This window comes from Chionomys nivalis, chromosome 21 (assembly GCF_950005125.1).
Source record: "Chionomys nivalis chromosome 21, mChiNiv1.1, whole genome shotgun sequence".
Classification (NCBI taxonomy): domain Eukaryota; kingdom Metazoa; phylum Chordata; class Mammalia; order Rodentia; family Cricetidae; genus Chionomys; species Chionomys nivalis.
The window spans coordinates 33,201,464-33,345,642 of NC_080106.1; the positions used below are offsets into that span (position 1 = coordinate 33,201,464).

General features: G+C 44.8%; 3 protein-coding genes across 6 annotated transcripts; all 3 read right to left on the reverse strand.

Moving 5' to 3' along the window:
- Positions 1–5,435: 5,435 nt before the first annotated feature.
- Positions 5,436–66,971, reverse strand: Lpcat2 (lysophosphatidylcholine acyltransferase 2). Of its 4 annotated transcripts, XM_057754328.1 has the most exons (16): positions 66,712–66,971; positions 58,117–58,256; positions 53,307–53,524; positions 51,914–52,026; positions 50,059–50,119; positions 49,060–49,118; positions 47,700–47,734; positions 43,849–43,903; positions 38,184–38,267; positions 37,068–37,150; positions 35,944–36,069; positions 34,672–34,825; positions 16,740–16,838; positions 12,948–13,083; positions 5,562–5,582; positions 5,436–5,467 (listed from the first exon to the last, which is right to left on the reverse strand). In XM_057754328.1, the coding sequence occupies exons 1-15, from the start codon at positions 66,880–66,882 to the stop codon at positions 5,563–5,565; spliced, it is 1,554 nt and encodes a 517-aa protein (XP_057610311.1). In that variant the 5' UTR covers positions 66,883–66,971; the 3' UTR covers positions 5,436–5,467; position 5,562. The 4 variants fall into 4 exon arrangements, with proteins under 4 accessions (XP_057610311.1, XP_057610308.1, XP_057610310.1 ...); XM_057754325.1 differs by lacking the exons at positions 5,436–5,467; positions 5,562–5,582 and adding an exon at positions 8,426–10,380; XM_057754327.1 differs by lacking the exons at positions 5,436–5,467; positions 5,562–5,582; positions 38,184–38,267 and adding an exon at positions 8,426–10,380.
- Positions 23,657–24,409, reverse strand: Capns2 (calpain small subunit 2). The gene has a single exon (XM_057754330.1). It carries the CDS (start codon positions 24,407–24,409, stop codon positions 23,657–23,659), a length of 753 nt encoding a protein of 250 aa, XP_057610313.1.
- Positions 66,972–68,548: 1,577 nt separating the features above from the next.
- Mmp2 (matrix metallopeptidase 2) lies at positions 68,549–92,555 on the reverse strand. The gene is made up of 13 exons (XM_057753563.1): positions 92,092–92,555; positions 89,241–89,467; positions 88,165–88,313; positions 87,145–87,273; positions 86,782–86,955; positions 83,913–84,086; positions 82,806–82,979; positions 80,151–80,306; positions 79,076–79,217; positions 77,001–77,137; positions 75,356–75,515; positions 71,275–71,384; positions 68,549–69,391 (listed from the first exon to the last, which is right to left on the reverse strand). The coding sequence occupies exons 1-13, from the start codon at positions 92,242–92,244 to the stop codon at positions 69,288–69,290; spliced, it is 1,989 nt and encodes a 662-aa protein (XP_057609546.1). The 5' UTR covers positions 92,245–92,555; the 3' UTR covers positions 68,549–69,287.
- Between the last annotated feature and the right edge of the window lie 51,624 nt (positions 92,556–144,179).

Sequence of the window (144,179 nt, forward strand, 5' to 3'; positions counted from 1 at the left end):
CAAAAAAGCAAGAAAAATTTCTATAGGCCTCAGAAGCTATTTGACAGCATCTTTAGCTCATTGGTTGGCTGGAAATCAGGGGTCTGTCCTTACATTCGCCAGATTTACCTAATACTCTCAGGGATGTCAAGTTACATATGGAAGAGGGCAATAAACGGCTGTTAAGAAGGAAAAGATGTCCCAGTGTCATTTGGCTCTGGCCTTATCCACATCACTGAAGTTCTAATCAGTCAGATTACAGAAGGTTCAGGGAAGGTGCCACTCTTCTGAGAAACTTTCATTCGCAAACCTGTCACGTACCACCTTCCTTCCGTCTCAGGGAAGTTTTAACCCTCAAGTTTGGGCACGGTAAGTCATGCTAGAGAAAGAGGATTGACGGATGGGCTTTCTGGAATTTGCTCTGGGTTTCTGGGATGGTTTGTCCGGTGTGATCATATGTAAGGACATCGGGGACTCAGTTTCTAGTAATAAAGAGCATGGTGAGGTCATGGCTTGATGCAGCCACGAAGGTGTGGAAAACATCAGCACTGGACTCTCCCAGTCAACCGTTTATGAAGCAAGCAGTTGGCTGCCTGTACATTCTGCAGAGCACAGTCCTCAATGCAGAATGATATTGGTTCTTTACTTCTAATGTCAAGGGACAGAAAAAGGAAAGAAAATGATGATCTCAGGGGTTTGAAATTCCAGCTCAAATACCATATAAATAACCTGAAAACCTTATATGCCCTGAAGGAGGCTCATCTCGTAGGACAGGGACTGCTAATCAGATGCTCAGCCCATAGCTAGCTGAACAAAACACAAGGTGAGCTCTCGCCCTTATAGAGAATCTACTGTTAAAGTCAAGACACTGGTTAAGAAGGAATGAGTCTTAAAAGATTTAGTAAGGACAGGAAGGAGAAATAGCTCAATGATTAAGAGCACTTCCTGCTCTTGTAGAAAACACAGGTTTGATTCCCAGCCCCCACATGGTAACTAGTGACGACATATATATAGTTCTAGGGGACCACAACAGTCTTCTGGCTTCTGAAGACTCCTGCATGCATGCGGCGCACATAAATGCATACAGACACATGTACATAAATATAGAAACAAAAAAAATCACACAGGACATGCAGGTAGAATCTAGTGGGATGGAGACATTTGGCCTCTGAACTTTGACACATTGCTGAGTTGTAAAACAAAAAAATTCCCCAACCTTCCTCATAAGGAATGGTAAGATAATTGAGTTGTAGAACAGAAAGTAGCAGGCCTTTTGAGAATTATTGGACATTGGCTCTGAACTAACACTAATTCTAGGAGACTCAGAACATCATGGTGGTCTAGCAGTCAGGCTTCTGGAGGTGAGTTGATCAATGCTATTTTAATCCAGTTCCATCTCAGTGGTCCCAGTGGGTCTCAGAAGGGTCTTTCACCCAGTTCTATTTTATTTATTGTACACATGAGAGAAGGAGAGAAAGGGAGGGAGGGAGGGAGGAAGAGAGGAAGAAACAGGAAGGTGGGATGGAGGGAGAATACGCAAGCAGGTGCACATGTAGTTGCCTTTACTTGTGGCGTCATCTTGCCGGCTCTTGTTTCCCCAATTTTTGAATAAATGAGAGGTTCATACTCAGCACTTAGTTAAGGAAAAACAAGTTGGGGTAACCTTGGGAAAAGGAATTTCTGTCTTCAAACTGTACCAGAGTTTATGCTGTAACATCAAGCCTTCCTTAGGTCTCCAGTCTACAAGAGACTTTGAAGATTTTGGATCTTCCAGCCTCTATAGTTGTGTAACAAGTGTTTAAATCCTTTCTCTTTCCCTGTAGACATACATATACACATATTTGTATGTATCTGTATACGTACACATGTACACACACATCTTTTGGGCTTGGTCTGTTTCTTTGGAGAGCTCAAACACGATACCTAACATGGTTATGCTTGAAGTGAGTTTCTTACAGACAGTATACAGTTGTGTATTTCTTTTTTAATTCAACAGACCAGTTTCTGCCTTTTAAATACTCCATTTAAAGTATTCATAATCCATTCAGTTGTTAAGATGTTAAGGCTTTTATCTGTCTTTTGTTTTGGTTTGGTTATTTGCTACTTTTGGTTTTTCTCTTCCCTGACATTCTGAACATTTTTCTAATTCCATCTCAATTTACTAGTAGTGTTTTTAGAGTATATCTTTTACAGGTTTTTGAGTGGTTGCTTTGGGTAGGTACAATCACTTCGTGTCTGGGTGTCACCTACCAGTTTAGGTACACAGGTGTTACTTTGGGGTCCCTTTACCCTCACACATTTATAATATGACCATCTTCAATACTGCTCCTAGATACATTTAGAGCTAATCATACAGGGTCATTTCCGATTTAGTTATCAAACATAATTTAGAAAACTCAAGGGTACTGAAACCACTCTCTTCGTTGACCATATCCTTCCCTTTCCCACAATGTCTCATGATTTCTTTTATCAATTCCCAAATTTCTGGAGAACTTTCTGCAGCCATTCATTTTACAAACATGATGGGAATAGCAAGCTTAAACATTGGAAAAGGTTCAACAAAAGAAATACCACCACCACCACCATGACTGCTTAAACATGAGCCAAACAGGAACAACAACAGCCATGCTGGAATGGACAGGGAGAGCCCAGGAGGCTTCAGTCCTACACAAAGAACCACAGGAGACTAAGGAAGGCTGAGAGTGGGAGAAGCAGTCTTCCTAGGGAAGAGTACACTGCTCTGCCATCCAATACCACGTGGTCAGCCGCAAAAACAAAACTATAGTCATGCCTTTAGGAACACACACACACACATATATGCACACACGTGTACAATGACAATTAATGAAAAAGAATAAGGAAAAAAAGGGTATGAATTTGAAAGACAAGGAGAAATGTCTGGGAGAGTTTGGAGGGAAGAAAGGGAAGAGAGAAACTATAATTATATCATAATCTCAAAAATAAAAGAAGTAATAAAAAACAGACTCCCTAGACACATACAAAAAGAAAGAAGATCACATCTAGGTAAGCCATACTAAAATTCTCTAAAACCAGAAATAAGAGAAAAATATTGCAAGTAGCCTGATGATAAGAATACAGTATAGAGATGCCTCTATAATGGGTATATAATGGTTAAGAGCCCTGGTCACATTTCCTGAGGGTCCAGGTTCAATTCCCAGCATTCACAGGACAACTCACAACCATCTGTAACTCCAGATCCAGGGGACCCACGGCCCCTTCTGGCCTCCACAGGCACTACACATACACGGTATATAGACATATATGCAGGCAAAATACCCACACACAAATAATATGAATAAAATGAAAACAAGAGAATTCATTACATAGGATAAAACTATGAAGAAAATTTCTGTTAATTGTTCATCAGAAACAGGAGGAAGGGTAACAGTGGGATCTCTAAATTCTGAAAGCGCACACGCTCATGAGTGTGGAGGGGGGCAGGTATAACCTAGGATTATTTATCCAGGGAAAAAATATTCTTCAAAAATGAAGACAGAAGCCTAATCAAAACAAAGGAAGTTGTAAGAATCATTTTCATAGAGCTGTGATGTTCAATAACATTCTGAAGTAATGAAAAGGTAGAGCGGGGGAAGAAGGAAACAAGCCAGAAATAGGAACTTGATATGGAAATAAATATAAAAGAGCTTTCCTTCCCCTCTCAGATTCTCTCTCTTACATACAATTTACTGTTTAGAATAAAAATGGTAAACCTGCTACTTGAGGGATTTAAGACACACACACACACACACACACACACACAAGATACTTGACGTCAGCACCCATCATGGGGTGGAGTAAGTCAAAGAATATCGTGAGCGTCCCGTGTTAAAGGCCTATTACTGTTTGAAATCAAGCTGCATCAAGTCCATTATACATAAACATACATACACACATACAGGATAAGGGGAGAAAAAAAACTGTAAGGCAGGATACATAACCCAAGGCCCATATGGACTATGAAAGACTCATTTCAGATGTATATTATCTTCATAAGTGCACATGGGACATGTACCAGGACATATATCAGACTAAGAAGTGAGTCCCCATACAGTTAAAAGAATTGAAATGGAAAATAAAAATATCAGCGGTCACCCTACATTCTAGTACCCAGGATGAGAAAAACTGTCCTCATTGTATTCCTTAGGCAGAAGATGAACTTTCTTTTTCAATTCCCTCTTATACCGAGAATTTAGCAAACACATTCTTCTCTGCTGAGATGCCTGTTCTGATTCCCCACCACCGTAAACCAAAGCCTTACCTTTTGCTTCCAGACCCTCTTCCTTAGCAAGCCTGGCACGTGTCCACAGGACAGCTGCAGCCTTCATCCCCTCCAATGGCCTGAGTGGTGGCTCTTTTCTGTTTTAGCACTGAGGACCGCCCTTCGAACACTGTAGCCTCATCTGTATGTCTGCATTCGTGCTTGTGATGGTTAGCATTCTAGAGGTTTTGTGGCTGAATGGTTCTCAGATTATTTAGTTTCCATGTTTCTGGAAGCCTCGGCCTGACCCGTAGTTCCTTGGTTATTTTATAGGTCCAGATTACATTAGCTAAATCAGAAGTCCTCTCATGGTGAGCCAGGCAGCCTTGGGTTTGAATTCCTACCCAGTGCTCACAGTTACGTAACTCTCAACAAGAAGTCAAACTTCTCTGGCCTTGACTTTTATGTGAGCTTTAGAGACAATAAGTCTAGATTTTCAAGTTTGCTGTAAAGATTTTCTCTTATACCATGTAAGGAACAATAAGCGAAAGATAATGTTACCATTATGTCTTCAGCAAACATCATGTGTCAGGGAAACCGGCAAGGATGCGCACGAATAACTCACTTCCGGTAGGTGTAACAAGAACAGTAGTGGGATTGAGAGTGTCCATAGCTTTGCCTAACTGACGATGGGCAATTCCCAAAGATGATATGACATTTGATTTAAAATCTGAACGCATATGACAGTGTGATAACATTACATCATGGTGATGGTTACTCAACCCCGTGAATAAAGTAAAACAAGCGTTGTATGAAATGTGAGCTGCACTGGGTGGAGCTGTTTTTAAAACCCGAAAAACAGAAAGTCATGGAAGATAGATCAGGGGAATAGTCTATCCAAGAAGGCAGCAGAGCCACTCCGAGACTGGAAGTGGCTTTAGCCAACTTGCAGGAAGGCAAGAAATTGGGTCGGGGATTTGGTGAGAAAGGAGACTGAGGACAACTGAGATCTAGTATGCGGTGAGGAGTCAGGCCGTGAGGATGCTGTGCACCAGGCTGAATGTTTTCATTTCCCCGTACTGGAACTGTGGCCTTTGCTAAGCATTAACTGGAGAAGTGATATCTAGCTCATGCTATGAAATGATTGCCATGCTTCCTACACGGCAGGCACATTCACAGGATGGGAAACTCACCAGCAGGGCAAATAATATCCCCAACAGCTGGAATGGATGCCTTGACCCTCAGCTCCACCTCCGGGCTCTTCTGTGACTGCAATGGCACCATGGCAGAGGGTGAGAAGTGGAGACCCCCAGGCTCCAGCACTAACCCCAGGGGCATGCTTCTGTAGCATCCTGAAGCTCACCTCACCTCTCGTTTACAGAACCTGGAGAATTCACACAGGAAGGTAGGACCATAAGGAAGGACATGTTCAAAGGACAGGTGTTACCCTCCCTAGCCTGCAGTTCCTCTGCCTTATCCCATCTCAATCATGGCTCGCTGTTCAGACCATTCTTTCTCTCTCTCTCTCTCTCTCTCTCTCTCTCTCTCTCTCTCTCTCTCTCTCTCTCTCTCTCTTCGTTTTAAATTTATTTTTCTTTTGTGTCTATGAGGGTTTGTCTGAATGTATATTGCTGGTGCTCAAAGAGGCCAGAAGAGGGCATCAGATCCCTCAAACTGGAGTTACAGGTATTTAGAACCTCCATGTCAGAGCCAGGAACCCCCAAAATGCTCAGTCCTATCTCCAATTTGGGTCCCACAACCATTCTTAATCACATCTATCTCTTTTCCATTTAAGAATGAAGTCACAATATGATATCTGGAACCTACAAGTGAGAAAACACAGGACAAATCTGTAAATTCTGTATAGCAGGCAGTATGGAGCTGTACCTTGCGGGTAAAAGCATGGCTGTTGGAATCGGGTAAATTCTGACTTAATTGTACATGTAACAACTTACTGACTGAGTTCTAGGGTTTGCTCACTGGCACTAGTGACAGAATACCCATGCTCCACTGAGTGTTCAAATGAGCTGCTTAGGATTAAGAAGCAGAGAGGACAAGAAGCTGGATCCGGCTCTAAACTTCAAGGTCTCTCTCTGGAGATCTATCTCCTCATCAAGGTTCCACCTCCTGAAATTTGCATCACCACTCCAATGGTGGCCAAATGTTCAAATACAGAAACCTACGGAAGGCATTTGACTTCTAAGACAAAACAACGATTTAACCAACAAAACCAAAAAAGCCCAGGAAGTTTATCCAAGTACAGGGAGGGGAGATGAACACATCATAAATATGTTTGCTTTCCTAGACAACGGCTTTCTATAAGTATCTTATCTTCTTTGATAATTGCCATATAAAGACAAAACATCCAAAGGCTTTCATAGCAAAAAGTCTGTCTATTCCATACAGGTCATGTCCCTGTTTGAGAAAAACACATTGCCTCCAATTAAACATCCTGTGTTTGGGATGATATGATGGGGAGAGCTTCCGAGCCTCTGAATCAGGCAGCTTTGCCGCTGTACCTCATGCAGAGTGCAGAACCCATGCCTTCCGAAGGGAGTCAGTCACTCTGCACTAAACACTGGTGGCAGAGGTGGGCGGGTGAGATGGTTCACTGAAGAAAGGCACTTGTTGCCAAGTCCAATGACCAGGGTTCGCTTCCCAGAACTCACATGGTGAAAATAGAGAACCGAGTACAGTAAGTTATCCTCCGGCCTCCACACAGGATGGTCACAGCATGCCTATGCCCCCACCCCCAAATAAACTAATATGGGGTTCTCTGTTTGCTTGTTTGTTTGTTTGAGACAAGGTTTCTCTGTGTAGCCCTGGCTCTCCTGAAACTCACTTTATAGACCAGACTGGTCTTGAACTCAGAGCTCCACCTGCCTTTGCCTCCCAAGTGCTGGAATGAAAGGTGTGCTGTTGTAGCATATTATTTTAAGCTGTGTTACATTTGTTTATGCTCTGGACCATTTGTTTAACCATGTAAAGATGTGCTGCTTTTGTTTCTGCTGCATTTGTTTGACTCTGTGAAGCTGTGATTCTTTGCCTGTCTAAAACACCTGATGGTCTAATAAAGAGCTGGACGGCGGGAGAAAGGATAGGTGGGGCTGGCAGACAGAGAGAATAAATAGAATAAGTAAATAAATAAAATGTAGAGGAAATAAATAGAATAAATAATTAGAAAAAGAAATCTGGGAGGAGGAGCACAAGAACAAGGAGAACTAGGAGAGAGGAAGATGCTAGGGCCTAGCTACTCAGCCAGAGTAAGAGGGTCAGTAAGATTACAGAAGCAAGAAAAGGAAAAAGCCCAGAGGCAAAAGGTAGTCAGGATAATTGTTAAGAAAGCTATTAAGAAACAAGCCAAGTTAAGGCTGGACATTTATATGAAAGAATAAGAATCTGTGTGTGATTTATCTGGGAGCTGGGTGGTGGGTTCCCAAAAGGGACAACAGAGCAGAGAGTAAAACAGTGTGTGCCCACATCCAGCCGCAAATGTAAGTTAAATATATATCCACATAGAGCTATCACCACTGATCATCCTACCCAGAAGAGGAAAGCTAACCACACGTGATGCAAACAACCGCAGTCTCTAAGCAACTTGGTACATCAAAATCTCCCAGTAGAACTATTTTGATTGAAATGTGCTTTGCTTACTAAATGTTTTAAGAAATAACATTTATCATTTTCCCTCTACAAATTAGTATATATGACCATAGTGGATTACTAGATTAATTTCTAATCTTCAGTCTTAAGGGGAGAAAAGCCCCTCTAGAAGAAACTGGCAGGGCAGGAAGGTCCAGGGCTGCTCAGTAAGAAATGACGGAGCATTCAGCCAGTCAGGTCAAGCTCCTTAGGAATAACCACATGGCGCTAGAGAGATGGCTCAGTGGATGAGAGCACTGGCTGCTCTTCTAGAAGACCCAGGTTTGGTTCCAGCACCTACATGGTGATTAACCACCATCCATAACTCCAGGCCCACAGGATCCTCTTTGGTCTCCGTGGGCACTGCACACACATGATGCCCATACACGCATGCAGGCAAAACCACCCACATAACATAAAATAAAAATAAATGCATCTAAAAACCAACACTACTACAATTTTGTGTAAAGTCTGAGTTTTTTGCAGTAGAGCATAAATGAAAGAAAACGATGAACTACATCCATAATTATGTAAACTCACACTCAAACTGTGGTATTTTTGAGTAAAAAAAGTATATTTGAGATAAACATCATAAAACCAGAACTTTGTAGTTGCCAAGTTTTACATTGCAAATTTGTTTGTTCATTGATGAAACCGTAAAATAGAAACACCATACTGACAGAAGTCGACGTATAAACACAAGGAAATAATGGGTTCATTTCTGAGAGCCTCATAGAAAGCCTCTAATTCCGAATGTTACTCTCCCGTGATTAGTGGATTAACATATGGGCTTCCTGGGCTTACCTGAGTATGTACATCTACTGTGTCTGACAGACATCAGCGTAAACATTACTTAGCATAATTAATTACTTAAGCAATTGCTTCAGCTCATCTAACGCCTCTTAAAAGTGCTTTAATACACATGAAAAGTAAATAATTACATATACTTAAGGATAAAACTTTGCTGCTCAAATATCCAAATATGTATTTAGTCATTAACTTAGAAAACACCTGCCTCGTGTGTGAAAGTAGTTCAGAATCACGGCCCTTGAGTAAATATAGTCTCCAACGCGTCCCGGAAACTTCGGAGCCTCAAAACGGACTTGAAAACTCTAACTTACGGCAGACTGGCTAGTAAATTCTGAAACCTAGTCAGAACAAAGCATTTGGTATCAAAGACTAAATGCAGAACAGTAACCAATTATTTCTGTACATTCTTTTAACAAACTGGTCCTTTATTCGAAAGTGCAAATGTAAGTGATATTAAGAGCATGCACACACGGGTCCCCATAAAAATGGAATTTGGAGAAATTTTCACCTAACATAGAGGGGCTACGTTGCTGTTGGATTTCTGCCTGGGTGTAGACTGTGGCCACGCATTGACAAACCAAGCTTTTGGATTCCTTAGCTGTTGGTGATACATTGGAAGCATCTGTTTTCCATGTGGATAGTTCTGACAAACTCTAAAGTTTGAGAGGAAAATTAAACACAATAAAACTCTCTCTTGAATTGGATGGTAAAATATACTAATTTGACCATTATATAAATAGAACAAATCTGATTTATCTGTTGGGAAAGTGCTACCTTCAGAACCAGCCAACTCAAATTCAATTCAACTCTGTAGCAAACAATTCATTTTCCCATTAGGCAATCACTGTTCCCTTCAATAAGGCAATTCCCACTCAGCTGTGGTCACTGCGGTCATTTTGAAACACACTATGGATAGCAGAAAAGGACCTGCTGACCTTAGGAGGCATTTGAAAAAAAAAAAAAACTTGCAATAGAGATGCATCTCAAGGGGAATGTGCGCTCTTAGAAGGCAACATCTAGCTAAGGGTGCACTTCCCGCTCCTGGCCAGCTCCTGGCCAGTGACCAAGGAAACTGAAATCTAAATGGGAAAATAAACCTGCAAAGATAAAAATACAAAATTCTGCCATGCTTTTCAGATTCCTTATCCTTACTTCTAGAAAGGGAAGCAATTAGAGAAAACAGAGTATTATTATATGTGGAAGAACTGAAAATCATTTGTACTTGCTAAACTCACAGTGTTGACCAATGTTGGCCAATACAGAGGAAGACCAGTGAGTTTATTATGAAAACTGAACTGAAAAATTCACAAAAATATACAGTATTTATTGCCAGTTAAAGCAACCAGTAAGAGCACAATGTAAGACAAAAGGAACTTACTTGATATATGCAAGTTAATAAAAGCATTTTAGGAAGAAAATATGTCATTTTAGTAAAAAAGCTTTCTGTTTTGAACTTCATTAGTTGCTAAGCACACGTCCAATGCTGTCAACAAACACCTTCCCAATGACAGGCAGGAGCAGAGCTTTCCTCACGGGGACACCGACTCAATCAACCTTTTTGTCTGAGGCGCCCTCCTCATGCTTCTCAGGGCTGACTTTATTACTAGCCCCGGAGTGAGCTGTCTGGACTTCATCTGGCAACGAAAACACATGGCATGTCTGGAGGTCTAAGTACGTTGTAAAGATCTTGGCGTATTCTGGGTGCTTTAGGGCAAAACTTTTGAATTCCTCTAGAAGAAAGAAAAAAAATCAATAAATTAGGGTGTTTCTTCTTTTGGCATGATGAAACTTAACTAAAGATCTTAACTATACAATGACTGGAGAATACTGTTACTCGACTCAAAAAACTTCTGATGACATCATAAACTGTACAACCACTCTGCAATAGTCAAGTTACAGACACACATTTTTAGCGACTCACTAATTCTGTTCTGAGGTACACAACCTACGGAAACCGAATTACACCTGGAGACAGGTATGAGAATATTCCTGCCAACATCATTCATAACAGGGAAGGAAGAAAAGAGCTCAGATGTCTATCAACAGCAACGAATGAAATTGTAGCACAGTCATGGAGCACAATGACTGCAATGCAAGCGAGTGGCCAATGATGGTGAATTAGGACTACATGCGCTGAGTGAAAAATGCCAGATACAAAGGAACACAGTTTATAAGGGCTCATTTATAGGATGCCCAAAAACGTAGGCCAAAGTAAAAAATGTCAACGCTTAGTTTAAAAACTACTTAAATTCCTCAAATATTCTGTAAACTTTGGACGAACATAGTATTAGGGGAAGAGAGAGACTGTATGTATTCTGAAAAGAGAAAGGTTGAACTGAAAAACAAAAGTAAACTCTGGCCACTGGTAGATCACCAAACGGCCCACAGCCCAGTGGATGGTCCCACACCCATGTGCATTTGTGCAGTGCTAATCGGGCTCAGTGGTTAGCCGCAAAAAAAGGAAGCAATGTTGGAAGGGAGATGCACTGAGAGGGCCTGGAAGGAGTTAAAGAAAGAGACCATGAGAGATGAATATGCTAAAAATTATCTCTATCTACATATATATGTGTATATATAAAACTTTTTCAAATAATTATATTATTTATGATCAAAATATATTATATTAAAAATTAAATTAAAAAAAGAAAAATTCTCCTGGGACTGGTGACACGTCTCATCAGTCAAGAGCACTTGTTCTTGCAGAGGGCCTAGATTTGACTCCTGGCATCCACATGGCAGTTCACAATCATCCATAACTCTAGGACCAGGATATCCATTGCCCTGTTCCTACTTCTGTGAGCACCAGATATGCATATGGTCCACAAACATCCATAAGCAGCTACAACTCCTACACATAAAATAAATAAATCTTTAAAAAAATTACCAACAATTTAGCATAATTCTCTAACAGATTATTAAACTAACCAAAATATGGCCATCACAAATAATTTTAATATAGTTAAAAATTATTATCTTCCAATGAAACACTTTGTCAAAATTTGGTAGTTCTGGGGGTGGAGAAAAAACTCAGTGGTTCCCAACCCCCACATGTTAGCTCACAATTGGCTACAACTCCAGTTCCAGGGGATCCAATGCCCTCTTCTGGCCTAAGTGGGCACTGCATGCACATGGTGCACACAAACTCACGGAGGCATAGAAATAAACATATACATAGAAAAATAAGCTTTAAAAACTGGTATTTAGAATAATAGAGAGTATCAGGGAAGCAAATGTCCAAAGAAAATTTAGTTTACTTGAGTTTTTGAAGGTTTTTTTTTTAAATGACCTCAACAGATTCATAGCCCTCTGTATGTAATTATCTCAAAGAGAATATGGGGCACACAAAAGGCCAGTAACTAAACACAGAGTAAGAGAAGTATCTGACCTGATTTCCCCATCCCGTAAGCAAGAATAAGCTGAACCTCTGGGAACACCATCAGGGCAATATAATTAGGCAGTTAGTGTCCCTCCAGCCGGAGGCGAAAGCTTGCGGAAGATAAGCTGGCCTGGCATCCAGGACCACATCAAAGCTAAGCAGGAAACAATCACCTAGGCCTCCACGTTTCTGAAAGACTACACTGGGGAATAGAGGGAAGGGGTCCACCACCATTGTTTTGATGTACGGCTCTGAGCCATCAGGATGAAGGGGAAGCCAGCGCACGGGTCCGTATCTACACCACAGTACCATAGACCTTCTTCTGTCATGGCCACTCCCTCATGGGCGTTGCTCTAAGATGACAAAGACAAAGGCTGCCCATATAAACTACTGCATGGACCTTCATAAGTCATTTAGCTACTACTGTCGTGGTGCCTTGGGCCATACCCCTCCGCTGCAGTGACAGCCTAGCTTGACTAGCTCACTCGGGGCAGCCACACTCAGAGCAGATAGGAAAGGCACTGAGGTGTCATCAATGGTACAGGCTATCTAACGCCAGACTCTTAATTTTTGAACCCTGGCTCTGACAATCTTCAGGTGGACAGTCTTCAGAAAGCTACTTAAATCTTTTGTTCTTCGCCAAACACAGATGTGGAAAAAACAAAACAAAACAAAAAAAACCAACCAAACAAAAAAAAAACCAGGACACCGATTAAACAAGTTTATAAACACAAAATATAAAAGAGAACCTGGTGCGCAAGTCTTCAATAATTAGCTGTTACTATCACCACCGTAACAATGCTGTAGCCACCATCGGCATTACTATTACCAATAGTCAGCCAAGGGAACCCACTCACCTGACTCTCAATTCAAGGCCCAGATGCTCTCATAAAGGAGCAGGGAGTGGGATTGCCTACTCACCATAGGAAACAGAGTCCCCGTGGGCAATTTCCCTGAAGAGACCGGAAACATCAAGGTCAGGCACTCCAAGAGAAGCCTGCAGAATGGTGCAGAACTCCTGCTCTGTTATGTAGCCATCCTCATCAACGTCGAATAGCTGCAAGGGAAAGAGCACACAGAGGTGGCAAAGTAAAGATTTTAATAATGGAAATAGTTACTGTACAAGATATATATGCATGTATGTATATGCATATATTAATGTATATACATGCAAGAGGGAACAGGGAGAGAATGGTCTCTGCTCCTCTTATAAGACTTAAATGCCTACAGTAGTTTGGTAGTGGAAAGAGACAGAACCAGAATTGGGGCCATGCCAATAGTACGTACTAAAAGACATTGGAGCCCTGGAGGGACCTGATGACTCTTACCCAGGGAGGTCCACAAAGGCTGTCATTACAGTTGGTTCTCATAATGTAAAGAGAAGTTCCCAGATGATAAAAGGAATGGCAGGTGAGTCCCTGGGACTTAAGTCCAGAGACTGATGGAGGAGCTAGATCCAGATCATGGTGGCTCCACCTAATACTTGCAAAGGGAAGAGGTTAATCACATGCCTTCTGAAGGAGGCCTCTGAAGCAGACATAGTGTGCAGGACAGTATTGGGGCAGGAGCCTTTCCCAAGCAAGAAGACCAAGTGAGGCTAGGGTGGACAAGCAGGACAGGAAGGACCGATTGTACACACAGCACAGATACAGGCTGCAGAAAAGGTCTGTAGCGATAAGAAGGAGCCAAAGAGCCAGAGTTTTCTAGTTGGGTAACTGAGGAAAACAGGTGTAACTACTGCCAAATGAGATAAGAGTTGTGCCTAGAAAAGTTAAATCTGAGTTAGAGGTGCCAGGAGTCAGTGAAAAAGGGGGGCGGGGGGAGAATCAGCTATGAGCTCAAGAGATTATAGGGTTCCAGGTAGAAATTCGGGTAAGAACTGAACCAGGGGTGTGTGCAGCTCGTCTGCAGAGAGGGTATGGAGTGAAGAACCAGCCCTGGGCCAGCCACCATTGAGAGGTGGACAGAAGAGGAACTGAGGCTTGAAAGGATTAGACAGGTGTGTGCCAACTGAAGCTAACAGAGGGTTTATTAGAACAGGACTTGACAGTGGAAACAGGCACCAGACTACAATGCCATAGGATGACCAAGGAGAGCAAACTATTTGCTAGATTTGGTAAGTCGGAGATGAGAAGCTTCCAGATTCAGAGAACCAAAGGGCAAGTGGTAATGAGAGTCAAGGGACAAACAAGAGATTGGCGACGACAGCTGGCATGGGCATTTCTAAGAAGTCACAGAAGAGAGGGCAGCAGAAATGAGATAACACCAGGCACGAGAGGCGATTACATTTATAGGTGGAAAGCAAAGCAGTGGGCTGGGAAGGCCAACAGCCAAGCAGTGGAAGAGGAGAAAATGCTAGATAACCAATAATCAAAATAAGAATATTTAATTAGAACCTATTCTTTACAGGCACTGGTCAGAGGTATCCAGTTCCCTTTACATGTATGAATTCTTAATGCTCCCAATACACTATGGCAACAGGTGCCAATGTTAGCCCTCTTAGACATGTGGCAGCTGAGGCCCAATGAAGGTAGCAGGTTCTGTCCCAGGGCATGCAACCTGTAGATGACAGAGCTAGCAAATGCTGTCATCAGTACTGAAAGGCCCCAGTGCTTGGCATCTATATTCCAGACCAAACGTTAGATCAAAGACATGGAACAATTGCCATTAGTAAGGTCTGATAATCATGGAAAGAACCATAAGTGAATACTTAACAGTGGGGGAGAGAAAAAAGCCATAGCTCGAAGAAAAGCCATAGCTCCAATTTGGGATTTGTTACCCCAAAAAGGGGAATAGGCTTCTGGCCCATTTCCTGCTGTTGAGTTTTTTTGTTTAACTGGGGGTGAAGGTGGCTGGAAAGAGATGGGAACTGACAGGTTTTCATAAGCTGTAGACCACAGGTTCCTAATGCATTCTAGACTTCGAACAGTAACTGCCAGACTCAGTGGCACCTCTACTATTCTACCTGTAGAGCTCAGTGTAAAGAGGAAAGAAAAGATGGGAAGTGAGCTATAATGTGCTTACCACAGAAAAGATGCTATGGCATTCTATACACTATAACTAACTAAAGCATATAACTAAATGAAAACAAAAAAAATACATAAAATATTCTCAAAACAAAACATACCAAAAATCAGCTTCAGATAACCAGTGTGAGCTAGGTGTGGTGGAACCTGTACTCCTAGCACTCAAGGGGCTGAGGTAGAAGTACTTCAAGTTTGAGCCAGCCTGGGCTACAGAGTGAGGCCTTGTCTCAAAATAAAAAAAAAAAGTAGATAAATAAATACATAAAGAGAGGTAAATTAAAACCAATGTAAAGCATGACCCTTGCCATAGGGAAAAAATGAGCTAATTATAGATGTTAAGTCTTCCTTTCTTCCCTCTTCCATCATCAAACCAAGGTCTAGGCTGGTCAAGGTTTTCATGGTTTCTTTAAAAACAGTCATTACTGTGATGAAGGGCCAGCTTTTCTATTGGGTCTTTCATTGGCAAACCAAGAGTGACCATTTGCTCAGCTAAACGTGTAATTACACAGACAACCCCAAAACAGAAACAGAGATGTCTGGATTGGAATAAGTTAGCTCTATGTGTCATTTCAGATTTTTGATGAGTAAGTCTAAAAGCTGAAGGTTTGACATTTTGGGAAAGTATCTGGCCCCTGCATCATGCTCATCACCAGTCACCTGGGGTTCTTTACACCCAGTTCAGTTTAAAGCAATCTGCAATGGAAAGTGTCCTCAGGGGTACATCCAATAACAAGAGAACACCACCCTGATGGCCTCCAAAACACCCCCCCCACACACACACATGGAGTCTTGGCCAAATAGAGAAGGGGAAAGGCTTGTTGGAGCCACAATGGAATCTGTTTCAGAGAAAGCCAGGGAGAGAGGAAGAAGAGGAGATAGGAGAGAAGTCACTGGCTTTCATGTTACATGGAAGCTGAGACTGTCACTGAACAAGACAACGAACTCAGCTTCGCGAGGTCAGTGGGGAGATGACGGCAGTTGAGCAATGCCCCACGAGCTTAGAACTCAAAGGAAAAGACCATGATGAGACGCTAACAGATGATGGGTCTCCACTCTTGGGACATGCACTTTGGCGTATAGCGTGTGTGAGTGGCAAGTGCAGTCTGGATCTTTCCTCAAGCTTTGCTGGGGATAAGAAAGATTTTTTTTTCCTCTCTCCTAATTTAGATCCCCGCACTACACTGGAAATATGTCGGATATCACAGTAAGATCAGCAGGGTAGACTGGGACATTTATGGTGATGGTCTGACATTACCACACAAAATGAACTCTAACACTTGAATAAACTCCAGCCAATGGAATGATCTAGCAGATGCAAATAAGGACAGATCAGAACTTTCTAGATGAATTAGGATGTGGGGCAAGGAGTGGTATTTATCTATATCTATATATCTATATCTTACTTCAGAACTTCAAAAGAGGCCTGAAAAGAAACAACTTTAATTAGCTAAAGCACCCACTCTTCCATCTTGATGCTCACACCTAGGCTGCTTCACGGCTGTTTAAATGGATGCCTGTGTTTTCTTTAGTCTCAGTAGCAATTGACTTAATCACATTACCCTCCCGAACATGTCACAGCAAATCTATAAACTCGGGAAACAGATTCACCGATTTTTCCAATAATGGAGTTAGAGTCAACACATATTTCCAAGGCCAGCCGAGATGTGGTCAGTGGGGTTGGCAGTACCTTAAATGCCACCTGGATGATCTCTTCCGTGTTGGCAGGGTTGCACAAGACAGCCAGGCCGATCACATACTCTCGGAAGTCAATACTGCCGTCATTATTCTGTGAAGATAGCCATCAGTTAGGAAGGCGGTTATCAAATTAGCACTAATCACACAAGGCGAAGCACAAGCATGCTGTGTAGCACAGCAGCACCACGCACTGGGACACTGCCAAGAGAAGTTTTCCCAAGAAGGACGGCGAGGGAAGGACCACCCACTGCTAGTTCAGTAGGATTACAACCAATAATAACGACAAATACTAACCCCTAAGGCCATGTAAAGTGACACACTAACACTCACTGTGGTTCCTAAGTTCGGAACTGCATTGATGAGGACCCTTTGGGGGAAACAGGGACTAAGACTTTAATCCTTAGTGGAAATAAAGCTTTTGGTCTATGGTGAAAATGGTCCTGCCAAGATGGCCCGCACCAGAGGATTCTAAAAGGTCCTGGAAGGTTAATAAACAACCTTTCTGCATATCAACACAGAAAATGGAAGAGAAAGAAAAAAGGGACACTGAGGCATTAATTAAGATGCATTCTTTAGTTTTCTGGCTGACTTTGGAATAAACCAGGAGCTGATATGGCAAACCCAACAACCTCTTGAGGATTTTGAGGATTTGTGGTTCCAGAAGCAACCTGTACTGTGGGGTCAGTGAAAACTAAGCCTAACTAGCAGGATACAGACCAGGAAGGGTGTCATGACGACAACAGAAAGCAAACAATGGGGGCTCTAACCCAGGCTGGCACACACATCAACTATCAAGAGAATGAGAGCTTACAATAAAGGGAAAATAGAACGAGGCTTGTTGGTGCCTAGTACTCAGGAGGCAGAGGCAGGTGGATCTTTGAGTTCGAAGCCAGCATGTTCCACATAGTGAGTTCCAGGACAGCCAGGGCTACAAAGTGAAACCCTGTCTCAAATAGGGAAGAAAAAGGAGGAGAGGTAGGTTAGAACACAAGGGACAACTCAGGAGGAGAGAACAGACACCAGAGGAAACGAGGGAGAATGAGACGGAGATGAGCAGAAAGATGGAAGAGGGAGAGGCGAGCAGAATAAGGAGAAGAATCCTAGATATGAGAATCATTTTGGCAGCACAACTCCCAGGTGACGAATCTCCCGATAAACCCCGCACCAGGGACAACAAGGCCAGAGCAACATTCAATCTCACAGATTAACAAAAGGTGCTCGGCATCATCACGCATGGATCTTCATCTATACACAATCAGCAGGAACACTAGAGGGAAGGGGGGTCTGTAAGGCCCTGACGTGGTGGGAGGTTCTCTGAAAGCACATTTTCTAGGGAGGTTTTCCTCCGCCTCTCAATAGCCAAATCTCAAAAAGTCAAATCACTTTTTTCCTATTACTTTATCTTACTACAGGGCGGAAACTAAAAAGAATAATAATCTCATTTCATGTTCCCACCAGAAAAAGCAGAAAGAGAAATTTTAAGATTTCCCCCAAGTATTAGGGTTTATTTCTAAGACAAAGGCTGATGTCATTCATTTTTATGTGCCTAGAAACCACCTTGAGAATAACTATACTTAAAAACTGATGTTGCGCCGGGCGGTGGTGGCGCACGCCTTTAATCCCAGCACTTGGGAGGCAGAGGCAGGTGGATCTCTGTGAGTTCGAGACCAGCCTGGTCTACAAGAGCTAGTTCCAGGACAGGCTCCAAAACCACAGAGAAACCCTGTCTCGAAAAACTTAAAAAAAAAAAAAAAAAAAACTGATGTTGCTGCTGTGTAAGTTACATCCAGCTGGATGCACCTACATGAAGTGTCTAACCGATATCACATACATCAGGTAGTCACTGCCACAGCGAACATCTGGACGCCATCACCACGGAAGTGTCAAAGAAGACAGCGTATAAAGGAGCACAATATACTCCTTGTGCGATCACCACTCAATTCTCCATGCACTGTACACAATGTTTTTGGGGAGTCTTAGACACTGAGGAGCTCATCTGGACCACGGCAAAATTGCTCAACATAGCTAAGCTTCCTGCACAGTTGACTTTCCCTGAGCAAGAATGGCATCGTGAACGACCAGTCTTCACTACACCACTGGCCCTGTGAGGAACGCAGGTCAAGCACCACGGCTCTTCTTCAGAAACAAAAACATAACAGACCCTTCCTATGACCACTAGGAACAAGGCAGTGTGCTAGCGCCCAAATTTACACTCGCATATGGTGGCTCAGCAGTCTTCAGTAGACACATTTTTTGATTGATATGATCATAATATGGTAGACCCTTGACTCACATGAGAAAGAATATGGAGTTTTTCTTTCTAGTAATGTGAAGGAGGAAAAACCAGCATGGAAATTACTTGGAGTGATTATTTTATTGGATTAATAACATACTACTGAGGTTTTAAATCAGTATAATAAACTTCAGAACTGGAGGAAACTGTAGAAACCACCAATGAGCTGACACGCATTTCATTTCAAGCTAATAAAACTCACTATTTCTATAACTGCAATTAAATTTAAATTTAATTTGATCATCAACCATTTAAACTTGAGGGTTTGACAAAGTATATTTTTAAATGGACAAAACATTATATAACAACATGCATTCTTTTAATTTTCATATATTTGAATCGGTTTTGTGATTTTTTTAAAAAAAAATGTTCCATCAATCTATGGCAGTTTCCTTTAAACTTGCCCTGGAAGAATTATAAACTTAATAATAGCACCTGGTCTTAAAATATATTTCATAGCTACATGTAAATGAAGAAATAGACCTTTCCATGGAAGGTCCTAGTCATTTCTCTACATCCTTTGCCAAGGCAGAGCTGAGGAATAGCCAGAGTTGGCACCAAGGAACTACCCTGAATCACTGCAAAAAGAAGTGTGGCCAAGCTTCAGTGAGCCCTAGCTGTGGATTTTGTCCCTTTCCTGGAAGTCAGCAGCATTAGAAAAGAGTATGGGAGGAGTCACAGTGAGTCGAGTCACTCAGCACCTTTGACCTGCTGCCCTGGCTTCTAGGAGCAATGGGAAGTCCAAGTAATTCATCTTTATATTAACTGTTGAAATCTCAGGAGGAGGCCGAGGAAGACCACTGTGCAGTTAGTATGGAATATCCCTACTCACTGTGTGAATAAAGAAGCTGACTATTCAAGAGCTGAACAGAATAAGGTTAGACGGGAGAACCAAACTGAGAATGCTGGGAAGGAGAAGGAGGAGCCACAAGCACACGCAGAGAGAAGCAAGATGAAGATGCCGTACTGAGAAAAGGTACCTAGACATGTGGCAAAGTATAGATAAGAAATATGGATTAATTAACATGTAATAGTTAGCTAGTAACAAGCCTGAGTTATTGATAGAGCATTTGTAATTAAGTCTCCAAGTGAGAAAGAAACATCCACCAACATTTCAGAATACTAGCTGCTCTTCCAGAGAACCCAGGTTCAATTCCCAGCACCTATATGGCAGCTAACAACCATTTGTTAACTTCAGTCTATGGGGGGAATCTGATGCCTTCTTCTGGCTTCTTCAGGTACTGCACACACATGGTACACAGCAAAACATCCACACACATAAAAATAAATTTTAAAAAAATCTCAGGAGGAATAAATGGCCTGATTCTCAGGCATCAGTTTTTCGAGGCTGTTCTACAACTTAATGTATTTTGTTATTTCGAATCACAGATTTTTTTTTTTTAGGATATGATTTTGAATACATCTTACAAGGGGTTACATCCCAAGGACAGTTTTTCTTTTTCCCTTTGTTATGTTAGAATTAATAAAATCTTTGAAAATGAGAAATAACCAATGCTCTTAGAGTAACAGTCAAAACATCCCCATAAAATATAATCTACTGGTCTTCCTTAAGTCTCCACCCGTGATGACACGTTATCCCCTGAGGAACATGATCATTAGGACACTGTTTGTCTCACTTATCAAAACAGCCAAAAAAAGTTGTTCCAGTCACTTGGGTATTCCAACTGAGAGTATATTTCTACCACATATATAATAATGCAACCAATTTTACTGTACTTAAGCTACCTTAATATACTTAGCCTTATGTGAGCATTTTCAAACAGTAATTCTGCCATTCTTCAAGATCAATTCACATTCAGTACAGGGTCGTTATGGACATAAAGTTTTAAAACTAAAACATATTCCTAAAGTGACCTTCAAGATGACATACACATCATGAATGATTTTTGGGAATTTCTTGCTTTTGGATATACAGCACACATTTCCTTTCTATGCTTTTATGGGTTGTAGAATTTAGTGGATGCACATTTTCAAAGTTATATGCAGTTCTCGGACACGTAAATTTGCAGTACAATTTTATACATTCTTCTCACTATCATTCTCAGCTTACTGCTTTGATAGTATTCTTTAATCTTAGACACTTGCTGACAATGGAGCAGATGAATCAAAAGCCTTCGTCACAAGCCATAAGCAGTTTTCCATACAGAAATGAGTAATTTTTGCATGGGAGTTATAGGAGTTGAGACAGGGTCTCATGTAACCAAGGCTGGTCTCAAACTCACTAATTACATAGTCAAGGCTTGACTTGAACTCCTGACCCCAGCATTTGTCCCAAGCGTGAAGATCATAGACAGACATGTGACTCCATGACAGCAACACAGCACATTTTTTAAAGCTGCAAATTAATACTTTCTCTCACCTTGAAAGTGAAGTTGCAAACGTTAGCCTTTGAATGAAAAGTAAGAAACTCAGTCACTGTTCGAGCTCTTGGATCTATACAACAGCCAAAGATTTGCCTGCTTAGGACAATCTCGAGTTTGGACTGAATCTTCTAGTGTTCACAACAATGACTGGGATTATTTAGATAAATTTTATATGAATATAGAAGACAACAGAAGAGAAACTTAGGTGGCTTCTGGATGTTTTTCACGCACATTAGAGGAGAATTATGAAATAGGTATTCCCTTAGCTGGGGACAGAGGGAAATACTTAATGCCACTTCTATCATGCGATGACAGCCTTAACTTTTATAAGGCAGTTATGATGAAATCTGGAGCGAAAATACAAGTTCTACATTGTTCCTTCTACAACCACAGTGTGGAAATCAAATCAGAAACATATTCCAAGTCCTGATAAACATCTTGGCAGCTTTCTCCCTTTCCTGGCTACTCCCCTGCTCCCATGTCCGATGTATTAGTGGATTGATTCTACAACAGTGAGGTTGGTAGGAACGTGAGGTTGCTGGCAGCAGCAGTCTCATGCTTATACATCCAGAGCTGGTCTAAGCAGACTATCAGACCAAGCTAAATTACAAGTTCCTTCAAGAAAGCAGATGTGATCTCTGTGCTTGGCTCAGTTCAGAATTACGTGTGTGGTAGTTCATAAATACTATATGAAGGTGGTGATGGTTACACATGGTGGCCAAATGCCAACCTCTCCCAACATCACTGGGACTTTCTGACATGAGCTCCAGACCTCTTAAGAAGCCAGCTACATTGTTTCCATGAGTACAACTTTATTCTAAGCTAGTGTTTATCTCAGAAGGACTCTCCAAAGTGGTCCAGGATGGAAAGAATGCACTAAACATAGCAGAGAGTGAAAAATACTGAAGACTGGGGAATGGGTGGATAAAGACTTGCAACCCAGCCTCTTCTGGGTCCTTGGTTTTGCTTGAAGTTGTAACAAACAGCTTGCACCAAATAATAAAATCAGGCAAAGTGCTATATACCAGAAAAGACACGGTTTACTCAGCGGCAGGGTGGCAGGCTCTCACTATTCCTAGTTTCCCTTTCTTGAAGGGAGGTGGCACCGACTCACCTGCTTGAAAGTTCTGGCAGAGACAGATTTGAAAAGCACTGGGAAGTAAGGTATAATCTACAGCACTTAAGTCTGTCACCTCAGCATTGGCATGACCTGAAGAGCTTAAAGGGGGTTCTAAAGAAAATCACTTCATCTGGAGGAGGAGTCAGTCAGGCATTGCTAAAGGCCTCTCCCTGCAACGCTAATCTACAGCCAGGACCTCAAGCCACTGCGACCTTCGTTGTCTATGCCGCTTCATGTTCCACTTCACTGATGGTTAATTATGTGTTTTGCCTGGTCTTTTTTTTTTTCCTCCCTGCCTGTCATTTCCAAAGATAAGCAAAGGAATTTTCCTTGCTCTTAGGTTGGGCAAGATGGGACAAGAGCTGACTAACATCCCCTGGGTGCGCCTGGTTTTGTCTGAAGTAAACATAAGAGTGATCGTTTTGGCTCATTAAGATGGCTAAAGACATTCTGAACAATGGGAATACCTTTTCATTCCTCTGGTCCTTGACTCTTCACAAACACCCCAACGCAAAGCTGCTCTGTTTGTCTCACTAGGAAGCAGCCAAAGGATGCTAGACTTTTAGGTAGGTGCTCTCTATTTTTTTTATAAAATGATACCCCTTGATAAAACTGCCTAATCTCACATAATTGAACGTATTGCTATACAATATAGTAAGTTCTCTGGAAAGTAGACGTCTTCATAATATAAAGACCAGATGTGAAATTATGAGTAGAACAGACATTAACCTTTCTTTCTCGGCTTTCCAAGGCGAAAAACCTAGTCCCTGATGCTTTCCTGATTTATTCCAGGATGGTAAACAAAGCTAATCCATTCACCAATAAGCAACAACCTTTTAAAGTCAACTGGTACTTCCTCATCACGTACACGTCTCGTCTCTACAATTGCCTCTCAAAAGTTATTATATAAACTTGAAACACTTTTTGTCCAAAATTAGTTTTAATTAAGCAGTACAGTGTAGATGATCAAGAAGGAATATGTAGCATTATAAAAGAGCTCCCCCCCTCCCCAGGAAATGGTAGCTGTGGGTAGAATATGAGCCGTGGTGCACACAGCCAGGCTTTCTGCAGTCCTCTCTTCCATGGCGGGCCTCACCCTCTCTGCGCCCATTTCAGGAATACATGGTCAGCTGCAGCCACTCTCGGAGGGACACCTGAATCAGGCCATCGGCATCGCGGTCCAGAGACTTGAATGAGCGAAACATGGCGTCCAGCCGGACCAGGCAGCTGATGAAGTTGTTAAAATTCATGCTGCCGTCCTCGTCAGCATAGCGGCGGACAACCATGCGGTAGAGCTGCTCATTGAGCTGGAAGCCTGCAGCCTGCACAGCCCCGTGCAGCTGGGAGCTTCTGAGAACGCCGGAGTGGTCGCTGTCGTACTGCTTGAAGACACACTGCCATTTCTTGATGTTGTTCCACAGGTACTTAAACTCCTCAAAGCCCAGCTTCCCGGTCGTGTCGCTGTCCATGACAGCCACAATGCTCCTGCAAGTGTCAAGGCTGAAGCCATCGGTCTTCAGATCCTTGTGCTTCGCAAGGACTTTGTTGAGAATATTCTTCAGGTCACTGGCACCCACCTCCATGTCGGGTCCAGCCAGCTGTGCAAACTGTTGCCGAAACCGCCTGACCTCCTCACTCTCCGAGGCCTCCACAGCGGTAAAATGCCGCTGCTGCGGGGGAGGCGGCTCGGGGGTATATTGAGCTGCAGCAGCCTCGCTGATAAAATTGACAATCCCCCCAATAATCCCTCCGATGTTGCCTCCGGCTCCTCCTCCTCCTCCATGACCACCTCCTCCAAGAAGGCCTCCAAGAGCCCCCCCAAGACCCCGATCGGCCCCTTCGAGGATCGCCTTTGCCAGAAACATGCCTGCGGGTTAGTGAGCAGGTGTGAACGCTGCGAAAATCCTGGAGACGGCTTGGAGAGAGCTGCAATGGAGTCAGAGCAGTGCACATGTGGAAGAACTGGCTTTTCTGTACCTGCTTAAAACTGCACCACACCCCAGGAGACGGTTCATCTCCAACTGAAGTTGCTGAGTTCCGCTGGGTCCTAGCACCAGTCGAATTTTCATGGGCCTCAATGCAGTCCTTTTTCCGTGTCTTTAGATAGTCCATGTCAGAATACTATTTTAAATAGGAAATATAAAACTATAAGCCTGGCCTACAAGAGCTAGTTCCAGGACAGGCACCAAAGCTACAGAGAAACCCTGTCTCGAAAAACCAAAAAAAAAAAAAAAAAAAAAAAAACAAAACTATAAATTGCTATGTGTTCTGACTTTTGCTAGCATCCAAAGCAGGACATGAATTTTCTTCACAGGAGAAGGTAAATGATTCAAATCAACAACTTTTTAACCAAGGAATATTTACTGTAGGGATCGAACTGAAGAAAATTCTTGGGAATTTGATACGGATGCTGTCCTTCTTCTAATCCAGAATTCAATTCTTAAGGACAACTTGGTAGGGAGGTCTTCTTCAGTCAAAGTCTCCAGATCCTACCCTCAGAAATTAATTCCGTCTAGAGGTCGGCTATAGGACCCCTAATTACTATTTTTGGGACCTCTTGGAGGCTAACACTTATACAAGCTATGCTGTATATGTATATGCCTCTGTGGAACCTGTGGTGCTGGAGTCAGGCATCTGTGAGCTGCTGATTGCCTGTCAGATGTGAATTCATCCTATGCAAGAGCAGAATGTGCACATGTCCTAGCCCACACTGTAAATTCTTATCTAAATGTTTGAAGGAATTCGCCAATGAAGCCATATGCCCTGGGCCTTTCTTTGTAAAGAAGTTACTGACTTACTTGGGTCCAAACTTAACTCCTTTAGGGCTAGAGGGATGGCTCAGCAGTTGAGAGCAAGTACTGTACCTGCAGAGAACCAAGTTTGGTACCCATCACCCGTATCAGGCGACAATCTCCTTTAACTGCAGTTTCTGGGGATCTGATACCCCTTTCTGGCCTCAGTGGGCATTGTAGGCATATATACATAAACACACACACACACACAGAGTTACAGATCAAATAAAATCCTTTTTTTTAAAGGCTGCTTCATTGGGTCATTAATAGAAAAAGAATCTTAGGTCTTTAGAGATTTTTATGAGTCTGCAGACTCAGTCATGGCACGCTAAGTATTTCTAAGAATGACTCTACATTGTCTAAGTTATCCAGATGGGTGGTACACAGTTGCTCTTGCATTGATTGCTATTTCTGTAAAATTAGCACTTACGATTCTCCTCCCATTTCCACTAATTTGTCTGGCTTCCTTGTCTGTTTTCTTTCTCCAATATTATATTTGTGAGATTTAAGTATGTATTTCTAACAAGCATTTTCAGAAGTCAGTGTGTGGTAGGTGGGTCTCAGACAACACTCTGAGAAAGCCTACCTTCAATATGCTACATTTGAACTCACATCCTCCATAGCGCTTTGAGAGTTCCACTGGTGAATTCAGAGAAAGATGGCTAGGACTTAATGGTTAAACTATTGTATCGCTTAATGACTAAGGAAATAGTTCAGTCAGTAAAGTGTGGAGAACATGGGGACCTCAGTTTGGATCTCAAGAAGCCATGTAAAAACCCAGGTGCCACAGCACACACCTGCCATCCAGCTCTGGGGAGGGAGGTACTGACAGCAGGATTCCTGGGCTTGCTGGTCAACCAGTCTGGCTGAATCAGTAAGTTTCAGGTTCAGTGAGAGACATTGTCTCAAATGATAAAGTAGAGGGTAAACTGAGGAAGACACCAACATCAACCCTCTGGCCTCTACATGTACACACACTCACATAGTCATACAGTCACAGTTCTACACACACACACACACACACAGCATGATTATTTTATTACTTATTTCAAATCTGAAAAATGATAATAAGACTATCTCCCCTGCCTGCTTCACCATGGTTCAATCTAATTTTGTCTGTATTGGGACAAGGGCTAGGCAGTTAGGATGCAAAGGTAAATAAAATAGTACTGTCGTGCTCAAAGTCAAGAAGATCACAGGGCTGATCGTAAGTGTAATCTTGTGTCCATTTGCATATTTCTGTTACTAACACTAAACAATTAAGATTTCATAGATCGGGCTGGAGAGATGGCTCAGTGGTTAAGAGCATTGCCTGCTCTTCCAAAGGTCCTGAGTTCAATTCCCAGCAACCACACGGTGGCTCACAACCATCTGTAATGAGGTCTGGTGCCCTCTTCTGGCCTGCAGACATACACACAGACAGAATATTGTATACATAATAAATAAATAAATAAATAAATAAATAAATAAATAAATAAGATTTCATAGATCATAGTTTGGTGTTAAGATTTCATTAAATTCCCCTGGAAGATAAAAACATATTCTAAATAAAGGAAAACTTCACCACGTTCTGAAGATGATTCAGGTGATGGGCTTTATATTGCATTAGCAAACTAGCAAAGCTGCCCAAAGAAAGTCAAGGGTCCCGCTGAGACGAAGGAAAGGGGAGCATTTACTGCAGGAGAAAGAGCGCAGACGCCTGACTACGGGTAGAGTCACCTCCCCATGGACGATGATACAAAGGGACAGCATAGCAGACACACAGGGAAGCAGGGGATGCGGGGTATTCGGGAGGTAGTCAACAGCAGAGAGCGATGAGAGCCTGCTCTGACGCGTGGAAATGATGAGAGAGAGAGCAGCAAATCAGAACGGGACTGGAAAGGACTGGGGACTACCGCGTAAGAGGGTCCACCTCATAGGTTACTGCAGAACCACCACAGCTCAGAGTGGAGTCACAGTGAGAACAGATGTGAAACTACCGTGAAACTGCACAGTCCTCGAACAATGAGTGTGCGAGCCGCTCAGAGGAGAACGGTAGCTAGAGAATCGCAACTCTCCCTCCCTTCTGAGCCAGGAAGACCTTGCAGTTTCAATTCTCCTGCTTCAGCTCTGGAATGTTTGGATTATGAATCTACGCCACCACACCCAACTGACATTATTTTTTTTTCTGTTTTTTTAGGTCATGGAACAATGTCTTCAATATCCTATTTCAGCCATACCCAATAACTGGCCTTATTTCTTAGGGGCACAATGAAATTACTTGTGCGAACGCTAAAGAACAAATATCCTTAACTGTGTAGGAAATGGACACAGAAATGACTGCACAGGGCTCACTGTGCCTCACACAGATTTATACCTATTTATAAAGCTTCTTTAAGAGAGAAAATTTTTTATTTTTACATTTTTAATTTATGTGCTTTGGTGTTTTATCTGCATATCTTTGGACCATATGCATGCAGTGCCCATGGAGGCCAGAAGAGGGAGTCAGATCTCCTAATTGGAATTACAGTTGGGGGCCATCTGTGGGTGCTGGGATTCAACCCTGAGCCCCCAGAAGAGCAGCTAGAGCTCTTAACCACTGAGACATCTCTCTCGATTTTTTTTAGTGTTGCAAATTAACTCGATAGCAGCTAGTATCTTATACAATGTACCTCATCTTACATGTTGTTTTGTTATTTTGCTATATTTTAAATTCCAATCATTTATACTCTATGAAGAAGGAGGGTATTTGCCTAAGAGTTTGTCATAAATCATCACAGCATAACATGCTGCTGTTAGATGAAGAAGTCTTTTCTTCAATGCCCACTTAATCTTCTACAATTATTTATTAGAACATTTATAACAACCTGAGTTGCTATCTGGGAGGATAAACCATTTCTAAAATCTGAAAGAAAAGACAGACCAGGCTGTACCTAAAGAAAAATTATGCTCAACATGGGAGAAAGAGTTACTGAACTTAAGAGATAAACAATGATACATGAACACGAATATAATATCATTTCCATTAGCGCCAAGTGAAAACAACCTCAATATCTACCAACTGGTGAATGAATATTTGATACAAAGGAATACTAATCAAAACCAAAATGGAATTGACCACTGATGCATACTCCATGGACAAATCTCAAACCACGCTAACTAAGGAAGCCAGACACAAGGAACTACATGTTGCTACATTCCAGTTATGCAAAATGTCCAGAAAGTCCACATGTATGAAGCCAGGAGGCAGATTAGTAGCAGTCACGTAGGTTCGAGGAAGGAAGCATGTGACAAAAAAAAAATCATACAGTAAATGGAACAAGGCATCATCTGAGGGTGACATATATGTGCTAAAACTGATTGACAGTGAGGGTTGCAGAGTCTGGTGAATAAACCGAGGGGAAGACATGCATTCCCGAAGGAAGTGAATAACAGGATTTGGAAATCACACCTTAAGAAGGTAATTGTTTTTTAAATCCACAGTAACAGTTTAACAGCCAAAAGATCACAAAATGTTTAGTTTCCATGGTGCAATTAGCCAGCTCTGTGGCCACGAGGTGGAACTTCCTCCCCTGGCCTAGCTGCTTACCACAAAATGAAGAGAAAGGGTGGAACCTAAGGCCTCAAGTTCTACAGTTGTGTGTGTCTGGCCTTTTTCTTTGTTTTGGGTTTTGTTGTTGTTTGGGCATTTTCGTTTGTTTGTTTTTAGAGATAGGGTTTCTCTGTGTAGTTCTGGCTCTCCTGGAACTTGCTATGTAGACCATGCTGGCCTCTAACTCACAGAGATACACTGCCTCCGCCTTCTTAGTGTTAGGTTCAAAGGCATGCACCACCACCACCCAGCATGTTTCTGGATTTTCACGTCATGTAATAGTGACAAGAGCAACATTCTTCCATTTAGTTTCCTTCTGCTACCTACACCTCTTTCTGATACACACATTTGATCATCTGTACCTTGAGCCTGGTTCTATTAATGTGAAGGACATGTTATTTTACTCCTAACCCCATGTTTACACGGGGCCTCGTTTTCAAAAGGATGCTGAGTACATTACTCCTCTAAGGGGGACCTCCAGGTCACAGGAAGGGACTGAGTCTACATGGAGGACCCCCAGTTTCCATCTCAGCTAAAGTCTTTCTGTCAGGTGCCAAGTGGCCTTAGCTACCGCAAAAGTGATGTAGAGTAGACACTCTGAATCTGGCAATCATTTGTTGATGAAAATGTCACGCTGGATGAAATCAAAAGCTTTTCTAGAGTCTATGGGAGCAGGATTGATTTTTCCCTTATGCTGAACTCTCACTCTGTCCAGTATAAGGGATGAAACTGAACACAATCTTTTCCTTACAAAGCCGGCTTTTTACTTTCCTACACTCTTGGGGGAGGCCAGCAATTGTTCACTTGCTACAATGTGGGGGTTTGGACTGTTTCAGCCCTTTTTCTGTTTCTTCTCCTAACCTTCCAGGCATCTAGGCACTAAGAATGTAAAAAATATGATTCTTATATCTAGATACATATTTATAATATTATAACACTCAGAAAAACACTATGATAGTTGAGATGAGAGAGCCAAGTCAACCCAGGAATTGGGAAGAAATGCTCAGATGGAGGACTGCCAAACTTTCAAGACAACTGAGCAGAAAAGTTCACCTATTCCACCCAGAAGTTGTAGCCTTTTCCTTCGAATGATACCATGTAAATTACAAAGTGACTTTCATAGAACAAAGACTGCATAGCTGGGCTCTTGCCATATAAACTATGAAACACTACGTTACTTAATCAAAAGTGACACAGAAGTCAAAAAGATGGGAATCTTCTAGTCTCTCTACAAACATTGAGGGTACCCGAGTCTTGACTTTCACCAGGAGTAAATCCTTGGACCACAGCACCTTGCTTCTAAAAGCAAGGGCAAGCCAGGCTGTTTGTTATTATTGGCATTCAAGACTTGCACTTGGATTCACACCAAGAACAGGGCAGATGGGAAGAAGTTGGAATAAAGAAATACATTCATTCCACAGAATGAAACAGCAATAAAAAATCTGCAGATGTTTACAACAGCCAGAAAGGCTGGTTTGCCAGAGTGCTAAAGTATACATAAACCCTTCCTGAGTCATACTTAAACAAAAGACATTCTGCTGCCGGAAGAGCTCAGGGTTAAACAGCAGAAATGGAAACGTGATACTTGTCAATGTTTTCTAAAGAAGGGAAATAGTAACTATGTAGCCTTACTAGTCACCGGTCTGTGTACAGAATCATAGTGGGTTAGTAAGATACCGAGCTCATGTCGGACTAGACCCAAAGAAATAGAAATCAAGTTCTCTCATTCTTTTCCTTGTGTCTGCGAGGACTGTTGATATACTATTACTTCAAACCAGAGGAGGAGGGCTAGAGAGATGGCTCAGGATTAAGAGCACGGGCTGTTCTTCCAGAGGACCCTGTTTTAACTCTTAGCACTCACAGGGTGGCTCACAGCCATCTGTTAAGTCGAGCTGCAGAGGATCTGACGCCCTCTTCTGGCCTCTGTGTGCACCAGGCATACATGCGGGACAATGACATACACACAGGAAGAACACTCTTACACATATTTTTTTTTCTTTTTTAGTGTAGGAGGATATTAACAAGAGGCACTTTGCAGAGGATGAAACATCATTGCTGTTATGGTCCTGGCAAGACATAGTTATAGCTACAGAAATCACTGTCCCATAACTGTTCCTGATTTAGCCAGTATTATTGCTTGATCTCATTAAATGCTCTTAAGTTCCTTCACACGTGCTAGCAAATAATTTAGTACTTAATTTGAATTATTAGCAAAAAATATTGAGATGCCAATATTCTAAACCACTGTCTCAGACTTATCTGGACGTTTAATTAACTTTCCAATTAATCTTTGATATGAAGAATTCAGTAAATAACCGTGAGTATAAACAAGCTAAATTAAAGCCAAATACAAAAAGAGTCTTTTGCTTTTGTCTCTCAAAGAGACGGGACCTTGCCAAAGGTCTACAATCAAATATTTGAGAGTCTAAAGACTACTAATAGCATTTTTAGGACAGAGTGATAAAAATCATGGCACAGTTCTTGTAGATTAGCCAAGAAGAAGGAGTCTTAGGGAACCTGAGAAGGGAAGAGAAGGACAAAGGCACATGGACAGTGGTGGTGGGGTTTCCGTACAACAATGCACAGTTGCTAAGGGTCAACAGGAACACCCAGCCTTCATCAAGCATTACTACTTAGCTACTGAGGGAAACACTCTTGGAGTTGCTGGACCTCCTTGCTCTCCCATCAAATATTCTCCAGCTCAATCATTTCACTAGACTGAGGAAACAGGCCTGGCATGTGTGAGTGTGTACACAAGGTGTGGCAACCATTACACAACTCGGCTTTTCAAAACAAAGACACTTCACAGGCACCGACATGCGGCTGCATTAAACACACACACAGACAACACAGAGGCACACACACACACATTGAGCGAGCAAGAGACAGAGACAGAGAGATGGAGGGTAGGCAGATAGAGACTATCTAATACATTAGTCATTAATTCTCCAAACTATTTTCCCTTCTAATATGTGGCAGGCAAAAGATCTCTTGGGGTCTATACTGAAAGCCAAGTACAGAGAAGCACAGTGATGGCTGTAAGGGCAAGGGAAATCTGTCTGTGTTGCATGAATTCCTTCCCCAGCTTTGGCATCTCCACAGCTGAGCCTGCTTCTATTTCTGAGGACTTAGTCTTAAGTTCCCTGTATAGACCGTAACGCTCCAGATGAACCCTGGGCCAGCCTCCATTTCCTTGTCTCTTGTTTGAAGACACCTGCGCAGGGAAGTTTCTCCCCATATATTTTAGAGAAAACAAATGAGAAAGTCCTCATCTCATATCATGGCCTGGAGCCATGTTGCCCCATCACCACGTGGAGTTCCTTGTGTTCATTTTAGTCATGTATATGATTCATATTATGGGACCTGCCATATAGTCTTTTATTTTTAGCATAAAATTGAGCTCATGTGTCATAAACATTTTACTGTATTATACATAGATCTTCAAAATCTCCAATGTCCTAATGACTTTCAATGTCTCATTAACTTTACTGTACAAAAGTAAGTACTCAGGTAAACAAGAGGTCAGAAGTCAGTGCCTGCAGCACTAGGAAGACCACAAGAAAGAGGGTGGAGTCGCTCTACAATGCAGAGTCAGGAGAGCTAAGCAGAGACTATGGGGTTCCACTGCTCAGTGAGGGTAAACAGAATATAAGCGCATAGGAAGAACCCATGAGTCAGCCAGAGTCAAATCAAACAGACACTGCTTAAGGGGCCTAGGAGGAAGATTGCAAGTTTGCATTAGCGATATGGGGCTTTCCACCACAAAAGGAAATGAATGCCAGTTCTCCTAAGAAAGACAAATAATAAACAAGTAAAATAAACACGACACCTACTAAAATAGCCCACGAAGAAATGTGATTGGCAAAATAGGCAACGGTTCTCACCGGTGTTCTTATGCCCAGGACCGATTGTCTTCTCTCGGTCGGAGTGACTTGATCTGTCTGATGGGTGGTTATTCTAACCCCTGCCCCTTTCGCATTCCCAAATCTTCCCGTATTTAAACATGACATAGAAACAGCCGAGGTGTTAGCAGGTGTCACCAATCAGACCTGGAACAATCCTGCATCTGCCCATGGTGTGTCACCTGAAGTATAGGACAGCTTTTACAAATGTCACTCTAATGTTGATGAAAAGGTCCTGATGCTGTCTAAAGATGTGCTGTCATCGTCCCCTTCTGTCCCTGTATTTCCTCATCTCCTTCCCTTATTTGCATGGCTTTTGAGCCGCAGTGAATGCTGCGACGGAAATGTCACAGAAACAGTGGTTATAAAGTAAAAAGCAGCTTTGGTTTACCAACTTTCATAGTTAATGTCCAATAGTCTTTCTCTCTCACCATAAATCTCCATTGTGCTTTAAGCATATCACGACATTAATATGCTATTTCACATAGGCGTGCATGTAATTTGAATATTGTAGCAAGCCTAGAAGAGACACATAGGGATTTCATACAGCGAAAGGGTGGTGACCCATATCGTGTTATAGACTAGTTGATTCTACAAGAACACAAAACAAATCACAAGGAAGATGAGCATGCCGGGGGAGGAGAGACCCCAGGCATGGGGAAAGCTTGCTCTGTCTTCCATCAGGCATAATTTCTTTGAAAAACATCTGTTCTTGGTGGTGGTAGGTAACTGAGAATTCCAGTATTAAACAAGAGGAAGTCAGACCCCTTTGAGCTCTCTCCCAACTAAACTACGAACCATGGGCAAAACACAAAGCAACCAAACTGCCCCTGAACAAAATGCTAACGGACTGGTAAAGGTAGTCACAGCTCAGAGGACAACCAGGAAGGTTATGAAGCATGGAGGCCCGAAGGTAGGAGGATGTGTTTAAATCGCCCCTACTGGACACAGGGCAAATACTCCTCAGTTGAGGAACAGATAAAGGGAACACATTATTGCCATATTCAACCCAGCGGTTAACTAGTAAATACAATATTCTAGGCTAAAGAAACCATAATTGGGATGTTAGTTCTATATGGTTCCATTTAGATGGAGTCTTGAAAATACATACTGACCAGTATGGACAGCAGCATTTATTAACGATAAAAGGTGTTAAAGGTGGGGGGGGGCTTAACTAGAAATGGATAGCTATACAGGAATTATTATTTTAGTATATTTTTAGACTAGAAAATTTAAGACTATTTGTCTTAAATGTAATGGAAGCAACAAGTTTCTACGCATGTGCTAACTTGGAATTATAACTTAAAAAGTTCATTTTAACACTTCATATACTAAAATAACTTTTAAAAGAAAATCTGAAATCTTGATAAATTTTTCCTAAAAAAATTTTACTGAGAGGTCAGTTAACTAGCTGCACACAATTACATATTTACAGACATTGAAGAGTTTAGCTGAACTTTGTCAGGTAATTTCATTTAAAAATAAAACCCACTTGGCCTTCATCCATTTTGGAGACAGCCCAGAAATGTTCAGAATAGAACACTACCACCCATGTCACCAACGTATAAATTCTACACCCATTTAAAAATTCCTTTCAATGGCGTAAACATTTCCAATTCTACATCGCAGTTGTGACTATAGGCAGTTTTCACGTCTGAACTGATGCTTAAATTAATACACACTACTAATGCTGCACTATGTATGTTCCCAGCCCTACTTAGTAGTCACACTAAGGGGAAAGTCAGTTCATGACATCACACTACATTGGTTCTTCTCGCGCAGGTCTGAGAAGGTGGTCAGTGTCTGCCTTGAGGTCTGCAGGAAAAGGCCGAGGAAAATGTTAAAGATTAATTTGAACATACCCTGTCGAAGAGTGCAAAAAGTTGTCTCAGGACATCGGAAACAGGCAACTTTAAGTACTCTGCAAACTCTTCAATTCCAATTCTGCCTCCTTTGGAGGAACTGGCAATAGAGGCATATTCATCCAAGTGCTTGCGAATGCCATCCCAGTCCAACCTACACAGAGAGTTGTGAGGACATTGTTAGCTCTTTCTAAGTCACACGTACATCGTGTGACCGCTACTCTATCAACTTGTCTATGGGAAAATAGTCTATGTTAAATTTTAGAAGGCAGTGAAAATAAATATTTGAGAGAATATATCAAAGGTGTATGTGACTATCTAATTTTTAAAAGTGTATCAGTAAAGGTGACCAAAAAATTCCATAAAATATTGGAAGGAAAGTAAAGTAAATGCAAGCAGTGTGGCGAAACAGCAAGAGTCCCAAGAACCTGTACCTAATATTACCTGGAAAGTCAACTGCTGCTTCTTGAGTTGTTATGAAAGAAATAACAGCTTCTTTCAACAAGCTTTTGAGATGTTGCGTTGAGTGATTCACTAAACTATAGCCATCTCCTCTGGTATTAGTTTTTAAAAATCAGGATGACAAAATACTGGACAGTACACTATGCTTACATCACCTCTTTGCTTTGAGGAATTAAATATGTGATCGAATACATACTTCCACAAGCACTTTCAATGACTGTATCACTTTTCAAACCTGAGGAATATTGTGGACAAAGTGCTAGCACAAAAGCAAAATTTTATTGTCATCTAAAAGACAAAAATATTTTCTGTATAACTTATCAAAATCCATTTCCATAAGAAACTTTGAAAGGAGAACTAGTTTTACAGCGATTGCCTAGGGAGGGTGACAACATTTATTAAGTCAATAACTTCTGTAAATTCCTAGTAAGGATAAGAACAGAATTAACCATAATCAAAGAAAGATGTGAGAGTCACACCACATAGCCAAATTAGTAATACCAAATAGTTCAAACAAGATTACATATACATGGGGGCCGGTGGGGGGGGTCTGCCTTAGCAAAACCAAACAAAAATAAATAAATAAATAATAAAATAAACTATGGGAAGGCTGCTTACAAGATGACTCATTGGGTAAAGGGGTTTGTCATCCAGCCTGATGACCTGAATTCAATCTCTGGTCGATGGAAGTCATGGTGGAAAGAGGATTAACTGACTTCTGCAAGTTGTCTCCTGACCTCCACACACGCGTTCTGGCAAGAATGGGATGAATGTGTATGGGTGTGCGCATATATCTTGAAATATACTTACTTCAATTTCCGGCTAATCTTAGTGAATTCTACCAGCCCAGCTTCCATAGGCAACGTTAGCTGTCCTGCTGAGATCATCAGCCTGCAGTCTTCGTAGGTGTGATCTGTCACTGGTATCGCCAACGCTCTAAAAGCAGTAAGGAAGAAAAACACGGCATGAAACACTCCTGTTTCACCGGTCCTGTGCTGGTGAGCAGGCTGTGGTGACGAGAAAGGTATCTGTGGTTCCTCAGATGGTTGGTTCTCTTGCTTTGCTCTACTTCCTCGATCTACTCACTGGAATGCCTTCTATCTTTAGGTTTCTGCATAGCTGAAAATTCATAGTTTGTGTTCTCACTGGAAAAATACTTTATTAGTAGAAGTATTGCAAATTATGCAACATAATAATTAGTGTTGTGGGGTTTGGCAATCGGAAGTGCGGATTTGAGTCCTAGCCTGTCACCATCTCACAGGATCTGGGGGAAACTGCTTAGGAACCAGCCTACTGCTCTCCTTGCCGCAGTGTTGCTCTGAGCACATGGTGAGATTTCATGCATAAAGGGCCTTCACAGCACTTGCTTTGAGCCTTTCGTATCTTAATACAGGACTCAGTGTGCACGCCAGGCTGGCATGACGTCACCAGCCCCAGCCTCCTGAGAGCTGAGATGAGCAGGCACATTTAAGACTCAGGGTTTATTTTGCTTACACTTCCAGGTAGCAGTTCACCACTGAGGGAAGTCAGGGCAGGAACTCAAGCAGGACAGGAACCTGGAGGCAGAAGCTGATGTAGCACGGAGGGGGTGCTGCTTACTGCCTCGCTCCCGATGGCTTGCTCAGCCTGCTTTCTTATAGAACCCAGGACCACCAGCTCAGGGACTCCACCGATCACAGTGAGCTGGGCCCTCCCACATGAATCAGTAATTAAGAAAATTCACTATGGAAGACTCTAGCTGGCCTTTCGAACAGAGACACACCACGATAAGCTACTTCACTGACTGTGTATCTTAGCACACCACCATACCTACCACATGAGTTCACGAATGAGAACCGGGCGGGGGGGGGGGGGCGGGCTTTAAGCTATATTAAGTAACATTTACCAATAATTTTCAAATTATTTATCACTTAGAAGCTCCAAGATATACTTACTCTGCCATTAAATTCCGGACTCTACTGGCAAAAAGAACAGGATCATTCTTTTCCTCATCACTTGGTGCTTGGACAGGCAGGAACTGAAAGACAAACACACCTTTCCACAGCGGGCCTTAGGCCCAGGACATTAAACACTAAATGAATTCTGTTAAATGACCAATCAGCATATCTCAACCTTGGCCTTCCTAGAGCCCATGTTCCATGTCATGCGAGGGACTCTGGGCTCAGACTTGGGACATGGGAGCCTCCTGTGTTAACTTAGCTAAACTACCTTCCCAGTCGTAGAAAGATGGACATGGTCACTTACTAGCCTTACCCTGATTCTGAAGAAGACTGATGCCTGGAATTCTAGAATCTGCAATGTAGCAGTGCCTAATACTTCACCTGCAGAGCCGGAGTTTTTTCATTCCAATTTTAAGGGGAAAAAGGCCTTAAAAAATCTTTTATACTATCATATATTCCGTCCATTCCAAAATTAACAATACTTAAGTTATTTGATTGAAAACTATGTTTTTTTTTTTTCCTACTTTAAAAAATTAAACTTCAGAACTGGCTTTCTAGTCTTGTCTGTCACACTTTATTGTTGCTTTGTATTTTTGTTTGTTTTTCTCCTTCATCATTTTTAACTTTATTCTCCGCCTCACATTGATGCCTGACTTGTGCTGCCCTTGTTTATTTTTTTTTAACTTGCCTCTGTGTATGTGTGTGGGTGTATGTGCTCATATGTGCACATGTATGTGAAAGCCAGAGGTCAACTTCGAGGTGTGTCCTCTATTGCTTTCTACTTTACTTGCTTTTAGACAGTGTCTCACGGAACCCTGAGCTCGCTGGCTGGCTAGACTGACCTAGAGCTCCCCAGGCAACCCCAGCTATGTTTCCTCTCCCCAACACAAGGGCTATGAGATGCTCATGCCATGGAGTGGTCACTGCACCCTCCAGCCTCTAGCCTTTATATTTATGGTTTTCTAACACTGAGAAGGGTTTAATATTCCAGACAAGATTCTTAGGGTCCTTTTTCTAAGAAGTCCCACATCTTAGTAAGGCAGATGAACACATCATTGCCACCCCTCATGCTAGGTACAATTACATGCAGCGTTTTAACTCTTAGCTCACCTCCCCAGTGTTAGAGAATTCACATGGCCCAGGTTCGGTCCAAGACTTGTCAGACTTTATTTTCTCCCACAAAAACCATATCTCCTGGAGTGTGAGAGCAAGGAGCAGGAAACTATGAATTTTGAGTGAGGGTGGGAGGCAAAGAAATGTAGTCAATGCAGCAGATGTGGCTAGGGAGAAGGTTCCACCAAAGAGCTAATTCTGTTGAGAGTGTGCTATAGAAAACCCAACCCTTGATCTTGGCTTTCCAAGGGTATGTGCCATTTTGCCCATTTCATTAGTTTACTGAAATATACCTATGAACCTGGGACTATGCTATGTGTGTTTCATATGCATAATTTTATTAATTCTCATTTACATCATAAAGAATCGTGATTTATATAGGTTAAATGACTCAAGGTATCATGACTTGCATTCACTCAAAGATATTGGTTGAACGTAGACCTCTCATGGGCCGGTCAGTATGCCACGCCCTGGAGATTTGGCACTGAAGCCCTCTCCCTCAGGAAGTTCTCCATGAAGTATGGCAGATACTTACTATACAATGAGCTAAGTCAGTACTGAGTACTTTCAAAGAGGCTTTATAATTAGCCCTCTCAGCTCTGAGGCAAGCCCTACCATTTAATATGAAATGTTAGCTTTTTAACTTATGATGAAAATGCGATTTAAAGACTCAATAATATAGCACAATTATATATATATATATATATATATATATATATATATATATATATATATGGACATGGAAGCAACAGCACTTTGGAGAATGGCCCTGCTGTGCGATCCAGAGAAAGGCATATATATATATATATATATATATATATATATATATATATATACACACACACACACACACACACACACACACACATATGGCAGGCCTAGAACATAAAGGGGAAAAAAAGATTTGTATAAAGAAATAGCACTTTTCTTCAAATGGACCTATATTCAAATATTGCTAAACACACCATGAATCTTGGGACACTGGTGACTCAGATGAAGTTTGAGCAAAGCAGCGAGACAAGACAAAGCCTAGGGTTATTTTGTTGGCTTTATTTTGTGGGTTGGTGTTTTGCCTACATATATGGTTGTGCGCCACATGTAACCACACGTGCGCCAATGAAACCAGAAGAGGGCACTGGATTCTCTCAGACTGGAGTTTCCAGAGCATGTGAGCCACTATAGAGGACCTGGGAATTGAACCCAGGTCCTCTGGAAAAGCAGCCAGTGCCTTTAACAGCTGAGCCACCTCTCCAGCCTGGATGTCTGAGTTTTTGACTTGGGTGGTTAGGTACCAGAGACGAAAAAGGTGGGAGCAGAGAAAGAAGAGTCTGGAAAATGGTCCCAGGAGAGACGCTGGGATGTGGAAGAGGAGGAATGAAGATGCTGAGCAGGGCTGGGATGCAAGAGACCTTTCAAGGATAAACGCGAAGGATTTACAAAAGAAAGTGCTATGTGTCATTGTGCTTTTCATGTTTATTTTATTAACTGGACATGGAAGCAACAGCACTTTGGAGAATGGCCCTGTTGTGCGATCCAGAGAAAGGCCTTTGGCCTCTTTGGGGCTTTAAGTCCTTCTGTCAAATGAACAGCGTTGACTCCACAATCTCTAAGGACCTTTCTAATTAGAAGTCTCTGCTCAGCACCTAATTCTTCAAGGTGGAAAAACCAATTGAGCCACCAGAGGTCTCCACAACACTTAATATATCCAGAACAACAAATGGCAAACCCTCTGCCTTAACCTAGCAAAACAGACTACACTTACATAATATGAAATTCAAAGAAGAAAACGGGAGGTTAAAAATGTTCGTTAAATCTCTAACAAAACGATATAAGGAAATCAAGTTTTAAATTGCCAAACAATTCTTTAGTTTTTAAAAGTCAGCAGCAGCAGTTCACTCTGACCTCCAGAGGAAGGCAGCCCACGCCAGGCGAGACTGTACCTGCCCCCAGCCCTACAACTCCCCTTCCCTCCCTGTTTAAATAGTCTCCAGTTTTACACCATGCTTGACTTTGTCTCTGTTAGAAAGTTTTGCTGTCCCATTTCCCAGTTTCAGGCTTTGTTTTTTTATGGTGTCCCCCTCTTCTCAAGCTTTAACCTGCACACAAGAGTCAGGGAAAACACCTGGCTGTATTCGGTACATTTATCCCAAGGACCAGGCCTCCCATCAACACCGAACACCAGTAAAACTAGTTTGCTCATGATTTCGTAACCACACCAGGCACACGTCCTTCCCACTGACTAATGAGTAAGAAGGGAAGACTGCTAAATGATGACACTATGATCATCTTATTTTTCTTTTGTCCTAGAAAACGAAAGTATTGCTAAATCAACTAACAATGTGAGATTGTATGCTTATGACTCCTTTTCTAAATCTTCAGAGAGAAAATGCACAATGAAGGAAAGACTTTTACCAACACCACTTGGTGCTTCCTTCCCGATGGGAGAAAACTGCCAGGTGAGGTGGGAAGCGAAAGTTAATGCTTAATGAACGCTTACCATGTATGTAGCCTTATTAAATTTCACAACCCCATAAAAAGGTGTTACTATCCTCATTCACTGGTGAGAACATAGATTTAGAGAAGTTGAAGTACTTTTCACACATGTAGGCAAGCAGCAAAAACCTGGAACAATCTGATATTTTTTATAATACTCATGTCTACTAATACTTACAAACTGCAGAATTTTGTCAAGTTCCAGAACAAAATTGCTTTGTTAGAACACACATGTGGCTGGCGTGTGTTTATGTGAAGGTGTAAAATCTGGATTTTTTCTAAAAGGCCTGCTTTAGATTCAAAATTACAAATAATTTAAGGCATTTAGATATTTAAATAAATTACACAAACATACAGGCACAGGGAGTAAAACACGGTGTTCAGCAATGGACCTCGTATATAATAATTATCCTGTAGGGTTGCAATGGAGCTGTTGATACATGTTTTTAGATGTTCAAGTATCACTGTGACATAACTGCCTACAGCATTTAACACAGCAAATGCTAAACAGGTTTGCAGCTGAGAACCAACAGGCTCTACCATGCAGTCGAGAGAACCTATGTGTGAGAGCCTATTCCGTCTAGATTTGTACAAGAGTAGCCTATAATGTCTACATAAAATACATTTCTGTGAACACGCCTAGCTGTTATATTGACCTATTCAATCCTCCCTTAAGTAACTGGCTTTTTGAAGACTTTTTTTTAAAGCTCTATAATATGCAATAATCATTGTCATAATTTACCTAAACTTTACTTTTAAAAGTATAAAACTAATATCATATTCTAAGATAGCAAGTCTTAGATTAGGTTTACTCAGTGTTGAAGATGGTTTAGTAGCAATATTTACAAAAATAACAAAGATTTCCATTAAACAAACAAACAAATGAACAACACCCCCCCGCAAACCAGAGTTGCTTCTGAACTGCCCAGACACCTACAATCCCAGGGACAAATGACCGGAGCCCCCCCCCCCCCCCAACAGAGCTCCGTGCAGCTCGCTACAGACGTTCCAGTGGGAAAGGCTAAGCCTTGGAGACAAAGCCCGGATTATTAGTCTGTGCTAGGGTGTGGCCACGCTTAGCGCCTGTAAGGCGCGGGTATGCATATCTGAGTTAGAGTCAAAGAGTAGAGAACTAAAATATTCAAATGTTATTAAGCTATTAGACCCATACATGGTGGCATACATCTTAATCGTAGCTACTCAGACACTGAGGCAGGAGAATTCCAAGTCTGAGGCCAATCTTGGCAGCTTAGCAAGATTCTTTCTTAAACTGAATAAGAAATACTGGGGGAATATATGCAATTCCCTGGTAGAACCCCTGCCTAGCACGTGTGAAACCCTGGGTGAAATCCCAGTACCACAAAACACAAAATAAAGCAGTCAGGAGCTCCATGTGTGGAAGAATTATAAATCCAAAATAAATATAATAAAAAACAAGAATACTAAACTTCAAACTCCATAAATTCCAGTTCGGCACCACAATCCAAATACCTCAATTCAGTTCCCTTACTGATCCAGCTATTTCCAACAGGCTGAAAGCCAATTCGCTTGTGAAGTTATAGAACAAAGAATACGTTATTTCCTTTGCCAGATGGAGAATGCATTTTTTTTTTAAAGAAATAGTCATGACACAGAAAGGAAATGTGGTAATAGCAGTCAGAGGCCACGATGAGGAACTGACATACCCCGTTGAAATGCTGTTTCACCACGGACATGTATGCTAGACAGGAAAGTACACCTCTGGGTGTACTTCTGCATTTGGAGCTGGATCTTAGGTTAGTCTAGAGAAGGGTCAATTCAGAGGAGAGGATACTTATGGCATGTGGGATGTGTGAGTGTGTGTGTACGTGTGTGTGCATGTGTGTGTGATAGCTTCCAAATCTGCAGAGGCGACAACAAGGTTGTTTTAAGTACAGGCTTGTTGGTCTTTTGTAGGAAAAGAAAATAGAGCTGGACCACACAAACAGTTATTAAAGAAGGAAGAGCCGTGTTCAGGGAACTTAGGGACAACAGTGTGAGCCTGCCCATCCTCTGTGGAAGAGTTCTGTGGTCTAGCAGTTCAAAGGCTCCGAGAAAGATCCTAGTTCACTGTATTTGCCTGAGTGCTTCCTGAACTTTCTGGGACACAGATTAGACCCTGCCCTGCCCCGTCCCCCACTAGGATTAGCTCACCAGTAAGAGTCCTGCTACATTTTATGACAATGTTGATAGATGCCAAGCTGATTTTAAAAGTGGGTAGGTGTACATAAAGACTAATAAAAAGATATCTTTCAAGTAGGCAGAGAGCAAGCAAATCTCCAAAGAATTCATGAGAGTTTAAACGCATTTTAAAGTCTGGTTTACTCCTGTACATCACTTGATATTGCTAGTTACCTAGATGGTTAAACAATTAAGCTATCCAGCAAGTCAAAATCGTATTTTAAATGCCACATTCCTGCCCCTTAAGAGCACAAGCCTCCATTCAGAACTCCGCAGTACCCATAGAAGTTTAAGCTACTCACTGCCTAATCCACAGACGCAATGGGGACACCAGGCTAGAGCCTTAGGTTCCAAAACTTTAGCCTTCACCCTTCAGTCATGACTTAAGGGTTTCACTTGTTACCTGAAACCAATTCTTAGGGTCTCAGAATTTAGGTCCAAATTTTGGAAATGTTCTAATTATTTATTCACTTCCATTCTTCCCCTACAACTCAAAGACCATGGACTATGATGTGAACCACACAAGACTTCTTCAGCGTTCCCCAGTGCAAGCGCACACTGTCCCTGAAGGCATCTACAGCTGGTGTCCCCGTCACAGGCATTACCCCTCCGTTTTCATACTACTCTTCAAGGAAGCTGGCTCCACCAGCTACCGCCGCTCCTTTAGTCAGGTGTGCAGGTGTGGGACAGACAATGAGGCATGAGTCGGCATTAGAATATAGAGGGGCGAGAAGGGGGGAGGCAAATTTTACCTGCCAGAGTGATTAGCATGTTGCAGGTTCTCAGAAGCTACATGTATTTGCTGGCTTGATTCCAAGAGTTAAATCCAACAGCAGGGACTTAGAAAGGCAATCTAGAAGAGGGGGCCGGGGGGGAGGAGAGGCCGGGGGGGGGGGACTTTTAACGGTGTTGGGCTGCCACCCTTGAGAGAGGATTCAGTCAGGGGAGAGGCTGCATCTTAACGACTTACCTCAACTTCCACCTTTGTGAAGAGTTGACAGAAAGTAAGCACACACAACTGGATGCTGAAAAGAAGAAGAGAGAAGGTATTCTCAGACAGCCAGGCAGGCACCATCTGTGATTTACACCCTGGCATCCCCCACATCACACTGCATGCATAGCTTGCATTTAACTAGGCTGCACTCTAGCCACGACCCCTCTTTTTCTGGGTCAGACAACTAGTCTTGTTATTGGAAAAACTAAATCACCAAACACCATTACTGTGCCGGATTGGTGGAGTGCAAGGAATAGCTCAAATAGACCAAACCTCAGGTTTATAGTCTCCTTGACAGCACACGCTCACTGTAAGTCTCGAGAGAAAATACCCAGAGTCTACTTTAATATATGTAAATGTGGTTGGGAGACAGAGCTGGGAGACTGTCTGCTCTCCCAGAGAACCTAGCTTCAGCTCCCAGCATCCGGATGGCAGTGTGCACCTGTCTGCAATTCCAGTCCCAGGTGATCCGATGTCCTCTTCTGACCTCCCTGGGCAACAGACATGTGTGTGGTACACAGGGACACATGTGGGCAAAACACCATACATGTCAAGTCAAAATTAAAAAGTCTAAAATAAGCTATAAAGGCCCATAAGTGTGTTCACAGGAATGCGTCTTAGTACACTGGATTTCTAAATTCTTTGGGTAACAACTTTATAAATGTCAGCAAGATTTTTTCCTTATAATTACAAATTTTACCAAAGTTATCTCAGTAATAAGGTTTGAGCTATGGGGAAATGTCCTGAAAACTTGCAAATTTCATTGTAAATCTGTAAGTGGTTGACCAACCCATCAACAATAGTTTTTTTGAGACAAATGTCCTTCCTTACAGCTTTCTGAGATTTAGACACTGAGCCAGATGTCCGGAGGATTTTCAGGTTAGCCTCTTTAGACAGTTGACCCAGAAATCAGGCAGAGTGGATTAGACCATAGGTTTGAAAAAACAACCAATTTTTCTTTTTAGTTTTTATTTTTTTGCTATAAAAAAAATGAAAGAATAATTTAGCTGTAAAAAAATGATCTGAAGGGACTAACTGAAGTAAGTTAGGAATCCCACCAAGGAATACTGGCTACAGATGGATGCAGAGTGTTCAGTACCTTCAGCTGTGTACCCACTGGTCAGTCCACCAGGCTCCAGTGGATAGTTATAAACCCGAGGTCATACAGACAGCTCTGGTTAAACTCAGTGAGTCACAGAACAAGCAAAGGGACATGATCGTAGGAAAGGGGACTTGTACAGAGGAGGACAGGTTGATGGGGTGGGGGAGGAAGAGGGGGAGGAATGACATACTCAGATTCATCATGTATGAAATGGACAAAAAAAATTAATGAACTTCCTATTAAAAAAAAAAGAAGGGATTTGGGATTTCTATTTAGGAGCTATAGAGTTAATTATGATATGGAAATGTGACTGTTGCCATGCTTACCATCTGAAAGGGGGAAAAGGAAGACTTTTTACTACGCATAAGCTCCAAGTCACACCAACCTATCTTAACCATGATCAAACAGTCTTCTCTTAAATGTTTTCTATTATTATGTTGTATCTGAAAGTTTTGACTGCATGTATGTCTGTGCACCGTGTGTGTGTGTAGAATCCAAAGACACCAGGGAGGTCATTGAATGCCCCAGAATTGGAGGTGCAGACATTGCTTATGAGAGGCCATGTGGGTGATGGGAATTATACCTGGGTCCTCTGCAAGAGTAGCCAGTGCTCTTAACCACTGAGCCACCTCTCCTGCCCAAGAGAAGTATTTTCAATCATTTACATATGGCCTTGGAGTTAGTATTTGGACAGATACAAATTTTGTTCTTAAAAGTATGAAGGTTTAAATACTAAGTTTGCCTTGTTCACAGAACAGTGATCGGATTCTCCTTACAAAGCCGCCTTCCATAGCTCTGTCCCTTCTCTAAGCTTATTTTCCATGCCCCTTTTCCTTGGGGGTTCTGCTTCGGTGAAATTACACTGTTTTGGTCAACTAGCAACTGAGAATATAGATTTGAAAGCTGGAGACACAGTGCTACCAGCAGTATTCAATAGCTCAGAAGGCAGGGAGGATTAGGACTTGCTATAGGCAAGGGTCATGTGCATTTGCACATAACAAATTTGAGCTTTTAAAACATCTTATGCCTGTTTCTAAGTCACGAGGTATCTTTGACACTTAATATTTCTTCCTCTATTTCCTGAATTCACATTCCAATTTTTTTCTTTTCTTTAAACTTTTATTCTTCTCCTCTCTATTACATCCTGGCTGCCATTTCCCCTCCCTCCTCTCCTTTCAGTCCCACCCCCCTTCTCTCCCACAGATCAACTCCTCCTGTCTCCACCCTCTCCCCCCCCCCCCAAAAAAAGCAGGCTTCCCAGGGATATCCACGAAACACGGCCTAGCAAGATACAATAGGACTGGGCACAAACCCTCATTTCATGGCTAGACATACAACCCAGTAGGAAGAAAAGGGTCCCAAGAGCACCCAAGTTTATTTTTTCCTTCATTATACACTCCCCAGGCTAGAAAGCTGTATTCCTAAGCCACTCTGCGTTCTTCCCCTACCCACTTTCACAACCACCCAGACTGCTGCACGATGACAAAGCCACGCTCTCCACAGGGCACCCAGCCTAGAAGTGCCCAATGGACGGCATGCATTAGAAGATACACGTTGGTACCATCTGTGTATCTGAGATGATCGTGTACCACTTGTTTCTTTGAGGGCTTTTGTTGTACAAGAGTTAAAAACTAGCAATGCCAAGTTAGTAGTGGCATGGAACGTACATCTAGTCAGAGGAGTGAAACTGGCTCCTTGAGAAGTGGAAGATCACACATTACGTACATTATGTAACACATTTCCCTCCTCATGTCTTGTTTCTAGCACTACGTGCCAGAGTCAGTGAAGCTCAAAAGGAAAATATGTGTTCTATATGCAGTGATGTTTGTTCAACTGCCCTTACGTTATCTTTCTGATTTACATACTATTTCAGAGAAATGTCTGCACACACACAAAAGGAGAAATACACACACTCTCCCCCTCTCCGTTTTCCAAAGGTCAAGAGAGTGTACAAATGATGTGTAAGAAGCTAGAGCGTTCTAGAAAGCACTGCAGATTTCCTCTAATACTCCCAAATTGGCAATGTTATTTGAGCTCTGCTGCTAGCATTGTCAAAACTGGGTAAGGCCCCTGGGGAAATTTTTCAAACCCATATTTGCATGGCTCTCACTGAAATTTAAGTAGGCTCACACCTTTCTAGAGGGAGGTCCTGGAAGAAAGCTGGAGTAAACCTGTTTCATTGACTTCAGCCTGCTTAATGGTGAAAACACGCCTCACCTCTCTAAGAGCTCCAGAAACTGCCGATCCCTGCGCTTTCAGGATCTGGGAATGGAACAGAAGTCCTGGGGAGCCATTTCCTCAGCACACAGACGTGCACACCAGTGTCGGGTCCCAAACCTGATGTAATCTAAACTGCTTAAACTAACCTCATAAAATCCGAACAGAGGACGGGATGCTAAGTCTACAATGGGAATAGAGAGAAAGATTCAGTCTAAAGCATGATGCGAGCCAGGGCCCTGGAATGTTCCCTACAAATTGGTCAATAAAATCGTGAAGCCAACAGACGGCTAGTTTTCCTCAAATGGTATAATAGACATCAGTCTCACTGGGCAGTTAGGAGGCAAGAAAGTGATACTCTTCCTAGAGATATGGCTAAAAGATTAAAGATTGATTAGAAATGTTTACTTTTTACAAAAATAAGACTTTTTTTAAAAGAAGGAATAAATAATATTTCTTTTCTTCATTAAGATAGCTTGCATAAACTATTAAACTATATGGGACTTACAATGTATATCCTTGCCATGTCCAGGTCACAGTATCCTAAAACAACAGAATTCAAACAGTTAGTCTAGACTAGGACAGACACCTGCAATCTTAGCAGAGGAGAAATACGGGCAAGAAATCATTTTTTAGCTACACCATGAGTTCAAGACCAACAGGGGCTACCTAAGACCCTGTCTCAAAAATAAATAAAACAAAACAAACAAAAATTAAACAAAATAATAAGGTTTTGTGTAATATTAAGATTCATGTGTCTTAGAACAAAAGCAACGTATCAAAAATAATAAATTTGTAATTATTAAAGGATGTGAACTAATGTACAAATTCCTGAACTACACAGGTTATATAGCTACACAGAGATCATTTCCCAACTTTATATGCTTTCATGGAACAACTTGTTCTGAATTAAAAATAATTATTGTACTTGTTCAGTTATTTTTTCCCCAAATGAGCATATATGAAAAATTGATTTGTGTGCATATGTGTGTAATGTATATAATTTCTCAAGTATAAAAATGATTATTTAAAAGAAAACATCAAAGCAGCATATAGTAAAAGAATTTTACTATATAAAAATTCAAATGTATAGGCAGGACTTTAACCCCTTTTTTACTGGACATGCTCAAGTTGAGAAACCAGCCATTGAACAGAAAGCTGAACTGGCCAAGAACTTGTAATCTTAAATAGTATGCATTACAGTTACTTCTGCCTTTTTATAACCCTCTGGTAGGGTCCTTTCAGGATGAACCCAGTGTCAGGGGAAGGGCAGTGCGACTGATGTCCAGAGAATAACAGTGTGACCCCAGTGTCGACACTGGGGAAGGGCCGTACGAATGATGTCCAGAGAACAATGTGACCAGGTGATGCAGAAGACACTGTTTCCTGGAGCAGCCTTAAACTTTAGAGAAGAGAAGTTCTCTAGGACTTAATTAATCACGCTGCTGCTCCCCGAGGCTCTGGCCTGCACTTACTTCCTCCCCCCGTGAATCCTCTACTTCCAGCCTTCCTCCTACTAGTCACCTCTGTATCTGGAAAAGGTTCCTTGTAATCTCCACAAAAATCATAACTTCCTGCTGTCGGGTATAATCAGAGCCTACGTATGAGACATAATCTGTCCGTCCGTACCAGAGATGGCACAGCAAGACCAAGCAATGCCCTCCTGGAGCTAAGTTATACAGAATGACACTTAGTTCTGCTATCACCGCCGTTTATCTTGCAAAATTAAAAAAAAAAAAAAAAAAGCCAACCCAGCGGCAGGTGGCCTCAGTCTACCAAATTGCTTCTTTCATTTAGCCATGCATCAATCAGAAATTTAAGCAGGTCCCAGAGAATAAGCTATTTGGAGAGCAGAATTCTTCCCTTACCAGTTTGTTTGGGTATCTGAGGAGTATGGGCTGCACTGGAACTCCTGGAATGAAGGCTCCTAGAATCACATCGGGGTTGTTAGCATGGTTTGTACAGGAACAAGAAGTATATAATAGTAAAACTTGTATAAATACACTGATGGCTTAAGAGTAGACAAAACATGAACCATGCTGAAATATTTACCAAAATGAGTCATCACAAGTCAGACCTAAGGCAAACATTAAATGCTGTGCCTACAATGCTATGCTCAGCTGCGTAAGCATATATTTATTCACTGTTTCCTTCGATAAAAAAAAAAATTAAAGACATTTATTTCAAAACAATTCTTTAGGATACATATAATTTGTACCATTTTTCTTTTTTTTAGGGGTTGTTTTCATTTCCTAAGTGTATGCTACCCAACAACGTAAGAAAGTCATGGTAAAACCAAGGAGAGAATAAAATCAAAGAGAAAATAAGAACTAAAATGCCAGAAGCAAAGCCATTACGCTGGCTTGAAGCGAGGCACACCTTCGGTGCGGAGCACACCAGCAGCCAACATAAACAGCCTAGAGTGTTGCAAGTTAAAAGGCACATCCATGGCTGCCCTCTTAAGACTGAAAAAAAGAGAGTGAACTTTGGAAGGCATGTAAAAACTTGAATGATATTAAGGTAGGCTGCCCACTTTATGACAGAAGACCCCAGGTATCTATGAGGGTCCTTGGAGGAAAAAGAAAAACGTCAGTGCCTTTTGAGCATGCACGCACATATACACAAATAGACACACATACACAGAGAGACACACATAGACAAACTAACACACACAGACACACACTCACACACACCCCACTGAAAGGAAAAGCCTACGTCAAAAAGGAGAGTGTGGAATCATAGCATCAAAAAGGTTTTATAAGAAACGGAATGCCAGGAGCAAATGAGCTGTATTGTGTATCACAATCGAATCATTTGAGAAATCTCAAATACTATATTGTTACAATGCATAATTTAATTTATCTCACCTGGTTTAAAAGTAATCAAACAGGAGCGATTAGTACAAGTACCTTCTGGGAAAACAAGTATCTTGGGAGAAAAGGAATAAATTTAATATTTCAATCTAATTAATAGACTACCTCTTTATTCTCCTATGATGTCACCAACACCGCTAACGCTTCAAAAATTAAATAAAAAGATAACTCATGATTCTAACAAAAACTGGAATCAGATTGTTTCATCTTCTTCAAAAAGAGGTACGGTTTGACTAGTCTAATAATTAGAAATCGATTAAAGCTTTAAATAAATAATACTCTTAGTTTACAGAATATATGGTTTACTTCTGCTTCTTTGACATTTGTTTCTGAATGTGTTTATTGGTGATCTGAATAAATTTAAAAGAAGACATAAAACAAGGCTTTATCCTTAACCTAAAGAAATCTTTGAGTTATATCTTTCTCATTAAATTCTATGTACTCCCAGTCTATATTTCGAGGTGGCCTTGAGAACAAAGGAGGAAAAGCCTGTGACACGCCTTCTGCTCAGCTGCCTTGGCTATCTTGCAGGAAAGACTTCATAGCTTGCTCTGCCTGTCCTGAGGAGGCATTTTAGCTGTTAATGTGCTACTTGACGTTTTCTCTGTGAAAGACACACAAGCATTGTGAGCTTCTTCTCCATTAGTTAAGACACAAAATTGGTTTTCTGAAGCTTTTAAAATTTAGTCATGAGTTAGCTGCTAAGTATATAAAACCAAATCAAATCCCTGGACTCAAAGCAGTTAGTGATATATGATCTACAGTAATTAGAGAGAGAAAACATTGGCTCAAACTACAAACTAAAAATTAATGAGTGGGCAGAATTCCATCCCCTAATTTATAAAATGGGTTTCCTGTGACAAGCAGACACAATGGCCAACAGTTTTACTTGGCATAAATCCACAAATAGCTTACTAACAAGGAATGCTAACAAAGCGAGTCAGAAATCTCAGGGAAGACGGAACACTCAAAATAGCCTCGTGGTTCTATTGTTTAAATTATTTCCACCAGTCTCCTCCCCTCACCAAGTGGCTGTGACTCAGGACCTGAGAAGGATTGAAAATCAGGCCATTTTTATCCCCAGACAGGGAAAAACGTTCCGCAAAACGAGAAAAAAAATGAGCTGAAATCTATCTTCTTCTTATCTCTTGCTTACTAATCTTAGACTTAGTTCTTGGAGCCAAAGAGAAAGTCTAACTTTTCCAAGCGCCACCTCACTTGTTTTTAAGCTCTACCTCTGTTGCCTTGGTTTCTAGAGCTTCCGGGGTGGGTGCACTTGAATGTCTATGTGTTACCATGTGTGGGCCGACCACACAGCACACTGTCCACTAGAGATCACATGCTTAACATCTATGTGTTACCATAGGTGGGCTGACCGCTGTAGCACTGTCCACTAGAGACACACAGGTGTTTGTCACAATCGTCCCTGCTCTATGCAGTACTGACCCCCAAGGGCCTCCCAGGGAAGGGGTGGAGTTGGTGAAGTCTGATAGGTTTACAGGCTGTTTTCATGTGCCCTTGAATGGAAAGCGCTACTGAAACTAATTCAAAAAAGATTTGGCACACTTAGAATATTTTTTGTCAAGTGAATTAAATTATAGAAAATATTTATTTATTTAACAGGAATTAAATTCAGAGAATCATTTGTTATAACACAAAGAAAATATCTGGCGACTAAAAGGGAATGGTATGTGCTAGGGGTGGGGTCTTCACACTGACTAGTTTGTGTATTCTGCCTCTATTATGCTGTCGACACATGGCGTGACATCTCGCTCTCTGTGAACCCGAAGGAGTAAGTCTACAGACATACAAAAGCTCTCCATGTATATGAATGACTCCTGCATCTTACCTGGGGCCACTCCCCTCCGGATGTCGCCCGCTTTCTGATTTCATTTATTGTGTTTTTTCGGGAATCTGGGTCAACACGGGACACCAAAACTGGCTGCACAGCCCGTAACAGTCCTTGAAAACAAAGTCATAACCCAGTCATTTTGCTTAAGCCACCATGGCATTAACACCGGGTACGCTGAAAGAATCTGTTTACAGAAAATGAAAATGTTAGCAAATCTACTTTTCAAACCAAATTCGAAGTTGCCTAGTTAGATTCTAACCTCAAATGCAGAGATGGGTATTATTTCATTGATTTTACAGAAGTTAGCAGAAGGGATGGGGGCGTAGAAGGGGAGGAAAAACAATTTTTGTTTCCTAAGAGTCTTTTCTCTTAGTGGATGCTAAACTGTGGGACTAAGCTTCAAACGTTTGATTTTAGGAGGCCCTTAAACACTCGTAGTATGAATCGACAGTGTGCATGAGCAGAGGGCAATTACGACTGATTTTTACTCAAATCCTTCCGAAGAGATCGCTTCCTATCACATGCTAAATAAACGTGAAGTGCTCTGCAAGGGAAACGCTTAGGAAAAAGCCATAGCGCAGAAAGCACACTAGTTGCACGCTGAGGAAAAAGAAGTGTCCCCACTCAATGACAAAGCTACAAAGACTACTGTTCTTTCCAAGGAACACTAAGACAGCATCCGGCAGCTTTCACACCCACTCGCTCAGCACTCGGTGCTCGCGGTAACCTTGGGACAACCGGGAGCAGTTACTTGGAGACTGATTCCTCGGGGAGAGATAGTAGCATCTGGCAGGAAAAACATTTCACGCGCGTCATTTATTTTTTATGGCAGGAAGCGCTTATTGCTCCACATCATAATTTTCAAGGAGTTACACAAATGTCCCTCGGGGAGCTATAGGGGCACAATGATTTAGAAAACAGAGCTGGAAGAAAAGACGTAGCACATTCATCAGCCTAATGCCATGAAGAGAGGTTCGTGAAATAGCATGCGACCTGTATTTTTTCAGATGCTTTTAAAAAAATAAATAAGCATGTTAAGTGTCCGAAATCTGGTTTTCCTTATGACACGTAGGAACACAAAGATATGGCGGCATTGTGAAAGTACACGTTCCCTAAATATCTAAAGATTAGGGGACATGTCTAATTTTTTTCTTTACATAGAGTAGCTCATTTAAATAAAAGGGAATACATTTAAAATCTTTTAAAGTTTTATTTTCAACTGGCTGGGAATTTTGCTCGGTATTAGACCACTTGACTTGCATGTACAAGAGCAGGGGTTGACTACTCAGGAATGAAAGCAAATAAGTATACAGAAAATGATGATACCTGATTCTTTCTACTTAAACTGCGCACATGATAAGATCTAAGCTGTTACCCTACGGGTACTTACTGCCAACCAGAGGGGTCTGTGCATTCTCATTGCGTGACACCAGAGAAGGCAGCCCAGCTACAACGCAGGCAATTCCATCGAAGAATGTTGAGTGAGGGGCGACGACAAAAATGGGGGCTTCCGAGGGGCTCGCGATCTTCCCCTTCACGGTCACCATAAACCCCATCGAGAAGAACAAGGCACGGCCCAGAAACTTCAAAGCTGGATGAGCAATCTTCCTTTGAAAAAAGTGGTAGAGAAAACATATTTGGCTTTGCTTTACTCTAACTCCAGTTATCAGGCTTGGCAGCAAGCATCTTTACCTTCTGAGCCATCTTGCCAGCCCCATTAACCTCATTATTCAAATTTAATCTTATTTATATGTAGCTTTATCTGTGTATGTCACAGACATATGGACGCCCAGGGAAGCCAGGAGGGTATCGGATTCCCTGAAGCTGAGTTACAAAGGGGTGGTTTGTCCTCTGGAGGAACAGCCATGTCCTCATCTTGAGGCTAAGAGAACTGAGGCACAGAGAAGCAATTTATCTAAAGATGTATGGCTAATAAAGAACTCCATTATTCTCTAAGCCTGAAATGATCATAAAGAATCTTCAAACTACATCCCACACTGAGATCACCAACACCAGTACTGGCCGTAGGAAGCAGTCATCTTGGGAATGAATTTCTCCTACAAAATGAATGTGCTATTGTCTACCCAAACAAAAAGTCTCATGCTAAATTAATTTAGTAATAACTTTTAGAGATAAATCTCATAGTGTGATTGCCTTTAGGCATCAAGATATAAAAATAAATAAAATAATAAATAATAAATAAACTCACCGTTGCACTCCACTGAACTTAGATACACAAGAAAGTCCAGAAGCCTCCTTATTTACTTTTTAAAAACATTTTAAGATAGACTAAAATTAAAGATTAATTATATGAGCTGGCAAGATGGTTACCAGGTAAATTCATTTGCCACTAAGTATGATAACCTAAGTTCAATATATAGAACCCACAAAGTAGAAGGGAACCAACTATGACCTCTGCATGTGTGCAGTGGCATGTGTGCACATGCATACACACATATACACACAAAATAGTGTAAAAAAGATTATCACCACACTGTGCAAAGAGCTATGCTGGACATTTAAGACAAGTAAGGTCCAGTCTCTTAATTAATATGCTTAAATAAACAGGGAAGCTGAGTTCCAGAGGCTCCAAAGCGGCACAGAGAACCCCTATCTTGAAAATACAAAAGAATAAAATAAAATAAAAATAAAAATAAAAATAAGTAAATAAATAGAGAATAAAAAATATTCTCATATACATTTAGATTCCAAAGCACAGAATGACATCCGGATATGAGCAAACACATGTTATGGAGCATCCAGATATGGCATGGCTCTTACTGTCTTGAAACAAGAACAGCTGTAAGCTGAGTGGTGGTGTTCGCCTTTAATCTCAGCACTCGGGAGGCAGAGGCAGGTGAAACTCCTAAGTTCGAGGCCAGCCTGGTCTACAAACCTATAAACTGAGTTCCAGGACGGCTAGGGCTACACAGAGAAACCCTGTGTTGAAAGACTTAAAAAAAGAAAAGAAAAGACCAGTTGTAATGATCCCAACAAGCCCCTCACAGACTGGGCCCACTGTACTCCCTTATGGAGAGGCAAGAGTGCTCACAAGACACGTGGAAAGCGGCGCACAGAAGCTTCAGTCTCACTAACAGCTCACTTATGTATCCTTCCCTCCAGATACAGAAGCGAAAAGCAACTGCTGGGGTAGAAGTGGGGCTTGCACCTTTTCTATGGTGCCCTCGCCTCCCTTAACTGTACCTTCCATAGGCAACCTCTCCTCCATCCTCCAGTAAGCATCCCCCATTAAACTCACTGCTTCCCTAAGCTAGACTTGGGAGGAGAATCATCTCTTTGGTCTGTCATCAGTGTTCTATCTGAATGAATAGACCTTTGTTCACATCTCTACTTAACAAAACAATACGGCTTTTCATGGAACGTAAAATAAAATATGCACATCCTTTAGTAATTGTGGAGAACAGACTCCACAGCCTGGCGAAGAGCAACATCCACAAATGCACAAGCCTTACATATAATGCCATGATGCATATGCTATCCATACTGTCCTGCAGACTTTCAAACACCTTAGAGTGTTGATAATACCTAAGATAATATGAATGCTATGCAAATATGTCTGATAGTATATTGTTTAGGGACCATTAATAAGCAAACAGTATATAACTGTTCAGTAGAGATGTAATCGTTTTTCTGAGCTCTTTGATTCACAGGTTGAACTGCAGATGCAGAACACACTGCTATCTATATAGCACCTATTAGGTATTGGAAAGAACTTGAAACACTGAGTTTCTAATTTTCTTGGCCAGTGAAAGTCTTCTAGTAACTAGCCAGGGAGGAAGCGTCTGCGGTGCTGACCTCCCAAGAAGTGGGAGGCCCAGTAAAGCACAGTGCTTTCCGGAGGGCACGGGTAAGTGACAACCTCTACCTTTAGTCTAGAGGCAAGCACTCTTACTCATACAGAAAGAACTCTGCTGTGCTTGTCATGCTATTTAGCTATAGCGGTACAGCTTCTAAGAAGCATGTTTCAAGAAGTCAGACCCCTAATGACTCCTATTTACATGTATTTTAAAATGCACAGGGGGAAAGAGCCATGTAAACCTCATGATCTGAGTTGGAGCTCCAGAACCCACATAGAAGCCAGCTACAGCAGGGTGCATCTGCAATCAGAGCACATCTATGGGGGAACGGGAGGTGGAGACAGTGAGCTAGTGAGCATGGACTATGCTCTCATCACAGAGACATGACACAGTATACCTCAAGCAAGGGAAAGATGAGAATCAACTCCCAAATGTCCTCTGACACCCACATACGTGCTGTGGGACACATACAAACGCAAGTATGTGCACACACAATTAAGAAAAAATTTAATAGCTAAAAGTCTTGTGCCACATAATAACTTCAAAATTATTTGCATGAGAGGAAACAGAGATACTGATTTAACTGACAAAAGTACAAGTTTTCTAAAGCAAAACCAATAAAATATTGAAAAGAACACTTTTCTAAGTTTTTTCTAGATTCTTAAACTATTCCTCCCCTCGCCCTACATTTTTGTGAGCCAGCGACTCTAAAACCAAAGAAAGAATCTGAAAGCAGAGTGAATCACGGAAAGCAGCCCATGAAGCGTTGCTTTATACTGTGCATCCTCGAGCTAGAAAACAAAGAAAGACGATGTGCAGGGACTGAGTTTTCTCTGGGGTGTTACCGGCACTGCATTTATTTCCACTTCAAACCAGACTTGTTTTCCATATTCGCATTTGTTCCCTGGGACAAGAACCAAATAGCAAACCGCACATTTCTATTAAAAGCTGTAGAGCAGTAGTTCTCAATCATTTTGGAGGGCATAACCGCATTTGGATCTGCATAGAACGAACAACACATCCTTGCATCTGGAAAAAAGCAAGCGAGCAAACAAACACCATGCACAATTTCAGGAGTTCATTAGTGTCCTAAAATAAATGCATGGGTTTGCAACCTACTGGAATCCATGGCATGCACAGGAAACAGGTCCATGTGCAATATGTACAGATGGTGATAACCTGATCCTGCCAAACAGTAATGGCTTTCACCAGTATATTCTACTTATTCTTGCCCAGGCTGCTGTCTAGAACCATTCAAATTAGATAATTCTAGAAATTCTAGAAAAGCAGTTCCATTCGCCTTAGTGCTAACATTTGAAATATGTTAGGCTGAGTGGTAATTAAAGTTAATATTAACCACTAACATAATTAATAAAAAATATAATCAATCCACTTAACTGTATTATTGCAGAAGGCACACTGTTGTTACCTCGAAGGATAAGTAAATGTGAAAATTTGGAAAGACAAAAGAAAGCCAAGTATTTTATAGCTATAATGTTCCAAAGAATACAACTGACTGTATTAGTCAGACTGTATCGGTGTATCACAAGGCCCAAAACAAGCAGCTAGGAAGGAAGAAAGATTTATTTTTTAGCTCACAACTTTAGAGGTTTCGGTTTACAGTGACCAATTGTGTTCCAGGGACACGGTGAGAGGGAGCTTCACAGTGAGAGAATATGGCAGATGCTACTCACCTCACAGTAGACTGGAAACACAGAAAGCAAATATAGAAAGGGGCTAGCCTTTCCTTCCTCAGGACACACTCTTGGTAACCTAATTATTCCAACTAGGCTAGGCCCTTCCAGATTTTCACTTCCTAATCATGCCACCATATTTTGGATCTATCAAGAGATTAATCTTTTGATGAGGGCACAGCCCTCAGGATACAGTCATTTCCCATTGGCTGCCAACAAAGATGCTAGTACATGAAGCGACTGGAGACATTCATTCCATGTAAAAACACAACACAGGGACTCTTTCACAACCAAAGGTGCATATCCTTCACAATAATTCAGAAAACAAAATGTTTTAACATTAAGAAAGTATACTTCTGTGAGTTCAAGGCCAGCCTGGTCTACAAAAGTTAGTTCCAGGACAGGCTCCAAAGCTACAGAGAAACCATGTCTCAACCCCTCCCCCCCAAAAAAAGAAAGAAAGAAGAGAAAAGAAATTATACCTCAAACTGAATATTATCAAAATTTGCCTACGTGATAATTTCTGAAAAAAAATCAAGGCCATTTCCATGGAAGAAACAAATATAAACTATTAAAATTGAGAAGCAGCAAGCTACTGAAGAAAGAATAATCAAATAGTCACTGAAGAAACTAGAATCAAAACTTAAATTTTTGACTTGTGTAACATTTGGATAAAATTATCTCTTACCTCCTCCAACCACTGATCGGATGGGTCAACTTTTCAGGGCAGCATGCTGTTGCAATTGCAGCAAATGGCCATGCCAGGAACAAAATTAATGCAACCAATATTACACGGACCGGAAGCAGAATAATTCCAAGAAGAAAAATCTGCAAATCAAAGTTGACCAAAAAAAAAAGATACATGGACGTTATTTAAATATATCACTACCAAACACAAAAGCATAATAGGAAAGTTTTGGCTTCATGCATGTAGTCAGGAGGAATTAAATGCTGTCTTGTATCACACACACACACACACACACACACACACACACACACACACACACAACATGACATTTGATCTCAGTGGGCTACTACTTGCTGAGCATTGTAGTATGTTAATCCCAGCATTTTCCAGGTAGAGGCAGGCGGATTTCTATGGGATCTATATGAGTTGGAGGCCAGCCTGGTCTACATAGTGAATTCCAGGTCAGCAGGGCTACATTATGTGATTCCCATCTCAAAAAACAAAACAACAATAATACAAAGGGCAAAAGAAGCAGTGAGGAGAACCATGGGATTCTGATCTGGACATTCATGAGAGGAGATGAAGGATGCTGGTAGAACAAAAAAAAAGGTGGTGTGACTTAGGAGCCAGAACAAGCTTCCTGGGGGAGTGATATCCTGAAGAGTCCTGCAAAAGCAGAAGGTGCTGCCGAGCCTTTGGCTCTAGCTACTGGAGAGGCTAAGGCAGGACGAATGAGTTCAAGGCTGCCTAAGCTAGGAAGAGAAGGGAGCTGGAGCTCGATGACTCAGTGAGAAAGTGCTTGCCTAGCATGCATAGCTCCCGCAGTTGGTCCCAGAGTGCTTGCCTAGCATGCATAGCTCCCGCAGTTGGTCCCAACATAGCTAAAGACAAAGCACGAAGATGCTAGCAAGGCAAGACAGTTATACTGTTTCCCAAAAGCTACACAGGAAGAAGAGTGGGAATAAAAGCATTAGTGAAAGCCGGGCGGTGGTGGCGCATGCCTTTAATCCCAGCACTCGGGAGGCAGAGGCAGGCGGATCTCCGTGAGTTCGAGACCAGCCTGGTCTACAAGAGCTAGTTCCAGGACAGGCTCCAAAACCACAGAGAAACCCTGTCTCGAAAAACCAAAAAAAAAAAAAAAAAAGCATTAGTGAATGACGGATTGTTCTGCTTCCCATGCCTGCCAGTGCCATGTAACTAAGCAATAAGGAACTGGAGAATAAAATAAAAAGTAAATAAGAATCAAGAGTACATGAATAAGACCAGTAAATGATATGTAAGTGTATACTGTGTGTCAGGTATATGGCATAGTGATTCATTTAGTTCTTAAGATCTTAAATTGCTTTACATGAAAAGAATGCCATGGATAAATTAAATCACAATAAAATCATGTTAATATCAACAGAAGTGGGACCAAATTTATATCTGAAACCTTTGCTCCTAATCCTTACAACATCCTGCCTTTTAGGTGAACAGTCATTATGTATAATAACCCTTTTTTTTCTATAAATTAATTACATGATCCAAACAGTGCCATCTGTCTTCTGTCTGTATTGTCCTCAATGAGAACCTAAACATCATCAAATAACTTACAAAAATGCCTACACTATTCTAGATATCTTAGTTGCTGCAGTATTCAAGTAGGACTTCAGTTCAAGGGGTGGTGTGTGATCTCTATTTTTTTCTTCTTCACCTTATTTGAAGATATTTCTAGATTCTCAAATTTCCATAGAAGTTTAGAATTCCTCATTCTACATACATACATACACATTTTTATTGAAATTGCAATGAATTTGGAGATAATCTGGAAGGACTTGTCATACTGACAATACTGGGTTTTCCAATTTATAAATATGCTACGTTGACATGTCTCAATTTCTCAAAGCACTATTTTGTTGTTTCTAGTATAGCAACCAGACATGGTTTTAACTAAATATACTTCTAAATATTCTTCTTGCTGTTATTACAAATAGGATTATCTCATTTTATTTTGCAATTGTTTGATGTAAATACAAAATTGGTTTTTAAATGTAAGGGGATTTTTTTCAAACATATGGGTCATTCATTCATTCATCGAGACAGGATCTCCTAAGTAGCCTGGCAGCCTTTGAACTTGCTATGTAGACCAGCTAGCTTTGCGCTCACAGAGTTCTGCCTGCCTCTGCCTCCTGAATGCTGGCATTAAATATGTGCACTACCACACCCAGTTAGTTTTCCTCTCTAATACAGTTTGGTACAGTCAGGGAACATATTCTGTAATATGTCAATCCTTTGATATTTTCAAGACTTCTTTCCTGCCAACAGTTGGTCTGTTTTGGAAAGTTCTCAGTATCCTGCAGCTGCCGGAGACAGTGCCCTACAAATGTCCCTTTAGTAAAGGTGTTCACTATTGTTCTTCAGCTCTCGGACTTTAATAATCATCTCTGCTCTGTTTTTTCTATCAGTTACTAAGAAATGAGTGTTAGTATCCTCAAAGTGGATTTTTGTTTGTTTGTTTGTTTACTAGCCCAGTTCAGTGTGCCACCTAAAACGCTGGAATGACGACTTAGCTAAATTGTCTTGTAATTTTGGCCAGCAGTTGCTCTGAGGACGATAGCATTACATTGAATAAATGACAACTCAGAATTAAAACTATACCAGTTCACACACAGTGCAAGACAATCTAGAGCAATTCCATCCTTTCAGAATTTTTTACGATGTGTCATATCTACATATGTGTAAACTCGAGAAAATACCGACAGATATCTGCGTTAAATGTCATATTTTATAGTTCGTTGATTAAATTAAGATGAAGAAAATTAGTTTTATTTATTATTTTATTTATTTATATATTATTATATTCCCAAGTATTATTTCCAATAGTCTGATGGAGGTGGGTCTTGTATTTATCTGTTGCTTTCATTGGTTAATTAATAAAGAAAACTGCTTGGCCCTGATAGGACAGAGAATTAGATAGGCGGAGTAAACAAAACAAAATGATGGGAGAAAGAAGCCGAGTCAGGAGTCGCCATGATTCTCCCACTCCAGACAGACGCAGGTTAAGATCTGCCCTGGTAAGCCAGCTCATGGTGCTACACAAAATATTAAAAATGGGTTAGATCAATATATAAGAGCTAGCCAATAAGAGGCTAAAACTAATGGGCTAGACAATGTTCAAAAGAATACAGTTTCCGTGTAATTATTTCGGGGCATAAGCTAGCCATGCGGGCAGCTGGGTGCCGGGGACGCAGCCCCGCCGCTCCATACTTCAACAATAGTCTCCATCCTTTCCTGTGGATCTGTGCTTTGATCTGATATGATTTCGCGTGTTCCTACAACTGGAAAAACGTTCTTTATCTCTTTCTTTTACAAAATTCACACCTACTTATTTATTTGTGTGTGTGTGGTATACGGTGCACATGTGTGTGGTATGGTGTGTGTGGTATATGAACTATGTGTGTGTGTGGTATATGGTACACGTGTGTGTTTGTGTATGTCAAACGTGTGCTCGAATGTGTGTATGCAAACTACTGCACACGCGTGTAATTCAGAGTCAGTTTCTACTACCCAGGTTCTGATAAAACCAACTTACATAGTCAGACTTAGCAGCATGAGACTTTTGCTGAGCCATCTCCACAGCTTTTTTTGTAATGAATACTGAATTCAGGGCCACAAGCAGTTTGACAGTGTGGAACCAGTGAGCTACATATCTCCAATCCCCAAGCAGTTTTTCATTTTTTTTCTTTTGTTTTGCTTTTGAGGCAGGGTCTCCCTGCATAACTCTGTCTGTCTACACCTCATGAGATCTGTCTGCCTCTGCCTCCAGAGTACTAGGATTAAGGTGTGTACCACCATGCATGGCTCCATTCTCTCTCTCTCTCTCTCTCTCTCTCTCTCTCTCTCTCTCTCTGTTTTTGAGACAAGTTTTCTCTGTAGCTTTGGAGCCTGTCCTGGAACTGGCTCTATAGACCAGGCTGGCTTCAAACTCACAGAGATCCGCCTGCCTCTGCCTCCGGAGTGCTGGGATTAAAGGCGTGCGCCACCACCGCCTGGCAATTTACCATTTTTTATGTTCAGTCCTGTCAGGGGCTTCCACTTCTGTTCCCCATTTTCAGCCCACAAATTGAGGCAGCACACATTCCAGAGGGGAGCGTGGATTGAGGAAAGAAACAGACAACAGATAGAGCTGGGGGGTGGGGTATGGTGGTTTCCAGTAAATACAAGTCAGAAGAAAAAAGCCAAAAAGCCTCAAGTTTATTACTCTTAGTAATAAACTTATATATCCCAAACAAAAGGGGGAGGACACAAGACTCCCACAAAACAAAGAGCAAGGAACCTTAATTACCTCCTTACAGCTCCAAACACCTGGTAACCACGCCCTTAAATCAAAACATCCTGTTGACTGGTCTTTGAAGAGTGAGGAAGCCAGTAGTCACACCTTTGGTCAGTCTTGTTGTTTGTCCTTGAGGGGCAAGAACAAGTCTGAACTCTCTGGCCTTCAGTCAAAACTGTGGGCCCTCACACCGTTCTTACAGCAGACTCTCACTATTTTTCCTTCTAAAACTATCTTCATTTTCTTTTAATTTCTAAGTCAAGTTTTCTTTTTATATTGTATTCATTCATTCAATTATCTATTCTATTTTGTATGTATAGGCGTATATGTGTATGTGTGGGGGAGCTTGTGTGGGGGAGCTTGTGTGATGAAGTGCATGTGTGGAGGACAGAGGACATCTTGTGGGGGTCGGTCCTCTTTCCACCATGTGAGTCATGAGATTGAACTTGGGTTATCAGGTGTAATGATAAACCCCTTTACAAAGTGATTCATCTCTCCAGCAGCCTCTCCTCGTTGATACTGATTTCTAGATTGACTTGCCTTTTATTAATGAGTCCTAGGAGTGATTTACACACTTTGGATACCATACCCTTAACAGATATGTTATGTAAAAATATTTTCTCAGATCTTCTAGGTGATCACTTTAATTTCTTCTTTCATTAAACATGTCTACATGGTGTCCGTGCTTGCTGTGGGCTCATGTAGGGCGGAGTGGAGGTAGGGTGCATTGGGAAGCCTAAAGTCAATGGTAGATTCCTTTCCACTTTATTTACTGGGGTAACGTCCCGTATTGAACCCATAGCTCACTACTTTAGACTAATCTAACTGGCCGGCTTGCTCCAGGGATCCTGTCTCTGCCTTATTAGTATGGGATTACAGGCACCACACCTGCCCATTTTTGTGTAAGGGCTCCAGAGACCCAAACTCAGGTTCTCATGCTTACGTGACAAGGGCTTGAGCCACTGAGGCATCTCCTTGCATCCTTTAATTTCCTGTATATCTTTAAATACACAGCATTTAATTTGACAATACCATTTATCTATTTCTCCTGCCCTCCCTCGTGTGCGTGTGTGTCTGTGTGTGTGTGTTTGCTTATTGTCTATTTTAGAAATGAATGACTAATCCAAGGTCATTAATATTTACACCTATATTCTCTCTTAAGACTTTCATTATTTTAACTCTCATATTTTCTCATATTTAGTTCTCTTATTAGCTTAGGCTGTTTTATATGATATTGCGTGAGCTTAATTCTCTTGTACACGTTAATCCATTTATCCCAGACTTACTGAAAAGACAAGTCTTTCTCCATTGAGTTGCTCCAACACTCTTGTAGAAAAAAATCAATGGCCATAGACATATGTTTGTTTCTGAACCCAGCTTTCTCCCATTGATCCATTTAGCCAGGGACTTCTGTAATTTAATTCTGTATTAGATTCCTTGTCATGTGTGGCTACTGAAGCCTCTGATCAATTTGATAAATAGTTAATGAATACAGGAATTTCCTTTAGTGTAGGAATTAACAAATCTCCCAGTACTGGCCGAGTTTTTGCTGTACACATTGAGGTATGTGTCAATACAAGTGGCAACCCAAAACTTAGGCTGATTCCTGCTTATACAGATCCCCCAGGTCAGTCAGAGATGAGATCTTAGGGTGTCCTGGGACCTCTCCAGAGCATGCGCACAGGATCTTTTCTGTGGACCTCTATATGTCCAGAGATCTGTACTATATTATAGGCAACAAACAAATATTTTTGATAGGAGCAAATAACCTCATAATTTTAACTAATCATTTTAATTCTAAATTCTGTTGCAGCAATAACAATTAGGCTACTTTTTTCCAAATCCCAAAGTAGCAAAAGACCCTTAAATAGTTTTTAAAAATACATAACTAGGGGCTAGAGAGATGGCTCAGCGGTTAAGCGCATTTGACTGCTCTTCCAGAGGACCAGGGCTCAATTTCTAGCACTCATATGGCTACTCATAACTCTCTGTAACTCCGGTTTCAGGAGATTAATACCTTCACACAGGCATAATGCAGGCAAAACACCAGTGCACATAAAATAAAAATAAATAATTTTTAAAAATACATAAATAAAGAAGGGGCAAATTTAAACTATAAGCCCTGTAATGAAATGCTCAAGTGACAATAATCTTTAAGAAGAGGCCACACATAATTTAATATTAAATTTAGTATGAACCAAGTATATTGCTGTACCTAAGTGATAGTCTATCTGTATTTTAACTAGATAGAATAAACATTCAACTTTATCCATGCCTATTAAAATTTTTCCTTTATCCATGTTATTCATGTTACTGAAGCACCTATGGTAACACTAATATTATGGAGAAAGGAAGGAAGGAAGAGAGAATGGCCTGACTATATCACAATAATTTAATCTATGCAGCAAATTTCAAGTATGGGATACAATTACAGACACAGAAGAATTGCCAATATTAAGATCAGCAAATCAGCTGGGCAGTGGTGACACACGCCTTTACTCCCAGCACTCGTGAGGCAGAAGCAGGTGGATTTCTGTGAGTTCAAGACCAGCATGGTCTACAGAGCAAGTTCCAGGACAGGCTCCAAAGCTACAGAGAAACCCTGTCTTGAAAAACCAGAAAAAAAAAAAAATCAGCAAACCAAACTACATTATGCCATATATTACCTCATTTAATTTAACTCTCCTTTTAAGATTGTTTCATTTTAATAGATGAGAGAATGTAATAGACAGGGGAGGTAAGTGACTAGGCCAAATTTACAGAACTAACAAGTGACCAGTGCTCTTTGCATTGTATGTGGTTCTATTGGAGTTCTTAAAAGAGCTCTCTTGGAAGATTTTTAAAAACGAATAATCTACTCAAGGTACAACACAGAGATTTTAATATGCCACTTTGAGCCTCCCTCCAAACTCTGCACCCAAAGAGACAGGTACATTTTCATTTGAATAGAACTTATTGGTCTGAAGTTCATTTTAAAGGATGGCAGTGTGTTTGCAAGTGTTGCAGATGATCCAAGGCATAAAGAGGAACTTTGGAAACTTACTTTCTCCGCATCCTTTATCTTTCTCTTCCTCCCCCTCCCCCAACTATCATTATTCTACCCACTACCACTTCAGCCCACTGGACACTTAGCTCAGTGCTTCACAGGTCCCCTCTAGAGAGGTCACTAGTCTTAGAGCTGTATACAAAAACAATGCAAAAATGGCCATCACTTCAATCCAACATAACAAAAATTATGAGACGGGCAGGGAAGTGTCAACGTTTTCATCCTCTATCTTGTTCTCCAATCACTATCCACACCACAGAGGAAGTCAAAAAAGTGAACTAATGGTAAAAGTTGTCCTTTGTAAGATAAAGACAACTTCCTTTGTGGTGGCCATTTTCAACAGTGGCTACGTCTCCTGTCATCTTTGAATCTAGAAAAGGTGCTGAGTGAAGACTGATTCAAATAAAAAACTCTTGACTGCCTTCATGGGTCTGTCAGTTATCTCTTTGCTTTGCGTCCCTAATTACAGCTCGGTTGTCCCTCCTCGGTTAAACCACTACAGCCTTACCTGTGGTTCCAAGGATAGACCAGGTTCTCAGTCTCCTCGCTTACTCTACCCAGTACAGACAGACTCCCCTTTTTACAAAAGGCATAAAAAGGAGAGAACGCTGAGAGCTGGTAATTCTCAATTGACTGTGCTTCCACAAATTCGATACAAAAAGTTCCTGTCCCATCCATCCCTTCTCAGGCAAAGAATAGTCCCCGATATGGGATCTTCCTTGCTGACATCTGTGCCTTCTTGCTTGCCTTCACGTCCCTCGGGTCATCCCATCCCCCAGTGCCCCCAGTTCTCGCATCCTCCTGTCTGCCCCCTCATGACCCTTCCCAGTCAGTCCCACAGCTCTTTCTTCCTCAGACGCTTTCTCGTACCAGACTCCACACCTCAGACAGCCTCCGCCTTCAGACTCACTGTCTCCTCAGATGCCTACCCCATCGGAGTTTCAATTCCTCCGACAAATTCTGAGCCAGACACACTGACCCCTCAGAGGCAGAGCTCTGATCTCCCCGGACGTCTCCAGCTTCAGATTCGTAATCCTCTTAGACGCCTCCTCCGTCAGACCCACGATCCCCTCATATTCCCTCAGACCTGCGATCCTCTTGGACACCTTCCCTCTCAGACCCGATGCCCTCTCCGACCAGATGCCCTCAAGTGCCTCCTCTCTTGGATGCACGACTCCTCCCCAGCCTCCTCCGTCCGACCACATCCCCTCGGCCTCCGTTCGCACTGCGCCTCTACCTGCAGCCGTCGGGCCGCGCTGATCCGCGTCTGCTGAACGAAGGGGTTGGGCACTGGCGGCGGGAAAAAGGACGCTTGGCGAGGTACCATGGGTGGTCTCAACCCCGCGTCCCCGACGCCTGAGCCCGGCACCGTGGCAGCCACCGCGGCCGCCTCAGCGCACCGGTTCATCGTGGATCTCGGCGCCTGACCCGAGCAAAGCTAGGGACCCAGAGGGCGCGAAGAACGCTGCTGCCCGGCCTTGGCCGGAGACCCACAAAGTGTACCAGCGCCAGGCGCCGCTCCCGGCTTCTGCGCACGCGCCAGAGTCACCTAGCCACTGACTGCTCCCCCCCCCCCCGTCTGTGGACACGCCCCCGGCTCTGGCTCCGCCCTCCTAGGTACCTGCTTTCATAACATAGCACCTGTTTTCCTAGCAGGCAAGCAAGGACCTGAATGGTCCTAAAAGCAGAGAGACTCTTTGGGCTCTGCTGTGCCGTCAAGATTTTCTGTACCTAAACCAAACCGCTCATCTCTGTGACCCACATCTGCCTGCTCAGAATTGAGGTGACACAAACACCCCTGGGCCAACCTAGTAAGTAAACTAATAAATCTGGGTGGGCTTTGCTTATCTCTGTTCACTTTCCAGTGTGTGTTTCGTTTTTTGTGTAAACTTGTTTGATTTGGGGGTGTTTGTAGGTTAGGATGAGAGAGAGTTGAGACAGGAATTGGCAGCAGGGGTAGACGCTGTTCCACTCAAAGCATGAATTAGCGGTGTGGAGATGTCTGTCTTTCATAGAAACTGAACCATTATTTAGAAAAGGCAAAAACAACTGGCTTCCACTGTGGATGAGGAACCTGACCCAGAGACCGGAAATGGCCGAAGCAGTTTCATATTGAGGAAATACGAGGCCTATTTGAAGCTGAAGGCAGGGGAAGGGGAAGACCAGGGTTGCCCGGGACCTTAGGCCAATTGCTAGTGGGTAGAATCCTGACTGGCCAGGGTTGAAGAATGGAGCTACTGAGTCATTCACCCCTACTGACTAACTCTGCTTCCAGAAGGCATGGGGTGTGTGTGAGAGGAGGGGATCTTGGCCTAGTCGGTAAACTTCTCTGAGCCAGTTGCCTCCTTTAAGCATGGGAGGGTAATTCCCACCTCATAGGGTTGTTGTAAGAATTAAATAATGCGTTGTAGCGTTCATAGTGAAACACTCAAGACAGCAGAATTCTCTCTGAATATGTAACAGAGAATCTTACTAACAACGAGCTTCTGCTAGTCTGTCTGCTTCTCAGCATAGAGGCTCTTCAAACAGGGCTACAAATCCTTAGCCAGCCACTTGCAAGAAGGACCGTCAAGAATCAGAACTTGTGGGCTGGTCACGGAAGAACTGATTTCCGACCCACTGAGATCTCTTCCAGGAACCGGATCTACTCCTCATTCCATTTCTTGGTCCCACCAGGGAAGACCCAAAACAATAGACAACATCTGTTTCTAACAGCTGTCTGACCCCAGACAAACCACTGTCCTCTGGGCCCAGCTGCCCCTTCTCAGGGGTCTGTAAAGTTGATCGTAGGGGCTTTTAGAAGAGGTTGTATGGCTGCTGTTCCTTGCTATCGGCACTATCATTAGGATGTCTATCAGTTTAAGAGCATGAGAAAGTGAGAGAGAGCAAGGGGGGGGGGAACCTTCAACAGACCCCATAACTACAGCACCAGAACCGCTCTTCATGTGGTTCCTGGTTTGGCAGCTCTGATCTTCCCAGCACACATCATCTGTGCCTTGCATTGAGCAGAGATTTGCCTTTTCAGTTCCTCCTTCTGGCTGTGAGCTGCTAAAACAGAGGCAAACACTGTCACTCAACTGGTGTCTTTATTTATCTTTCTTGGCCGTTTCCCATGGGGAACTGTTAAAGGGAGAAGCAAGAAGGCTGAGCAGGAAGCGAATGGTTTGGTCTTCCTCCATCCAGTGGAGGAAGAGACTGAGGAGGCTCTAGAGTGCACAAGGAAGCATGTGGGCTGAGAGGCACCGTGCAGTGATGTCAGACGACCGGAGTCCTTGCATCAGGAAATGCAGCACGGTGGGAAATAGAAAAGCTTGAGGGAAATGAAGGAAGCGTGCACAGAGCAAACTGCTAATGTAGTGCAAACACAAGGACAGCCGGAAGTGAGAAACCAGGGGTCTCCAACTTCCACCTGGACGCACCTGCATCCTGCTGCCCTGTGCCGGCTGTTGGGCCACCAGTGCCCTCCTAAGACAGTCTCTGTTGACTCTGACAGTGCTGTGAGCCACAGAAGATCAGAGATGAGAAGAACCTCAAGTGTGGAGCACCAGGGCAGCCCAAAAAGAGGGCTGCATTGAGAACATCCAAGCATCCCCGAGGGGGCGGGGGAGGAGGAGGAGGAGGAGGAGAAGCACCTGGGAGGGGTACAATCAGCACCTTTCTTTGGGCAAGCCACATTCTTAAATCTTCAGTCACCAGGTGAGGGGGAAGGCTGATTAACTACAGAGCTGAAGGCAGGGCCCCTCCACATCCTTCCCCAGTATTCTGGGCCTGGTGTGCAGTGTTGATTGCAGGGCCTGTGGGAACAGGGCCAGCTCAGCAGCCCAGCCAGTCTGATTTGATGCTTCCAAACTTCACACTCTTCAGACTTTGGTTCTCCAGCTTCAGGTAATATGCACCTTTGAAGAAGTAGCTGTGACCTGAGAGAGACAAGGAAGAGAGACGGGACCTATGCTGACGTGACATGGCACAATGGGACGTCTCTGGGAATGGTCACCTCTGCCTGGCATAGGCGAGAAGCTTTTCAACCTGGGAAGAGCTTCTGGGCTGGAGGAAGAGGAATGGCTGGGAAGCTGGGTCTTGTAGTCATTGACTGCTCATCTCTGAGCCAGGGATCAGGACCCAACGTCTTAGAGAAGTGGTTCTCAAGGGTCACAGCCCCTTTGGGTTCATATACAAGCTATCCTGTATGTCAGATATTTATATTACGATTCATAACAGTAGCAAAACTACAATTATGAAGTTGCAACAAAATTAATTTTATGGTTGGGGGTCAGCACAACATGAGGAACTGTGTTAAAGTAACGCATGAGGAAGGTCGAGAACCGCTGTCTAAGGCTTGTTAGGAGACTAAGTTAGTAATACTTACTACTGGCGACTTCCTGCGCACAAGCACCAAGCCAAGCACTCTCACACATCAGGGGATAGGAAGTAGGAGGCCCCCAGGCCTATCAGGTTTATTAGGTTCATACAAATGTTTGCTTCATTTTGTCTTTAATTCTGAATGACTTGCCAAGGTATAAACACATCTGGCAATGTCACATGCATGTGCAGATGTCTGGCCTCTCTCTAAGTCTTCTAAAATGTCTAAAAACCAAGAGGCTCTACCCTTGCATGTTTGCAATCATCAGACTCTGAGAAGCAACCCTTCCCTGCCAACACACACGCTCACACACTCAGACCCCTACACCCACACACACTCAGGCACACACACAAACAAGCATACTCACACATTCAGCCCCCCACTCAGATCCACTTAGCCACCACAGACACACACACACAAATTCTCTCTCACACACACATACACAGCCCCCCACACTCATACACACACACACTTAGACCCACACACTTATACGTATGTGCATACTCACACATACACTCATGCACACTTACATGTGCGCAAACATTCTCACACATACACACACACACACTCACATATGCATAATTTATTTTCTGTCGTTTCCCCTCCTGGCCTCTAGAGGCTTTAGAGCCTGTGAATTCCTTCAAACACACATGATCCCGTTTACCCCATTTACAACCCTAGCTCACAGTATGGACCTGGGAGATATTTGTTGAAGGTAACCCTTAATGGAGCACCTGATTAGACACTGCTTTCCTTCTGCGCGTGTGAGACCTCAGCATGGGAGCTTACATGAGCTTTGCAATGGTATGACCACACACACACACACATGTGCATGCACACACACATGCACCACATTAAAAAAAATAAAACTTTTGTGAATCTGAACTAACACCTCCTCTAAAAAGCCAAACTGACTTCATTTCCAGCACCCCAGGGAGTCACAGAAACCTCCCCAAGAATATGGTTTTCAAATCCCAAATGGTATCCTGTGCTGACACGGCAAAGAAGCAAGCCGCTGAGTGGGAGATCACTGCCACGGAGTGACAGAACATGACAAAGTCTGCCTTGTCTCGAGTAGAGCCGTGCTTCTGACAGGAGATGGTCACAAGGCCTCCTGAGAAACCCAATACAGCCTGGCTCAACCCCCAGAATGAATCCAGGGCACCAGGCCATGTTCCTGGTCCCTGGAGGTCTCCCAGGCCTCCTCTGCTGTGGCTCCAGGCTCTGCAGCTGTGAAGGGCCTTTCTAGGTCTTACAGCCTGGAGTTTGGCTGGGGCGGCAAGGGTCAAGAGTCTGGCTGCCTTCCCAGCACTGAGCTAAAGGGATTGCTTTGTTTTCCAGGACTGTATGGCTGCCCTGAGGAGTGTGTACAAAGGAGGAGCTGCTTCCTGGCTGGGGGCAGGCAATCCTAGAATGCCAACAGAGGCCTGGGTAGCTCACCACCGCCTTGCAGGTCCACGACCGCATCCAGGTTATCGGGGATGGCGTTCCAGGAATCTGCGATGAGCTTAGGGAAACCAGGATCCATTTTCTTCTTCACCTCATTGTATCTAGGGAAAGAGACAGGGAGAAGCAAATGGCCTCTCTGAAGGCCAGTCCCCACTGCCCACTCTCACCCCCCCCGTCCTGGAGAGAAGGATCTAAGGGATGGCACAGAGAGTCTGGAGAAAAGACTTGGCTTTTCAGAGAGGAAGCAGGCAGCAGTGTGGGGGTCTAAACCTGACTCTGAATCCCACACTACTAGCTCCTGATTGCATGGCTTGAGACAATCCCTAAAAGCAAGTGTCATTGCCACCAAGAAACACACATTTGTGTCTCTCCCATGTTTGGTATTCAGCAGGGATTTGGGAATTGAGTGTTCCCTTACCAACTTTTTTTTTTTTTAATTTCTTTTTAGATTGATTTAATGTGTTTAGGTGTTTTGCTTGCACATATGTCTACATATGATGTGCATGAGTGCCCTCAAAAGCCAGAAGAGGGAGTCAGATGCCTAGAACTAGAGTTATAGATAGACAGTTATGAGCCGTGTGTGTGTGTGTGTGTGTGTGTACTGGGAATTGAACCCAGGACTTCTGGAAGAGCGCACAGTGCTGCTGACTGCTGAGCCATCTCTCCAGCCCCTCCCTTACAACCTTTGATTCCCGGCTGCAGTCCAAGGACCAATGGAGCAGACCCATAATTCTTTCACTGTGTGGTTTGAACAAATTGCTGCTTTTTCATCTATCGAGCAGAGATGACCAGCCATGTCTGGGAGTGAACCGAGGCTCAGAGAGGGAGGTTACAAAGCAATGTGGTGGGTGTGAGCTCAGGGCCATGAGTCACTCAGTCACAGGCAGACTACTGCATGCCACCCCAGTCCCTTCTGGGGCTTGTCTTTAATCCAGGTAAATACCTTGAGCATTATGAAGTCTTTCTCCTTGGCTGTTGTTTTAAGTTTCTTGGAGAAACATTTGAATGGCTGTCCTTTTTATTCCTTTGATTTCCCTCCCTCTGCCCCTCAACCTACTCATTTCATTATACAGATCCAACACTACATAAGCTAATGTGCTCCAACTGTGTGCCTGTGGATATCTCAGTAACAAGATCAAGCCTCACCTTTGGGCAGAAAGTTTATAACCAGATCACTTTGGATCCCATCCTGGTGATGGACAAGCTTTCTTTGCTCTGCACAGCATCTTGGTTGGCTCTCCTTTTCCCCTGGTGGCAGCTGTACCACCCCCACCTGGGGTTCCACCATAGACTACCCTAGGCTATTTTTATAGGGGTTTCGCTTTCAACTCATCACCCAAGACCTGTCAGTAACACCTTCAAAACCACAGCTTCATCTGAAGACAATTTCTTAAGAAGGCTGTTTCTTCATGGCCCAGGTTACCAAAACCAAGTCCCCTACCTTAAAATTCCCATGACCCCATCTGACCACTACCGAGCTCACCGCAAATCCCTGGAATTAAAGTGATACAGAATATGTGTCCCAAGCCCCAAGGACTTCTCTTAGCACAAGCAGAGGGCAGGAATCAACCCCACAGTATAAGTGAAGCCCAGAGACACCAAACAACTTGCTTCCTGAAAGTTCTTTTCATCCAGGAGAGGTGTCACCTCCTCCCTGTCCCTCTAGCCTCATGATCTGGGCAGCTGATCTACAGATGTAGAAGGTGCAACACTGAGTGTCAGAAGCGACATTTGAGTCCCAGGTTTTCCATGTGTCCTTGGACTACTTCAGCCTTGGTATCCCTGGTCCAGAAAGTGGAGCTGATAACAATGTATACATTAAATGAAAAATCCAGATGATATGCATAGCCTCCACCCAGAGCAAGGCACAGGTCGGAAGGAGTCACCAATGTGAGATGCAAATGAATTTAAGTTGTGCACAGCACATAAAGGACACTGAACATGTATTTGTGGTCTTGGTGAGAACTTTGAAAGGCAGTGGCTGGGGGCTTCCTGGCATGCTGGGGACAGACAGCAGCTCACCCTGGTCACTCCAGACACTCTCTTTTTTCCTGCAGTCATGGCCCAAGAAAGTGTCTCAAACTATTGTGCTGTTTTTTTTCTGGGAGGGACCTGTCTCCCTTGAATGCACAGTCCAGAAGCTAGGACCAACTCTATCCACTCTAGCCTTTATGCAAGGTTCACGGAACTTCCTCAGCAGAGGACAGTATTTGTTCTGGCATCTAGAGTTGGAGGAAGGCCTTGTCAAGGAAGAGGATTAGAAGAAATCAGCAAGGCATTTCAGGGCCTGTGAGTCTATGCATGCGTGCACACTCCTGCTCATATGGGACATGCCTGTTCTTGCATGTGTACACACAGAGGGTGTGTAGTAGGAAGACGGTGAGAATGCTCCCCGCGCACCACAGGGGAATCACCTGGGCTTTAGGAGTCTGAGATTCCTGAATCATGTGTCTGTGACTTCTCTAGCTCACCACAGGCAGAGTTAAAGATTTAGAGTGCCCATGAATTCAAGAGCCTGAGATGCCATTCGCAGTACGTGGTTGTGCTGGGGAGTGTTCCGGAGCCCATGGGCTAAAGGCCTGCTCAGTGGTTTCCTGACAGACTGTTTTTCTTCTCGAGGCTTGAGATACCAATCAGCTTAGGTTGTTAAGTATCTCAGCAGTGCCTTCAGAATTCCACCCTGCCACGGGCAGCCGGGGGACATAAGCTGAATCAGGGCAGTTTCGGGTGAGGTGAGGGGCAGAGAAGGAGGAGGAGACTGAGGCCTCCGAGGGAAGCAGGAATGTTTGTTCAGGGACAGCAGACAAGGTCTGAGAGTTCCATCAGTGGTTCCTGGATATGGCCTGGCTGCCTTCACAGCCACAGAAGCTGGGAGGGAAAGGGGAAGGAGACACCCACAAAGCTTTTGTTTGCCTACCCTTTTCCTCATTGATCAAATGACCCAGAGGGCACAGTGAAGGGGGTACAGGGGAGAAAGAGGAGAAGCAGATTTAAACATAGCTCCAGGCCAGAGCTATGCTTACACTTAAGTGAGTTGACCAAGTCATTTAGCTTCTTGGGGCCTAAACTTCCCAATGGGTAAATTGTGAAGGATGATAAGCATAATCCTGTGTTTGAGCTACGACCAGGGATGCTGTTTTCTGGCCCATCATTTAGACCTTTGCTTCTCAGTGCTAGAGCCTTCTCGCCAGAGGAGCTGAACCAACTCCTTCTAAACTACTCCCCTGCCAGTTTTCACCACTGGCCAGGCCAATAGGCATGAGGGAGGGCGCCTGCTTCAGACATAGCAGAGAGTGCCTGCTGCTGACATGGGGGAGGGTGCCTGCTGCAGACATGGGGGAGGGTGCCTGTGAGACCCCAGGGCCTAGTTTGGATCTTGTCTTCCTCATTTCCCTCTGCTGCCTTGCCTATACCTTCCCTCCCTGGGTCTCCACTGTATCAGGAAGAGTACAGAGGTTAAGACCACTGGCTATTCTTCAGGTTGCTCCGAGTTCAATTCCCAGCAACCACATGATTGCTCCTACCCATCTGAAATGAGATCTGGTGCCCTCTTCTGGAAGGCATGCAGAATACTGTATACATAATAAATTAAAAAAAAAAAATAAGAGTAGGACATTCCAGGGCCAAGAGGCTCAAAGCCGGGTTGTCACTCCATGGCCATGGAACCTGAAGTTGGTTATTTAACCTCTTGAAACACTGTTTTTTTTCATGTGAAAAGTGGGAAAAACAGTGATTCCTATTTCATTGGGCCTTGCAATAGCAACTGGCTTACAATAGCAACAGTATCAGCTACTACCTGCATGTGTATCACCAACTCTACTCTGAGTTGCTGTAACATGAAGTCTAGACGAGGTATCTTCAGGCCCAATCAGAGGCGACTGAGAAAGGAAAGGGGGATTCTGGCCAGAACAGCCCTAACAGTGTCATAAGGAGGGTGCATTGTGTGGTGAGGGCTGGCTGCCAGGCAGGCTAAAGACCAGGGAGCGGGTGTCTACCCACACTTGTGTCTATCAAGCCACAGTCTTGCCCCATGAAACTAGCCATGCCGCCATCCTACCTGGGGCCCCCTTACCTCCAGAACTTGTCTCCAGCGAAGATGTATGTCTTCTTGTTCTTACTCCAGTTAAAGGCAGCGTCTACTCTCTGGACATCAGGGGGCAGGCCCAGGCTGGTCAGTGGCTTGGGATACCCTCGCTCCAGAGTGCTTGCAGAATAGACCCAGTACTCATTCCCTGAGGGAAGGGGCAGAAGGTGGGTCAGTGGCTGTGGAGAAATGCCTCAGGCCCATCTTGCCCTCCGCCATCATCTCTCTGGCAGAGGAGCCTACTGAGTCTTTCTCAACAGGGAATGGCCTCCTGCTCGTCTTAGCTCTGTTTCTAGAAGCAGGCCTCACCACACAGTTACGTTTTGTTTCACTTCATTTTTGAGACAAGAGCTCATATAACCCAGGCTGGCTTTGAACTCCTGATCCTCCTGAGTTCTGGGATTACACAGAGGCAGGCTGTCCCACATCTGATGGATACAGTGCTGAGAACGGAACTTCTAGGCTAGATGAGCACTCTACTAACTGAACTACATCCCCGCTCCTGCACACAGTTTATGCCGGTTACAGCTGGTTACAAAAGGCGCAGTGAAAGGAGACTAGCAGACCACAGACGTGTCACGTCTGCCACACGAAGCCCCTCTATCTGACATGTATAAAGTGCCCTGGGAGTCAAAGCTAGCCTGGCCAGGACCCGGGATCACCAAAGACGGAGGTGGAAACTGTCCATATATGGGACAGCCCGTGTCCCAAACTTAGCTGCACCACACTCTGTCTCTCTCTCACACTTTCTCTTTCTCTCTCATTTTTTCTCTGTCTCTCTCATTTTCTCTCTCTATCTCTCTCTCATTTTCTCTCTCTGTCTCTGTCTCTCTCTCATTTTCTCTCTCTGTCTCTCTCTCTCTCACACACACACACACATACACACACATGCATGCACATACACATACCACCACACTAAAGGTCTAACTAAAGCAGCTACCAGCCAAGACTGTCTAGCAAGAGAATGATGTTAGGGAAACATCACTGAAAGAAGACTGTTTCCTTTAGGAAAGGAACTAGGAGATCGACAAAGAACCCAGATGAAAGGAAATGTCCCTGCTGCAGGCGAGGCTAGTTGATGCTGGGTGTCCAGACCACACTCCCAGAAAAATCCCATGTGTGTTGGCTAGCTTCCCCCTTTTGTCAACGGGACACAAGCTAGAGTTGTCTGAGAAGGGGAACTCTCAGGAGAGAAAAGCGCCTCCATAAAATCAGCCTGCTGGCAAGCCCTTGAAACAGTTTTCTTAATTAGTGATTGATGTAGCAGGTCCCAGCCCACTGTGGGTGGTGCTACTTCTGAGTGGGTGGTCCTGGAGTCTATAAGAAAGCAGGCACAGGCGGAGCAAATACAATGGGGAGCAAGCCAGTGTTTGTCCATGGTTTCTGGTTCAGTTCCTGCCTTGAGTTCCCGCCCTGACTTGCCTTCACACTACACTACATCTGTAAGCCGAAATAAACCCTTTCCTACCCAAGTTACTTTTGAACATGGTGTTTTATCACAGCAATAGAAACCCAACTAAGACCCCGTGCTTTGGGAAATCACATTGAGACGGATCTTTAGAGGAGATGGGGCGCCTGGAGGAGTGGATCCAGTTAAACGGGAACTGAGGGCCAGCAAGACCCTCCCACACACCTGCGAAGAACACAGCTTTCTCTTCCTGCGGGGCCTCGTACACAGCATCGATCTTTTCTGGGAGCTCAGGCCAGAACGTGGCCACTAGCAAGGGCCCCGAGGGCTTGTCGCGTGGTGTCACTGTCCGCCAAATAAACCTGGGGACGGGAATGGGACACAAGAAGTCACACCTTCCATCACTCTAAAGTTCTAACCGCAAAGTCCAATCAGAAACATGGTAGGGCAGTGGAAGGTGGCAAGATCTAGAGAAGGTTAGAGGGGGACACTGGGGAATAGGAGGAGATAGCTCTGCAAAATGCCACCCTCCTTCTTGCCCCCACCCCTCCAGGATGCCTCCCCAGACTGTGCTTACTGTGCTTCCTTACTCAGGGTCTCTCCGAAACACCAGTGCTGAGTGCCTGGAGCACGTGCTGTTTATATATCAATCCTACTTGGTTAGAAGCCAACTGAGTGAGGCAGGGGCTGAAGGCGCTTCAAAGCATTTTCTGAACTTCAATGGAATGAAGCTGGGTGTCTTGGCAAACTAAGAGCTATGTTTACTAAGGGTATACAAAAAGCCAAGCACTTGTACGAATGAGCCTTGGAAAATGTAAGCCTCAGAACCGCCTAACGTGTGTGAGCTTGATGAGCTATCTGCCCAGCATCCAGCATCTCTCTCTACCATCCTTCCTCTTAGCTCCACACTTCTACCCCTCCTTCAGCACCACGAGTCCCTGCTGCCCATGACCTCGTCCCCATCCTAGGGATGAGTCCCAGGTGTCTCTAAACTTTAGACACTGTAACATGACTTAGCACTACATGACCAAAACAAGAGCTATCTTCAGCTGCAATGTGGCCTTAGTGGCAGGTTGGATACGGGTGAGCCACTGCCTCTCAGACTGTGATCCTCAGACCAGTGGGCCGAGCATCACCTGGGCATGTGTCAGAAATGCAAATTTCTGGGCCTGACCTGAGATCTGTAGATCAGACTTCTCTGGCTTATGATTGAGACTCTTTGAACAAGCCTTCCAGATGATTCTGTTTGCCAAAGTTGGTTAGCTTAACATTCCTTGCCATGTGTCTTATATCAATCAGCATGACAAGATTGAGCAGACAGACCAGTATCTCACCTTCAGACATCTCTCTCTCCCTCACACCTCACCCCACACTTTGGCTGGACGTGGGAAGCCTGTGTTCCTAACTGCCCCTGGCAGTCATAGGGGCCATGTAAAAGTGTCAATGGACAAAGGCAAGTCACTGTCCCTCCTCTGCCCTTTAAAACAAACAGCCTTACCCCTGGACACTATACCATGAAGGAGCAATTTTTCTTCCACTTTTTAATTTGGGGCAGGAGAAGGTGGCATCTCTGTTACTTGAAGGAGCACATACAGATAGATGAAGGACAGATAGATAGATGAATAAACAAACTCTTTGATGAGATACTAGACAGTTCCTGCTATTACCCAGAGATCTAGGGCATTAGGGTGACTCTCAGCTGTTTGTCATGACCATAGCCTTGAAGAATGAAGGAAATAATTTCTCTCCACCTATGATCACTTGCTTTCTATACAGGCAGCAATTTGGCCACTTAAGATCAATAGCACTCAGGGAGAAAGCAGATGGAAGACTGGCTAATCCCCCTACATTTTTCTCTCTAACCTAGTTTAGAATCATGCCTGGATGTGCCGTAATACATAACAACACACTCCATCTTTTACGGCTGGGCTGGGGTGAACTGGATGCCCAGTTTAGCCATATTCTTTGATTTCATTGGTAAGAGATTCTCAGATGTGATGTGCATCAAATCTTTCTATATCCACGAATGGTTTGATTTGGCCTCTTGACACCCTGTCATCTGCCACAAGTATCTGCTAACTGCAGGAGAATGAGTGACTTGTGGAATGTACCTGACTGCTACAATAGCCTAGACGCCTGATAGTCCCAGAATTCGAGAGAGCCACCTATGTGTAAGCCACCAAGATCTGCAGGTAGTGAGGCACACAGCAGAAACCGCTTACTGCAGGTCATTCTGTGAGGTCCCAGGGGTCCTCAGCAAACAGTGGGAACACAAGAAAGACAAAAACAGCCTGACTTACCGGTCCTTGAAGAAGAAGATCTCACCACGGATTTGGGCAATGCCATCAAAGACAATGTCCTGTTTGCAGATCTCGGGAGTGACAGGTCCCAGTGTAGGGGTGGGGCCAGTACCAGTGTCAGTATCGGCATCAGGGGAGGGCCCTGGGGGATGGGGTGACACCTGAACTTAGACTCTCCCCAGCAACAGACTTCTCATCACCAGGTTAGACCCCAATACTTCTCACTTAACCCATAAAGGCAGAAGGAAGAGACATCTCCCCCAGGAGCACCTGCCTGTAGACCGGGGAGTTAAGAGAAGCCTGAATCTTGTGTGGTCTCTTACTGTAAGAACAGGAAAGTCTGGGTCCCCTCAGGGCTGTGGCACTTTCTTAAGGGCTCACTTTCCTCCTCATGAGCAGCCACATCTGAGGAAAGTCAGTCTAGAGAGGACCGCAATGCCACCCCTTACCGTCTGGATCTCCAGTTCTTTCCCAATGTCCATAGGCTTCTCCACTCAGGTTCTACCTTCACTATTTTGCGTGATCCAGGAACTACGAGGGCTATCTATCAATTACATGATTAATTTCTCTTTTTAGACAATGGACTGACTTTTTAACCTCTAGCCTCTCCGAAAGCACAAACAATAAGCAATCACTGGCTACAGGAACCAACTGTTATGCTTCTATTACAAATTAAAATATCAACATCTTACAAAGATTGGCAACGTTCGTTCCCATGCCATCATTCTCATTCTGTGCCAGAAAAATCCTGCCCCATAGTCAGCTGACTCTTCTAGATCCCGAACCCTACCTGGTCACTGAAACCTAGTCTTGCCTTGGGTTACACACCTAGCTAATAGAGAGCCCTAGAAATGATGAGCCAATAGGGTCACAAAAGACTCATTTAGAAAGGACAGGGCTGTGTGAGTGGCCCTTTGAAGCATTACTCCGAAGTCCAAGGACCAGGCACCATTCATGCCCTCTGACCATTCTGGCTAGATGAGATCTGGTATTTTCCACTTCTGTGGCCTCCCACCCAGGCTGTGGGATGAGTGTAGACACCTCCACCCGCAGAGGCCGTGCAGCCGAGGCTTACCATAGAGCTCCTGGATCCCCTTGATGTCGTCCTGGGATAAGCGGAAGTTCTTGGTGTAGGTGTAGATAGGAGCCATCAGAGCTCCGGGGTCCTGTGAGTGCTCCAGCCCCATTGCATGGCCGAACTCATGGGCTGCCACGAGGAACAGACTATATCCTGATGCCAGGGCAGGGACAAGGGGCAGAATTTGAGACAGAGCGATGAGACTGGCATCAAGACTTGCCTCATGCCGGGCGGCGGTGGCGCACACCTTTAATCCCAGCACTTGGGAGGCAGAGACAGGCGGATCTCTGTGAGTTCGAGACCAGCCTGGTCTACAAGAGCTAGTTCCAGGACAGGCTCCAAAGCCACAGAGAAACCCTGTCTCAAAAAACCAAAAAAAAAAAAAAAAAAAAAAAAGACTTGCCTCATATGAAGGAAACTTTGAGGGACATCTCCGGGGTGGGCCTAAAGTTCTGCAAGTGGGGTACTGATTTCTTCCTTGTCCTGAGAGCCCTGTTGCTTTTGAGTGGGTCAGCCAACATCCGCTTGCTTTTTCCCGGTGATGGCTGCTTGTGGTATGAGGGAGAGAGACAGGAGCATCTGCTCCAAGGCTCATCTGTTAAAAATCATACTTCCTGGCTCTTTGTGAGAGTGGAGGTCAAAGCTGCTGCTCAGGATCTAAAACAGTGAGAACCATCGGAATAGTCTGGCCTGAGGGCTTTACCATTTCTGCCCGGGGAAGGGAGTGCAAACCACTTCCCTGGGAGTGTGACTTGATGATATTGCAGTATCTCCAGTCCCATAAGGAAACTGAAAACATATCCGTGCCTGTATGTGATGCTCAGGCTTGGCCACAGAGAGCAGACGATTCATGTACCACACCCTGTTATCCCACGGGATAACAACAACAAAAAAAATACACCCAAATTCTGTTCCTGGTTATCTAGGACATGTCATCTTATTTACAGATGTCATTAAAACGGAAGGCAGAGCCAAGAGTGGTGTTCTAGGTCTATAATCCCAGTGCTTGATACGCTGAAGTAGGAGGATCATGAACTTGAGATCAACGTGGGCCACGTAGTGAAACCCTGCCTCAAATAACGAATAAGTCAAAGCACTACCACATTGCAGTGGAGAGGCTCTTAACCCAGTGTGGCTCATGACCTCATAAGAAGAGAGACGAAGAGACAGACGCAGAGATGGGCATGTAATGACATAAGCGGACGATAAAGTGATACAGGCTCAGAGGGAACACTTTGGTTTTAAACGTCCAGCCTCCAGAATCAGGAAGGAGTTGGTGGATGCTGTTTTAAGCCACCAATACGTTATGCTTTGTACATGACAGCCTGAGGGGCCACAGGCTCTCCACAGGAATGGAGATCCCACCTTTGGCAGAAGTTGCACAGAGCGGGGATGTCAGCATCTCTCCTAGTATAGGATTTGGGGCAAGAAAAACGCCCAAGAAAAGCTCATTTGTCCAGTTGCGCCATTCACCAAGGACAACAGTAACAGGACTGTACTGGTTAGCATTTACCGTCCATGAGACACAGCTGAGAATCATAGTTCAAAACTCTCAGTTGAGTAGTCGCCTTTATCAGGTTGTTCTCCGGGCATGTTTAGGAGGAACTGTATTATGGTTAGTTGATGAAAGAGAACACAGCCTCTATGGGCAGCTCCAGTCCCTGGGCAGGTGACCTGGTCTATAAAAAGTTAGCTAAACATGAGCCTGTGAGCCAGACAGTGAAGTAGCAAGTGGTGTTCTTCATGGTTCCTGCCTTCGGGTTCTTACCTTAACTTCTGTACTGCCCTGGATAGATTGCAACCTGGAAGTGTAAGCCTGCCTGTGACCATTTCCTTCCGAAGTGTTTATTCACAACAACAAAAATCAAATGAGGACAGAGGATCACTTAATTCTGGCAGGTCCTAGATTTGCCTGAACATTTTCAGTTACCTGAAAACTGAAACCCTGAGCCTTTGGGCCCTGAAAGCTAGGCCCGAAGCACCCTGCTTATAGTCCTGACGACAGTAAGGTCATTGGCTGTCTCCTGCTCATGACAGTCCTGCATGGAAGGGTGGCTGGAGCGGAAGACAAGAGTGGAAATAGCAGGGCTGAGAGCCACCCAGGATCAGTTCCTAGGAAGGGGGTCTCATTTTGAAAGCTGTGGGAGTGTCTGACTGAATTGGCTGGACCTTAGCAAGAAACCTGTCTTCACTAGGGCTCAGCTGAGTCTCTACTCAGGTGGGGAGATCTGAAGGCCCAATGGGGGTCTCTTGTGGTAGTCTGAAAGAAAATGGCCCTCAAATAGCGTAGCTCTAGTAGGAGGTATGGCCTTGTTGCAGGAGGTGTGTCACTGTGACAGTGGGCTTTGAGGTCTCTTTTGCTCAGGCTTCCCTCAGTGTGACAGTCAGTCGACTTCCTGTTGCCTAAAAGATGTAGCACTCTCAGCTCCAGCACCATGTCTGCTTTCATGATCTTAATGGACTGAACCTCTAACTATAAGCGAGCCACCCCAATTAAATGTTTTCTTTATAAGAGTTGCCGTAGGCATGGTGTCTCTTCACAGCAACAGAAACCCTAACTGAGGTACTTGTCAAGAGACAACATCTGTGCTGAAAGTCGTCTGATCCTTAGAATGTTCTAGCTCAGGTGTGGAGGAGTGCAGTGCCTCATACCTTGGTCGGGACAGAAGCCCCACTTCCGGTCATCATCATAGGTAGCCGTGGTGGCACACCATATCTTCCCATCATTGCGACCGGCGCTGGTGCAGCTCTCATATTTGTTGCCCAGGAAGGTGAAGGGGAAGACGCATGGGGCACCTTCCGAATTTCCACCCACAGTAGACATAGCTGTGGGATAAGGGACACAGGTTAAGGGGCAGCAGAGGATGTGAGGTCACTGCTAGGCAACAATGACAAGATGCTGACATTAACATCAACTCCCTGGGTACCGATCCATCCTGCTCACCCCGCCAACAACCCTGGCATGGTAGAGACCCCGTAGTAACATCTCCATATCATAGATGGGAAAAACTGAGATTTAAAGAACTTAAGAAACTTGCTGAGCAGGTAATGCTAGAAATTAAGTATCAGAAGCCGGGTGGTGGTGGCACACGGGAGTACTTTAATCCTGGCCTCTGTGAGTTCGAGGCCAGGCTGGACTACAAGCGCTAGTTCCAGGACAAGCTCCAAAGCCACAGAGAAACCCTGTCTTGAAAAAAAAAAAAAAAAAGAAGAAGAAATTAAGTATCAGAGCCAAGGTTTAAACACAGGTAGCCATGGTTCAGAGTCCAGAGCTGGACCCCTGTAGATAGGAGCAGAGAGGCCAAACATCCAAAGGACTGAGCAAGCTGATGGTCTCAACACTCTAGAAGGTCTCAATGGTCCTAGAAGATGAGTCTTTAGGCTCAATCTTAGAGACCAATCGCTGAGTTTGCTTCAAGAAGCAGGCTCAGTAAACATAGGTTGCAGAAAGAGAGAAGTGAGAAAGGATGAATAACAGACTGAGAGGAGATAAAGCCAAGAGAAGGTGAGAGGCAAAATTCAAGGGCAGAAGATGGGAGAGGAATACAGTGTGTGTCAGAGCTGGAAAACAAGGGGTACAGGCCAGCGAGCAGGGTGCAAGGTGGCTGGCCAGAAGTCAAAGCACAACCGCACCAGCTGACTTCCATACTCATGTGGTACCGGCAGCTCGTCTCTGGAAAGGATGCTGTGGGTGGACAAATGGGTATTCCATGGTAAAACGCTTGTCTCTGAGGGGCAGAGAGAGGCAGTGATACCCACCGGTCTCTGGGCAGAATCCATACTTCTTATCTCGGTCATAGTCCTCAGTGGTTCCACACCAACGGTAGCCGTCTGTGCGGCCCTCAGTGGTACAGCTGTTGTAAGAAGTGCCCTGGAAGCGGAATGGGAACTTGCAGGGCTGACCATCTCCATTGCCACCCATGGTAAACAAGGCTGGGGAGCAGAAGAGAGGGAGAAGATGCCATTGAGAGAGAGATCGGCCTGGGCAGAGCTGGCTAGTCACCCACTTGCCGGCTCATACAAGTCAAATTGTTGCCGTGTTAAAATATCAACTGCAAACAATCTCTAGGCACTGGAGAGATGGCTCTGAGGTTAAGAGCAATGGCTGCTCTTCCAGAGGACCCAAGTTTTGTCCCAGCACCCAGGTCAGGCAGTTCACAACCATCTGTGACTCCAACTCCAGGGAATTTGATGCCTCTAAGCTCGGAGGACACCTACACTCTTGTGTACACACACACACACACACGTGCACACACACACACCTACATGTAATTTAAAATGATAAAAAAATAAATCTAAAAAGCCAGTTTCTACTCATTGGTGACGATGTGCTCAGCTGAGAAAGCTCCCATCCGTTCTGGACAGCTCTATTGCTGCTGTGGTCCCTGCATTAGTGCAAGGAGAAGGAGGCAGAGGCAGCTGGGGTCCAAGCCTCCCACGCCAATGACCCCAGGTAGGGCCAGGACTGGAGAATAGGGAGGGATGGGATCAAGGTCAGTCTGTCTGTCTTGGGCCCTCCCTCCCTCCACTCGAGTTACAAAATGGTGTCTCTGGAATTGCCAACAAGCAAAACCACAAGTGCGTAACAAGGACCATCTGTGTGCAGCCGTGCCAGAGGTGACCTCACCAGGCCTGTTAACTCTACCACAGGTTGAATGGAGTCCAACTCCAGGCCTCCCATTGCAAACCTCTCTATCTGTGTTGTTCTGCTCATCCCCAACTAAGACACCATTCCCTGATGAAGCAGCAAGTGTGGAACCCAGGGAAGAGGCAAAGTGAATCCCAGAGACCCTGGTGATTCTGAGTGGGGAAGGGCTACGTGATAACTCGGATCCCACCAGTTCTGCTCCTGCCACCCAGAAGCCCATCTCCTCTGGGATCAACCCTCCTCCCGAAGAGAAGGTCAGGGAGCAGACACTGAGTCAGCCATCAGGAGGGGCTGAGTAATCAGAATTGTTGCCCCAGACCCAAGCACGTGTGCACTATGCGTACTTGCACCTGGCTATGGACCAAAGGAATGGCTGGTGTCCGACACAGAGGGAACCTTTCCAAGCTCATGAAAGGCTGTTTCCCTATCCATCCACGAAGACTGTTCTAAGAGAATGGCTGACTCAGGAGTTTCTGTCTTTCTTTTTTCACATCCTACTGGGAAATGCAAGGCACAGACTTTCAAAATCTCTGATTTACTAACAGTCAATAGCTTGAGTCTTAGTACAAAGTTCATAAACAGGCTGCGGGTAGAGGCCAGTGTTGGAGGAGAGCATGCCGAGCATGTGTGAGGCCATGGGTTGGATCTTCCAGACAAAGAAAGAAGGAAAAGAAAGATGTCAACAGGAAAACAACCAGAAACTCTTTGTTTCTTTCCTTCTGTCTGGATGGTTGGTAATAGTGTCGCATTGTGAGAGGGACAGGGAGAGCCACAAGCATATACAATTATATACAATTATAGTCGCTCCTCACCCCAAACAGACTGTCCTCAGTCTGTCATCCGGGAAAGTCTTTATGGGCCGGGAAATAAGCTGCTACTTAGAAGTATGTTTGTATTTTCTCCCGCTTCTCCAACATTTTCTGGACTTCTGATCTCTCCAGCCATCAAGCGAGATGGCCTGGCCAAGTATGAAGTCATGCATATTCTTTAAAAGATTTATGATTAGAAAGCGTGTCCAGGATGTTTTCAAAGTTGATTGAGTGTGTATATCAATACCCTTCCCTTTCCACACTTTTACCTCAAGCGATGGTAGACGGGGAAAAGAATATTTTGAGTTTGAATGAGCACTTGAGCATGTACACACACACACACACACACACACACACGCACGCACACATGCACGAGCGCGCGCACACACATGCACACACAAATTTGGAGTGGAGCTGGAGGCCTTTGTCATGACACAAGGATAGAAGGCAGAGTCCGATGTCGTAGCTGTCACCACTTACACTGACTCTCGCTGGTACTGTGGGACCAGTATGGGGAGGAGGGCTAATATTCTCAGACTGGAGTCCCTATCAACCAAGAACCAGCTTGGACTGAGCCCTGTTCCCTTGCCGTTGTCAAGCTTCTTTTCATCTCTGTGCCTCAACTCTCTTCTCCAGTCCTCCTGCCCTCAAGCCCCAGCTCTTGCTGGAAGTGTAAAGTGGCCCCAGAAACAACCATAGGGCATTTTAATGCATCTAAGGTCATTCTTACGTATGTTAGAAAAAAATTGTATGCCCTAATTCATGATTTCACAAATAGTACTGAGAAACTTAAAAACCTGAAATGACTTAAATAAATATGAAGTAAGTAACATTTGAGTCACAACAGACCACACACATGGTGGCGATCCCATGTGACAGTGGTCCCATAAAGTCAGACTGGCTGGTAACTCTGTACCCGTCTCAGCTTGCTTAAGGATGCTGTGTTCCCATGGTGATGATGGACCTGGACAGCTGTGCATTTTCTAGAACTTGTGCCTGACATTAAGCAATATATGCTATAACCGTAGAGGAGGGACCCAAAAATGGCTGACCTCAGGATAAGGGATGAAGGTTAACCAGTTGTAGAATGTGGAAGGGGAAGGCATGACAGGAACACACATAGGCTGGGGGCTTGGGTAGGATGAGGGTTGAGGCCAGGGCAGACGCTCACCTTCATGGGGGCAGAAACCGTACTTGCCATCCTTCTCAAAGTTGTAGGTGGTGGAGCACCAGAGGAAGCCATCGCTGCGGCCAGTGTCTGTGCAGCTGTTGTATTCCCGGCCATTAAACAAGAAGGGGAACTTGCAGTACTCGCCGTCAGCGTTCCCATACTTGACCCGGACCACTGTAGGGGACACAGAGCAGGACACCTACCTCTCCAGGGCCTCCATCAGACACCAGGCTGTGGGCTCACCCTGGAGGCTGCTTCCCCTCCCCCATCTCATCGTCCTCACCCCATCACAGCAGATGAAGGACTTAAGGTTGGTTTTGCTTGCTAGGGGACCGGGAAGCATACCAGTGGAGGTCATCTTACCTTGCCCTTCCCCCAGAGTCCACAGCTCATCATCATCAAAGTGAGAGTCTCCCCCAACACCAGTGCCGGGGGCGAAGGCATGCGCCAGGAGTCCATCCTTGCCATCAAACGGGTATCCATCTCCATGCTCTGAAACCCACACTGGTTGTTAGCTTTTAACGTTCCCACACCCCAACAACTTGGTCCTTAAGACCAGCTACACCCTCATCTGTGTTTGGAATGCCTCGCTCCGCCGAGCACCTATCCCCTACCCTTTTCCCATTGGGGTTCTCGAGGATAGGTATTGCAGGGAGTTGATGGGAAGGCTCTGGCTAGGTTGCTACCATGCGGTGGACCCACCGCTCTCAAGTCCACAGGGTGCCCTCATCTGTACCGCTGACCTTTGCTTCCATCGCTATCAACAGCACTGGGTTCACCCATGTGCCTCCAGTGCCATGAGAGCGTGCCAACCACATATCCTCCTGACACCCGTGCCTCCGAACAGCACCGTCTTCCTCATCATGCCTTACTCTCATGGCAGACTGTCATCACTACCCTCAGGCCCACGGTGACAGCATGCTCACCTTACTCCCAAGTCTACGCTCTTCTTCCCCCCCACCCTCCACCTTCGTTGCTTTACCACCTTGTACCTACATCAGCAACCTTCATATTTATGCTGCAGCCAGTTCATACCAACAGCTTAGATGATGGTTTGACCCAAGATTCTATTCCACCTTCTCCCATATTGCTATTGTGAGAAGTGAATCAAAAAGCCTTTTGTATTACTTTAAATCCAAGTCGTCATTTAGGGGCTGTCATTTAGAGGGTGCGGTAGGTTTTCGCTGCATGAAGGGTCGGTTCACTGTGGGGCAGCCTCTGTTCTCATAGTCATGGCTCTCCAGTGTTGGGCCGTGTTCTGACACTTCCAACTAACTCACGTCCAGTGTCTGCACCTTATTAGTAAGCTGCCCTCAGGATCCCCGCATGCCTCAGATGTCTACACGGCCCTGCTGCAACACCCTCCAGTCCCCCTCTGCCTACCCCAGCGGCCAAAGTTGATCATGATGTCAGCTTCCCCATCGTGGATGCGAGTGAAGCGCAGTGGAGTCACGTCACTCCATACTTGTAAGGCCCGAGCAAAGGCATCATCCACAGTCTCGGGATCCAGGTCGGGTGTGTAACCAATGATCCTAGAAAGGGTAGAAATGTATACGAGTGTGCATATGTCCATTTGTACAACTGTCTACGTGCACAGTGTGTGTGTGCAATGTCCTTGCACATATGTGTTGAGCAAAGCTAAGTACATCCTCCTATAGTTATTGATCTTTCCAGAATCCCTGACCTCCTCAGATCTCACTCTGTCTGGGACAAGGACACCAGGAACACAAACAGTACAATACTGGACAAAAGGCAGAGCTCTCCCCGTAGATAAATGCCAGCCACACAGAGTGGAGCTCTTAGCTCTATTAGCAACACATCATAACAAAACTATAATATTAAAGGGCTTGAGAGATGCCTCAGAGGTTAAGAGCACTGGCTGTTCTTCCGGAGGTCCCGAGTTCAATTCCCAGCAACCACATGGTGTCTCACATCCATCTATAATGAGATCTGGTGCCCTCTTCTGGTATGTAGGTATACATGCAGGCAGAACACGATACACATTATAAATCTTTTTTAAAAAACTATAATATTTAAACCACAATTATCAGCTGCTTATCAAGCTTCCTCTACCTACTCCAATGGTCCAAATGATAATAACAATCACCAACACTTATTAGACGCTTGCTCTGTAACAAACTTTGTGGAAGCCCTTGATTTACATGTAATCTAATTTAGGTTCCCAATCACCCCCTTAGGAAAGGGATTTCTTAGTCTTGTTTCATAACCAAGGATACCAACTCAAAGTGTAGGAGAACAAGACCAGCACCCCGTGGTTAGTGAGTATGAGACCCAAGTCTAGGTCTGTCTGGCTCCACTCACCAAACACTCTGTATGTCCCTGAATGCCCAGATCTCAGTAATGACATTTTGTAGGATCCCTGAATTAGAAAGACGAGTCCCAAAGAGACTCACATCCCTCAGGCTGCTGGCTCCGCATCCCCAGCCCCTCCTTGGCACCTGTATGTGATCTGGTTCTTGTCCCACTTGGGCTTTCGGGGAAAGAAGTTGTAGTTGGCCACATCCGGGTTGCCGCAGCGTGGCTTCCGCATGGTCTCGATGGTGTTCTGGTCCAGGTCACCTGTCTGGGGCAGCCCAAAGAACTTCTGCATCTTCTTGAGGGTGTCCTTCAGCACAAAGAGGTTGCAACTCTCCTTGGGGCAGCCATAGAAAGTATTCAAGTATTGCTGGAAGAGACAGGTGGGCTCAAAGTCAGGAACCACATTGGGATGGCAAAGCACACAGCCCCAACAACTCCCCAAATACCCCCTACTTGGGACAGGATGGAATTAAGGAGTTCAAGGACACTGAGTGAAGTCTTAGGCTCCCAAAGAAGTTCTGTCACCCACCAACTGGGTGGTGCATCTATAAATGGAATAGCTACCACCTTTTATTTCCCTTAATTTATTAGATGTTAATTTATGTGCCACTCAGCATACATAAGACAGCTTAAGGGACGTGCTGAAGCTGAAACCACTCACAGATAGCAGATCTGGATTTGACTCCAAGAAGTCATGCTCCAGAGCCAATGCTTGAACTCTGATATTCCAGCCTCTATCTTACTGAACCTCCCGACAGACCTGGGCATACGTTGTCTTCCTTCTTTTTTCATTCACTCTCTCTCTCTCTCCCCTCCCTCCCTCTTTCTTCCTTCGTTCATTCGTTCCTTCCTTCCTTCCTTCCTTCCTTCCTTCCTTCCTTCCTTCCTTCCTTCCTTATAAAGAAATTCAGGAATTGTGTGCATGGGATCTGGTAGCAGACCTGAGTTTCAAACCTTCCATCTGTGATCTCTAAACAGAGAATGGTCTTCTTCTTCAGAGGGTCTGCCTCAGACTATCAGCCAGCAATGATAAATGCCTACCTACCACGTGCCACTCCTTGGGCTACTGCTGGGGCAAACTGACCATCGGGACCTGCACTTCAAACCCAGTGCTAGAATGTGGGCGGATCACCAAGAAATGCAAGATTAAATAAGTGGGAAGGGCTGGTTGGAACAGTGAAAAGAACCAGAAGTGATCCGGACTGGGTCTCACCTCCTCGGTAGCAGTACCAAAGAGGGAAAGGAGGGCACGGCAGACAGTAGAGGTGAGAATGGTGGTGTAACAGCAATAAGGCCTGGTATTGACTAGTGCTTCCCAGGTGCCAAACACTCTTCTAAGAACCTAAGAGCACCTCCCCATTCATCACAAAGATGGGTGCCTTTCTGACCCTCTGACTCCAAAGAAATGGCCACTGCAGAAGTTCTGATCAATCTTCAGAGCTCAGTGCACTCCCTGAGAGGAAGCAGGGAGCAGAGGAAGCTCAAAATCCCCTCTGTTCTTTTTCTTTTTTGTCTAGGATCTTTTCACTGTAAAGCCCAAGCTAAAGTTGAACCCAGGACCCTCCAGTCCCAGTTTCCCCAGGCTGGCTTCATGGGTGTGCACCACAGGGCTTACCCCCCCCCCAACCCACACACACACATTTATTAAGTTTTCTTCACTAGCACTTGCCTCTAGGTCACAAGGGCTTCTTTAGGCTACAGAAGGCATGGAGACCCAGGTAACTGCTCCTAAGTTGCACTTTTAGTCAACAAACAAATCACTTTAGAACCTTGGGGAGGGGGGGAGTAGCCCTCTAAATATTTTAAGATCTCCCAACCCATCTATCCAGAGAGGATGGAGACTCTAAAGGGAGGGCTGTGGAAAGAGAGTTGGTGTCTCATACAGCAGGGACATCCAAAGGCTATCCAAGAGCATGTGATTCCTAGTTCTGGGTAGACTGGGGAGGAGGCTGGCTGGAAGATTCCTACAATGGTTGAATAATGGCAACAAAGGTGCAGATGTCCTGAGACCTGACATCTAAGCCAATTCAAGGCCCATGGATGGCTAGAGGTGCCTACTCCTGGCTGGGTATTGCCTGGCAGCTGTCTTCCAGTCTGGTTTATGCAAAGCTGCTACCCAGGAGCCCCAGAGCCAGGCGCACGCTCACACAACAACATCTGAGCCGCAGCTCGGATCCTGGCCAAGAAGGAGGTACTGCTGGCCGCTGGCCGACCCCAGCCCAGCTCAGTCCGCCCCCGCCCCACGCGCCTTGGCCCTCTGCGCCTGCTCCTCACGCCCGCCCACCAGCCTTGTATCCTCTGACCTCAGAGAAAAGTTCAAAGAAACTCAGCTCAGACCCTCCTGGTCAACTTCTGCCTTAAACCAAGGCATCAAAATGCACCTTAGGCTTCCCTCCAGTCTCTTTGATTTGCCAAATGGGCCCCTCCAGAGTCTCACCAAAGGCCTGTCTCCAGATGTGTGCCAAAGTTTTCCAGAAGTTAGCCAAGCCTTGCTTTGGCTATCTTTCTATGCGCAAAGGCTTATACAAATTAAATATGCCAAAGCACACTCCTGATTTTCAATAGATTCCCCCTTAAACTGAGTGTACTAAAGGCCTGCCAAGATACTTGCCAAGGGCTCTCTTGCCAGTTCTCCTGATGCATCCAAAAGACACTTATAAAGCCCACCTCGGACCAAATCCCCTAGGTACGCAGACAAAGTCTCTGTTATTCACAAAAACAATCCTTTCCAGATGTTTCCCAAGGCAATCATCCCGCTCCTTTGCTCCTTCCTGGTCCCTGCGATGTACCTTGAACTTCCCCAAGTTACTTATCAGCAGCCTCATCTTACCCAAACCCTCTCCCCATCGTTTACAAAGACCCTAGCAGAAGATGTTTTACCAAAGCCCCTCCCGACTCGGTAGGCCAGTAGGAAGCCAGAGGAAAGTTGGCCTCCGGTTCCAAAGTTTGTCTAAACTTTGCTGGATGAAGGAAGCCAGCGTAGCAACTTACCACTGCCAACTCTTTGTCTGTTTTGGGGGCGACATCGCCAGGGAACTTGATGATGGGCGAAGGCGCAGCGATGGCTCGGCCCAGCAGGCAGCCCAGGACGCAGAGAACCCGCAGAGGGCCGGTGAGCGCTCCCCACGCCATTCCTGCCTCCATCGTTGCGCTCCCGGGCTCTGCGTGTCACCCTGAGGTTGCTGGCTGTGTACTGGGGTCCGCCCGGCTGGAGCCTGCTCCACACGGCGCCGTTCCGAGATCCCGTGGCTAAATTGCCTTGGCTTTGCAGGGCTCAGGGGTTCATAACAGGGTTCCGCGTCCCAACTAGCCCGGTTACCTCGGGTGCCTGGTGGTGGTCGTGGCAATCCCTTTGTGTATTTAAAGCCCTGGATGAACACACAGCAGCCTCCAGCCACGCTGGGGGGAAGTCTGGATGCAGCGGAAACAAGGGGCGGGCAGACGCCAGATGTGGCCGGCTGGGCTGAAAGAGTGCTGGCAGCACCCAACCGGGTGGGGAGGGTAGGGGAGTGAGGCGGGCGAGAGGGGTGGCGCAGTCCGACCCGCCCCTCTCTTCCCCATTCCCATTCCCTCTTCCTATCTCTTCTTGCATTTCCCATCCCCCTTCAGCCTCCAGCTACCTCCAGCCTTGCTCCGTAGCTGGGCTCCTTATCACCGCTGCACCTACAGGCTCCCATCCAGGAGCACAGCTAAAAACCCTGGCGTTAAATAACTGGTGCTGTAGAGGCTCTTGATATTTAGAGATTGGATGGCGGCCTTGGCTTTGGAGGGATGCTGGGATCAGTAGACTGAGCTCCATGGGACAGGGGTGTTGGAAAAGTGATGGTTAGAAGCAAGAGGACCCTGACCTTTATTGAGAGTGTGAAGCAGAACTTTTAGATAATCAGCCATGGAAACGCAAGAGAGCAAACTGAGATGTAGAAAGAGTCAAATAGAAGCTAGTAGAATCTAACCTCCTTCCTTCCTTCCTCCTCCCTTCCTTCCTCCCTTCCTCCCTTCCTCCCTCCCTCCCTACCTCCCTTCCTCCTTCCCCCCTTCCCCCTTCCTTCCTTCCTTCCTTCCTTCCTTCCTTCCTTCCTTCCTTCCTTCCTTCTTTCCCTCCGTTCCTTCTCCCTCCCTCCTTCCCTCCTTCCCTCATTCCCTCCCTTCCTCCCTCTCTCCCTCCCTCCCTCCTTCCCTCCCTTCCTCTCTCCCAAAGTAAGCATTTGCTTGGTGGCACTGGTAGTCCTCAATGGAACACATACAGTGAAGAACACAGCACTCCACCCTGAGACTGGTCCTCTCTCTTAGGAAAGACAATTGAGTCTGACCTTACCCACTGCCCCCCACAACAACTAATATGGACATTCCAGGAAAGCTTCCTGGAAGAAATGCCTTCTGAGCCGTTCATGGGAGAGCTAAACCTTGGGGCACAGGGCAGGAGCAGGACAGACATTTCCAGCAAGATATATCAGAGAAGGAAGTACCTTCTATCTTAAAGGTAGAGGGTATCCTGACCAAGGGGCCAGCAAGGAGAAGTCTGGGAAGAAGAAGGTGGGATTAGGGTAAAGCGGGCCTGATTAAAGGAGCAAGGTTATGGGCTGAGACAGTCAGCATCACTGCCTAAGGTGCTTGGAGATCGTGGCAAGTTATCCCATGGCTTGGGAAAGCTCTCTGACTTGGGTCTCAGTGGGCTTCTAACAAGTTCAGGCTTGCCCAGAAGGCCTGGGATGGGGTTGACCAGGGTCAGCAGCAAGGAGTCTCTTGGGACCAGGATCTGTAGGAGGAAGCTGGACCATCTAAGTGAACAGTCCAGACTTTGGGGAGGGGCAAACTCTGGGGAGGGGGTTGTCTGCTGACCCAGCCCCATTTGGCACAGGGCCCTCAAGTCCTGTGGATAGCCAGAGAGCCAAGTTGGAAAGTGGGTAGAGAAAGTGGAAAAAGTTGTCTCACTAAAGCAGGGGTTGCAAACTCGTGGCTTGTGGGTTGAATAGCATTTTGAAATTCGGGAAGCCTTATGTAAAAATCAGATTTTCTGTTTCTGGTTTCGTTAAAAAAATATCCTAGACCTGGCAACCCTGGGTACCAGTTTCCATGTGACAGCCCTAGTTACCCACATGTCACCTACTATGTCAAATAGCTAGAGATTAGCTACCTCAAAGGACATTAGGGCTAAAATACTAGACCACTTCATGGAGACAAGGACCGGAAGTGTGGAATGCTTACAGGCCAGAGGAATGGGATCTGAATCATAACCCAACAGGGGACGTTAAGTCCTGAGACATCCAGGACTGTCTGATAGTTATTACTTGGTAACAAACTAAACCCCTTCCAGGATCCCAAAACCTTGCACAATTCCTACCCAGCAGAACCTTTTATGTACCATTGCCTTCTCCAGAAAGGCAGTCCAAATGGGCCTGCCATTCACCTGGGGGAAGCTATCCATTCTAGAGCCTGTAGAAACAGCATGAAGCCTACCCACAAATGTATTGAAACAGGGGTGTCTGTCATCTTGACCCACCCTCATCCCGAGAAGCATGCTTTTCTTTCTTTTTTTTTTAATTTATTTATTTATTTATTAAAGATTTCTGCCTCCTCCCCACCACCACCTCCTGTTTCCCTCCCCCTCCCTAAATCAAGTCCCCCTCCCTCGTCAGCCCTAAGAGCAATATGGGTTCCCTGCCCTGTGGGAAGTCCAAGGACCACCCACCTCCATCCAGGTCTAGTAAGGTGAGCATCCAAACTGCCTAGGCTCCCACAAAGCCAGTACGTGCAGTAGGATCAAAAACCCATTGCCATTGTTCTTGAGTTCTCAGTAGTCCTCATTGTCCGCTAAGTTCAGCAAGTCCGGTTTTATCCCATGCTTTTTCAGACCCAGGCCAGCTGGCCTTGGTGAGTTCCTGATAGAACATCCCCATTGTCTCAGTGTGTGGGTGCACCCCTCGCGGTCCTGAGTTTCTTGCTCGTGCTCTCTCTCCTTCTGCTCCTGATTTGGACCTTGAGATTTCAGTCCGGTGCTCCAATGTGGGTCTCTGTCTCTGTCTCCTTTCATCGCCTGATGAAGTTTGATATTCAGGAGGATGCCTATTCTCAGGAAATTCGGGATCAACCTACCTCTGGACCCAGCAATACCACTCTTGGGAATATACCCAAGAGATGCCTTATCATACAACAAAAGTATATGCTCAACTATGTTCATAGCAGCATTGTTTGTAATAGCCAGAACCTGGAAACAACCTAGATGCCCTTCAATGGAAGAATGGATGAAGAAAGTATGGAATATATACATATTAGAGTACTACTCAGCAGTAAAAAACAATGACTTCTTGAATTTTGCATGCAAGTGGACGGAAATAGAAAACACTATCCTGAGTGAGGTAAGCCAGACCCAAAAAGAGGAACATGGGATGTACTCACTCATATTTGGTTTCTAGCCATAAATAAAGGACATTGAGCCTATAATTCGTGATCCTAGAGAAGCTAAATAAGAAGGTGAACCCAATGCTTTCCTTTCTTTTGCCAACAACCATGTCTTCTTCACCACACTCTGCCTGTCTCATCTGAATTCTTTCTACAGAGATAGGGACTTGAGGGAATAGAGCAGAGACCAGAATCATGTTCTAGTAACACCCGGCGTCATTTTCAACCTTTCCCTGAAAGACTTAGGGAGACCTGGAGCCCAAACAGCAGAGGTTTGGGACTCCTCTGAGGGAGGGAAGGACTTTTTTTTTGAAGTCCCTAGGTGGAACTTGTGGGAATTAGTTGTCTTCTACTACGTGGTTCTAGGGATCAAACTCAGGCCATTGGCTTGGTAGCAAGTGCTGTTTTAACCGACCTGCCTTTACTTGGAGTTCTTTATAGAAGCATAAGGGGATCCATACAGGACTATGGGTAAATGAGGAACTTGTGTGGGAGGTCCTTCTGTCTATGTGTTGCTTTTATTGGTTAATGAATAAAGAACTGGCTTGGCCTATAGCATGGGAGAAAGAAGGGTGGAGTGAGGGAGAAGCCATGGAGCTGCCGGAGACAGACATGCTGAAACTGTTGGTAGGCCATGACCTTGTGGTGATGCACAGACTAATGGAGATGGGTTAAATGAAGATCTAGGAGTTAGCCAATAAGAAGCTAGAGCTAATGGACCAACCAGTGATTTAATTAATACAGTCTCTGTGAGATTATTTTGGTTCTGGGTGGCTGGGATGAACAAGTGACTCCCTTCTCCAACAAGGAGCTATACAATCAAAGAAACATCCCTCCTGGCCAACTTCTATTACCTGTTTATATAATCCTCAGGGAGGGGCAAGGCCACCTCTGACATGCCATCTCAGGAGTCACGCCTGAACCCTCGTACACTGCCCCGTGTGCCCCTGGAGCCTTCTCTTCCTCCATCCTCTGAGGGCCTTGTGTGGGTAGTCACAGCTGTTCTGATTCCAAACATCAGCCACACCATACCCAGAGGACTTCATTCCACAAGAGTTTGTTGACCACGAGCTGTCGGAAGAGGTTAGGAAGCCTTCTTCTCTGGGGCCTTCCTGGGGAGCACGTGGTCCTGCAGGTGCCTAAGAGGGCTTTGGCATCCAGAACTGGAGAAGATGACCTTCAGAGCTACGTTATGGAGGGTTGTTATACTCGGTCCCAAGTTGGTGGAATTGTTTTGAGGAGGATTGAGTGTGACCTTCTAGGAGGAGATGTGTCACTGTTGCTGGTGGGGAGGCCTGGGGGGGCGCGGGTAGAGGTTTCAAAAGCCCATGCTAGGCCCAGTTGTGTAGGAGGAGGGCCAGCTTGTTTGTCCCAGCGGACCAGAACCGAAATAACCACATAGAAACTATATTCATTAAATCACCGCTTGGCCCACTAGCTCTAGCATCTTATTGGCTAACTCCTACATCTTAATTTAACCCATTTCTAGTCATCTGTGTATTGCCACATGGCAGTGGCTTACCGGGTGAAATTCCCAGCCCCTGTCTCTGGTGGCTCCATGGCGTTTCCCCTGACTCTGCCTCCTTTCTCCCAGCATGCCACTTAGTTTTCCCCGACTAGCTCTGTTCCCCTACAGTTCTGCTATAGGCCCAAAGCAGTTCTTTTATTAACCAATGAAAGCAACACATAGACAGAAGGACCTCCTACACCACAGTTGCTCTTCTCTCTGCCTCTAACTTGTGGATAAGATGTAAACTCTCAGCTAGTGCTCCAGCACCAGGTTTGCCTGCTTGTTGTCACGCTCCCCACCATGATGGTCATGGACTGACTCTCTGAAATTGTAAGTAAGCCTCCAATTAAATATTTTCTTTGGCATAACTGACCTTAGACATGGTGTCTCTTCAACAGCAATAGAGATGTAACTAGGACACCATAGACCTAGGAAACTACCCAGGCTGCACGTGGCAGGTGCCAGGCTATGACAAGCATTTCATTTGTTCACTTACTCATCCATTCATTCACTTGCTCATTCAGGAACTCTGATAGGAACACGGTTCAAGGTGCTGAATGCCAATGCCTTTAGGTCAGAGTCTGTGTTACTAAGGAAGCAGGAATTGCTTCCAGGAGACCTTGGCTCCAGAGGCACCTGACCGGAATCAATCAATCAGAAGGGAAGGAGTGGTGGAGAAGCAAGGATGCGACATGATCTGATGTAGCCCCATTGGGATGAAATGGGAACCATCCCTTCCATCCCTGGGTTTGGGGTGTTACTAAAGCTTTGATGTATATGGAGACAGAGCAAAAGAAGAGTGTACAGCCAAGCATTCCTGGTCCAGTAATGGTCTGGTTGATGGCTATCTCAGCTCTGGTTTTGGGTCCTGTTGGCTCCAGGGCATCATATTAGGGGCAATTTGTTTCTTGTTAGGAGATGATTATTCTTGCTTGAGAGAAGCAGGCCACTTCCAGTCAGAGGGTGGAAGCGTGGGGCACTCATTATTCCTGGAATTTGAGATAAGTTTGGTCGCAGTCAGAGAACAAAGAACTAGAAATGCAGTTCGTCAGGACAGCTGGTCTTTCTTCACAGGGACAATGCAATTGCCTAAAGTTTGCAAGGGGTGGGCATCTGCCACCTGTGTCTTCCCAGGGCTGGGTCCTTGGTTCATCCTGATGGGGTTCAGCAGATGGGACCCACCTCCCAGATCCACAGTGGCTGCCTGGCATGGACCTGGATGGAGACTGAACTCATACCCCTTGGCTAGGCAGATTCAGCTGGGCTTTAAGAATCAGCTGAAAGCTAGGTGGTAGCGGCGGCATGCGCGCCTTTAATCCCAGCACTCCGGAGGCAGAGGCAGGAGGATCTCTGTGAGTTTGAGGCCAGCCTGGTCTACAAGAGTTAGTTCAGGACAGGTTCCAAAGCTACAGAGAAACCCTATCTCAAACACACACACACACACACACACACACACACACACACACACACACACACACAGAGAGAGAGAGAGAGAGAGAGAGAGAGAGAGAGAGAGAGAGAATCTGCCAAATCCAGCCAATAATACAATATTCAGGGACATTCATTTGCTGGTCTCTGTTTTGGATGCTTCTCCAATTTGTAGCTCTCTGTGAATTTTCCTTTTTTTTTTTTTTTTTTTTTGGTTTTTGGTTTTTCGAGTCAGGGTTTCTCTGTGGCTTTGGAGCCTGTCCTGGAACTAGCTCTGTAGACCAGGCTGGCCTCAAACTCACAGAGATCCACCTGCCTCTGCCTCCGGAGTGCCGGGATTAAAGGCGTGCGCCACCACCGCCCAGCAAATTTTCCATTTTTTACATGGCTTATTTTTCTTTATTTCTTTTAATCTATAACTATCTGTATTCTGTCTCTTTAAAGACTTTACCCCTTTTTAAGGCAGTAACTTTATTCTCTATTTCTTTTTCTTCTCTCTCTCAAACTTATGTATATCTATCTAACACTATGAAGCATTTAGAGGTCTTTTGTGTCTGAATCTGACCTATTGCATTGTCTGTAATTCTTTACTGTCCAGGAACATTTTTGCTTTGCGCCTTTAAATCACTAAGCACTTAAGAATCTAAGCTGTGGCATTCCTAGGTCAAAAACAGGTACTGTAGGCTTGACCTGCCCAGTCCAACATGGCGGAGCCGCTTGTGACTCTGAATCAGTTGTGCCTCTGAGATGCAGAGTGGCAGGCTGTTCTAGATGTTGGCTCCACCTCTCTCTATTTTCAAAGTGGTGAACTATGATTTCTGCTAGCTCTGGAGCAGCCAGGTAGTAGCCACACTCAGCACTTTAACTCTGAGACTGAATGTGTGGTACACAAACCCTTTCAATCTGAGTTATAGCCAAACTGGCCATGCAGAGCATTGCGCAGCCTAGAAATATCTCTCTGTATGGTGGCAGGAATCCGCCATGCTCTCCCACCTGCCCAAGCCTGATTCCATCATCTGCCCAGGCAGGAAGAGCTGAGCCACGGGCATGGTCTCAGTTACTTTCCTCCTGATCCCAAGTGCACACACAAACACTCAGGCCCACAAATGCACCATAGCCAGAGTTTGCACCAACAACAGGGCCCAGGAAGCCACATTTTAAAATGGTGCTGCTTTTTTTCTGTTGCTTTTGCTGAATCAGGAAATCTCTCTACAGCACGCGCCCTAGCAAACATCCAAAAGCTGTGTTAATCTCTATATTTGTGTCTAGAATTCCTTTTGAAGTCCTCTTAGGTTTTATGTGGAGTTCGTTACAACATTGGGTGCCACTCTGTAGTAATAGGTGCGGCGAAATAATTACATGGAAACTGTATTCATTTAAACACTGCCTGGCCCATTATATCTAGCCTCTTATTGACTAACTCTCTCACATTAGTTTAACCCATCTCCATTAATGTGTATTGCCACTTGACTGTGGCTTACTGGCATGAGTCTAACCTGTGTCCATCTCGGAGAGGAGAGCCATGGCATCTGCCTGACTCTGCTTTCTTTCTCCCAGCATTCTGTTCTGTCTACTCCACCTATCTAAATTCTGCCCTATCAAAAAGCCAAGGCAGTTTCTTTATTTGACCAATGAAAGCAGCACATAGAAAGAAGACCCTCCTACACCACCTGACTTTCAGTTGTAAGTGAACTTGGCATGGCATAGAGTAGTAGAAGACCATGGCTTCCTTGAAGTGGAAGAGACACAAAGATGACAGTAGAGTGGAGACTGAGGGAAAGAGGACAACCTCCTCCTACTTTTCCTTCCCTGCCCTCACTAAGCTGTTCAGCCTTCTGTAAACATCCAGGCAGCAGCTGAACTTTAGTGAGTAAGCCAGTAAGTCCCTTTAACTGGCTTTGTTTTGTCTTTGCCAAAATATATTTAGATGACTTTGGCTGGCCCCTGAAAAAGTTTGGGAAGCCACGGCCATTGATAGCCTCTTGTTCTCCCCTGTTTTTTCACTGTCTTTGTAGGTGGCTCTTTTCATCAGGACTACCAACACCCAAATAACCACACAGAGACTTATTAATTGTAAATGCTTGACCAATAGCCAGGGTTGTTACTAATTGTTACTAAGTAACTCTTACATCCTAAATTATTCCCACACTTCTTATCTATGCTCTACTGTGTAGTAGTACCTTTTTTCAGCATGGCATATTCACCTCTTACTTCCTCTATGTCTGGCTGGCAACTCCTGTCACCCTGATCTTCCCAGCATTCTCTTAGCTTGTCTCTCCCACCTAACCTTTTCCTTCATTGCTATTGGCCAGTTAGCCTTTTATTAAACGAATCAGAAGGTGCCTTGGCAAAGACACATCTTCACAGTGTACAGAAGGATTTGATCTCCAACCTAAGGGACACACTCCTAGTCACCCACCCCTGTCCCTAAGCCAGGGCCCAGAACATACTGCCCCTTCAAGGGGCAGTGATAAAGACTTCACTGGAGCCAGGGAGTCCTAGGCAGATTGGAACCAGTCCCAGCCTTCCACCCCCCAGTGATTTTTTTTTTGTTTGTTTTTTTGTTTTGTTTTTCGAGACAGGGTTTCTCTGTGGCTTTGGAGCCTGTCCTGGAACTAGCTCTGTAACCCAGGCTGGTCTCGAACTCACAGAGATCCGCCTGCCTCTGCCTCCCGAGTGCTGGGATTAAAGGTGTGTGCCACCATCGTCCGGCAAACCCCCAGTGATTCTGAGGGTCTTGGCTGCTCTATACAACCTGCACTGACTTCACCTCACATCCATGGTAGAACCTCAATTCCTTGCTGTGGCTACAAGACCCTTCTTTAATTCTTAGCGTCTTGTCTTAAGCAGTCAGGAGCTGGGGAGTAGGGATGGAGAGTCTGCCTTGTTCCTTTGAGTCAGAGTCTCTCATAGAACCTGGAGCTAGACTGGTACCTGGAAAGCCCGGTGACCCTCTTGTCTCCTCCCTCTAATGCACTGGGGTTACAGACACACGCCTGGCTTTTAAAAATAAGGGTACTGAGGTCTGTGCTCACTCAGATAGCATGCTTACCCTCCTACCTACTCACTCATCCCTCCAGCCCTCAAAATACCCTTACTGTTTTCATTTCTTAGCTCTTTGCTGACTTTGGTGCTAGACTGTTAGTAGCGTCTCCAGTACCTAGGATGGTTTCATGCCCAGTAGTCGCTCAATAAATACTTGTCGTCTCAACAACGACTTAGATGAATGAATAATTCTCTGAACGTGAGCAGATGGAAAGGCGAATCTGGTACCCAGAGACTGCGGGATTCCTTCAGGGAAGTCAAGGAGGCAAAGGACAGGCAGATTTGGTCTACACTGAACCAGCTAGGTAGACTGAGGTCCTGTCTGGGCTGAAAGGACATGAGATCAGTTTGTGTCCTTGCAACCTCCACCTTTCTGCCTTTCGTCCCACTCACCTGCATTGTCCCTTTCCTCTTACATCACATCCCCATCACCTACTTCCCATCACCAGACCCACGGCTTCTGCCTTAGGCTGACCTCTGTCTGAGATGCTCAGGAGGAAATAAACAGCTGGAGAGCTTGGAGAGCTATGGCCTGGACCTGCCCTATATCCGCTGTTAACAGCACCCACACTAACCCATGGGAACCCCACTTCATCTCAAGGGAGGGCTTGATGTCAGAGGAAGCCCTGAGGCCTTTAGGTCATCATGATAAATAGGCATAAGAGCCCATGAATCATTTAGTTTTTAATTACTTCATTAACTTTTATTAATTTTCTGGGGCACTTGGGGATTAAACCTAGGTGCTTGCACACGTTAGGCAAACTTTCTGTCACTGAGCTAGAATCCCAGCCTATTGGTATTTAAGTCATTCCATTTTGGTTCTCTGCAGGCCAGACTGGCCTCAGTTCCTGAGTATTGGGATTACAGGCATGTGCCAGTATGCCCCGACACATTGAATTTGTGTGTAGCTGTATATGGGGAGCTGCTCTAAGGTCAGGGGGAGGGACAGATGACGTCAAAGACTTTGACACCCTTGATCCAGCTTCACCTGAAAACAACATAATCTTAGAGTTCCCAGTTCTGTAAGCTTTTTTAATACTTAGTACGGCTTCAGTAGCTTTTTCATCATTTGTACGTAAGAGTGCCCTGGGGAAAAAAGTCTTTAGTGATCAAGACTAGTGAGTTGCTTCCATTGGGGGCAAAAACTTCCTGCTTTGCTACTACAGGGGTAGAAGAGATATGAGGTTCTCACAAGGAAGCCAGAAGTTGAGGGAGAAAGCAAGCCTGGCCCTGTTGCTCTCAGGAGGCTCAGGTGGTGGGGAGACTGGTTAACGAAGCCGTAAGCTCCTCCTCATTCTTGGACTGGCTCAGACAGGTTGAGCTTTGTCAGCAAGCAGAACCCCACTAACTCCCCGCCCCCACCTTGGAAGGAAACCCCAATGCTCAACTTTCACAGCTCTCAGAGGGAGTTCCCAAGACAGAGGAGTACAGGAAGGGGGCTTGTTCACCATGTCCCTTGGTGGAAAGCCTTTTTAAAGGGGAAGCGCCCCAGGACTAAGGAATCGCTGAGCGGAACTTGCAGGAAGGATGGGCCTTGCTGAGCCTTGCAGCTAGTCTTTCTTGTACTGTTTCCTCTCTTCTACGTCCTGATACCTCTCCCCAGAGCACCTCCATCTCCATCCTCCATCCCAGAGTCAGCCTGTGATGGTCCTGGTACCAGCAGCGCCATGGGTTCCCCAGCACTGATCCTGGGGCAGGGTGAGGACAGAGCTTTTCCACAGGAGGGAGTCCTTGATGGTTTTGGAATGTTTGGGTAGTGTGTTTCTAAGCTGGCATCAGTAAAGAAAGCCCTGGAACAAGGTCCAGTGGGAATGTAGCTGCAGGGGCATCTCTGGGCACCAGTGTGTCAGACAAGATGATTTGTCCAGACAGGCCAGTACTGCCTCTCTGATAGCTTGACACTGGAAGACAGACTGGTGGAGGGCACCAACACCCCTGCTTAGGGCTGAGGACACTTGACCCACTCAAGGCTATGGACTCAGGATCTGCCCTGGGGCATCCTTGTGGCTTTCTGGTTTGGGGAGCCCCTTGTCCTCACTGAGCTATCACCTTCCACAGCCACTGTGACAAGGTGGGGAACTAAATTAAGGTACTGAGAAGGACTTGCCAGGGGTATAGTATGAGGTGCTGGCTCCTTGTTCCTTCCCGCCCGGCTAGTGTACACCTGAAATAACCACACGGAAATCTGTGTTAATTAAATTGTTGCCTGGTCCGTTAGCTTTAGCCTCTTATTGGCTAACTCTCACATCTTGATTCAACCCATTTCTAATAATCTGTATGTTACCACGAGGTCATAGCTTACCAGGAAAGATTCAACATGTCTGACCTGGCAGCTTCATGGTGGGTGGCTCTCTCTGACTCTGCTTTCTTCCTCCTGGAATTCTGTTCTGTCTTTTCCACCTACCTGAGTTTGCCTTATTAACTAAGCCAAGTCAGTCTCTTTAGTTAACCGATGAAAGTAACACATAGACAGAAGACCTTCCTACACCACCAGGGGCTTGATTTGAGCTAAGCACTGTGATAAACACTGTCACACAGGACACCTGGTACACCCAGTGAGCCCTCAGAAGATGATTAGAAGAAGAGAGTCCAGAGAAGTTAAGTGGTTTGGTCAAGGACACACAGCTAAGTCTGCACAATGCTGCAAGCAGAGTCTGTTATTTCCCTTATTTCCCTCGACAGCTGCTGCTAACACCACACCCCTATCTTGCAAATGCATACTTTGACATAGAGTCACACCCACCCACCCCGCTATCTTCTGCCCACTTTCCGCACCTCTCTGTCCCTCGCTATCTCCACTTCCTGACTCCCCCTGGCCCAGAGGTCAATCCAAGGTTATTGTACTTTCAATGTCAGCTCAAAGCACACCTCCTGGAAGACCTCCCTGATTCAGAGCCAGTCAGGAGTAACCATCTTTACAAACAGAGGGTGCCTTGTTAACTGTGTGGCATAACCTTCCTTCATTTGTCCTGTAAGTGTGCAATCACCACACAGGGCTGTGGTAACACGGTTAGTGCTTACTAAACATCTAACACTGCCTGGCATACATGCAGCAGACACTCAAAAACCAATCACTCTCTTTATAATAATATGCTCTCTGCAGGTTTCCCAAACACACTGTGTGTGCGTGTGTATGTGTGTGTGTACATTAGTTCAAGAGATGAAAGTATTCAAGCACTTACCGGGTATAGGCTTGTGTCTGGGTAACAAGGGGCTAGTTGCTGCCATTTGGGTTCCGGTAAGGATGAAACTGGATGCACCTCACTTTTCCTTCGGAGGCTTCAAGCACCTGAGCTGAGAAGCACTGATTCTCAAGGCTGGCTGTTCTCGCGCAGACAGGTGTCGCCATCTGGTGGGGCGGCTGTTGAAAAAGCAGCCTCGGGGCTCAGAGCGCCAGGAAGGGTACATTCATTGGGCTTGGGCGCCACCTAGCGAAGATTATGAACAATCACACCCAGTCGTCTTCAGCCTCAGAATTACCTGAGTAGATTCTTTAAAATGCCAGCTGATACGAATTAGTGTACAAATTCAGAATGCAAGGTGTGGGAGATTCAACCACTAAACCTGTTTTTTAAACTCAGTTCCCACAACACTTATCCCTGGAAACGTTTGTGTTTGAGAAGCATGGCTTTAAAGGACTTCTGCAGATGTTTCTGTTTACACACACTTGCAGAGTTTGTAGGCACCTGCTTTTCCCTGGCCCTTTTCTGTTGTTGTTGTTTTGTTTTTTTTCAAGAAAGGGTTTCTCGGTGCCACTTTAGTTGTTTTGGAACTTGCTCTGTACATCAGGCTGGCCTCGAATTCATAGAGATTTACTTGCCTCTGCCTCCCGAGTGCTAAGATTAAAGACGTGCGCCACCGCCACCACCTGGCCCTCCTTCCCATTTTACAGAGCTCCTTTACTGCACATCAGGACTGCTGGCCACCCTTAGACCAGAGCAGGGAAGGTCAGTGCTCCCGTTTTCTACTTAAAGATGCGCTGGAGTGGCACATACCTGTAACCCCAGCATTTAGAGACAGAGGCAGGAGGGTGGCAAGTTCTAGTCCAGTCTGGGATACAGAGCAAAAGCCTATATTAATCACCCAAAGCATGGGGCTTGTAGTTCAACAACAGATTCCTTGGCAGACACGCACAAGACACTGAGTGTGAGCCTCAGCAAAGAGAACAACAATAAGAACCTGAGGTACCATTGGGGCAGAACTTTCTGACCCAGAGTCAAACAATGCTCTTCCTCATCTGTCTGTCCTTTATGATAGCTGTCATATTTATCCTGGCTGGGGCGAAGATGAATTGAGTACTGACCCGCCAATCAGAGGCAAAAGCAACGTGCAACACTTACAGTGATCATGGTTTACAGCTGTTACTATGTTGGCAGCTCCCACCCAAAGCACTTCAGTGCACTGGTTCATTGGTCCTGGAGAAAATCCTGAGGACGTATTATTATAACAGGATCTCCTCTATGTGTGAGGAAACCTGGACCCAGAGAAGTTAAGACTCTCACTCAAAGTTGCAGTGAGAGAGCACTGACACAGTGAGAGAGCACTGACACAGTGAGTGAGCACTGACACAGTGAGCACTGACACAGTGAGTGAGCATTGACACAGTGAGTGAGCACTCACACAGTGAGAGAGCACTGACACAGTGAGTGAGCACTGAAACAGTGAGTGAGCACTGACACAGTGAGTGAGCACTGACACAGTGAGAGAGCACTGACACAGTGAGAGCATTGACAGAGTGAGTGAGCACTGACACAGTGAGTGAGCACTGACACAGTGAGAGAGCATTGACAGAGTGAGTGAACTTCACACGGTGAGGGAGCACTCACACAGTGAGAGAGCACTGACACAGTGAGCACTGACATAGTGAGCACTGACACAGTGAGAGAGCACTGACACAGTGAGTGAGCACTGACACAGTGAGAGAGCACTGACACAGTGAGAGAGCACTCACACAGTGAGTGAGCACTCACACAGTGAGCACTGACACAGTGAGTGAGCACTCACACAGTGAGAGAGCACTGACACAGTGAGAGAGCACTGACACAGTGAGTGAGCACTCACACAGTGAGAGAGCATTGACAGAGTGAGTGAACTTCACATGGTGAGGGAGCACTCATATGGTGAGGGAGCACTCATACAATGAGGGAGCACTGATGGAGGCTCTCTCTGCTTATTTCCCAGGCTTGGATCCCGGACTTGAGGGCTACAAGGCACAAACACAGATGAGCCTCCCATTCTCCTTAGGAGTAAAAATGAACTATCTCTGCAGTCATGCCTTAGGAGCCCAGAGCCAAGGCTGAGGTGCAGGAATCCAAGTTTTGCAGACCCCCATTGCCGCTGAGATTTGTCAAGAGCCAGTCACTGCCTCAACAGCCGGCTGGTGACCACAATCCTTCTAGTGACAAGATCCAGCTCTGCTTTTTCTTTTGCTTAGCTTTTTGTTTGTTTGTTTGTTTTTGATTTTTGGAGACAAGGTTTCTCTGTGTATCTCCACCATTGCCTGGCTGGTTTTTTTTTTTTTTTTTTTTCCCTGAGAATCCAGTAGGTTCTGTTTCTTGTATGCAGCAGCCATCCAACAGCTACATGGCCTTCCAGCCCAGGCTCCTGGTGCCCAGGATCTCTGTCTATCACCTCATTCCCTTTAGTTAGAAATATTGGCACAGCTGGCTTTGCCCTCCATATGGGTAGCCAAGACAGGTGCCCAAACATCCTACATCCTGACTTTCAACCAAACCTCTCCATTGGTCCCACCTCATCCAGTTTCAGGGTTCCCTTTCTCCCCTACTTTGTTAGTGCACCATCCCACTTGACCTCAGCCAAGACCTCCTCCCTTCACTGTTGGAGCCTCCTTTGCAGAGCACTGGATGGACTGGGGTGGAATACGAGGGAGATCTGGGAATTCTATGGCTCCCTTGCAGACAATGCCTAGCTTCCCCCAATATAGTCAAACATGGGCACAAAATAGATCAAGGCCAAGGCAGGCCTCGTTTCTGAGCCACTGGGTGCCCCCGTCCTTCATGGGCAAAAAGATGCAGGGGCAGAAAAGCCTTGCAAGCTCACACAGAAGTGTATAAGTTATACAACATGATCAGCCTTGAACAAAGGACCTTTGCGTGGAGGGTGGGGTGGGGCATGATGTTAGGATAGGCCCAGCTGTAGGATCCAGTTAGAGCCCCTGCCCATCCCACTGAGTATCTCTTTCCCCCAGTCACATGGCAGCTCTGGAGAGAGACACACTGGAGGCTGAGGACTATTGCCAAATCCACAAAGTGGCACGCCACCCAGGAAGACATCTCCCCACCTTCTGCTTTCAAAGCCATTGGTACATCTGAAACATGGAAGCCCAGGGCAGCAGGGACAAGCAGAAGTTTGCCACAGACTTCCCCAACCCCTGTTGCTACAAGCTGTCGATTTCACACTCGTTTGGTCTGTGGGCAATAGGGAGCCACAGAAGGTGGTTGCGCAGGTGTGATCAGGTTTCTTTATAAGGTGTTTGCTCCTAGAAGAGCTGCAGGAAAGCTTAGGTGAGGAAGACTGCCCAGGCCAGACAGATGCTGAGGGCCAGGACTGACTCAGAGTGAAGACCTGGCCTGGAACTTTGGGGACATGTTGGAGAGAACTGGTCACCAGCTACCATACTCATTCCCTCCTCCCTCTGCTCCCTGGGCATTCTCATGGCTCTTGTTGCCCCCTGTGAAGATCATGTATCTGTTTCTCATGGTCCACTATAGCTATGGCCCCCTGGTTCACCCAGTTATCCACCCACATCCTTGTGGACGGTGTGTGGCTCCAGCTCGGGGTGGTTGAAAGGGAGAAGGATGAGCACGTGGAAGGCAAAATGCCACGTAGACTGTGAGGCTTCTTAAACCAGGCTATTCTGCCCAAAGTCCAGTGGGGCTTGGGGGGCTTAGAGAGGCCTGGCTCCTTTGGTAATACCCTGCTCAAGCCAAGAGGGTTTCTTTTGTCTTTCTCTTTAGTTTCTTTATTTCCCCGAACACATTAGATTTCTGTTGTTGTGGAAAAACACTCGAGACAAAAGAAAGAAAGAAAGAAAGAAAGAAAGAAAGAAAGAAAGAAAGAAAGAAAGAAAGAAAGGTTTATTTTCTAGCCATGATCACTTGCTTTATTGCTTCTGGGCCTGTGATAAAGTAGACTATGGCGATCAGGGAGGGAAGGCGGCTGGGGAGAGAGGGAGAGGGAAAGAGAGAGAGGGAGAGACAGACAGAGAGCAGAGAAAGAAAGGGAGAGAGGGAGAGGCAGATGGGGGGGAGAGGGAGAGAAGGAGAGATGGAGAATGGAGACAGAGGGAGGGAGAGGGAGGAAGAGAGAGAGACAGAGACAGAGAGAGAGACAGAGAGAGAGACAGAGAGAGAGACAGAGAGAGAGAGAGAGAGAGAGAGAGAGAGAGAGAGAGAGAGAGAGAAACAGAGAGAGAAACAGAGAGAGAGAGAGAGAGATCACCCTTCCAGGGATCACTATTGACCTGCTTCTTCCAACTACCTCCCATTTCCTCAAGTTTCCCACTTCCACCAGTCCGTTAAGTAATGGAGTTACTGAAGAGGTCAGGATCATCACCAGCCAACCACTTCCCAAAGGCCACATCTGTGAACACTGATACACTGGAGAATAAAGCTTCAACGTGAGAGTTTTGGGGGGACACTTTGGCTCCATGGCGTACCAACAAGGGTGATTTTGAGCCAGACCGTCTCACGTGGCTGCTGAGAGGAGCAGGTTGCCTATTCCAGGTTGCAAACTGTACCCAGCCCTCAGTAGGTGCCGCCCAGATGCTCATGTTACTAGACACCCTTGTGGCATCGGCAGAGGGCACTTCGCTGAGGAGACGTTCCTTAAGCGGATGAGGATTGGGCAGTCCACTACCGGGGGCTTCTCAATAAGATCCTCTCCTCAGAGCCCAGAGTTCAGGACTGACAGGGAGATGGCCGTATGGAGGCCAGATGTGAGCACAACCACTGCAGACAACAGCTGCGTGAGCAGGCAGCAGTTGACCTGGGGTGAGTATGACTCACGGAATCTGTAATGGACTCCCCAGCTGAGAACAACCAACCGCTGATAGGCAAAGGCAGCCAGGTGTCAGAATACAAAATGTTCTTGGGCCTCCCCTCCCCTCCCCGACTGTGTCAACAGCAATGGAGTGATTTTCAATACTGAACCAGAGTTGTTCGTGGGGGTGAAAGAGAATCAGCATGGAGCTATTTTTCAAACGAGTGAGTCACTGTATCTTCTCACTATTGCCAGGTAACAAACCGCTCCAAGATAGAACTTAAAAGGACAAACCTTTATTTTTCATTAGTTCACAGGATGATGGGGTGGGGCTGCTGCTTGCTTGAGGCTGGGCTCCCTTTTGCTGGCAGAACTTGGGAGTTAGGAGGGAGGGCTGGGTCAGGTTGTCTGTGTAGATGTATATATGCAGGTCTACAGCTCGTGGGCTCGCTCCTCTGGCAGGCCAGTCTGGGTTTCCTTGGTGATGGGTAAGGCTTGTGGTACAGAGATAGAAGGGATGTAAGGCCAGGCTCAGAATAGAAGTACACCTTGTCTCTCTTGCTGCAGATAGCTCTAGTCTATGATAGGGCAGCCTCAGAGTCACGTTGCAAAGGACACATATGAAGAAAGGTGGGGGGGGTGTCAGTTTGTGGTCTATTGCTATGTTTTAAAAGTGAAATACGCCCCCCACAGACTTTCTAGATGGTTCTGGAACTATTTGAGGGTAAGTCATAGAGAGAACCTCTGGGCATGGTACCTAGCTGGCACAACTAGGCCTCTAGGGTGGGTACTGATGTTCATGCCCTGCCCTGATGTCCAGTGTGAGCTCTCTGCTTCCTTCTGCCATTGCAATATGAACAGCTGCTGGAAGTTCCTGCTGCCACAGATGGACTGCTCCCGCCTCCCCATCCTGTATGCTATGATGGACTGTTCCCTCCGAACTGTGAGCCAAAAGGGCTCCCTTCCTTTAAGTTGTCTCTGTCAAATATTCTGTCCTAGAAAAGGGAAAGGAAACTAAGACAGTCACCTACCAACCTAATGAAATTTCTATTTTCTATTAACAACTTTCCATCATCTCCAGTATGAGACCCATGTAGATGGATACACTATCTGGTTTACACAGCCTCTCCAGGTCTCTATCTCTTGTATTTTTGCCCAACTGGCTTCCGTAGATAAGTAACTTGGCAACTTTCCCCTTCAGTACTATCAGTTCATACTCATTAACCATGGGTAGCTTCCTCTCATCTCCAGGAGAAACCTCAACTTCTCTTGCTGGAACTGAAGACTTTTTACCATCCATATCCCTGACTTAACCTCTGCCTCTGACTCATGCCTCTCTCTTTTCTGTTGTTCTCTTACCGTTAGCCCTCACCGGTGTTGTAAACATCAGATTCTTTCTCAATGTTCTTTAGTGTGTGTCTGTTTTGCAAGAATTTCTTCTTCCAGGAATTCTCTCCCTTGGTCTGGTGACACCCAGTGCAATGGCATGCCTACAGTCTTTGCTGGTACCACACTCCACATCCTGTCTCACCACCATTAGCTGCTACTCTTTCTCCAACTCGCTTATTGCCACCAGGGACACACTCACTGCCCACCTTCCCTTTCCTCTGTCTCCAGTGAACAGTCTGTCACTCATAGGCAAGGATCAGAGGAGCTGGGGCAGGAGCACAGACTCTGGGGACAGATAGACCCACAAGCAAGTCCTGCTCCCACTGACCATGAACTCAGGGATGCTTGTAAATTTCTCGGCAATCCCTCTGAGCCTCAATTTCCTCGTCATGAGTATAAGTGGCTCACACATCTGCCTCAGGGCCTTGTTCTGAGAGGCTTCATGGAGGGAGCCTGTGGAATGTGCTCTGTGTGATGCCTGGAGCATGACAGGTGTTCCCTAAGTCTCCACACCTGAATAAGAGGAGAGAAGCCCCAAGCCTTCTGCAGCCTCTACCTCCCAGCTCCCCTTCCCCCAACTTCTCCAGCTCCATCCTGACAGCAAACGACACCTCTGTTCTAGCAGCCTTGTTCACTTCCTAATTACTTTGCAGGAATGGAAATGAGAATCAGAAAAACTCGAAAGTGTTTCTGTTTAGGGTTCAGAAGATTGGGGATCAGTTTCCTGTCTCTATCTCACAAATAAATGGAGTAGCAACATTGTTGCAAATTATGATCCTTGAAGAGAGGATTATGTGCACCAAATCCAGCTAGAATATGCTGCATATGTGCAGGTGCGTGTGTGTGTGTGTGCGTGTGTGTGTGTGTGTGTGTGTAGCAAAGCTGCAGTGATCATACATTTACAACTAATAAATTGGGTCGTTTAATTCCACTGCAATAAGCCTTTGAAATATAAGCTCTCATTTCAAATGTACAGAACATAGCTTCTCAGGACTGTAACTCTCCAGCGCGCATTACCACTTATAATTAAATTCACTTTTAAGAAATCTGAAGCACTTTTGTGGATTATCTCTCCACTCAATGTCATGATGGTAAAATTAATGTGTAATCTGTTGAATGCATTTGGTTCGTGTTTGGATAAAACACATATCCTCTGCTATTGATCAAAAGCTGGAAAGTCAGATAAGATGTAGGGGGTGTACATGACTTCTCTGGAACAGAGCCAGAACAAAGCCAGGCATGTCTTTCCCATCCCTGCTTCCCCAAAGAGGTACCCATCCCCATGAAAGAGGAATGTCTGAGTTACTTGAAAAGGCAAAAAAAAAAAAATGCTAAATTATGGTCAAATTATCTGCTGGAAATGATGCAGTCATAAATCTTGCATAGCAATCGACTCGGGGCCCCTGGCTGGCTGATCAGAAGGCAGAGCCCTAAAAGGCCCCAGATTGGTGAATGTGTGAGAAAGGCTTACACAGATGCACACAGGGAGAAGCTAAGTGCAGAGGGGTGGGAGTCTTGAACTCAGATATAGGCCCCGTGAAAGCAGTCCCTCGAAGAATAAGGGTACAGCCCTGAGCCTTGGATAAGTAACCCAAGAATTAGGTAACGATTTTTCCAAACCTCAGTCACACAGAGCTAAGGTTTTACTCCTCAGTCCAAATCTAAGAATGGATGTGTCTATGCTTGGGCCTGTTCCTAATTCAGGCCTCAAGCAAAGTAAATGCCAGAACACGAGATGTTGAGAGTGGTGGGGAGGGCTGGATATGTCACTCCATGGTGGAATGTCTTGGCCTTGGTTCAGTGTCTCAGAGAGAGAAAGGCGGTGTGTGTGTGTGTGTGTGTGTGTGTGTGTGTGATTCTTCCACCAGCAGAAATGTCACCCAAGGTTTGTTCCTTTCCTGTGACCCAGAAGATCTTTGCTTAAAAGATGGTATTTTCCTGAGAAAGGCAGCTTGAATGAGAAGATAGATATTAGCATGTGCCTGGGGACCTGGGTGACTTTTGATGGAGATGGCAGCTCTGACACTCAGAGAATGAGACGGTGGCCAGGTCACCCACTAGTGCTACTTTCGGTGGCCACCAGGAATCAGAGGCAGGGACGAGGGCAGGAAGGTGTGCATAGGTGTGTCAATGTGTGCGTTTATAAGTGTCTCTGTGTACTGGCCTACTTGTGTGACCCTTGATGCACATGCTCACCTGTGAGTGTGTAGCAGTGTGCGCACATGTGTTTGTGTGCATTGGGTGTGAAGATGTGTCTGTGTCTGAGGCTGTAAGCACGTGTCTATGTGTCTAAGTACATCTGTCCGTTTGTCTCTAGCTTCAGCCACTGTGTTTTTCTAACAGGGTATCGGAAACTAGAACAATTGTAGATAGGAATGTACTGCCCAAGGTCTGAGGCTGTGACGGCTGAGACAAAGATGCTAGGAGGTTTGGTATCTAGTGAGAGCTGAGCTGGAGAGATGGCTCAGAGGATAAGAGCGCTGGCTGCTCTTCCAGAGGTCCTGAGTTCAATTCCCAGCAACTACATGGTGACTCACAACCATCTGTAATGAGATCTAGTGAGAGCTGAGAGCCCGCTGTCCGGTTTGCAAACAATGGTCTTTCATTGTGTCCTTATATGGTAGGAAGGGCAGGAGATCTCTTCCCAGCCTCTTTCACAAGGACTCTAGTCCCTGTCACCTTACAAAGGCCCCACCTCCTAATAGCATCCCCCTGGGGAGAAGGATTTCAGTATGAATTTAGATGACACACTCAGACCATGGAGGTCTCTGGATGTTGAGTGTCTTTTTGCCCTTCTTTGTGTCTCTGTGCTGTGTTTTGAGTCTGGGTGTCTTTCGCTCTATGTGTATGTGTCTTCCTGAGGCTATGAAATGCATGAGTCTGTCAGTACGCACATCTATGTTCAGATTTCTGGTGTCTGACTATGATAGAGAAAGAATGAAATATATAATGTAAAAAAATAGAGCACCAGGTGGTGGTGACACATGCCTGTAATCCCAGCCCTTGGGAAGCAGAGGTAGGCAGATCTCAGTGAGTTTGAGTCCAGCCTGATCTACAAAGCAAGTTCTAGGCCAGGCAGGACTGTTACACAGAGAAACCCTGTCTCAAATAAATAAATAAATAAATAAATAAATAAATAAATAAATAAATAAATTATAAAAAGCAACAAAGAGAACATAGCAAGAAGAGGGGAACAGGCCTCAAGCAAGTCCCTCCTTATCTCTGGTCCCTAATTCCCACCAATAACGTGATATTTTCCAAGTAAGCCAGCCATTCTACAAAGGACTCGCTTACTATGTGCAGTCTTCATGCTAGACACTGCGGCTGGGGCCATGGGAACTGCTAAATCAAGGTCTTTATCCTTGTAAGTTATCAGTGACATCAGGTGAGGGACACAAGTCTGGTCTCTCCCTGCATCGTCATACCAACAGTAAGGAGGGCCATTACCTATGTGGAAGAGCCACCTCCTACAGCTCGGCATGCTACTGAGGTCGCCCTCCTGTGTACCAGGTGCAGTCAAGGTTAGCAATGCCAAGGAGCATAAGAGGGAACCCCTTTCGCATAGCTCCTTTGATGGAAGCCCCACGCTCATCTTTTTTTGAGAACGTACTAGGTACCACTTTCCTGTCCTCCCTCCCCTTTGACCGAAGATGTCAGATCTCTCAAAAGCTGTCATGGAGGCTTTGATCCGGGCAGAGGTGGAATCTTTGACAGATTCAAGCATGTTAACCTAGTGAGGGTCACTCAATGGATCGAGCAAAGGCTACAGCTGACCTTGAGCTTGAGATGGAGTCAAGACATGTAACCACAGTCTCCTTACCATGCTCCAGCCGGTCCTGGGGGAAAAGAGAACTCAAAGAAAGGCATTGGCTCGAGGCGCATTCAAGATAGAAGCCGTGGCAGTGAAGACAACTTTTAGCCCTTGGCCCTTCTTAAAGACACATAGACATTTAAAACTCTCTGGCTAGTTCCCTCGCTAAAGTCATAAGTATGACCAAAACCAGGGCTGGACATGAGTTGGGACTTGGGGTTAGACTCGTTCCTGTTTCTTTTACATTACCTTGCACCTGCAGGTACTAATGAAAATTCAATGCATGGTAAGTGAATAAATTAACATGTGGATAGATGACTGGGTGGATGGATGAGTAGAAGAATGGATGACTAAATGAATGGATGGGAAACTAGATGTGTGATAGATGGATGGGTATGAATAGATAGATATGGGGATAAAGGGATGCAGAGATGGGTGAACTCATGGATGCTTAAGTAAGAGGGTGGATGGATGCAAGGAAGGATGGATGGATGGATGGATGGATGGATGGATGGATGGATGGATGGGAGAGTATGTGAATAAATGGATGGATGGATAGGTGGGTGGATGGGTGGATGAGTGGATGGATGGGTGGAAGAGTGGGTGAATGGATGGATGGATGGATGGATGGATGGATGGATGGGAGAGTATGTGAATAAATGGATGGATGGATAGGTGAGTGGATGGGTGGATAGGTGGGTGGATGGATAGGTGAATGGATGAATGAGTGGGTGGATAGATGATGGATATTGAAATTGAGAGAAGGAAAAAGGCTTTGAAGTCCAAGAGTACCATCCTAAGAGTAAAGGCTGTAGTCATCCACGTGCCTGGTTTACTTTTGTTGTAGAATTGACCCATGGGGGGGGGAATATTTAATAAATAGCCAATATAAAAATCACAGAAATATCACATCTTAAAAGTGCAGGTTTCTGGCTTTTCTTTTTTCAGGCCAAAAGACAGCAGGCTTGCATTTCACAAGGAAGCAACTGTGGAGTAAGCCAGAAGCTGTTCCTTTGGAAAGGGGTGTGATTTCTAATCTTCCCCCAACCTCCCTCCCACCTGCTTCCTACTCCTCTCCACTTCCCTCAAATGCTCAGTCACATCACCTGTTATCCACAGGTATTTGCGCTTTCCACCTTCTAGAGTAAAAGGAAGGTCCTGATGCTCGCTACTCTTAGTCGGCTGTGCTTAGCCAGTCCGAGCTGGTATTTTCTCCACTTGCTCCTTCAATCTTTCTACTCTGCTCTCAACAGTGCTAGGCTGTGCAGCATCTGATGACATCTTGAGCCTCAGCTGAAGGAACAGAGAAACCTCCCGATGGCCTCTGCCACCCCTCTCCCTCCAGCTTCCCCTGAGGGTGGGCCTTGGCCAAGGGCTCCCCAGACATAAAGGAAGGGTGACTAGCTGAGGTCACCGTGCTGGAGGGCCCAGAAGCCGGGTTTGAAGAAAGACACAGGCAGCCTTCCCGAAGTTGAAAGGGAATGGTTTCTGAAATGTCCCTCGTGCACTTTTGTATTTCATTGACATTTTAATTAAGACTGGAGCACTCTTTGGGGAGCTCTGCTCTGAAGTTGAAATCACTTTAATATGCTGCCCTCGCCTAAAGCTGCAGATGAATGGGAGCTCGGGGTTCTCATCTGTTTCCTGGCACTTAGTGATTCCTTTGCACCACACATGATGATGGGAAGATGGTTTATGAGCTTCTATTGGCTAAGTGCAACCATATCAAGTCATAATTTTGCTCAGTAGATTTTCTCTAAGAAGATTAAAGTTGCAGCCAGGCCTTCTCCTATGGGAAGCGGGGCTCAGTGTCACCTCAGCTTCCCAGGAGTTAAATAGTTACTGGAGAGGCTGGAGAGGTAGCTCAGGTAGTAAGCGCTGGGTTGACGTACAAACAAGAGGGACCCGGAAAAGCTGGATGCTGTGACATGTGCTTGAAATCCTAGGGCTAAGGGAAAGGGCAGAGTTACGTGGATCCCTGTAGCTCAGTGGTGAGCCAGTCCGGTCAGTCAGATTCAGTGATCTGGATTCAGTGAGAGACCCTGTCTCAAAAAATATAGTGGAGGGGACTAGATGGTTAACAGTATTCCTGCTTTTGCAAAGGACCCATGTAGGGCAGCCCACAACTGCCTGTGACTCCAGCTCTAGCCATCCACCACTGACTTCTGCACTGTGCCTGCACTAATGCACACACATCACACACATCACACACACACACCACACACACATCACACACATCACACACACACACATCACACACACAATTTAAAACAAAGTGTTTAAAAACACAGTGGAAAACGACAAAAAGGACATCTGCTGTGACTCCTGGCATCAGCCACATGCATGAACACACCACACACACACACACACACACACGTGCGTGCACACACACACATATATTATAGAGGGGTGAAGCATTCTGGTTGAAAGAGTAGGTGATGGTCATTACTATGAGGTCATAGCCTCAAATTACCTCCTTGACATCACTGCTGTCTTGGCTGGGGATTCATTCATGCACATTAGAACTGGACCCGTACATAAACTTTTTCAATGCTTACATTGCAAATTTTTGGTTACAGAGCTCTAATGCCCTTTTCAGCATTCAGATTCTTTTCCCTTGGTGGTGGAAACCTGAAGCTAAAGAGGAGCACGGTGTGAGGTCATCCCACTGTGCTGTTCATCCCCAGCATCAGGAACCAAATGAAGAATGTTGAAAAAGCAGCTCCTACCCAGGTTTGCAAATTTAAACAAGTGTGTGTGTGTGTGTGTGTGTGTGTGTGTGTGTGTGGCTGGGGGGGGGAAGTCTTATTTAATAAAGGTCTTTGAAAAACATGGGTATTCATCTGTGAAGAAAAGATCAAGCTAGATTTCCTACCTCATAACTTACACCTAAATCAATCCTAGGTAAATCAGTGTCTCCATATGTACGACAAAACATACAAAAATTAAAGAAAGGGGAACTTTAAAATAATCCGAGATTGGGCAAGAATTTTCAAATTTTGACAGAAACATCAGAAGTCATAAAAGAAAGCATTGATCAACTTGCCCACAAATAAATATTTATGAGGATGAATGACAAGTATAGAAAGCAAACATGAGGAAATGTTTTGCAGCTCATAGCCTACAGTGGTGATTTTGCTTAATAAAAAAAGAGTTTCTAGAAATCAATAAGAAATAAAGCAGTGAAAGACACAAAAAATAAACAAGAAGAAAATTTTTAAAATACATATCAAAAAAGAAAAATAGCAAGCAATTGAACAAGAAAATGTGTTGAGAGCATGAACATTATATTTAGAATATGCTTTCTTTGCATTTATTGCAATGCCAGATGTCACAATGTTTGACCCCAGCCAACGGGAGACATACATAGATCTAATCTTCAAGGGAAGTAGAAAAACACAAGATCTCCTGAGTAAATTGGGAGCATAGGGACCTTGGGAGAGGATTGAAGGGGAGAGGTAAGGAGAGGAGCAGAGAAAAATGTAGAGCTCAATGAACTGTCATTACAGTGATTTATGTGACATACAAAAAAATTTACATTTGCAAAAAAAAAAAGAAGAAGAAGAAGAAGGAAAGATCAACCATAGCTGAGGTCTTTCATAATAACGTGTGTCCAGGACTGTTTTCAAGCTCTGTCTCAACTCTTTACCCCAGCGCAGGCGTGGGATGAGGAGACCAGGCTGGGTGTGTGGCGTGTGTGTATGTGTGTGGAGTAAGCTCTACTGAGAAGGTGGGTGTTGTCCCCGCCCCCCTTCTTTTGGCTCACTTGGTGTAGATCAAGGAATCCTGTCATGCTAGGTCGAGGCCATACTCCACCCCTTGCTGATAACAAGCTAAGTGACTTTGCTAAGTCTTACTTCCTCTCTTAGCATTACCATCTATGATGCTGATAAGAAGGCACAACTGAGTCACCATGGCAACAGGAATGTGTGGTTTTGCCCAATATCTAACCTCTCTTTGGTCTCCTTAGCTCTCAAATCATGGTAGAGTGGGCCAAGAGGAGCCCATCATCAGTCCTAGGTGGGCAGGTAACCCTTGACTGTCTGTGTAATGGGAAGGGACCCCATTAGGTCACCAAAATGCCTACTGTCTTCTCTGGAACCCTTGGCCAGAACAATTGATGCCTCCTATAGGACTTTGACATAGAAACATGATGGTGGCTGGAGATTCTGTTAGTGTCATCCTTTTTTTTTTTTTAAAAAATAATTTGTCTTGGGTGTCCTTGTGTGTCTGTCTACCTGTGTGACTGTATGTGAATGGTGTGTACCTCTATCTATGCACAGACCAGAGATAACATCTTTCATCCATCATTAGATTCTCCAATCCATTCTTTAGGAGCAGGGTCTCTCCCTGAATGTGATGCTCATGTTTGCTTAACCAGGCTAGATGTCGGTGAGTCTCAGTGATCCTTTTGTTTCAGCCCACCTGAGACCTGAGGCTGTAGTTATGAACAGGGTGCCCAGCTTCTTTTATGGGTGCAGATACATGAATCCAAGCCCTCATGTTGAGCAGCAAGTGCTCTTAACCTCTGAGCCATCACTCCAGCCCTAGTGTCTTAGTTCAGTGGTAACAGGCCTGAGCGTGACAGCCTGAGACGTAGCCTGGAGGTCAGGCAGCAAGTAGTAACCTCGCTGTATTATTTTTCTTTATCTAAAAACATCTGGATTCTGAAATAATCTGATGACAAGTATCCAGATAAGTATCTGAATAGGCTCATAGCATCCTCAAATGTAAAAATTACTTAGAATTGTTATTTCTGGTTTCCTTGAAGAGGTGGAAATTCTGTCATTGTCCTGCAGAGCCATTGGGAGTCACCCCTAGGATGACATTGCCTGTCACTGAAATGTCCCCACTCACTACATGGGATCTGTCCCTCTGTATCTGGCTGTACAATCCTGCATCTGTTAGGAAAGGAGACTCGACACTCCTCATTTCACAGGTTGACCGTCTATGAAGTGTCCTTAAGAGCTGTCATTCCACAATCAACCTCAAAACCCAGCAATACCACTGCTGAGTATGTAACCAAAGGATGCTCAATCATACCAGAAGGGCATTTGCTCAACTAGGTTCACAGCAGCATTATTCGTAATAGCCAGAACCTGAAAACAACCTTGATGCCCCTCAACCGAAGAAGGAATAAAGAAAATGTGGTACATTTACACAATGGAGTACTACACAGCAGAAAAAAAATAATAACATCTTGAAATTTGCAGGCAAATGGATGGAGCTAAAAAAAATATTGAATGAAGTAACACAGACCTAGAAAGACAAATATAATATGTACTCACTCATAAGTGGATTTTAGACATAAAGCAAAGAAAAACCAGTCTAGAGTTCACAACCCCAGAGAACCTAGACAACAAAGAGGACCCTAAGAGAGACATATACGGATCTACATAGGAAGATGAAAAAAAAACAAGAGTTCCTGAGTAAAATGGGAGTGTGTGGGTCATAGGAAAGGGTAGAAGGAGAGAAGGGAAGAAGAGAGAGGAGCAGAGAAAAATGTATAGCTCAATAAAAACAATAAAGAAAAAGACATAACAACCAAAAAAAAAAAAGCTGCCATTCCTTGATGCCACTATTTCTGTCTGTCCCACTGTTTTTCATCCTCAGCATGATTCCCCCTCTTTTTGTGGGGTGAGGGTAAGGTTCCAGTGCCCCCTTCTGAAACCTCAATCCATGGATGCACAAGTCCCTTTTATAAAACGCCTCAAAACTTGTCTACACTCTACACACATCCTCTCTTATGCTTCATTTCATCCCGAACCCAATGGAAATGCTGTGCCCAAGAGTGCTCTACTCTGCTGTTTGGGGAATAACAGCAAGAGAGAAAGCCTGCATGCAGTCCGTACAGACACAGCTCTGTTTGGAGTATTTTCAAACCATAGTGGTTGAGTCAGTAGAAGCCGAACCATTGGTAAATAAGGCCAAGCACACTGATGATGCCTGCCAGACTACAGGCACCAGTCCTTCCCATAACAACCTGGGGGAAGGTCACTGTTTTCCCACAAGGAATCAGATACCCCTAAGTCGTGGGTCTTACTCAAGGCCATACCCTTAGGAAGAGCTGGGTTCCAACCAAAGCCGTTGCAAGTTTCTCTTGACCTTCATCTCTGGGTCAATGCTTAGAGGTGACTGAGTCATAGACTTCGATAGGAGAGAGATGGGTATAATAGAAAGAAGGGGCTGGGCTCTGGGATGCCAAAACTTACAGGCAGCTGAGTTGCTTTCAGACCCAGGGCTCATCGTTCTTGTTATCACCGTGAAGAAAACACAAGAGATCGAAGGACACGCAGGTTTGTGGCCAAAGGACAACTCTGTGACAGTGGTTTGAGGGCCAGATTCTTGAAACCGCTTCAGGCTTTTGCATTTGTGCATGTCTTCACGCAAACTTCTTCTGCTTGCTTAGCCCCGGGGAAATTCTGATCCTGAACCTGCTCTATTTGTTCTCTGGGCCCACCACGCCCCATCTCCCAAGACGTCCCCTGGGTGACCTTTCCATTCTCCTCACCTTCAGACCTTAACAAGCAAAAAATTCAGCTCTACTGCCGGGTTGTCATATGGGGCTGGAAGAGGTTAAACTGCAGCCAGGCGGGTAGTGCTAAAGAGAAGGAGTTTGGGCGGGAGTGGAGTTAAATAAAGAGGCAAGATTCGAAGTCTCCCCTGAAATGGAGCTTCTGGTCTCCAGCACAGCACAGCAGGAATGGTGGGCTCTGTGTGAGCAAATTCATTTTATTTTCCTGAGAGGAAATGGTGATTAAATTATCAGAAACCAAGCTAAAAAATCAAGCTGTCTGCATATTCCCCCACATCCCAGGGTCCCTCTCACCTCCTGCTTATGAGGTGACCAGCCTTATCTCCGGGCTTTATTTTAAATGTCCAACACATCTTATTAATGAAAGTAATAAGCTGCTGTTTATTATATGTCATAATGGGAAATATGACTATTTAATATAAATCTGACATTTAAATTCCACTTAGTTCTGAGATGTGGATGGTATCAAGGCATAACTCTTTACCCTGGAGTAAAAACTCCCTGGGTCTGCATTTTATAGCACTGAAGTTTTTCAAAGTAATCAGGTTCTCCAGTTCTCTCTCTCTCTCTTTTCCCTTTTCCAGAGGAACCAAATTGTGAAGACATCTGTTCTGTTATTAATTTCACATAAATCTTAAGCTCCTCAAGGCCAGAAATGAGGCTTCATTCACGTCGAATTAATGAAACATGATTGTAAGTCCCTTGCATGGAAATGCTGTCACACAGTCTTGAGCGGCTTATAAGCGTGGAGTAATCTGGGGAACCGCCAGGGGACAGCCACTTGAAACCAGCCCTCCCCTCCCCCACGCGCAGAAAGCAATGTCTGAAAATATCACAACACTAACTATGTCCTGAAAGATTACTAGCAGATGAGAATTTCTGGGAAATGAATCAGACTTTCTCAGTAAAAGGATACGAATATCTCAGGCGAAAGCAGATTGCGCAATCCTCAAGCTCTGTGGATACAGTTTAATAAGGGCGCCTCGGGCAGCTCTGGGATCCACCCGCCAGGAAGGGGGCCTGGAATTTCTTGCGGGGATTTCTTTGGAAGTGGATGTTAGAGAATGTCCTACATGTGCCATAGATTTGAAACTGGAAACCTTGATCGGCCAGAGTCTGATGAAGGTGTTGAATGCATTTGTGTATCCAAAAGTCTTTAGGCAAATGTACAAACCACGTATGCATAAGCATGTGATTTTTGTATGCGTATGGGATGGAAATACATATTGCAAATTTGTTTATTTGTACGTATGACAGACTGGGAGTTGTGTGTGTAGAAATGTGTGCGATTTTGTGTGTGAGCATTACGAAAGTGTGTGTGTGTGCGGGGTGTGTGTGTGTGTGCGTGTGTGTGTGTGTGTGTGTGTGCAGCAGACCTCTCAGATCAGACTTGAGTCCGCTGGAAATGGGTCTTCTCCACTGAATCAAGTCCACTGAAGTCATCTTTAAAATGAATCTGCTCTTGAGGCTTTGGTTCATGGGGCATGGTTGTTTATTTGTTTATTTATTTTGGTTAAATCTCTGAGACATGCCAGCAGAAAGACTATCTGAAGAGAGGCCTGGGAGCAGAGAGACTGGGATTTCTTAATCAAACTTCCAAGTGTTATTTTTGGCCTTCTGCTGAGCTGGGACCCCAAAAAAGAATCTGCGTCTGATATTTACATCTCAAATCTTCAAAGCCTCATTAGCTTTGATATTTATTTATTTATTTGGGGGAGAAAAAAAAGAACGAAATTAAATCAAACAGAGAGGCACCGAGTAAAACCTTTGAATGTAGTGCAAAATTAATTAAAACAGGCAGCTGATGGCTAGGGTGGAAGACAATAGATTTCAGGGAGCAGACAATGAAACTAATTAGGCTCTGATGGGAAAAATCCTGTCTCATTTGGTGACCATCCTTTGGTATTAATAAGACACCAGTATTGATATTTGAATAAGAATAACAGAATTTCATCCTGGTTTTTGTAAAGGCTCCTCTATTTCCTTAACTGTGATCTTCCAAACTAAGCTAGTGAAACGGTTTGGCCTTTTTTTATCGTATGTGCCAGGGAAAATGATTTTGCCTTTTACTTTCAGGTGCTTAGCTGTTACCTGGCCTCAAAATAGTGTACGTGAATGGAACCCAACAGTCACAGCCAAATACAAGGGATATTTAACTCCAGCAGTCAGTGTTAACCCAGACAGTGGAGCCCATTTGTGGATGTAAATAGAAATGATCTCAGCTCCATTTTGCTTCTGGATATTTTGAAGCCTATTTCATCATCTATGCTTTGTAGATCTGTGAGAAATATTTGCATCTATCCCATTGAAAAACCCTTGGCCGTCAGTGTAAGGAAGACTTTTAGCTTCACTTAGCATGAGTCAGTACCAAGGGATCTGGTTTTCTCCTTGGACGCTCTTTTAAATGAAATGATCAGTTTGGTATTCATGCTTTTTGTCCTTCTGTATTATTATGCAGCAGCATAAATGTCCAACTGACCCAGTAGGACAATTTAATGCACAGCTGACTTGTCACAAAATTTTCAAATTGGTCACATGTGTCTCTGGTGTGCCCCTGGTCTCCTTTCCAGTTCTTTGAGAATCCCTGTCTACAAGTGCCCAGCCCAGCATCGAAGGCTCTCAGGGTGATACCAAGCCATCACTAGCTTTTAAAAGAGACTAGACTTTGAGAAATACCTTGATAAGCTTCAGTTCAGTGTTTGAAGATGGCGAAAGCACTAATGGTGGGGTTTCGGGCTTTGTGGTCCGTGGATGAAAGGGTGCTTTTGAGCGAAAGGAATTCCAGCAGCCCCTCAAGGCTCAGTGCACACCGGTAGCCGAGTGGAGAGAATTCAGTGAATTATGCCATTCAGTTTTTCTCTACGTAAAATAAATCACAACGATCTTAAGGATTTCTTGAAGCCTGAGTAGTGGCTGTAACCTTGTACCACAGAAAAAGTGGGAGACAGAAGGATAGAAAGAGATTTTGTCATTTGTGAAAACCAAGGTTCTCCTTTGTAAGCATTCTACGTATTGAATGAATCCTTCCTTCCCTCCTTCCTTCCTTCCTTCCTTCCTTCCTTCCTTCCTTCCTTCCTTCCTTCCTTCCTTCCTTCCTTCCTTCCTTCCTCTACTGAGGATTGAGTCCAGGGCCTCACACAAGGCTAGTCAAGGACTCTGTCACTGGGCTAGCTCACAAGTTCTTTTTTTACTTTTTAGAATTTTGAAGTATGGCCTCCCTTACTAGGTTGCTCCTGCTAACCTGGGAGTCCCTCCTTAGCCCAGGAAAGCCCTTAAACTTGCTGTCTTCCTGTCTCAACCTCCCCAATAGCCTGTGGGCCTTCACCACCGTGCCTGGCTTCCACATATTTTCACTTAAGTTTTACAGCGACCTTCTAAGGTGAGCATTCCTGAACAGGAGGAACAAAATGAACTTATCCAACTATCAATAAACTGCAAATGCTGATGACCAAAACACTGGCTAAGCCACTAGTATGGGGTCCAGATGCCCTTCACTGTGCCCAGCGTTCATTACTGTGTGGAGGAGGTGGATGGTCAGAGAGGAAGGGAGGAGCCAGGGTGGCTGGCTGGAGTGTTGCCTGGGAAACCATGACTAACCGGACTGGGAAAGGCTTGAATTTTTAAGTGGCTACAGGATGTGATGGAATGTCAACTATGATTTTTGTCACTCTGCTCTTCAATGGAAAGAGCTAAGACTCTGGAGGTCAAGCAACGCTTTGGAAGTCACCTCACTAGAAAGTACGCCTGAACTGGAAGCCATCTTGGGTCTTTCAAATCCCCAATTCATGTAACCCTCATGCTGCCTATAGAGATGTCTCCAAGCTGACCTCAATATGTCCCAGGCTGGCCCAGTATTTCTCTATAAAGATATGGAGGAAAGGTTCTAGAAACCAGTTGAAGTAGAGGGAGAGGTTCCAGATTTAGTTGATAAGAAATTGAGATGCTTGTTTGGGTTTGATCTTCATATAAAAAATGAATAACGAATGTGGACGATTTTAGCATTTATCTTGGGACATACTTATATTAAAATTTATCCATTGTTTATCTGAAATTCTAATGCAGTTGGGAATGCTGTTTTATCCAGAGCCCTGAGTGGGGAGGGCTAAGCCCTTCACAGAACACTTAGACACTTAGACATAGACATTTCAAAAGCCAGTATGTGTCAGTCTTTAGAAACACCGGTGTCTAAGATCCTTCCATTCAAAACCTATGATCTGTGCTGCAGCCCAAATACTTCTAAACATACACACCCTCACCCCCGGGGCTTCCTAATCCTAAAGTGATGGACTCTCAGGACAGAGGGCATTGAAATCAATGCCCTGCCTTACTTTTTGTCTCTTCCTGTCTTCTCTTCACACGAGAAGGCAAAAGCCAGTGTCCTGGCACTCTGGCTTGGCTTTGAAGCTAGGCATGCCCTGGTCTCCCAAGCACATGGAAATAATTCCCTTCCCAAAGGCCTTCATGGTTAGCCAGCTGCATGGCGCATGGTTTTGCAGCTGTAGTTATAATTTCTGCAGTGCCCCCACCCTAGCCCAGATGGTATCTATTAGAACGCATTGCTCTGGAAAAGCAAACTGAGTCTTAATTAAAGGTTGGCTATCCGAAGCCTGTTTGTAAATGAGAAAAATTAAGCAACTACTCTGAATAGGGCAATATGTCGCCTCTGTGGTTGGAATACCACTGTCTCCACACGTAGAGGGTCTCCTGTGCTTCAGGCTGTGCCTGGAATTGCATCTGAGTGCTTCTTTGCACAACAAATACCAATGAGCCATGAGGCCCCACAGAATAGCTAGAGTCGCTTTCAGGGTGAAATAGGCCAGTCTTGGAATTGAATCTCACAGAGCCGATGTTCAAATACAGTGCCGATGACCCAATAAAAAGTTGCTTGGTGTCCCCCCAAACTAGGCTACTGTCATTGGTAAGCAGGTCAGGTGGAAGCTAAAAAAAAAAAATCTAACCTTCACCTCACCTCTACATCAAGAATGAAACAACCCAGGTAATGACAGAAATACTCTTGCCCAGATCTTTTTTTAAATATTTATTTATTTATTATGTATAGAATATTCTGTCTGTGTGTATGCCTGCAGGCCAGAAGAGGGCACCAGACCCCATTACAGATGGTTGTGAGCCACCATGTGGTTGCTGGGAATTGAACTCAGGACCTTTAGAAGAGCAGGCAATGCTCTTAACCTTTGAGTCATCTCTCCAGCCCTTGCCCAGATCTTTTGAACAAAAGCTCTTTAAAAACAGGTGCACAGAAACCAGTACGTCCATATTTGGTTGGGGGAAAAAAAAACAAATTCTTTTTTCATTTTTGCAAACTTCTCACTGAAAGATAACAAGTCCTTTAATTCTGAATATAAGGCAACACAAGATAGTCCTACCAGTTCTACATGCGAAGTCTGTGACTTTGTCATCAATAGAACTCCCATTCCCAGTGTTTAAATGGTAACGATTGTCTGACCTGCCTCTCAGCTTTGCTATTTAGTAAGAGCACATACAATACTTAATCATTGTAAAAATGATTTACGTAACCGTTATTTTGTGTAACTTGTCTTGTAATCTTGTCTTTTATGCATGTGAAACACTGTCTTACAAGGATCCTCGAAGACATTTTGCCAATACTGTCAGATAGTAAAGGGATCATGCTGTGTGAATCCACTCATGTCAGGCACGTGAAGCGGTTAGCTGCGTAGAGAGTTAGCAGAGCAGGGGTGCCAGGGAAAGCAGAGGAAGGAATAGTGAGTTCCTGTTTTGGTTTCAGTCAAGGTCATGATTTACAGCCCAGGTTGACTTTGAACTTTCAATCCTCTGGTCCCAGCCTTCTCACTGTTGGCATTACAGGGTGGATCACTGTGCCTAATCATGAGTGATTTTAATGAGGAAAGCATTTTTAGTTTGGGGAGTTGAAATAAACTGTTCTCGGGTGGATGGTGGCTATACTGGGAAGCAGCATGATTGTATTTAATGTCACTCAACCATGCTTTAGGAAATGGTTAAAAACTTCATGGCTCCAACTGCGGAATTTGGGAGGTTGAAATGTGAGTTTGAGGCCATCTTGAGATACATAGTGAGACTTGGTCTTGGGGGAGAAGAGGACGATGAGGAAAAGGAGGAGGGGAAGCCAGAGAAGCAGGAAGGGGAGGAGGAAGAGGAAGAGGAGGAGGAGAATAATAGCAAACATTCTGCCATATATTTTTGCCACAATTTTCTAATATCCATTGGAATGTTATAGATGTTTTCATATTACATTTCACACCTTGTGTTTTCTTGTAAAGGGGCCCACAACCCTCAGCAGACCTTGGTTATAGAGCAGTGGTTCTCAACCTTCCTAATGCTTACTTTTGTTTTGATCAAAGTCATGCTTTATAGCCAGGTTGGCCTTGAACCTTCAATTCTCTGTGCTCAGTCTCCCCAGTGCTGACATTACTGGGTGGACCACTATGCCTAGCCATGAGTTATTCTAATAGGAACCTAATTTTTAGTTTGGGGATATGAGCTCTAAGGAACAGGTGCTGCTGTGTGGAGCCTATGTTGAGTTGAGCTTCACTGGGTACTTGCAGTCCCGCATACGTGTCCCAGAAACACGAGCCTGGAGCAAGCCAAGTTCTGTGACTAAAGATGGTAGAGAAACAAGAAAGGAGTGGGAAGGAAAGGCAGAAAAAGAACGTAAGTGATGGATAGTCGTCTCGGGGTCTTCATCTAGGAAGTGGGTCAGTGAAACCTACCAGAGAGGTGTGTCACTGGGAGGATTTGAGCACACTGTGTCTCTTCCACATCCCACTTCCTGTTCCTCCTTCCCTCTCCGTCCTATATGCACATAAACAAACAGATGCGGCTGTGTAATTTTAAAAGTGGGGGGGAAGAAGAGACAGCTCAGGCACGATCTGTGTTAACGTGATCGCAGGAATAAGCGATACGGTAAGCGGGATGTGCTGTGCGGGACAGACAAGGTGGCAGGCAGCAGCAGTGCAGTCACACCAGCTGCTAGAGTCAGGGAGGTGACATCTGACACTTCCCAGGAATCCAACCCCCAGGCAAACAGCCTGTGTCCCTGCCCTTAGAGCCTCGTGCCTTTGAGTCTGGTGTGCTCCAGAGATGCCATGAGCTGATAGGGGGGCACTAGGCAGAAGGCCTTCATGAAAAGGGATTCTTGAGAAATAACAGGAGACAGGGCATGGCTAGAATTTGCCCTAGGGATAGATAGCCTCCTCCCTTACACAGGGAAGAAGGGTCTGTTGGCTTTGCCTGTGCCTAAGAGGGGAAAAAGGAGTCACCCCAAGGCCACACATAAAACTGGGCAGAGGACATCATTCTTGTGGCGCATGACCATGCATCAGCTTCCCTGGCGCCGGCCTCTTATCTCTAAGCTGATGCGAGGCCAGATTGCCATCCAGCTGGGGCCTGCTTCTTATTGCCTCCAAACCACTTCCTCGAGCTCCCTGGAACTCAGCACATCTGGCCACCCGGTGGACGTCTGCTCAAGAGAACAAGGAAAAGACAAACAGGCACGAATAGGGGTCGTGTGATCTACAAATACATGCATGGCGCTGATGGAGGTTCTAACTTCTTCTCTGGCCTTGAACTAGCTTGTCTGCTCTCTGAACCTCAGTTTCCTGGACTGTAAAATTCTGGAGGGGAATCAAGGCCACCTGACATTGAAGAACTCTTCTTGTTCCTAAAATTAAAAATCATTGGGCTGGAGAGATGACGCCATAGTTAAGAGCAAGTATGTATTGCTCTTGCCAAGAGCCCAGGTTCAATTTCCAGTACCCATGTTGGGAGGGTCACAACTGTCTGTCACTCTTACTTTAGGGGAGATCCAACACTGCTGGCCCTGATAGCACCTGCACAAATGTGCACACATCCATATACAAACACACACACACATATAATTATAAAAATCTTTTAAAAATCATAGTATCGGTAGTATTCCCACATAAAATCATAGACACAGAAGGAATGCACAGGAAAATATTTGTGGAAATTATTATATACAGAAGCCCAGTTTTCACAGGGCCAAATGTCTGGTTAGTAAGTATGATCCAACTAAAGGACTTGTCGATTCCTAGCAGACTAGATGGAGCCATACAAGCACAAAGGACCCAGATTATTGAACTCAGTTTGCACTGAAATGCCAACCTGCACCTCCGTGTACCATATGTTAGAGATCACACACTGCCATTACTGTGTCTTTTGTATATACGATGTTTTTAAAACTTGAGCAAACATTTTAGTAACAGATTTTCTCTTAAAGTCCAAGTATTACATGTTTCCAGAAAAATCTGTGGATGTGATCCTAGCCACTGCTGGCTGGCATTCTCAGTTGCTATCAGTGTGGTTTAAATTTGAGACTTTGGTTTGTGCAGAAAATTTCTGGCTATCCGGAGGAAAAAGGATGGTCCTGCCGGAGATGCTCCTGTCCTTCCAGGTGACTGATTCCGAGTCCAGCCACACAATCCTTTGCTGGGTGTGATCAAAGCAATCAGCTGGCCCATGCCTGGCTACCTGCACCTTTCCCAAAAAGTGGCTGCTTTGCCAATCAGGGGTAAGTAGCAGCCAGCAATGACAGGGACATCCAGAAACATCCAGCCTCTCATTCCTTCTGGGTCTGTTGCTGAACCTCTAAGGCACCTACTAGTGACTTTCTGTTTCCTTCTGCCCCAGCCCTCTACCCCCATGTGTGAAATTGCTTTCTCTCTCTGTGGGAGGCTTGGAAGGGCTCTGCCAGCTGGGGACTTTTCAAAATAACTTCTTTTTAATGTTTTATTTATATTTTAAATTGTGAGTAGGGCATGTGTGCTAATTTGGTGTGTGTGCATGTGACCGCAGGTGCATAGGGGGCCAGAAGAGGGTGTTGCATCCCCTGGAACCAGAGTAGCAGGCAGTAGTCAGCAGAGTTGAGTAATAGGAACCGAACTTGGGTCCTTGCGTTCTCTGTGAGAGTAGTTTTTATTCTCAATAGCTTAAACCATCTCTTCAGCCCAGAAAATCATGACTTTTAGAAAGACTTTTCCTTCTGAAAGTTTTTTGAAAAATTATTTGACTTTTTTCTATGTATATTACTGTGAAGGTATTAGATGCCCTGGAAGTGGAGTTAAAGACACTTGTGAGCTACATGTGGGTGCTGGGAATTGAACCTGGGTCTTCTGGATGAGCTGCTAGTGAGCTTAATCACTGAGCCATCTCTCCAGCCCCCTCCCTCTGGAATTTTTAAAACGCCTCCTTTGCTAGTCTTCACTCTCCTGTCAGCAGCTTGTTCTGCCCTAGTAAGAGCTCAGGGAGACCACTTAACCGGTAGGAACTTCCAAAGGCTAGAACTCACCAGCCAGACTATGGTTCTGTAGCTGAAAAATGGTAAGACAGTGACTCAAAGAAGAAGGAAGACTGGGGCAGTCCACAGAGACCTGAGGTTACTAAGAACCCTTAGGGAGTCTTTGCTACAGGAATATAAAAGACAGCCTGCGCCTCTTCCTAGGAAGGTGTTAATGATGGGCAGGTTGGGCTTAAAGCCTAATAAGGATGTGCTCAGATCTGAGTTTTGCAGAAAGCAATGGGTGTGTTTGCCAGAGAGACAAGAAAGAGGGAGAGCAGAGAGCGCAATGGAACCACAGAAGCCCACGTGGGAGACAGAAGGCTAAAGAGAGGCTGTGTGTGTGTGACTGGGGGTAGGAGATGCCAATTTATGGAGCACTTTTAAAGGTCCATGTGTGCAGTGAGGAAGAGCTAGATCTAGAGACAGGGTAAAACGGCTGCCTCTGGCTCCTGATGAATGGCGTCTCTAGTGAGCACAGAGCGACACTCGGGGGAGACCAATGGGACTGGGTTTATATTTGAGTGTATTATTAACACGCTGAGCCAGGCAGTGGTGGCAGACGCCTTTAGTCCTAGCACTCGGAGATGGAGGCAGGAGGATCTCTCTGAGTTCAAGAACAGTCGGGTCTGCAGAGCTAGTTCCGAGACAGACAAGGCTACACAAAGAAACCCTGTCTCGAAAACCAAACCAAACCAACAACAAAAAAGACACAGGCAAAACAGACAAGCACCCTGGATTCCTGGTATCTATTTGCATGCTCTCCGAAGAAGTTTGTGGTTGAGTATGTTTGTCTTTGAACACACGACAGGTCCACGCTGGCTGTGCAGCGCATCCTGCATCAAGGAAGCCATTTTCCCTCTGCTCTTTCTGTCTGGGAGAAGAGCAATCCCCATAATCAGTTTTTATCTCCCAGCAACCCCTATCCTGAAAGCCTGCAGTTTATTTATCTCCTCCTCCTTCTCTCCCCCTTTGTGATGGGCACCTTGATTTAATCTCGAATCCCCCATCTGGCACAGTGTTTAATATATAGAAGTGTCACGAAAAGTTGAGGATCAAATACATAATGTTATCTATTTCCTTGCAGTCCAGGGAGGCCTAGGGCTTGCCTCTGGTCACACAGTGATCTGAGTCCAGGTCCCCGAGGACTTCTCTCCAGCTTGGAATTTCCCACAGACCGGTTTAATCTCCACACAGTTATTTTAAAATGAGAGTTCACGGAGATCTCCATGTCTAGTTTCTTTGATAAGCAGTGAGATCTGGAGACACTGGGCAGATTCTGAATCACAATTTGCCATACTCTCCATCTCACTTGCAAGTCTCCCCTAGTCTTGTGCAGGTGGATAGTTTCTTTGTTTACATTATTTTTTTCCTTTGTAGAGGAATGGAGGAATATTATAGAGTCGTGAGTCTAACAAACTAAGAGCATAGGGAGAGAACACGGTGGAGGGAATAGAGACTATTCCTACATGTGTTCTATTTGTTTTTGATCTTATTTTCATCTGGGAGGGGCAGTGATTGGAACTGAACTGCTAAGCATGGGCAGTTCATGCTCAGCTTCTGCTGAGCAACCACTTCCAGGTTCCACGTGCTGTCTTAAAGGTAAAAATGACCTCCTGTTTTGCTCACTCTTTTATACACACCCTTCACCCTGACTCCTGTGCCCAGACACAGACACGGGGACCTCCTTTTGGGAGGTGTGAGGGTACAGTACCTGGGAATAAATCTTTCTGGGTGGCCTTGGACAAGCTTCTACCTCTCCCTGCAACTGTTTCCGCATGTGCAAAATGAGGTTGGGATGACACACTGCCTTGTCTGTGGGTGGCTGTAAGGGTTTCAGCAGAGACATAGTGACAGCCGCTGGCAACAGTTTGCAAAGAACAGGCACTGCTTTGTCACCAGGGTGAGTGGCAGCATATTGACTTATTCACTCTCTAGTTAATTCATTTGGAAAATGGTTATTGACTTCATGACCCCATAAGGCTGCAGCCTTTAAGAAATGCCAAAGCACACATGTTTCAGGTCTCTTGGTTCACATCAGGGGTCCTCAACCCTGAATACACGCTAAAATTATCTGAGTTTTTTTCTTACAGAACACAGTTCTGGGGACTTACTAACCACTATCAAAAATTCTAGATCTACATTGCAATGATGACTGATATGTCAGGTGATAGCCAGGCTGGAGAACTCTCCTCAGGCCCAGTTGGGTCATACATGACTTGAGGGTGTGCCTTGAAGTATGTACCTGAATATTCACTGCCTAACTCGCACCATCTCATCCTCAAACCACTAGAAACAGACTCCATGGCGACAGATGGCCCCTATTTTTCCTACTGTTGTTCTCTCGTCTGTGGGCACTACTTCCTCTTGGACATTTGAAACCATAGTGCTGAATGACCCAGCAGTGAGCATGGGATAGACCCTCCATCTACCTGAAGTCTGGATAAGTGGCCATGGTCCCGGAGTTCTGCATACAGCTGTCTCTTCACCAGGGCCTCCTGGGTTTGTCTTACCTGCCTTAGCACAGCACAAGCTTCGACTGGAGATGGCCAACATTTCTGGAAGAAATTTTACAAGTCAGCTGGGAGAGTTTTCCCCCAAAGCGAAGGCTCTGCCTCCCCTTCACAGCGTTTGTTGTATTTATACACAACTCATAGCGTCCTTACAACAGCCAACATTTGCTTTGCTTTCATACATTTGACAAAGAACTCCTCCCCAAATCAGTTATTTCAAGGAACATATGCCATCACTTGCCAAAAGTAGGAAGATAACAATAAAAATCAGCACAAAAGAAAGAAACCCATTTATAAAATTTAGGATGGAACCTTTCTTCCTCTCCATGTGGAGGCTGTGAGTCACTGGAGAGCTTTGAAAGCTGTTGGCACAGCATTGAGACTTTATTTGATGTTACAGCCTTGCAGAATACCATCTTAGCCCATCCACCCAGTCATCCACACTACTCATCCATTGGAGAAATCTCCATCCATCTAACCCCTGTATTTTAAAAACTGAGGCCTAAGAGGGGAAGAAATACCCAAGGTCTCATCATTGAAAATTTCTGCCATCGTGGACTTTCTCTTCTAGTGATTGGAGGTGAGGCTAATGAGGCATGTAGGGACTCACTGTAAGGCAAATCCTCGGGGTCTGTATGGCCTGGCCTTGGCTTAAAAGGGCATCTCTCCTTTACTTCTACTTACCAGATACCTCCTAGGTGCCTGGCATGACAGGCAGGCAGGCCAAGTTGCATCCATCATGGTATAAAAGAGAGACGGGACCCAGAGCGCTCCCCCAGTGTCCCGCCTTCCAACAGAAGATACTGTCATGAGTCCCATCCCCGCCTGCCCACGGAAGGGACTTAGCTCTTCGTGTTATGTGGGCATCTTTTCATTTGAGAAAGCAACTACCCTCGCACACCATTCTGGGTTCCGCCTCCCAGCGCATGCTCTTTGAGAATGCCGCTAATTTCCGTGTCTGGCTTCCAGACCCAGACGTCAGAACAACCACCTTTCATCTCAGGTTTGTAATACAGAAGACCTTCAATATTGAGAACAGATAGCCTCAAAGGTGGCTTCATATCTCTCAGCAAGATTGCTGTAACTTAAGTCTCCCGCCCCCAATCAAGGCTTTCCCTCCGCCTCGTTGGTATTTGAATACAAACACTCCTTTCATTTGACTGATTGGAGGTCTCCAACCTGCAATAAATGAAACATCTGATCCCCTTGAATCCAAATCACTTTTTCTTTGATTTTCTTTTACTTCTATTTCTTCTTCCTTTGTTCTCTAGCTCGAGTCAAATTTCCCTTTAGAAATTGAAAGAATGTGTGTGTGTTTTTCTGCTCCCCCCCTCCCCTTAAACCAAGCTTTGGTTCAACTGCTGGGTCACAGGCTAGAATATTCAGATCAAATTCAATGGCAGCTTGTCTCCAGTAATGTACTTCACAGGCTATTGTCCCGCCCCGCGTGGGCAGCAGCTATACAAATTAGCCCATGTTTATTGGTCACTAAGGATGGTCGCCTGAGTAGCCCCTATGCTTGAGAGAATATAAAAGGGAAGACAATTTGCTCTGAGGAAAGAACTTAGTGACTCATGTCCAATGGCTCTATGCTGGCGTCTGACTACAGAGCAGAGCATCTCACTGCTTTTTTTTTTTTTTTTTTTGGTTTTTCGAGACAGGGTTTCTCTGTGGCTTTGGAGCCTGTCCTGGAAGTAGCTCTTATAGACCAGGCTTGTCTCGAACTCACAGAGATTCGCCTGCCTCTGCCTCCCAAGTGCTGGGATTAAAGGCGTGCGCCACTACCGCCCGGCTCATCTCACTGCTTTTGTAATGCTCATCCATCCACGTCAATGGAGTTGAGTCCTCAGTTTCAGCTACCAGGAAATGAGGGAATCTGTTCGCCTCTGGAAGGACCAGAGAGTACACTTCAGATACTGTAAAAGACAAGCAACAAACAAGCATGGTATTGAATGCCTGTAATCCCAGCCCTGGGAAGCCTAAGTCAGGAAGATTATAAATTCAAGGCCAGCCTGGGCTGGGCTGTGAGACCCCAGCAGCATCTCCTCCTGAGAAGGTCAGCAGGATCTATGAGCAGCTAGTGACTCCTCTCTGTACACACTTCCTCCAGCTGTGCTGGGTCTGCATAGAGCCAAGATTTCAACCTCCTCTATGGTCTTAGCTCTACATTAAGGATAGTGGCAATAAAGTCATCCCCTCTTTGAATCGGTAGACAGGCTTGTCCCTTGGGGGTGGCTGTGTTGGCATCAGGGGATGAGTCAGTTTCGCATCACAGTGACAAACTACTTAAGAGAACAACTTCAAGGAGGAGGGTTTTGCTGGCTGCTGGCTGCTGGCTCCAGGCCTGCGGCATAGCAGGATATCATCATGGGGAGGCACAGAAGGGGAAAGCTGTTTACCTCAGGGCAGCCCGGAAGCAGAGAAAAGGGCAGTAAGGGACTCAGGACAAGACATATCCTTCAAAGTCACACCCTCCAGTCAACAGCTACCTCCCCTAACCCCAGCTCCTAGTAGCTCATTCAGCGATGAACTCATCGATGAATTAGTGTATCGATGACTTCCGTCCTCTCTCAACCAATCACCTCTCTGTAGAGAGACTGGCTGGGACTAGCCTTTATCACACGAGTGTTCATCTCCAAATGGCAGTAGGAGGCCACGTCTGACACATGGTGTTGCACCTTTCTATGCACTGAGAGCTTATACCTGCCTCCCAAATTCGTATATGAAAGCCTATGTATGTAGGAGTATCATGAGTTGGGTCCTGTGGGAGGGGGTTAAGTCTGTAAAGAGGGCATGAAGGAGCTTGTAGTTTGCCCCCTTGTGCATGTTGATGCTACAAGAAGGCGCTCTCTAGGAGAAACACCCTCAAAGGACCCAAAATCAGCTAGTGCCTGAGCTTCTGTATTCAGCCTTCCAGAACTAGAGGAAATGTTGCTCAAGAGTTGTCTAGTCTTTTTCTATGGCAGCCTGGGCAAATTAAGACACACTCTTTAACCTTGAGTCACTGCTGCTTAGGGCCATCCAGGCTTCCTATATCTGGGTGCGACTTCTGCTCAGCGTTCATCTGTATACAGCTGGTAGGCTTTCAGATGCTCATAAGCATCCCTGTCTACTGGTGTCAACATTCTGCCAAGTCCTCTCTCAACTTGACTGTAACCTATTATAGACCAAGCAGCGTTCACAAGCTGCTTCTAGATTCCTGCCTCTAGAAGGTTTGCTAGAGAAGTGTTTGAGCTGTGAAGTCTAGGGATATGTTCTCAGGTAATAATAGTACTAATGTGCCATTTCAAGAGTTCTTGGTTGGCTTCTTCAAGCTATATGGCAGAGAACAGGGTTCCTTCTGTCCCCCAATGCATTTAGTTCTTCCTTCATACAATGGATACTTGACATTAAATAGTTGGATGTCTGCATTGTCTTGCTTCCCTTGCAGCTAGGTATGATTTGCGCAGTTATATTCTGGTTAGCTGACACATGTAGGAGAAAGATATGCAACTTTGGGGAGGCTTATAGTAGGAGAAAAGCTATTTCAATCTTCCTCCTTCTGTCAGGCTGAAGTTGTACATAAAGGCTGAAGTGCTGGTAATCATCTGGAACCATGCAGGACGACGGCAGAAGGCACTGAACCTGGCACTGAGGGGTCCCAGATCATTAATGTGGTCCCTCCAAATGGAGGAGAAGTAAACCTTTGTGGTGGTGTTCTCTGAAGCTCACACTGTTTGCAAACCTAACCTCTCTTGTTTGTGAACAAACTCATGTACTGAGTCAGACATTCACCTAATGGGGAAATGTCTTCAACTGACCCAGCAGTTTCCCAAACCAATACAGAAAGACGGAGAGAAAAGCCTGCTGTAATTTTCTCTAAGTCCTTGTAATTTTTGGACACTTGGCTCTGTCTTAGCTTCCTTTCTTGATGACGCAGCAAAATACCCTGACAAAAGCAGCTCCCGGGAGAGAAGGTTTATGTGGCTCACGATTCCAAACCACAGCTCAACACTGAGGGGAATTCAAGGCAACGAAAAGTCAGAGCAATTGGTCCCATCGCATGCACAGTCAAGACCAGAAAGCCACGAATTCATGTACATATTCATGCTCTCAGCTTGCTCTTGCTTTCCCATTCAGTTCAGGGCCTGGCCTATGAAATGGTGTCACCCACATTCAGAGACTCTTTCCACCTCAACCATCCCAATTAAGAAAATCCTTCACAGGACAACCTAATTGAGACTCCCTTCCCAGGCAATTCCAGACTGGGTCAGATTGATAACTAAAGACTCTACATTCTGCCTTCTCAGGGCTTCATTTACATCCCAGCTCAGGCCTTAAACTCTTCTCTCTTGCAATCCCTTTCCACCCAAGAAATTTTGATGTGGCCCTAACTATGTAGAAATATAAAATGTTTATATGTTACTTTTAAAATACTTGTTATTTTTTATGTTTATGTTTTTATGTTTACTAATAACAAATTATAAAGGAATTTATCTTAAGGCAATTCTATAGACATATTGTTTTACCATTTACTAGCGAGGAAAACAAATTTTCATGGTAATGAGATGGATATATGTTTTTATTTACATAAAGAACTAATTATTGGCTGCAAGCCTAGCCTACTGGCCCTTACCATACACTCAGCAAGCTACACTTTCTAAAAGTAAAAACGAAAAAGGAACATTAAATCTTGGCTAAATATTTATGCTATAGGAAGAACATTTCAATGGTTTTCAGAGCTGATCAATATTTTGACTCTATAATAATCAATGCCAAGAAAGCCACTTGCATAAACATTTAGTACAAAGTGGCAGAAATATTTCTAGGCTATTTCAGCAATTGCTGAAAATTCTTTCCTAATCCCAAAGCCAAGATTCACTTAATGATCTTTTTAATGAAGCTCAAATTGGCAACTCAAATAGCAATTTTTAAAATCAAATATTCTAGCACAGTGCAATCCAACTATATGCTAATTTGTCTTGTGCTGAGAGATGAGGGTAGGAAACTATTCTTTGTTTTTGGCTAATTAAACCAGCGTGCTTCTAGAGCCGAAAACATTGTCTTTGCAATTTTAAAAACTCTGCAAGTCATCACAACTGATAGTTTTGAGCCTGAGCTGAGGGCCCAGACAGGGCTCACGGCTCCTGGAGTCACAGTGTATAAAGTATGCATGTGTGTTCAGAACAGAGCCTGCTGGGAGGCCATAGGATGTAATGGGAACCGAAGCTGCCAGAAACATCCGGGAGCATCATGTTTGATTTTGAAAATTATCTCTGATCATTATGCTTTCAGAAAACTTTTAGTGTTGGTACATCACCTTTGAACCTCTGAATTGAGTGACATGACCCCATACGAATCTGTGCCCTAACTCAGTAATGCTCCCTTGCCCTTCCGTCCTGTTAGAACCCATCCCAGATGTACCCAGATGCTTTTTCCTCTGAGCTGTAACCTCACACTCTCCGAGAACCTCTTCCATCTTGCTCTCTAAACCTTAATAAACTCTACTCTTTCTCAGGGCCTTCTGCATTCCCTGGGCTCAGATCTTCCAGATTCCCATTTGCTTCTATGACTGAACATTCTTCTTGTCCATTGAGTTAAACAAACAAGCAAACAAAACACTAGCCAGCCTCTCTGTCTCCTCTGTGATAAACCCCTTGCCCTCCCACAAGACCCTGCTCCTCCTCACAATTCTATAGGCTTTCTTGCCTATACGGATTCCTTACCTTTCTTACTGTCTCCCTACCTGACAGCCCCATCCCCCAACATCTCCTGGATCCTTCTCTTGTACAGGTAAACCTCATCCCCTTCAAGAGGCAGCTCCCTTCTATCTACTGGTCCTTTGGGAACGTTCTCTGTCCACATACCCTAAAGCCTCCCAGTGTCTGCTCATCCTCAGGACCCCGATTCTCTCAGGAGAGTCTCTCTGCCTAGGAGACCTCAGAACCTATGATTAGGCTTCTATCTGCCCTTAGGCTTCTAAAGTTTGGTCCTGCCCAGAAAGGCCATCTGTGGAAACTTAAGTCCCATATACTTGTGTTTGATGAACTTGGAGCTGGGGCATAATTAGCATTAGATTGGAGGTCTTGAGAATGGGTACCCATGATGGTGCCAGTTCTGTTTCATAGCTTGGAAGTAAGGTCTTATTGTACCCCTAACCAATCTAGAGCTCACTGTTCCAAAAAGGCTGGCTTTGAATTTGTGGAGATCCTCCTGCTTCTTCTGCATTCTGGATGTTGGGCATTAAAGGCTTTGTGGGAAGAGGAGGACATGTCTGAATTACCTGGTTTCTCTGGCTCACCATGGGATGTGATGCTCAGTAACACGCTAATGACGTAGTGTGAGGTCCTCTCCAGTCGCTGTGGTACCGTGGACTTCCCTGCCTCCAGAGCTGAGAGCCAAATAAACTTTACTTCTTTATAAAACCCCAGTCTGGGGTTTTTACTGTCAGCAACAGAAAATGGACTAGAGGAAGGCTGGACTCTCCCTGAGATGCCCCCACTTCTAGAACCTTCCCTAGCCCAGCAAGTCACAGCCTCCAGGGAGCAGTCTCTTCCCAAGAGCTTATGGGAAAGACACTTCATGTAGCTAGACTGATTCCGTGTGGTTTTTTTTTGCCCTTCTTGGTCTCAGTGTTCTTATCTATAAAATGGACATGATAGCACTACCCAGCTCTAGGACCAGCTCAAGACACTGATGATGGGGGCAAAACTTAAGGAGGCCCCAGGGTGTCTCACTGGTCTCCTCACGGTTCCAGACCCGCAGTGCTGTGTTCAGCTTTGTGAGGAGCAGGTGAGTTACTACACACAGAGCCTGTGCACAACACCAACTGCGACAAGAGTGCCGTTCCTGTGCTGAGACTTGAATTCTGCCATGGACTGAACACCCGACTGAATACCCATACCCACCCACCACTCCTCTGGTGTACTCTATCCCCATTAGGACAGAGTACTAATGTACATTTAGGGGTACATCCTTGGGAAGTCAATGGACCAAGAAAGTAGGACCCTCATAAGGGAATGGGTGTTCACACAAGAGCCCGGGAAGCAATGGCTTGTCTTCTCCCACATGACGCAGCTATCCATAAAGCAGGGGGAGAAGTCTCAGCCCAGCTTTACCTTCATCTTGATCTTCCTGGCTCAGGAACTTGAGAGGGACATCTCTGTTGTTCAAGTCACCTAGCATTCTGTTACATAATAAAGGGTCCAAACTAAGACAATCCCCCCAATGTCTTGCCCTGACCTGTGGGCCCAAACAGTTGCAGCCTTGAATCCTCCTGCCTCTGTTTCCTAGGTACTGGGGTCACAGGCGTGCACCACTGTGCCCGGGAACCAGTCTCTTGAAAGCTTAAATGTTCCTTCCACGGTATTTTCTCCTCTGAGGGTGACCAGTGTCACACTCTTTCTGAATGACAGGTCTCAACAAGACCATTACTTCTGTCCCTTCTTTCTAGTTGCTATCTCTGAGGTAAGACTCAGATATATCTGGAACTTCTGGGGTGAAATTTAAGGTTCCTTCGAAGGGATAATTCCATCATGCTGTGAGGTGGCCAGCATGCTGACCAAGAGTCAGGTGGTAGAGAGATGACAGAGGGGCTGGCTGTTGTACCGTGGAACCGAACACACGATGCCAGCAGTTCAGCACTCTTGTGCTGAGAACTCACGCTGAATCCATGATTTAAGGAGGTGGAAGAGAGAAGCCAGGTAGGGCTTACTGCTAAGGGGTCTTGAATGGGTTCATCTTCTCCTCCAGTTGAAGAATTAAAAGAAAGGCAAAAATCTCAAACACAGCAGCCAGCAACAGCAAACTTGTAGCAAACTTCATTACAAGTCAAGAAGCAGACAGATAGACACATGCACACTTATACATACACTCACACACTTAAACATACACTTTCACGCATGAATGCATACTCACACTTAAACACATATTCTCTCTTACACACAAATCATTCATACACTCACACACACACTTTCACACAGATGCACACTCAAACATGAATATACATTTTCAGACTTAAACATGCACTCACATAATGCACATGTACACACACAAGCACACACATGTGCACACGCATACACATCATACACACACGGTGGTAGTGGTGATGTGTGGAGAAAGAGACTCCTTCCAGAGCAGAAATAGAACCAAAATCCATTTTCCCCTAAAGGGCTAGGGGTTTTCCATGCTGTGGCATGGGGCAGGTTTCTGTCCCCTAATTTGGGCTTGGTCAGTTTAAACAAAAAAGTGGAGCTGACAGGCTCATAGCATCAGGTAAAGATGTTTAAAACTTGCCTTGAGCGTATCTGGCCAGTCTGGACCTGTTGGTATAGCCAGAGCCCTGACTGCAGGATAAAAACCTGCTGGGCCCATGTCTGTCAGGAAGGTGGGGAAGAAGCTGAAAGTTTGCCATCTTGATTATCTGTCTGTGACCCTTCTTAGGTTTGTCTGGGATCTGTCTGGTTCTGAGTACCTCGGGGCCAGACCATTAGGGCTGACAACCTGGTGAGAGGTCAGGCACATTAACAGTTTCCTCAAAAGAAAGTTGCTAAGTAGAGCAGACAAGGGCTGCAAGAACTGATCAATAAATACTAACTGAGCATCAGCTTCATGTTATTGATGACTCTAGTAATATAGTGGCCCATAAAATAGAACAAATGGGGAGAGCCCTCTTCAGAAGGAGTGCCAATTTATTTCTGCCTATGAGCAGATGTTTATGCAGCCACTCAATACGTATTTATTGAGCTCCTTCTATATGCAAGGCACTGTTCCGGTTGCTGAGAATGAACTTATAGGTGGAGGAAAGGAAATAAGCAATGAGGGCCTTGGGTTGTATTTCCCCCAGAAGAAGATGCTGAGACAAGGGTTCCAGGGCCTGGATTCATTTAAAACAGCACTTTCAGAAGACAGTGATAGGGCAGGCAAGAAAGGGGAGGAGGCCAGGCAAAGGTGCAAGGTCCCAGAGGCCCTGCCTCTCTTTGGAGCAGGGTGCCTGGCGTTACTGGACATTGACAGAAAGCAAATATGCAGGTACCTTTGCTTTTAGGCAGGCCCTGGAGCCTTCCAGAGGCAGGACACACAGAAGCCTGGGTTAGATACAGAGAACCTATCAACAATACCTAAGCGCATCAGAGTGGCACGCTGCACCATAGACATAGCATAAGGACATTGCAAAAGGGACAGTGACTCACCACTGTCGCTGCTGCCTCTACCCATGGAGGCTCCACTAATCTCATAGGACTTAATAGAGCTTTGGGGCCTCTATTCCCTTTTCTTACTATTCCCTGAGGGAGGTGGGATGACTTACAGGGAGACTATTGGGGGGCCTAACACAGCTATGCACTAAAGAGCTGACCGGGGCTTAAACTGTTGCCAAAGCAGTTAGCTCTAGCCTACACTTTCAAAGCAGATTGTTCAGGTTTTACAATGGCCCCCTGGGCTATGCTATATGAGAAGGGGATGCCTGTTAGAGATTCTGTTACCACTATTGTCAATGCCACATCTTATATTCTCCTTACTCCTGTGCCTCCATTTCTGGTACCAATCTGAGCCTCTTGCTATTGAAGGCTTCCTCTGATTGCTGGATCACACTCTGCCTGCCCACGTCTCCATGAGCCCAAGGCAGACCTCAAGGAGCCCCAGGGTGGCCTCTGCTACAGCTGGTGGGAGTTAATATTCACATAGCCTCATTCTACCCCATAGGGAAGCTAACTGTAATGCCTGAGATCTCCATTGGCCCCCAGAGTCCCTGGCAGTGCAAAGCCTCAGCTGCTCCCAGTGACAATAAACCTACTTCCTTCCTGTCTTGCTTCTCCATCCACTATCACTGCTTCTTAAAAGCATCCCCAAACACAGACGGGCCCATCCCTCCTTTGCATGGGGTCTGATGGTGGAGAGAGTCTGTTTGGCCACTTCCAAAGGAAAAAGAAGAGGGGACAGGGATGAGAAGTTTCTGGATGGGAAATGCCAAGCATGTAAGAAGAGTCATGGTGAGTTAACAAGTCTACCGGCCATTCAGGCTATGCTGGGGAGGGGTCACGTGAGAACATGAAATTGAAGGTGGAAGTAAGGCTGACCCCATAGCATGCTGGGTGTTTGTATAACAACAACAGGAGATCATGACTTCTGGCCTGGTCTTCCTGTTAGAGGAGACAACCGCATAAACCAAGTCTAGACAGACATCAAGTCTAGGTTATTCTTATATTTTCAGAGGACATTCAGGCTCACCAGGAGCCTGTTTATACATGTGCACTGTCTGGGAGCTGCGTGTTTACCTTAAGGTGAATACCAGCTGGTATTACCCCGGAAAAGTTTGAATCCTAAAGTCAGATGACACTGACTGCAAGGTTGTTCCCTGACAGAGGATCCTCTCGCAGGTCAGTTTCTCCCCCTAGTTATGTGTATAGAGCAGCAATAATAAAGTGCCTGGCTATATAGATTTAGAAATACCTTGCCACAAAGGACTCAAGTAGACAAGATAGGATGCTGATATGTGCTTATCATCCCATCACTCCACAGCCCGAAGCAGAGGCTCAAGAATTCAGGTCACTCCTGGGCTATATAGTAAGCTCTGGGTTAGTCTGAGCTACATAATGAAACTGACTGAAGCCAAAACAGAAAAGATAGGAGAAAGGCTAAACACAGGATTTGGTGGGGAGAATGACCTCCTGCACCTGCCCTGGTTCATGTCCTGCTGCTCTGGTACAACACTGACGAAAAGCAGCTTGGGGGAGGCTTATACTTCCAGGTCACAGTCCGTCACTGAGGAAAATCGGGGCACGAACTGAAGCAGCAACCATGAAGGAATACTGCTTACTGGTCACTCACTGGTTCCTGCTCAGCTTATTTTTTTATACAGCTCAGAGCCTAGGGATGGTGCTGCCCACAGTGGGCTAGGCCCATCCACATCCGTTATCAGTCAATATGATCTTTTGCAGACAAGGCCACAGACCAATCTGATCTGGGCAGTTACTCAATGGAGGTTCCTTCTTCCTGGTTCACATTCACAGGCTGTGTGAAGCTGCCAATAAAAAATAAACACGACAGAATCTTACTTGATGTCCTTCTCTAGAAAAGACATGGCTAATTTCCCTTTTTGTTCTTGTCTGTATATATTCCAACTGTGGTTCCTAAATAATTTTTTGGCTGCCAGTGCG

Excerpts from the sequence above, each read along its gene's own strand:
- Lpcat2 (XM_057754325.1), bottom strand. The coding sequence starts at position 66,882 with ATGAACCGGTGCGCTGAGGCGGCCGCGGTGGCTGCCACGGTGCCGGGC. Across the intron at positions 49,119-50,058 it reads TTTGATTACTTTTAAACCAG|GAGCCTTCATTCCAGGAGTT; the intron begins GTGAGATAAATT and ends ATGTGATTCTAG. Across the intron at positions 10,381-12,947 it reads CGGGGACTCTGTTTCCTATG|AGGAATTCAAAAGTTTTGCC; the intron begins GTGAGTAGGCAA and ends TCTTTCTTCTAG.
- Capns2 (XM_057754330.1), bottom strand. The coding sequence starts at position 24,409 with ATGTTTCTGGCAAAGGCGATCCTCGAAGGGGCCGATCGGGGTCTTGGG.
- Mmp2 (XM_057753563.1), bottom strand. The coding sequence starts at position 92,244 with ATGGAGGCAGGAATGGCGTGGGGAGCGCTCACCGGCCCTCTGCGGGTT. Across the intron at positions 89,468-92,091 it reads CAGACAAAGAGTTGGCAGTG|CAATACTTGAATACTTTCTA; the intron begins GTAAGTTGCTAC and ends TGTCTCTTCCAG. Across the intron at positions 80,307-82,805 it reads GGGCTTCTGTCCCGACCAAG|GATATAGTCTGTTCCTCGTG; the intron begins GTATGAGGCACT and ends CCCTGGCATCAG.